We start from the raw sequence: 123,418 nt of genomic DNA, 5'->3' as shown, positions 1-123,418 counted from the left end.
ACATTTTTATTTTTATTTTTTTTTGTTAGAGGAACTGCATTGCTTATACTGACCTCAAAAAAGACATGGTAGATACAGCTAGTCGGTGAACAGAAAAGCTGGGTTGAAAATTCAGAGTTGGATATGCATATCTGAAGACATCTCACTGTATCTTCCTGTGCATTATTCAAGAGTTCTGGCAAGAAAGCTGGAGTTCAGATAACACTAACTGCACCAACTTGGATAGACTCTATGAAGAGGGGGATGTGACATTAATGGATCTCATAGACTAAAGACGATCAACAACAACATGATGGATGCTTTCTAACAACATCTGGTCTTTAATGTATGAAATCAAAGACTTTAATATTAAATGTAATCAAATGTACGTTCCTTATCTAAAGGAGCATTATTGTATGACGGTATTAGATTTTTAGGCTTGATGCATTGTATGTCCAAAACACACTTGTTCTTTTGTATTCTTCCATCTTGCAGCGGCCTCAACATTAATGCCATCTACATCAAGCCATTCGACCTTTAGAAGCCATTTGTTTGGATCGGAGTGCTTATAATTCCATAAGCATCAAAGCTCTTAGCCTTTGGCCAGAAATTTCTTAGTGTCGATTATTACCATCCGACCAACATTTCCACAAACAAATGGCCTATTGTTTTAGATTGTCGCATGAAGGTGGTACAAGCGTGATCTGCTACGATTCATAAACACATAGCTATCTATATATGCATGAGAACATTTCATCTCTTGTTCAAAGGAAATCTACACAAAGCATAGAAGCTTATATTATCGATAACCTTGTGCATATAAAGCCACATGGAAGCAATAACCTCAAACGACATTCAAATTTATGGCTAGATTTGATGGGAAGACTAGGGAATATCAGCCCATTTCAGCCGTCGGATTGATGGAAAGTTTTAATGGTTTGATATTTGATCTTTTACATTTAAAGGGCAGTTACCTATTTGTTTCCCACAATCCTACTTCAATCTTCGGACTAATTTGGCAAAGATTGATCTACTATCCATCGAGATTCTTTATGTTTATAACTGATTAATCCTTCGTCATGATAATTTTTCAGATTGTGTGTGAATTTCCTGTGAATATAGACACGATCTGTCATTTAATCTAATTCACGATGATCAAGATTCTTTTCTTTTATACCTGATTATATATGTTGTCATGACAATTATTCAGATTGTGTGTGAATATACAAACAATTATTCATTTAATTCGATCGACGTCATTTTGTCCTACCTGTGCCAAAGAAGTTAGGGTTGGGTCAGCCGCATCATACTGGCTACAATTCACCCCCACCAACAATTGTTTTTGTCTGCTCCATCTATCAACACCAGACCTTTGCATTTATCATCTCTTCGCATTTATTGCTTAAATCTCTCTCTGGAATGTATTGATATACATTCCTTCTACTTATTTGTCACATGTAATTGTGATCTAGTTGATTTTATGAACCCACGTTGACACTTGGATCAAAGCTAATCTCAATATTTTGAATTGTTTATCTTAACCATTTGAATCATAGATATTACCACTAAAAGGGGGCAGGAAGACATTTTGTTTGGAGTGGAAGGGTTCTCCTCATCTGTGAATTATCTTCCTGATGGGAGATTTGATTATGAATAAGAGATGTCTTAAAGGAGGTAGTGTTGTTATTAAGCACTTAAGGGAGGGAAAAAAAGTAGAGGAAAGCATAGTCCATTCAGTCATTTTTTGGTTAATCGACATGGATCCTACGTAACTACTTTACAAATGCCTCCACCTAGATTTGAAATTTAACAAAATTGAAAACCACTCCATTTTTAACGATCGTCGTTAGATTTGGATAGTCGTTTTTTGAGATTTTTATAATTGATTCTTTGCTTTCATGATAATTGTTTAGATCGTGGGTGAATATTCCTGTAAATATACTCATGATCTGTCATATAATTCCATAAAGTCATTTTATCAAAACTGTGCTAAAGTGGCCAGGGCTCTGGCAGCTGCATCATATTGACAACAATTCCCCCCGTTAACAAACCTTTTCATCTCTGCTTCATTCATCAACTCCAATTGACTGCATTTTCCGTTTCTTTGCAATTACAATTCTAATGCAGTGGGATTTTGTCACCGGCCCAAAGCTCATCTCAATGACTTGAATGGTCAATCTTGAAAATATAAATCATAGATCTCACCATTGAAAGGAGATGATGAGGCATTAAGAAATAAAAAGTTTATTAACAAGACTACCCATGTTAGCAAGGAAAAGTTGGGAGGTGTTCAGAAAGAAAACCTCTGTCAGGGTTCGTTCAGTTATTTTTCCTTCCTGAAATCCTATTTACTCGTTTCCCCAATAAATTCAAAAAATTCTAAATGATTTAAAAAAGAAGAAGGAGAATCCTATTATTCTCTCGCTTGCTTAGCAAAATAATAAAATATAGGTACAAGATGGTGAAGTCTGAATGTGATACGATGACCTGATTTCAATACCCCCTTACCACTAATTACTAAACACTAACTCGCTTCCTTACGAAAGGAAGGGAAAAAAAAAAAAAATTCCCAAATTCAAAATTAAAAGTTGATTCCAACTGAATTTCGGTTCGGTTGAACTCTGCTGTTGGCGCATCCTCTTTCTTTCACTTACTTAGTCTCTCTCTGCAGATAACGGTAAAAAAAACTATTACTTCACTGGCACTTCTGCTTTACATTACACTTGAAGAAACTAAAATTACCAAATAATTGAACACAAGATAACATGACAACTGCTACTGGGTAAAAGACTAAAGATATCTGTCAACATTTAAAATATTAGTTATCTTGCTCATTGGAGCCTTAGCCAAAAAAAAAGTAGGGATCAATCCAGCACCTGATCCATAAAATTCAGTATTAAAATAGTCTACTGTCATTGCAAGTGGTAGTCATTACTGCTCTCACTACCTCAATCCACATTGTTTTAAGTCTTCCCTACGGATTTTTTTTATTTTTTCTATTCTATGTTAGGTCTGATATTATCTTAGAAACACAATAAAGAAAGACATGGGAGGTTGAATAGACCTACTTAGTAAGTAAGATAGCAAAATAATAATGACAACAACAAATATGCATTACAAAATATGGTTGGAAGCCGTTCTAGATCTCAAGATTTGGAACAGTTAAAAATCGTTCCAGAACTCAGGATTTGGAATGGCTAAAAATCGTTCCAAATATAACAATACACATAACACAAAAAATATCTTAGACATCAGATTTTATAAGACTAATGTTCTAAGTCTCAGACTTTAGACATCGATTACAAATCGATATCTAAAATTGTCATAAATTGATATCTAAATTTTTAAAAAAATTTTAATTTTAATTTTTTTTTTCTATGCCCCTATTACCCACGGTCAAAATAGACCCAAATAGAGAAATTGAGGTTCTCTATCACATTAATTTATACACAAAAAGAGTTACAATGAGTCATAATTTACAAATCCAAACTTACAATGCATTGATAAACCCTTTACAATCATTACACAAGCACATGTGCTTACAAGGAAGCAATGATATCACTCCCATCCCTCCCTATCTTCTTTAAGATCCCCACAATGCCCACAATTGCCAATCGAGCAGAGCTTTTCGTGTCACCACATTGCATACTCTCACGATGAGCTTCCACACCTTCAAAAGAGTGTTTGAGAAGCAAGTGCTCCTGATCAACCAAAAAAGTGGTACACCAGCTCAGGGTTCAAAATAAAGATATGGAAATATAAATAATCACCATTACAATAAGAACACTCAATTGTAACCTGATGGTATCCATGCTAAAATATCTACTTTAAATAGGACCAATCTCAGAAAATTTCTAAAGTGTAAGTATGCTCATCATTAACTTTCCCATTTTCAATTGTTTCCAGTCATTTCAAAGCATCTTTTTTGCATCATACCCATGTGATCTAGTGGTTAGCCAAAGCAATTAAGATGACTAATAATTGGTGCGATTTCATACCTTTCCAGAAGTAGCTTTGAATTTCCTTTGTTGATTGACCTAGCACACAAAACAATGGTTTAAGTCAGTTGTTTTGACTTCTCCTAGTGGATTATGAAACCAACATGTATAAAACCTTTTCACCTTTAAATATTGTTGTTACGGAGGTTCCAAAATAAACGGTTCGTCTTGATAGGTTCCATATCCAAGCCCTTGGAACATCTATCGGGTTAAGACAAGAATCATGGTTAGCAAATACTTACGTAGAAATGATCTTTTTAGTTTGGTACTGCTGGACTTGATAATCCAATTTCTATAGCATGGGGAGAATACGAATGAGAGTATAGAGTAGTAATAAAATTTTACCTCATTCACTTAAAAATATGTGCCATTCAATGGAAAACTCCCTCTCATAGCCGTTTTGCATGGTATCTGTTCATAGGATGTTTTAAGTATCAATCATCATCTAATGGCTAGCAAGTTGTATTTAGATTTTCTAGTGGATGGTTATCAGTTGTAATTCCTCACCAAAAGTGTTCCTCTGACTTTTTGAGAATTTGCTTCTCGTATACTATTATATGAGAAACATGTCTTCTCCTTGCATAGGTCGCCCGAAATCTGGGAACTACAACATCTTTCAGGCAGTTGAATAGATTCTGCAGTTTCACCTGAAATTGAGCATTGGAAACTACTAACCAGCAAAAAATACTGAGCAAAACATATATTCTATAATCCTGGAACAATATCTGATGATTCTATAGTCCTGCTAATCACACCAATGGAATCATGCCTTCATAACCTACCAGAATTTGTGTTGCTTTTTTTGTCAGCCATATTTCAAATACTATGGACTAAGTAATTTTCATATGGATAGGAGGGGGTGTTATAGCTTGTGAGCCACCAAATCGGGCTTACTGTGAAATATATGCTTACCTGGTGTCCATATGGCAAGAAGGTATGAACAAATGTCACAAGGTACTCGTCTTTCCACCTGAAAATTGTCGAAAATGTAAACAAGTTAAGAGAGATTTGTAAAAATAATAGTCAAGAACTATTCTTGTGGCCAATAACTGGGAGAATAACTAACCCCTTTCAAAAGACGGTGTGAATCTGGAAGTTCATACCTACAATTAGTGAGAAAAGTTAGTATAAATCCAATATGTTACTGCTGATTAGTTATATTATAATTTCCTAAGAGTCCTAGCTTCTTTTGCTATAAGTACTGCTGATATATAATTATTAGGACAAGATTTTATATGCTATTTCTGTAGTAAACAATCATCTCCCAGGGTTACGGTATTTGAACATAATCAATTGCATCATCTGAGTATGAGAGAATTGGTTCTGGTCCTAATACTAAATTTTATTTAATTATGTGAACATGGAGTGTCCAGTCAGGGCTACTTACATTTGGTGTTCTATTCGAAGCCGGCACACGTTCTTCAGCTTTGGTGTCGGGATGGAAGTAGCATCTGGAGTTAAAGCAACTAAAGCCTTTGACATATCACCTTCTTGGAGTTCCATATTGTTCTCTTGCATGTAACTCTGTAAGTTCAATGCAAACTCTTTAAAGTTGAGTTTAATTGTAGGAATTTCATCGGGATCCTCGTAGAATAATGCATCTTCTATATCACTTTATGGTATTTCTGTACATTTAGGATCTGGACTCGCTGGTAATTCAATAAAAGGTTCACTCTGATTGATTATGGACCTTGTTTCTAAGTGCTTATTTGCTTCTAGCTAAAGAATTGGCACTCGATTGATACCCACACCTGGATTTTCGTTGGTTGCGATGGGAGCGATTGAACTCACAATACCTTTTTCCTCTGGCCCTGGCAGGGCTTGCCTCGCACTGTATCCCAACTTGGTTCATTAGTCATCTAAATTATGAGAATATATCATGTATGTCAAGAAACATCAGGTATATTTGAGAGAGTGAGAATTCACAATTCCCTAAGCCCTCACTTGGCTCATCTAGAGGTTTTAGAACCCTTCATTTGGCAGTTTCCAGATAAATCTCCAAGGTCAAATACCAATCTGATATGATGATCATAATCATCTGATACACAGTTTTTTTCCCCTCATTACTACTTGTATACTTTTTAATTGTCATTATACGATCACCCTATTGGGAAGATTTTTCATCCAGTACACGTTTCCCATCAATAATACCCAGGTCTTCCCCCCCGCACACGCACACACACACACACACACACACACACACACAACACTGGTTTGTCTGTAAAGAAGCTGAAACTTTAAGATTGTGGAGGAGAAACAGACCTTGCAAAAGCACTTGCGAAGTGTTTACACTCTGCTCTCATTGGACAGGCATTGCAATTTGGCTTGCTTTTTGTACAAAATACCTGCATTAAGATTGAAGCATGCCATTCCCTTTTATGTTGTTTTTTATCAATCACATGTTAGTAGATGTCCTTTATAATTCTCGTATAGTAACATACCTTTCCAAATGTAATCATGTGATAATGTAGTTCGTACCGGTAAAACATATATGGAGTTAAGACCGTTCCTGTAGTTCTCAGCTTTGCTAATTCATATGTAAATGCAGTTTGCAATTAATGCAAATAATTTAAAAGATTTATGGGTTTACAATGTCCCTTGATCAAGTGTGCACAACCATGGCCAAAGATATTTCTGGATGGACTCCAACACTGGGTACCTATACAAGGATTATAAGATTAGCATGTTTCGTGTAATGGAATATTTTGTCCTTTTTTTTTTTGTAACTTTGCCGATTCAGTATATTGTGTATGTTTGTATGGAATGCAACATGTTTATGTGACTTACTTTGCTTTGTCAGGGGGGGCATCCCTTAACCATTCAAGGTCAATTTTTTCATGTTCTAACACATCGGTTGAGGAAATCCTGCAGAGAATACAAATACATTAAGATCTTTGAAGACATTTAAGGAGTGTTTCCAGATTTGTGAGATCAACTGAAAACAAGTTTTTTTTTTTTTCTAACTTGTGGGGGTCATACCTTGATTCTCTCTACAAGCATGTCGTTCATTTCTTGTGCTTTGATTGTATCAGCAATCACATTAACATCTGCGCATCTCACTGCTTCCCAGTCCAATGAGTCCATTCTGTCACTACTTCATTCTTTTTTTGGACTTTTGTGGAACGCCTCCTTTCTTAAACTATCCCAATCAAATGCATTCTTTTTCTCCCTATCAAATTTTCCCTTTTCTTTCGAATTTTCGGTGGTTTCCCCAGTACGTGCCTTTTCCGAAGAATACTTTAGCTCTTTTGAATTTGATGATTCAACCACCTTATTCTCTATGGGCTTTTGCTTATCTACCAAACATGTGCTTTCCAACACATCCAAGGTCTCTACTGAAAAAGTAGGTAAATTCAAATAGGTTTGTTGTATGCTACTGTTACCCCTTTGATCCAGTTTATCAACAGAGATTTTAGGTTCTGCAGTTGGAGTGTCTTCATGTTGGAAGGTCTTCACGTCCCCATGAAGATTGTTGCAAGAGTGCAGTTGTTTTGCATGGAAAGTTTGGTGTCCTGAGTTGATTAGTGTTTGCTCTGATTGCTTGCTTGATGATAAGGAATGGTTAGTACTCAATGATAAGTTGAGTCCTACTTCTGATACAAATGGAATGAAACACTACTTGAGTTTGGAAATTAAACATTAAACATAGAGAAAAAATTATCCAAAAAACTACGTGAAAATGGGGTAAATGCGATGTCAAGGTGCATTGAATTTGGCATCCAATGAATTTTCTTGGATTCAATATTGGTCAAAGTCCAACTTACCCATTTTTCATGTAGTGATAAAAAATAAAAACAAATAGTAATAAAACAAATAGATCATCATTTTGATTTCAAAAAAAATTAGGCCATTGAGAAGTTAATCAGTGATATTAAAAGTGTGACTTGGTTTAAAAGTTCTATAAAATAGGACAGACAAGTGCTGGTGTTTTCTTCCCTTCAAGAAATAAATTATCAATGAGAATTAGATTAAACAAAAATTACCTCATAATTGGAAAATAAACTGGGGTATGGACCAGATGGGATGGTGCTCAGATATCATTATTAGGCCATGGGGGACTTCACCACCCATTGTAGTTATTACAATGACACAATAAGCGACCTTTTCCAATGTAACATCCACTAGCATGTGAAGGAAGAACTAAACCAAGTTAACATTCAATATACAAAAGTTATTTAGCCAAAATCCCCAACTTAAAAGATTGATTATTTTACTCCTAAACTCAGTACCCATTTATGACTCCTTTCAAGCATCTCAGGTGAACCTTCACCAGCAAAACCTTGAGAGTACGGTTGCAATCTAACTCAAAGATAACATTCATTTGTTTTGTGATTAGATGTGATCTAACTAGTATGATTAGAAGCCAAAAATTCCATTAGTAAGGAGAATATCAACTTTATGAAATAACAATTTCAACATATATGATGATTTTTGGTGGACTGTTAGTCATTTATATTCTAAAAATAAAAAATAATGTGAGATGTTGGATGGTTTTGATCATATAAGCAGGACAATCTAGCATAGAACTAGCTTTTGAATCATGCTTAAGCTTGTTCATGAGTAACCAACAACTGCTCTAAACTAAGGCTGTTAGTCAACATCAAGTACCTTAAATGAAGTATTGTGTCTGAATTATTTCTAGCATGTATAACCCACATAGACACACACACACAAACACAAACACAAACACATTCAAAAAGGAGAGGTGGCCTCAAAGCTTGGGGTGATATTCTGAACCAAGACTAGTATCTTCATGAGAAGTTGGTCCAAGGACAAAAAGTTAAAAAAAAAAAAAAAAAAGAACGCATACCTAAGACAGCGTCTATTGCATTTTGTGAAAAAGACAGCAAACCTATTTACAATGCTTTGAATAACACAAAAAAATTTCAAACAACAAGTAAAGTTAATTTGAGACTCACAAAAATAAAATAAAAAAGTGAGTTCCTAATGATCATTGATGAGATTTTCTTTGGATTGAAGACATATTTTTGAGATCAACAGGTTCACTACCTCTTTGTAAAAAGACGAGTTTCTTTAGCAACATTGTTTATTATGATACAGAGGTGACTATGAAACTAGATTAAAAAAAATCCCAAATTACTTCATAAGCACAAAACAAACCATCAAAACATGATATTTTTAATTTTTTTCCTTCTTTTTTGTTCTTCCAATTGTCTTCCTGATTTATGCCCCTAATTACACATCTCACTTCAAATTAACAACTTTTCAATCGAAATCTTGGGTACTTTTTTTAGTGGTTCTTATTTCTCTGTAAACAGGTGAAATTATCAAAAATCCATGAAAATAACTTTCAAATGGAACATCAAATCATTTAGAAAAATAGTTTTTAGCAATTAAGAATACGAAATAGAATTGAAAGAAAGAGATTTTAAGGAATCGAAACTAGAGACAAAGACGAAACTTGTTGGGTTTATTGGCGTCATTGAAGATCAAATTGGTAGAAGAAAAGGCCTGCAATTGCACCATGTGATGCTCTAATATCAATAGATTTGCCTTCCAGAAAAGAACAAGAGCTGAAGAAATCTACAAACCCCTCTTCATCTTCATCAAGCTCCATAGATAAAAGAAAACCCTGCACTTTAAAATTGAAGATGGGAGAAATCGGTTTAAAATCGAAGAATTGAAAGAATTGAAGATGAGAGATTAATTAATAGTTGAACATTTGGGAAAATCGAAGATTAGCGATGATTTACGATTCGAGAATAGCTCAAAACCTCTGCAACGAAATCCAAAAAGAAGTCCCTTCTCGAAATCGAGATGAAGATCGAGCTTCATTAGGTTTTGAGAAATTGAGAATATAGTTAGGGTTTTAGAAATCAAAACCGAGATGAGGATGAAACTTCATTACAGATCTAATTTACTAGCTAATTTGTGATCAAAGAATTGGAGAAATCCATCAGAAGTTGATTTACAAATGAATATGAGTGCATTCCGTCTGTTTGTGCCTGTTGGAATGATTGACCTAAGAGGCTTCTCTCGAGATTTAATGTATATGGGGGAAACGGCTTTCAACAGAGAAACGGTTTAAAACCGTTTAGAATCACAAATGGCTAAAATCTGTCTCACACTAGTGTTCCTAATTCGTTGTTTTCTTGTAGTGTGATATTTAACACACTTATAATTACATCAAATTGTAGTATCACAACTTTGCTTAAAGAACTATCGCAATAACAAGGTCATAATCTCAAAATTATTCACATTGTTTGTTGCTATTTGTGAAAACATGGCTGGGAAACTACAAGTATAATCTCGATAAAATAAGACATTCCATAGTAGGCATGCATGCACCATTTGACACACATGTGGAGTCCACACACGTACGTATTGTTGTATCTGTAATGATTATGAAACTAGAGGATATGGATAAGAATCAAACCTTGCAGATGCACTTGCAAAGTGTTTGCATTCTGCTCTCATTGGACATGCATTGCAATTCGGCTTGCTTTTTGTACAAAAAGCCTGCATGAAACTCCAAACATTCTCTCCATTAGTAGTTGTTTTTATTAATCACATGTTAGGAGATGACAACAGTACGTAATCCTAGTTAATATTATTACATACCTCCTTTCCAAATGTAATCATCTGAGAATGTACCTCATACCAGTTGTTACATGATAGGTTACATCATTAAAACATTTAAGGAATTAGAGTAGTCATGAAAGTCTTTTCTTTGTTAATATATGTAAAAAATGCAGTTCACAGTGACATTAATCGAAAATTTCACAAGTCTAGAAGCATGTGTTCGGCCTAACGTAAATATGGGTCCCGATTACAAATCGGAACTCTGATAACGATGGCATTAACTTTGCTTAAAGAACTATCGCAATAACAAGGTCATAATCTCAAAATTATTCACATTGTTTGTTGCTATTTGTGAAAACATGGCTGGGACATACAAGTATAATCTCGATAAATAAGACATTCCATAGTAGGCATGCATGCACCATTGACACACATGTGGAGTCCACACAGTACGTATTGTTGTAATCTGTAATGATTATGAAACTAGAGGATATGGATAAGAATCTAACCTTGCAGATGCACTTGCAAAGTGTTTGCATTCTGCTCTCATTGGACATGCATTGCAATTTCGGCTTGCTTTTTGTACAAAAAGCCTGCATGAAACTCCACACTCTCTCCATTAGTAGTTGTTTTTATTAATCACATGTTAGGAGATGACAACAGTACGTAATCCTAGTTAATATTATTACATACCTCCTTTCCAAATGTAATCATCTGAGAATGTACCTCATACCAGTTGTTACATGATAGGTTACATCATTAAAACATTAAGGAATTAGAGTAGTCATGAAAGTCTTTTCTTTGTTAATATATGTAAAAAAATGCAGTTCACAGTGACATTAATCGAAAATTTCACAAGTCTAGAAGCATGTGTTCGGCCTAACGTAAATATGGGTCCCGATTACAAATCGGAACTCTGATAACGATGGCATTAGTTCCTAAAGGTTTGTTTTGACAAGATGAAACTTTAGAAATTTATTTCACTCCATTACAAACTCGTTCCATTCAGATCTCGTTTGTCAATTTTGGACCTGAAAAACAACAAATTTCTAAGTCTAGAAGCATGTGTTCGGCTTAAACATAAACCCAAACTGAAGTCCTGAGTACAAATCAGAACTCTGGCGATGATTTTGTCAGTTCATATAAGTTTTCTTTTCACAAGAAAAAAAGTATAGAGTTCCATTCGGATTTTGTTAGCCTATGTTTGACCTCGAAATTTATAATTTCTATGTCTAGAACCAGGCTTTTGGCCTAAATCTAAACTGGGGTCTCGATTACAAATCAAAACCCCAATAATGATGCCATCGATTTCTACAGATTTGTTCTGACAAGATGGAACTACGTAAATTGGTTTCGGCCTGAGGCCAAGAGTGGAGAGTGTGCACAAGATGATTCATGATTGGAAACTGAAAGGCACTTTCAAAGTGTTAACACTGGGTGCTTGATACCTTCTCCTCAAATTCTCTATTAATGAAGGTTCCTATATTGTTAAAAGAGAGAATTTCAATAGAAGGATGGCAACTCATCAAGGATGGTGATTGCCCCACGAACACTAAACTTAATGCCTTGGGGAGTTCTCATTACATTCCGCTCCAAGTGGATCACACACCACTTGGCAATGGAGTTTGGGTCCAAGGAAATGAAGCAACTAAGGAAGATCAGTTCCATTTTAGACTCACCTCTAATTGATTCCAATAACAAGGCAATCGGATCTGGGGTTTTCGGTTAAATGGGTACTCATTGACACCCCCAAGTAAAAATAAAAGGTAAGTTCCACCACGTGCATTCAGATTAAGACACGGACCCTTTATATATCGACTTATAGCTGAGAATGAGAATGAAAGACTTGAGCATAGAACCTTGATTCAGCGCTTACCTTATGTGTTTTCAGAGTTTTAGCTTAATAACTAGGTTCTTATAAAATGGATAACACATACTAAGAACATTTTTCATGCGCGGGGAAGGGGGGGGGGGTGGTCTGAATGAAAAAAAATTCTAAAAGGTTTAATCAAGATAATCATTTGATCACACTGTTTAGGTGTAATATTAACATTAGATTGAAAGAGAACCATTAATGGATAAGAATGGGCAAAAGACTAATATGGATAAAAAATAAATGGCATAGCTTAGGTGATTCTAGTAATTGGATAAGCTGTAAACAATGATGATGATGATAATATGATGGCATAGTTATACACATGCATGAGGAGATATCATAAACAAATGGTCTATTGTATTAGATTGTCATGCATTCTTTAGCGGTACATGCATGGTCTACAATGAATCATTGAATAAGAGAAGACATAGTTTTGGAATGATTGCCCTTACTACCTCTATTACCCTCCTGCAATTCATGTTCCTTTTAAAAAGAAAAAAAAAGCTTCGTTACATTTAATAACAATCTAATCTTACTGATTTAAAGTTTGATAACACTGGGAAAATGTTATCAGGTTTCACTGACTGCCTGCTTGTGAAGTCCATCTCTGTGGATTTCCATTCAACTTTGAGTCGATTGAAGCTTATGACCTACCAGATTAAGTCTGTCGTGATCACTCCAAACTCTCTAATATTTAGTTTGTCTAAAACTCTTTTATTTAGAAACTCTGCAATGGTATGAGATCCATGGCCAGCTCTAATCCAGCCAGTCACGAGACTCACCTGCGTTACCCACCCATATTTCATTGCCTTCTTTCATTCTCTATTATCTTCTCCGTACTTTGATCAATAATCTAACCTTTAATTTCACATTTTCAACCTCCCTCAATATCATCATGAAGGCATCAATCCAATGATCTTCACCACTTTCATCATTCTTAATCTCTATAGAGATATGATCAAGTTACACATTATTCTTTGTTATCTTGAGTTTTGATTTGATGTATAACTATTCTCATTTTATAAATAACAATAAGGGTAAATTACCATTTCATGTTCTGGATATGGGAGAGTTCCCATTCCAGTACACTGTTCATTTTAATTCCCAAAACATGCTTTATGCATGTTTTGGTGCTTATTTTTCAGCAAGATCACCACTTTTAGAATAAATACCAGTGATCTCGCCGTTAAATACTCAAACGATATTTGACTTCAAAATACCTGAATTATAAATTAAGTCACGAGATGGCTACCTCACATTTATCAGTGAGAAACTCACTTGATGGCTACCTCACATTTATCAGTGAGAAACTCACTTTTACAATAAATAGCTGTGATCTCTGTATCGCACACTTCGCTTTAAAATTAGAATAAATACCTGTTATCTCGCTACCTCATCTTCGTGCATGTTTTGGAAATTTTTTCTATCACTAATCTCCATTATTGCCAAATATGTTTTATTAACAGTATAATATTACATGCATAAATATGGTTCATAAATAGCACAAATTATTTTCTAGTAATTTTTGCTGACATAGTTATATACATACATTGGGAGATCTCTAAAACAAATGGTCTATTGTTTTAGATCATCTTGATTTTTATCATGCGGTCACTAGGAGTCCAAGCATGATTCGCTATGATTCATAAATACATAGTTATATATACATGACAACATTTCATAAGAGAACGATGGGCTAAATTGACAGGAAGCATTGAAATTTTTTTTTTTTGGTTCTAACAGTTTATACTTTCCTACCTACCTACGATGGTTTTGGAAGGATAGAAAATTTCAAGATGGTATTTATATCCCTATCATGAAAGTTTATTACTAAATACAAATTTGTCTTTAAGAAAAAATTATCAAAGGCAATCTGCACAAAGCAGTGAAGCTTATATTTTTTTTTTAAATTATCAGTAAGCTGATGAATAATATTAAAAGACAAATAATTACAAACTATCGAGAAGGACCCCCCTTATTTACTAAAAACTATCGAGAATAATTACAAGATAAATAATCAAAAAAGATTATTGACAACTCTTGAGGAATAGAACAACTATCCACGATAACAAGAAAGTGGTTTTCTCTCCGGAAGAATTCAAAAGAACAAGAGAGGAAAGAAGAAGCGAGCAATTGAATCTCTTTTATCGTCTCCATATATTTCCAAGATAGATCAAGGTTACCGATTATGCATTTCACATAGTACATAGAATATTGTTGATAGCCTCAAGAATGTAACGAAAGAAAAGGTACCTCTTAGCACGTTCAATCTGCAACAGGTAAATCATCGATCCAATAAAAGGATGGTCACTTAATCTTTCCTTATTTCCTTTTAGTTTCTTCCTCCTGAAAGACAAAAAACAAAAAAAACAAAAAAAACCAAAAACCAAAAACCAAAAAAGTATTCAATCATCAAACAAGAGATTACAATCCAAAGTCATCAAAGGATTGGGGATCTTATGAAATCTCACCGTAACTGTAAATTCCAACGATCAGAAGGAGAGAGAGGGAGAGAAGAAGCCATTGTTGTTGCAGATCTTCTTCCCATGTCTTTTCAATATAGGGCTTCTAGGCAAGGTGACTGCTCTTTAGAGAAAGGGGTCCTTTTATAGCATCATTTTAGGGTTACAGTTCTAGAATTCATACTGGAGGAAGCCACGTGGATGCACCAACCATTTGTTCAACAACTTTTCTAGCGCCAAGAAATTCTGTGCTCACAAACGTTTTTGCTCATAGTGCTCAAAGGCTTTCCTCTTCATGAAACGTGTAACAAAAGAGGTAGTTTTCGAAATTCAGGATGCTCTAAATACATAGAAAAAAAAATCACAATTAATAGAGTTTGTCATCCAATAAAATACTTCCTTTAATAAAAAAAAATATATAAGTTAAAATGATTACGTTTCTAATTTTGGAATCAAAAGAATCCGATTACTATTATCAAGTTAAAAACCTAAACAAAGAAATTCTAAACTTTTTTACAACAAAAACATCACCCAAGGTTCGTCTATTTCTACTTTTACTTTGCCGACAAACAATAAGAGCCCATACTGGCTTTCTCCATCGGGCACATTTGCTTTCGGCTTCTACCCATATTCTAGTGATCAACATAGTTATTGTTGATTGTTTTATACATTCAAATCGCAACACGACTATTACTTTATTCCAATAGAATCAATCAAACATATATCTCAAACAATCATTCATGAGCGAAAATCTAGTTCAAGTTATAATTACTTACCTTGTGTCATCGCTAAACCTTTAATCCAATGTTTTTGAAGATGCTCTATTTAATCTTCTCTTTCCTCGTGCTATGCAAATTTCAATGAATTAATTTTTTCTTCTTTACTTACTTTCTCCCTTCTCTCTATTTGGATTGACTGAGCTTTTATGATCGATGGCTATCACTTCCTTTATCTTAATGTTTTCAACGTTTCTTGTCCTTTTAAGAATTTTAATATGGGATTAGCCAATCCCTTTATAGATAAACGTTAAGGGCCTAGATTAATTCTTTTAGTAGGTTTCCTATCTATCAAGGTCTCCTACTAATTTATTAAAAAAATATAATTCTAATGATTTTGGGTTTCCATATAAATTGATATCTAATATATTATAAAATCCACGTGCAATTTAGAAACTAAAACTGTGAAGATTAATGAGGCCAAAACTTTGCACGGGTTCTAACATTCTCTCCTACTTGGCTCATTAGACCGATTGTATTAATAGTAAATTTTAAAATATTTTAAAAATTGATTTAACTTTAAGATTCTATAATAAAAATATTTTATATGTGATCACGACTTTTAAAATCATCAATATTCCAAATATGTAATTAGATTCGTTAAAAGAAAATATAGAACCATTGACCATTTAAAGAAAAAGATCTTCTATTCCAATAATTATCAAGATTTTAAGTCCAATTCAAGCATTTCTCAAAAGAAATTTGAAAGAAAATGATCAAATTTCCTATTGCATATATGATAATCTTAAGAGTTTTGAAAATTTAAAGAAATGCCGATTCTTCTATCTGTCATTTATCAGAGTTCATAGTTTCTCATCCATACTTTTTAAGAACAATTCATTCCATCAATTTCGTAATCAAGTTTCAGTTAGAAGTCAATCTTGAAACTAGGGGCATTTTTAAAAGTCATTGTGATTCCAAAATTTTGTTCTTAATCACATGATAAAAATGAAAATCTAAAAGTTTGATAGAACCCAATGCTATTATGAATACAAATGCATGATAAGCTAATAAAGGCCTGATTTCTCAATCTTTAAGCCCGACAATACCGAGGCTCTAACTAACCTAAGCCCAAGAAGCGTAATTCTAGTAAATTCGAGTCCAAGAAAAGAGACTTCGACTTTTTGAATCATATAATATGAGTTCAGGTAGGATTTTAATAAAATCCTGCAAATCGAAGCCCAAGAAGCTTGGCTCTAGTAAGTTCGAGTCTAAGAAACGAAACTCCAACTCTTTTAAATAGGATTTTAATAAGTTCCTACAAACCCATGCTCGAAAAGCATGGCTCTAATAAGTTCAAGTCCGAGAAACGAGACTCCAACTTTTTTGAAATTTTAAAAAATTTATTATATTTTAAAATGACTCGTTTTTGCTATCGCTGTTAATGGACAATATAAATTAATAGAAAACAAAACCTACTTTATATCGTCGCAATCCATGGTTAAACTTCTTCTTTGGTTTTGAATTATTTTGAGGATTGGGTTTAGGAAGTTAACTTCGACATAGTTTTGGCCTCATATATTTCGGATTTTACTGTCCAACTTACTGAATAGGATTGTAGGAGACTTATTTTGTACCATTGTTTTTGAAAAAAAATATTTCACACACCAAACAATGATTTTAATGTACATTTCATATTTTCTTGGGTTCTACATTTCAATAACTTCTATAGAATTTAAAATCTCTACTTTACAATATGATTCGAAGTGTGTACAAATTTTAGAAGTCATACGATGTGTTGTTAAATCCTAAATTGCATCATAGTACAAAAAAAATTTTAGGTATTTTTATACCTGAAAAATAAATATTTTTTTTGATTTAACATTTTTATATTATGGTTATTTCAACCATCTTTCCAAAATGGGGTGTCGTATAAAATTTTGATAAAAATTGAACAAGTTATGAATTTTTTATTGAAGGTGCACTAAGCTGTCCTATGTGAATATTTCCAAGAAATGGATTTAGATAATGTTTTTAGTTAGGTTTATCATATAATTTTTTTTTTTTGCAAATGTGAGTTAGTGGATTATTCCTAAATCACTCCTAAGTTATGGATCATGGTTCAAATAGTGATAACGGATCGTGTTATGGATCTTGAAACTTAGGGCATGACAACTTGGTATCAGAGCAAAGGCTTCAGATCCTTAGGAGATGAAGACCCCAAGATTATTGAGAGGTATAACGATATTTTCGAAATTTTGAAGTTAAGAATTTTATTGAGTTAGAATAAATTAATTTTCTATATAATATATAATTTTTTTTTTTTATGAATATTGATTTCATTGATTAAATTGACAGGATTTGATCTAATTGATTATAGTATCAAATGATGATCCTTAATTAATTATCATCATGAAAAGGATAATATTGTTTAAGTTGTGAGTAGTCTTATAAGTTGTTGTTATAAGTGCATTAACGTATAGAGTCAAATATCGGATATCATGTATGTAAAGGGGTAATGATATGATTGATGTACATTATAATTGTAAGAAAAAAAATATATTAAGAGGATGATATAAAAAACAAAAATTCTTTAATGGTGCGACGAATAAATTGGAACAGTGGGAGCGTGGAGGTTTACGATCTTTAAAGATTGGATTAAAGTTCTAGATTTTTTTTATTTTGCTAAGCAAGCAAGGAAATTATATTAAAATTGTAAAAAGTGTACAATAGGGAGGTCCCTAGTGAATTACAGAGCGAAATTGAGGAAGATCAAACTTATCACCAAAATAAACATTTTTGACAATTAGAGGTTTTAGATTTATTGTTTGTTAGTTCTTAGTAAATTCTTGTTTTATTTAGATATTGTAAATGGTAAACTTTAATGTGCTCATGTTGTGAGAAAGTGTTTACTCATGTTACTATGATCTTTAATGATAATTATGATAATGATTTACTTGATGCTTGTTATTCACTCTTTAAATATTGTGATTTACTTGTTAAAATAAAATGGACTGAAAACATTTGGGTGTTGACCCTAAAGTGAGCAAGCAGGTCCATGGGTCCTTGGGTGTAAATCCCTAAAGGCTTCGAAGAAAATCTCTTCTTTGGGATACGGAGATGTAAAGGTTCTAATTTCACTAAGGTGGTTAAAAAAAATATTATGTTGAATCATTTGTTAAATATAAGTGCCTAATATTTATTAAAATTTGAAATGTGCTTTGAATTTTGAGGACGAAATTCCTTTAAAGGGGATAGATTGTAGTACCCCTGATCTAAAAACCCATGAAATTATTTTATAAGTAATACTCTTGAAAACATCTTTAATTGTGATATATTATAATCAATATTTTTTATTTTAACATATAGTAGTTTCATAATATACATTTCGATAATTTATTATATTAGACAATTAGTTGTCAAAGTTTGAAATCAACTTAATTATGAAACAAAATATTGATTAATGTCAGGTTTCCATTCATCGTTAAAATTAAAAAAAAAATTATTATACAATAAAAAGTGGATACTAATATAGAATTTTGACTTTATATAATTGAGTAATTAATTAAAATATATGCACCTAATAAATAAATATAATAGATAACTTACTAACTCAAATCATAGAAATTCATGTGATGTAGATAATATTTGTTAAAACAAGGATAAATGAATCACTATAAAAATGATTAGTTGATAGTGGTGTTATAATATGATTTATAATGCATAGGGAGGGTTCTTTTTTATTTAATTTAAAATTAAGGGCTTTTATGAAAATTTAGTGTAATCATAGGTGTTAAAAGAAAAGTTCAAAAGACCTTAATCAAGTCAAAAATTGCTGAAATTATTTTTAGATTACATTGAGTCTTATTTTGGTATCATTAAATCTCTAAATATAATACAAATAAAATTTATAAAAAACTTACATATAGTGGTGGCCCTTAATTTATTTTCTTTTTTATTTTAATAATAATATAAAAAAATAAAAGAATAAGGATGATATGAGAATTGAATTTATAAGTTATTCAAAATTTAAAATCATTTCTTAAAAGGAGTGGGCTTAAGTAGGAAATTCTTTTTAAAATTCAAATTAATATTTTATATTCATGTTGAAGTAAGAAAAAGATTTTAAGATAGTTAAAATTTTTCTTAATTTGTGAGTGACCTAGATTATAGAAGAATTAATATTTATAGTAAATAAATGAGATAATATGTGGTGACACTATTCTTAAAAATTTTAGGAGCACACATTTATTTTATTTTTTAAATTTAATCTCTTCCTTAGTCAAGAGAAAGAGAGAAAAATGGAAGTAGGTAGTGTGAAGACTCTCCAATAGAAAGAAAAAGAAGACCACGGAGTTAAGGAGGTGTGAAGAACGCGTGACTTGATTGGAAATGATTTATAATTCGATCAAGGTAGGATTTGACTCCCTTTAACTTAGTTTAATAGTGATATAAAAGAAGTAAATCATGCTTGTATAAATGTTGATAATCATATAATCTAATGATATTATATGAATGTTGGTATGATTTTAGTAATTTCATGTTAAGGATGAATGGTTCACATGATTTTTGAGTTATATAAAAAGTATACAATTTTAATGAGAACAAATGGTGGTGTAAAGTAAGTAGGGTGTAGGCCCTTGGGTGTAAGACCCTTAAGCCTTCGAGGAAGACCCTGGAATGGAGGAGTTGCGATTTCGCCAAATCGGGGATAAAATGGTTGAATTGAATATGGCGGTTTAACAAAACCGATGATAAAATAGTTGGTAAGAAAATGATTTGGCGATTTTCTTATTTAAGAAGTGATGAAATAATTATTTTATTTTATTTTATTATCATTACACCATATGCAATTTGATGTATTCTTTTCTATTGTTTTTTGACTATGTGGAGGGGCGTCATATCACTCCTATTGGGCTTTGTCGCTCACTAACGTTTTATATCAAAAATTTCAGATTTCGATGAAGACATATTAGTGGCTTTGAGATCGTCTTTAACAATTTATTTTGTTTATTTCTGAGTTGATTTGCTTCCATAATTATGGGTATATGACTTTGGGGAGATTTATTGATGTTGTTTTATGCTTGATAGAATCGTTTTAAACTAATTTATCGAATAAATGTGTAGGATTTTTATCTTAAAAATTTGGTTATTAATTGATTTAGAAAAGAAAATTTGTTATGTTGCTGATTCTTTTTAACATGTTTCACAAGAAAGGTTATAGAATTTTCATTTATTGTTGAAATGATGTATACCGTTTGGAAGAATTTTGTAACTTTCACGCACATATCTTTTTTTTTTTTTTTTTTTAGAATTTTAAAAAATTTATTATATCTTAAAATGACTTGTTTTTGCTATCACTATTAATGGACAACAGAAATGAATAGAAAACAAAACCTACTTTATATCGTCGCAATCCATGATTAGACTTCTTCTTTAGTTCTGAATTTTTTTAAGGATTGGGTTAGGAAGTTAACTTTGACATAGTTTTGGCACCATACCATTTAAATGACATAAATATTTATTTTGGATTTTATCGTCTAACCTACTGAATAGGACTGTAGGAAAACTATTTTGTACTGTTGTTTTTGAAAAAAATATTTCACACTCTAAACATTGATTTTAATATACATTTCATATTTTCTTGGGTTCCACATTTCAATAACTTCTATAGAATTTAAAATCTCTACTTTACAAAATGAATTGAAGTGTGTACAAATTTTAGAAGTCATATGATGTGTTGTTAAATCCTAAATTGCATCATAATACAAAAAAAAAAAAATTAGGTATTTTTATACCTAAAAAATAAATATCTTATTTGGTTTAGCATTTTTATATTATGGTTATTTCAAACATCTTTTCTAAATGGGGTGTCACATTAAATTCAGATAAAAATTGAACAAGTTATGAATTTTGATTGAAGGTGCATTAAATTGTCCTATGTGAATGTTTTCATGAAATGGATTTAGATAATGTTTTTAGTTAGGTTTATCATATAAATTTTTTTTTACCGATGTGAGTAAGTGGATTATTCCTAAATCACCCCTATGTTATGGATCACTATTCAAATAGTGATAACGGATCGAGTTATGGATCTTGAAACTTGGGGCGTGACAACTTGCCTACCTAGTACCTATACCCTTGGTGGTTGTGAACCAATATAAAAGCATAAAGATGTTATTCATGTCGCTACAAAAATTGAACAAAGCCAGCTTATGATGCAAGAGATGATGGACTACAATTAATGTTCAAATAATAGGTGATATGTAAGTGTGGTGATATGTTCAAATAATATCTTAGAAAATCATATCTGCTTCCCTTCGCATTATGTACTCTCAAATATATGTCAAAATATATGAGAAGAAAACCCAACATAATATATTACGCAAGAGACCTAGTTTTTCAGTTCAAGAAATCCTCCATTGCTAATTCTTGGACCATTAAATTTTCTTTAATACCACTACTCTTTTTAATAAATTATGAAAAAAATGAATTGGTATTTCTAAAATAGGAAAATGCAAGCCTCAAATGAAAGTATGACTAAAATGGAAAGAAATCCCTAGAGAATCTCAAATTTAGAAGATGGATAATGCATGTGCTAATCTCTAGGGAACCTGTGTTTTTTCATTCCATTTCAAGCTACATCTTTGAGTTTAGAAAATTCCTTTCCAAAAAATGTATAATAGATAATAGTGAATTGATCTGTTGTCATTTTGATTATCTCATTATACTTTAGGAAAATCATCATCATCGTATGTGTATGTATATATATATGGGTCAGGATCAAGGGACATGAAAAAACATATGTAAAAAACAATGTAACACTAATAAATTTTCAAAATATGGGTTAGAAGTTTCGGATTGAGCTGATTTTTTGTGAGGATGATCTTTATGATGGTAAGATCATCAGGATAAAAAAATCAGTCCAATTTGAAACTTCTAAACCATTAGAAGTGATTTAGAATGTGGACCATCGATTTTTTGTCAATAATTTGTAAGTCACTTTTGATGGATTTAGAAGTTTCAGATTGAGCTGATTTTTTGTGAGGATGGTCAGTATGATGATCTTCTCATCATAGTGACCATCCTCGCAAAAAATCAGCTCAATCCAAAACCTCTAACCCATATTTTGAAAAACCATTGTTTAATAGTGAATTGATCTGTTGTCATTTTGGATTATCTCGTTATACTTTAGGAAATCATCATCATCGTATGTGTATGTATATATATATGGGTCAGGATCAAGGGACATGAAAAAACATATGTAAAAAACAATGTAACAATAATAAATTTTCAAAATATGGGTTAGAAGTTTCGGATTGAGCTGATTTTTTGTGAGGATGATCTTTATGATGGTAAGATCATCAGGAAAAAAAATCAGTCCAATTTGAAACTTCTAAACCATTAAAGTGATTTAGAATGTGGACCATCGATTTTTTGTCAATAATTTGTAAGTCACTTTTGATGGATTTAGAAGTTTCAATTGAGCTGATTTTTTGTGAGGATGGTCAGTATGATGATCTTCTCATCATAGTGACCATCCTCGCAAAAAATCAGCTCAATCCAAAACCTCTAACCCATATTTTGAAAAACCATTGTTTTTACATGTCCCTTGAACCGCCCCCTATATATATACGAGAGATAATAATGAATTCTGCATCATTTTGATTATCTTGTTATACTTTAGGAATGATCAAAATCATCGTACAATTTTATTTTATTTTTCAATTTTACACAGTATCACACTCACCTAGTCACATTTGGCGGGGGGAGAGTTATTTTTGATGGAAGAATTGAAATGTGTTGTACAAAATTTGCTAAGAGAGTTCATGTTGTATGAAATTAATTTTATCCCTATCTGGTTACCCCTACCTGATCTATCTACCATCTTCTTGTTAAACACCCATTCTTCCTCATTTATTTATTGTCTTGTTAAAAAAACCTCCACATTATATCCATCCGATCTTGGGGCAATATTTGTAGGTGAATTAAATACCACATTATTTATCTCCTCCGAAGAAACTAAACTTGGTAAAGAATGTGATTTCACATAACATAGCTAGGATTTAAATGGAAAACACTACGTGAAAACTGGAAAATTCAACATAAAAATTTGACAGGCCAAGGCCCATGAATTTTAGAAACTGAAATTTGATGGTCTAGGACAGTCGAAATTCTTGATGTTCTCAGATTTGACGGCTTAGAGTGGTCGAATTTCTCTCATCCTTCATTAATTTGACAGTTTCAACCCGTTGAAAAAAAAAATTTGACAATGAAAATTTCGATACAAATTTAACCTCTTGGTCTGTCAAATTTTATGAAATTTGACAGTCCAAGGCCGTCTAATTTGGGCTTTTTTCACATTGTAATAGTCATGTTGATAGAGATCTCACCAACAATACTTTAGGAGAAATATTTCATAGCAACGTCCCCAATATTCATATCATCACTAAGCACACACCCGTGCTACTGCACCCAGCCTCGATTTTGACAAACCAAAGATTCCTCAATGGTGAACTCTCTATTTAACTCTGCAGATTCAGTGTTCTCCTGAAATGCAAGACTCAAATTCAGAGGATTCTTATAAACAAGCCTCCAAATATCATGTCTATCCTTGGCCATCATTTTTCTGCTCTCAATCCTCCCAAACCTTTCTCTATCCCACATTTTTCTCATTGTTTTGACATTTTTAGCTTACACACTACCCTATACGTAAATTTATTACCCTCAACATCCACATCCCAAGCCAGCAATCACTTCTCTAAAACCAGGTTGACCCACAGAGTAATATATTTGAAACATCTCGACGGCCAATATCTAGGCTTGCCACATCAAAACCAATATAGGAACATGGTCAGAAGCACCAACATGTATATAATGAAAATAGCCCAGGGAAAACCCACATAGCCAGGCACAATTGATAGGAGACCCAATCCCACTGACTTATTACTCCAAAACAAGAAGAAATCAAAAGTTTTCTCACCTCACATACAGCATTAACCAATGCACTGATTAAGCCATCCTTACTATTGGGTGTAGAAGGATGCCCCCTTTTCCCCTTGAACATTGTCATTAATAATCCACATAGTATTAAATTCACCTAACACCACCCTTTGATTGTAAGTAGTCTATTAACCTCTCAAATCAACCCAGAAGGAAAACCTATACATAGCCAAGTTTGTACAAACAAATGATGTTTCAAATTGGAAATGTCCATGAGGTGACTCAAAGACCTTTTTAAGCTTGAATTGGAGTCGTCATATGGATTGGGTCATAGTTACCTAAATAGCCATTTATATTAATACTGCACTGAATGAATGCACTAAGATTAACTTCTACTTAGTTTCACACAGACCAATCAACCTCAAAGCTCATGAATTCCTTTATCAATCTCCCTATATTTGAATATTTCAGCCTTCTCACATTCCACACGCTCGAAGAGATATATCGGATTGTGATAAACTTCAACCATGACAGAAACAAATAATGTCACGGTTATGTCTAGAAGTACAGCCACCTCCACTCCATCTCCATCTTCAGTCACTGCCTCTTCATCTCAAGTAATCTCTATCAACACCGCCACGTTAATTCCACATAAGCTGTCCAGAGGTGGGAATTATTCGATGTGGTGTTCACAAATGACTAATCTCTTTCTCGGTTATGATCTCATGGGATTCATAGATGGATCTAATCCTTGTCCTCTAGTTGATGATCAAGAATACAAACTTTGGATTCGATAAGATCGTCTCATTCTCCTCGCCATACAAACAACAGTCCCAAGAACCGCTGCTCCTCTTGTCTCTCGCTGCAAAAATTCTCAAGAAGCCTAGAACAAATCAAGGCTACTTATGCTAACAAGTCCAATACTTGGATGGTTGGTCTTCTCGATTCACTTACTAAGGTCAGTCAAGATAGAAAGAATATTTCTGAGTTTATGCAATCTATAAAAACTATTGTAGATGATCTTGCAATGATTGGACATGAAATGAGTGATGGTGAGATTGTTGTACACACGCTCAATGGTCTCACGGATGATTACAAAGAAATCAAAGCTGCTCTACAAACTCGAGAATCTCCGGTGGGCTTCGAAGAACTATTGGAAAAATTGCTTGATTATGAGACTAGTCTCAAGCATAATGATTTAACGAAAGAATCATCTACTATCACTACTCAGCATACTCAAAAGGATAAAAAGGGGAAAGGTGGAAAACATTACAACTCACAAGAACGACAAGGCAACACTAGCGGTTGTAGCGGAAATCAAAATTAGTTCGAAAATCAAAATCAAGGCTTTGGACATCAACAATATCAATCCAATTAAGGAAACCTGTCCACTTCCAATACATACAATCAAAACTTCTCGCCAAAACAAACATGGAGACCTAATACTAATGGTGGACAACCGCGGATTGTATGTCAGTTATGTGACAAAGTTGGTCGCGTTGCTAAGTTTTGCGGGTCCCACCCTCCACCCTATACTCCCTCTTGGCCAAAAGAAAATTTCACAACACATGACAATCCAGGAAATCAGTCAGGTTGGATTGTTGATTCTGGTGCACCACACCACATCACTTCAGACCTTTAGAATTTATCTATCCATTAAGATTATGGTGGTAATGACGATGTTGTTGTCGGATATGGTAGAAGCATTCCTATCACTCATACTGGATTTACTACTCTTAGTTCTAATGACTCTATCTTTCAACTTAATAATGTTTTATGCGCTCCAAAAATTAAGCAAAATTTACTTTCTATTTCTCAATTTTGCTCACAAAATAACACTTCCATCAAATTCTTTCCTGATTCTTTTCTTGTGAAGGATCTAACTACAGGGGCATCCTTGGTGCGAGGTCGGAATAAAGGGCATGTGTATGAGTGGCTAGATTCAAAGAACCAGTTTGGTGATTCACGAGCTCAAGCACTCACAGCCACCTCCAACATGTCATCCTCTACAACTATCTCTTCTTGACACTGTCGTCTTGGTCATCCGTCATCTAAATTTCTCCACAACATTATTGCTTCTTATAAATTACCTTTGTCTAAGTCAAGTACTATTTCTTCTCATTGCAATTCTTGTTTATGTCATAAAAGCCATAAGCTTCCTTTTGGCATTTCATCTTTAAGTTGTTCAAAACCTTTGGAGATTATCTTTATGGATGTTTGGGGACCAACCCCTATTATTTCTTTCAATAATTTCCGTTATTATGTTTTTTGTGTGGATTACTTTAGCAAATATACATGACTTTATCCTCTCAAACACAAATCTCATGTAGTACCAATTTTTAAACAATTTAAAACTTTAGTTGAACATTACTTTACCACTACCATTCAGACAGTCTACACAAATGGAAGTGGTGAAGCAACAAGTCTTGGTCATTTTCTATCACAAAATGGCATTCAACATCTCAAATTTCCTCATTATACACCTGAACATGTATGTACAACTGAGCGTAAACATCGACATATTGTTGAAACAGCGGCCACACTTCTTCACTATGCCTTAATGCCTCTCAAATGGTCTTTCAGTTTACCTTATCAATCGAATGCCATCACCCGTAACTCACAACCAATTGGCAATGAGTGGAAAGGCCTAGGAGCTTAGAAGGAGAGAGACAAGGCAATTTGTGTCTGATGTGGAACTCAACTCAACATGGCCCCGCATGTGTGGGCTGGACTTAGCCAAAGCACGTGGAGTTATGAAATGGGTGGCGTGGAGGAGAGAAAGGCTTGCTTTGATACCATGAATAAATTTGGGGGTCCAACTCAAAACCAATTGGCAATGAGTGGAGAGGCCCAGGAGCTTATAAGGAGAGAGACAAGGCAGTTTGTGTCCGATGTGGGACTAAACTCAACATATTGCACTATAGACTTTTTCCAAACCTTCCGTCTTTTTCCTCTACTTTTTCCATTCGAATTAGAAGAAGGCAAGTTATTTTTTGAAATGGGCTCACTTATTGAATTAGAGACTTGGGAAGAAAACTCTTTATAAGACTCCAATATTAGCCGACAACTTCTTCAAAATTGATCGAATAAAAATAATAATTCCATGTCTCTCTAATGGTCCATCTTCTCCATGCCCTTCACTGGAGTAATCATACTACTCCTCACTCTTTCACTTCTCCTTACTAAATTTCCAGTACCATCTTGTCCCAACTTGGCCTCAATTGGCTGAAGTCTAATAGGATGAGACCAATCCTATCAGAATGCAATTGAAGATCTGAAATTTTAGCAATTAAACTCTATTAATTTTTGCCTCTAAATCGTCCAAATCCTCAGTAATTAAGGTCCCTTCTTGAAGCCTCAAAACCCTCTATTGAAAAACTTCTATTGGCCCAATAAAAAGTCATGCCCCATTTGAAGGGCTGTTGACCCTATTCCTTCTACATCCCTTTGTTATTCGTCACTTCTCATGATCTTATGAGGAGGCATGAGATAGACCAACTCATTAATCATTTGCAGTGTATCTCACAGCAATATGGCGAACTGTCGTGTGATAAGATGAAGTTTGGAATGTTTAGATCAATTAGGATTTTGGAATATTACCAACTAGAATTTTCTTTTTATGCTATGAGTACAAAATAGAGATTAATTAGGATCTTTTAATTAGGAAATTTCCTTGTCAGTTTTCCATTTATGAGTCATATAATTATATTTAAACCTACGTAGATTAGATGTAGTGCTTCAAAATCTAATAGAATTCATTCTTTCTTTACAAATGAATTTTTCTCTGGATTGATTTCTTGGTGGATCACATGCATGTACAAGGCTTGTATGTGTGTGTCTGTGACTTTCGGCAAAGGGATACATTCAGTCCCAGCCATTAACATAAGGTCTCAAGTTTTGGATGATCCTGATCAGATTTAGTCTTAGCATCTTAGGATCTTCAGTAAAATACAAAACTCTATGTGTACTTAAAAAGAGAATTTCTATGAGCCTAGTGAGTAGCATCAGCATGCCTTTTTCATAAAAATGGAACCACTCACGGCTACCTTGACCCTCTTCAGCCAATATATGGCATGTCCTTCCAAGGCCTCTCTTCTACAATTAGCTTCTCTTTGAGAAGGGGTGCACTTTTGACTTACTTCTGTCACCTCGTCCTTGTCTTTACTTCATACTTCTCAAATTCCTCCACCTTCGCTTTTCCTTGCTTCACCTGTAAAAAAATAAAGGTATACCTTGAAGATTAAGGAGTGACGTGGGTGAAAAAGCAGATCAAAAGGCCGGTCGATTCTAAAAACAAGGTGAAGTTAATTACAAACTACTATCTCTGAAAGAAGATCAAAACAAGTAAAAGTTGTGAAAAAAGGTTGAATAATTACCAGTGAGAAGAAACTAGGACAAGGCTGCCTAACTGAAATAGTTTGGTTGTACCTCCAAGAAATATATGCAATCCCCTTCAACTCCCAGTAAGAAGACTGCATTGTTTCCATCTTTAAGCAAACCACTGTCAAAAATCCCAATTTTAAAAATGTTTTAGCCTCAACATCATAAATGGTACGAAAGCCTAGGTTCCATAAGATCTTCTTCTTATGCATAGATGGAAAACATTACTCTTTCTCAGTACCAATTACGCTGAAATATTTTCAAGCGGATTATAGAAACAATACTACCACCCAATGTCACTAACATGAAGTTCCATTGTTAAACACAAATCTTCATTAATAAACAATTATCTCGAGATCAAAGACAATCAACACAAAGAAGAGATGCATATATACATTCTTGACAGCCTCAATAATATAAAAGAAAGAAAGAAAGGTACCAATAGGCATGTTGAAGGAGCACCAGGTAAATCGTTGATCCCATAAAGTGAGTGTCACTTAATCTTTCACGACTTCCTTTTTCATTTTTCCTGCATTAAAAAAAATAAAAAAAAATAAAAAACTAAGATAGAAAGAAAGATAAGAAAAAAAAGTAATTATCTCTAAATGGTTAAAATGTATCCTATCTTCAAACAAGAGATTAAAGTCCAAAATCAAAGACTTCGGATCTTATGAAATATCATCTTACCAGCAATTGAGGGAGAGAGGGGGAGAAGCCATTGTTGTTAAAGATTGCCTTTCCATGTCTTAGTATGAAGTGGCTAGGCAGGAATGGTTTTAGAAAATTAGGCAATGAGTCTTTAGAAAATTGGGTATTTGTAACCTCAGGTTTCAGTTCAAGGCTTCAGCCATTTATTCAAACGTAAGGCTTCAGATTGGAAGTCAGATATAAAATTTGGTGATCTGTAAAAAAGATTAGTTCTCTTCGTAAATCCTAGGGATCCTTTCCTACCAATGGATTGATCGAAAACCTTGATTGATGGACTATTGGCTGATATGGGAAGTTCTTTTTTGCTCTAATAAATTCTTTAAAAACTTGAATTTGGTATTTCTATGAGGGTTTTGTTAAGATGTATGCGCCAGGTCACATCTTAAGGTGTATTAAATGCACCATGAAAATTTATTTTCTTACCAAAAATGCCTTAAAAAAGTATTTCTTACCAAAAATATGTTCACAGGTGTAATTTTTTTTTTTGGCTGAGCAAGCAAGGGATATTGTATTAGCTTTGTAACAATTGCACATTTACTAAAGAATCCGGATCATATGAACCCTCCACGTAGGCCATAATTCAAGGAATTAGCTACTAAAATACCTCCTTTAAAAATTCCCTTGGATTACTGCTTACGTTGCATGTAGTAGGGTGTGGCAGGAGGGCTTCATTCCTCCATGCACCCTGGGTGCATACGATCCACATTCTTTAATAAAAACCCAAATAAAATAGATAAAATGCTAAAGGATAGTGCTGAAGTAACATTAAAATGTACATGGATTGTACATTTTAATGTGGTGGTGCACACATAACCATAAATGCTTTTTATCAAGATACGAGTGTGCACCACCACATCAAAATATCAGAATCGATGTACATTTCAATGTTACTCGAGCACAACTCAATGCTAAAGTAGAAGGAAATTCTTAGGGATTCTCTGAGATGATGGATCAAAAACATGTGCTCATCTCTAGTGAACACAAGATGGGTTTTCAGTCTCTTTATTTATCTTTATTACATTAGAATAATAAGCACATTGTACATTTATAAATGTACGACTTCTCCGAACTAGTATTTAATCAGGAATGGATCCTCTAAAGTATGTGTTCCCAACAGTTCCCTGTAGTAGAATTTGACGATTGAGGGGGAGTCACTTCACATATTCACAATATCCCCTTCAACATTTCTTTAATAAAACCCAAATAAAATAGATAAAATGCTAAAGGATAGTGCTGAAGTAACATTAAAATGTACATGGATTGTACATTTTAATGTGGTGGTGCACACATAACCATAAATGCTTTTTATCAAGATACAAGTGTGCACCACCACATCAAAATATCAGAATCGATGTAAATTTCAATGTTACTCGAGCACAACTCAATGCTAAAGTAGAAGGAAATTCTTAGGGATTCTCTGAGATGATGGATCAAAAACATGTGCTCATCTCTAGTGAACACAAGATGGGTTTTCAGTCTCTTTATTTATCTTTATTACATTAGAATAATAAGCACATTGTACATTTATAAATGTACGACTTCTCCGAACTAGTATTTAATCAGGAATGGATCCTCTAAAGTATGTGTTCCCAACAGTTCCCTGTAGTAGAATTTGACGATTGAGGGGGAGTCACTTCACATATTCACAATATCCCCTTCATTAAAAAATTGGATGTCATGGACCTTCGATTTTCAAAGCCTTCATCAGACTTTGAAAAATGACTTTTTCTCAACTAAAAAAAATATTTAATCTGGTCTACACAATGACCCATACAAGTCTAAGGAATTTGTTTGAAGAATCAATCTATACTACTTAATTAAATGTCACTACAGCATACTACAGGGAACACGTACTAGGAAGATTTGCTTCCTATTTGATTCATTGACTTCGACACATGCTTTCAAGTGGGGTCTAGTCTATTAACTCCACTGCTAGCCACTTGTTTACCACTTCCTTTAGCTATTACTGGCATCCACAATCAATAATAATAAGAACAAAACCCAAAACAAGAAAAAAAAAATATGAGATTTTTTTTTTTTCTTTCAAAAATTTAAAGAAAATGTATATAATAACCACATACATTGAATACCTAGTAAAGTATTGATTTGATGATTCTATTTGATGTAAATCTTCATGAGAAACTCATAAGAAGTGAGAGAATTGAACTCGGGCGAATATTAAAAGCACAATGAAGAAATATTTGGTAAGGAGAAAATATGGTTTAAGAGAGAAGAATTGAGATTTCTCTCTAAATCTTTTGTTTCTTAATTTTAAAACACCCCAACTTGAAGAAGTTTTAATAAATAAATAACATGTAGAAGGATAATAAGTAAAACAAAGCAAGAAAAACAAAATAAAAATTGGAGGTTTGATTTGATTTTTTCGAGTCAAGATCAAAGTTTAGACTTTAAAGCTTTGAGGGTTGTGACTAAGTCTTGCCTTGAGGCATAAGTTTCACGCCTCGAGAAGACGAAAGCCTTTTTAAACACTGCTAATGACACGAATTATTACTTTTTATCGGTAAATAGGGATTATAAAGGAACCCACCCTTTTTATTTAAGGAGGCCAAATCCTTAAGAAATTGCACGTCAACTCCACAAGGAGGATAAGTAGCAATTCATGAAATAATAGCCCTTCTTGCAAATCCATAGACTAAAAAGTCCACATGGTGAGTAGCTATGAAATCCAAGAGCTAACCTCAAAGAACACATATTCTAAAGATTGGTCTACTCATATGCAAAAGAGAAATAACATATATATATATATATATATACCGGCATCTTCTTTTAGATTAAGGGAGTAAAAGCAAAACAAATAAAGTTGGAGGGGTGTTATTATAAAAAAAATGAGATTAAAGGGGTAAAAGATGAAAAACAATAAAGTTGATTAAAGGGGTAAAAAAAAATATAGTAAAGTTAGAGGAGGTGACCAACAAACAGGGGCGGATTTACAGTGGGGGCAATTGCCCCCACAAGAATTTCTAAAATCCATAGGGAGGTATTAATAAATTTAATTTTTTTTTTAACATTCTACTTCTTTGCCCCCACAAAAGTTTTGAAAATTTTTTTATTTGTAATTTGCCCCCACAAAATTTTAACATTCTACTACTTTGCCCCCATAGAAAATCAGAAAATTTTTCTATTTGTAATTTGCCCCCACGAATACAAAATCCTGGCTCCGCCCCTGCCAACAAATGAAATAAATTTATCCCAAGAAACTATAACTTGATAGAGTGAGTATTATTAAAAAAAATTGAGAATAAAAGGGTAAGAGAAGAAGAACAATAAATTATAATAAAGAGGTAAAAAAGAAAATATAGTAAAGTAAGAGTTGAGCATCCTTTTTCAAGTTAAGGGGATAAAAGTTAAAAAAAATATAGAGTTGGAGGGATATTACTAAGCAATTAATATTAAAGGGATAAAAGATGAAAATAATAAGGAGGTTTAAAGTAGTAGAAGAGAAAATATATTAAAATTAGAGGTGGAGAGTAAAAATAATAAAGTGTGTCCCGTGACAATATTGCTTGATGGGAGGTTTAACGCAGGATTTTTCTCCTACAACACTGTAGATGATTGGACAATTGTTTCACACACAACTATTTCAATTCAGTTGTGTTTAATTATATAAATATCTACAGAAAAAAGGAGATAAGAACTCTAGTACAATGATTTGTAGATGTAAAACCCATATTTGACAAAATGGTCATGGGACAAACCGTAGACCAGATGAAGAAATAAATTACTGTAAGACATTATGATTTTCAAAGTTTTAGAAGTTCAAAAATGACCAATTGTCAAGAATAACAACGTAACATTGAGGTAGAGCATTGAAGAGTCAACATTGACTCTTTGACTTAGGCAAAACTTAGTTTGATACTCCTACTCCTGCTCCATTGAGGATCTGCAAGAGTAGAAGCTAGTGATATATTCGTAAGTCTCCCCCAAGTTAAGCAATCGGCTATGATTTCTTGTAGTGGTAGAGTTTCTTAACATCCACCATTAACTTTTACTGAAACAATCTTTGAATTACTAAATATATCTATCGGGTCTAAAAGGTGTCTTAGATTCGACTTTCTATGATGGTAATCATTGCCAATTTTACAAAGTCATTCTTAGAGAGAGTTTAGGTGCATGGATAGAATGGAAGTTATTTTTAAAGAGTTTTCCATCCTCGTCTCTTTCATTTATATTAGTGTGGTGTTCAACGACGATATGGCTTTTACAGGCTATTGCTCCTAAGGTATATTATGCAAAAGTGTTGTCGAAATTTCCGCTGGAATTTGTGTAACATTAGGAGGAATGAGACATTGCATTTCTTTATTGTGTTATTGAACAATTGTTGTCAGAGCTATGCCACTCAAAAGATGGTTGTTGAGTTGTTTTCAATCAGTATAACTTACACCCACAAACCCTAGCATTAGTAAATAACACACATGGAAACCTTAATACAAGGTATACACTCAAAAACATATTAACTACCTATATCTCTCTTTTTTTTTAAATTGGTTTGGTAGGAATTGGTATTTTATTCACAAGGGATAATTAAAACTAATTGTCTAATAGATACCTAACCTAGACATACCAGGAATTTTCTACTAGTTATTAATACTAATTAAACATTGAATTTGGAACACTTAATGGTACTACCATTTTTATCTTTGTGGTGAATTTTATCTTTTTTCATAGATTATTGATCTCTATTATTAACATTGAAATACTCCAAAAAAAAAAAATTGTAAATATTCAATTAATGTTTTAATTAGAGATAAAGAATAATGTACAGTACAGCCTTATTAATTTGCGAATCGGACAATAAATTAATGTTACTCATATCTAGGGGAGTTGAAGATGATGGATTAATTCTTGGACAAAATTAACCCAAAATCATTTAACTTATATAATTCTCAAGATTATTGAATTTCTTTTACAAAACTTTCATGAATTTATCTAAATTAACCAAATAAAATGGAATAATTGTCCAGACCTGACCCATGTACATCTCCAAAAAGATTGCTTTTCTTTGAAAATCTTTCTCTATTTTAACTAAATTGGGAGAGTGACATTGAAGGACTCTTTACTGAGAATATGTACCAAATAGTCCTCTAGTAAAGAATATGGACCGTTTCAACTTAATAAAATATTAATATATTAAGGATCTTTTGAAGATTTTTTAAAAACAGATACCTAAGATACCCTTTTAATAACTTTACAAAGTGTTTGATCTAAAAATATATAAAGTCAAACAAAAAACTTGATCAATTTATTTAGTTATTAATATTTCTATGAAAAATAAAAATTAAATATTTTATTTATTAAAAGTTATTCATAAATTCAATATAATTTTATTTGAATCATTTACGTTGACTTACTAAGTTTTGAGTTGAGTCAATTTGATAAGCATTTAAGTCAAGTTTTAAAATTATGTTTTAATTATTTAAAATTATTCATATAAGTTGATAAATTTAATATACATAATCAATTTGATGATGATCATACTCATCTCCACCATCATCATTGTTGTAATCATCGTCGTCATCTATGTGATTTAAAAATTACTAGTCCTAGGAAGAGAAAAAAAGATTTTTTTTTATTAATCTATAAGAGATGACCATAGTTAAGGGGCATTTCATTAATTATAAAATATAGGATTAGCTTAATTATTCTCAAATAAACATGTTTCTTTAAACTTCAAAAATCATTAAAAGGGTAATTATACTATTTTCATGTTAGACTAATATTTAATAAATTGGGTAATAAAGAGTCCATATATTTTTAGAAGGGACTTTTTGGTATATATTTTCAAAAAATAGGACTATGCGGTCATTGTCCCTTTTAAATTTGAGTGTTGATTTTCTAACTCAACGTGATAGAATAACTCTAAAACTCATTGACGTGGCATGTGAAAAAATTCTAGATTTTCCGTCGGGATACACAACAGCACATCCCCATAAAACATGTGCAGCTGTGTATCCCAAGGGAAAAAATCTACAGCTCTTGGACATGCCACCTCAATAAATTTTTGAGTTATTGAGTTAGCAAATCAGCCCTCTTTAAATTTTCAACTTTTTTCTTATCTCTGCTCGGGCGGGAGAAAGTTGGTGAAGTTAGATTTTCAGTAAGTCTGATTTGGCGTTAGATTCATTTCCACGAATCTCTAGGCATACGTTACTACTAATCCTACCTGTCTTTTTGGACACTTGTAATACAACAACCAACCTTGCTCAGGCAAGATAGAGAAGCCGATGAAAACCCTCCCACAAACTTCTATATAAGAAGTCGACAGAAATATAGAGATTCATTTCACGAATCTCTAGGCAAACGTTACTGCTCCTTGAAACTAATCCTACCTGTCTTTTTGGACACTTGTAATACCACAACCAACCTTGCTCAGGCGAGACAGAGAAACCAATGAATACCCTCCCACAAACTTCTATATAAGAAGTCGACAGAAATATAGAGATTCATCTCCACGAATCTCTAGGCATACGTTACTGCTCCTTGAAACTAATCCTACCTGTCTTTTTGGACACTTGTAATACAACAACCAACCTTGCTCAGGCAGGATAGAGAAGTCAATGAAAACCCTCCCACAAACTTCTATATAAGAAGTCGACAGAAATATAGAGTTTGTGTCGAGTAAAGTTAGGGTTTGAGTTGAGTGAGTAGCCCATAGAGAATTTTAGGCTTCTTGAGGAAACTAGGCCAGCATTATGGAAAGGAACAAAAATGTTGCAGAGATCGGTTCCTTTCCAGGATCTGAAGGTGGTCCGGTAAGCACTCTGATCTTTCTCTAAATTGATTGGGTTTGTAACCTATAAAACACAATCATTTGTGGGTTTTATTTTGGTTTTGTCTACTATTTCTTCTTCTACCTGTTTTATTTTTAAACTTTTTTTTTTTTCTATTTTGTAAATATTTTCCTTGCAAACATGGTGGATGGTGAACAGAACCTGCTGGAGAATCACCAAAACTCCATCCGAAAGGGAAAGGGAAAGGGAAAGAGAAAGGAAAAGGAAAAGGTGGTAGCAGACAAATCAGATGGCGAATTAAGGATCGATCCTGTTAGGGCATTGACCGAAGATCCAGATACTAACATGCAGCCTCCACAAAGGAAGCTATGCAAGAGGCGCACCAAGCATCAGATTGAAGCATTGGAAGCGTAAGTTCGTGAAAAACAAACCCCATCTAAATTTTCTTAAGCTATTAACATTTTAATCCCATGGCCTTGTATTTGTTTCAGTGTCTTTAAGGATTTCTCTCATCCAGATCAAAAACAAATTTTAGAGCTGAGTAGTGAACTAGGGTTGGATTCCTTGCATGTGAAATTCTGGTTCCAAAACAAGCGAACCCAGATCAAGGTAAAGCACTTCTGCATAAGGTTGGCAATGTTATGCTGACACATAATTAATTTGATCTGATGTCATACTTGTTTTCTCACAGAAACTGATGGAACAACAAGAGAATGAACAGTTGAGATCTGAGAACTCCGACCTTAAAGCGGAGAATCAGTTGTACGAAAATGCGCTGACTGAAGGATTGTGTCCCACCTGCGGAAATCCTACCATGACTGCGCGTGAGAAGTTGATGCAAGAGAACTGTTTCCTGAAAGAAGAGGTAAATTACTGTTCTTCAATTATTCTTTTATAGGATCAGATGTTGATCACCTAATTAAATTATTCTTTTGTTCATTTACAGTTCCATAGGCTTTCGACAATTGTTGCTCAGTTGGTTGGTGGGGCTATGGTCTTTTATGGTGCTCCTTCTCAGAATGCTCCTCCACCAAATTGATTGATTTTGATTTGTAAGAGAAAGAAGTAGATGAGACTGGCCGCTCTTGCAGATCCTTCACTGGGCTATTTGTTAGGCAGTTTTTTTTCTTTTCTTTTCTTTTCTTTTTTTTTCCTGTTTGCTTTTTTTGGGGCAGTTGTTGGTTGTTGTCAATGGTGTCTGTTTCTTCCCTTCATCTTTCATGTTTGTGTCAATGTTTGAAGGTTGTAGTTGGTGCTGATATGTATATCCACCACCAAACCTTACCCCCTATCTTTCAAAGAAATTTGGAATTAAATGGCTTTGATTATGCTTTCAAATATCATGTTTATCTGATTTTCCTTTCTTATTATTTATTTCTCTTGGCATGTTGATTCTGTTTGCTATCCAATATTTCTATTTGCAATTATTTCTCTTGGGAGATAAAAATGTGATCTTCAATTATACCGAAAGCAAGACATCAGGCCAGGATGGGTTTTCTCCTATATTTTACGTACTTTAGGGACATTGTGGGAGATGATATATGTGAAGTAGAGTTTATTTATTCTTTTTTTTCTTTTTTTCTTTTTCTTTTTCTTTTTCTTTTTAATCAGTGAACTGGGACATTATGTAGCTTTAGCATATTCAACTACAAGACCAACCTGCTCCATTTTCAATTCGATAACATTAGAAACATGATGAAATGAAGTAGATTCTTTTAAGTGTAGAGAACTTAGTGTGGAAAATCTAAGAACCTAGAAGGAAAAATGGCAATCAACTCTAAAAAAATCACATAAACAACACAGTCATCTGTCAAAAAAAATTTCCTAAAGAATTAAGAAATGAATGTATTGATATAAAAATTGAGGGACTTGTCCTTTGTTTACAAGACTAACAATAGGCAAAGAAGGAGTATCCCCTATAAAGTATTTTGTTACAGCACTAACTAGGGAAATCATTCATATAGTTAGTAAATCATCACATTGTCATTTGAAAAGACTTGTGCCAACATATCAGTGTGGAGATTACTGATGATCGTCGCCACCACTCACAGAGAGAGTCTGCATTTAGAATACTCTAGAGTAGCAAATATCCCTGATAGATAGAAGCAGACTTCGGTGAAAACACAGTGTCATTCTAAGATAACGAACTACACAAGGAAGGGTCTGGCCACATGAGAGTGCCACACATCACTGTGCAATACATTTGTATGAAGTTCCTTATGTATTTGTTGACAATGGAAATACCAAGAATGTCTCGCCCAATGAAATTAAATTGAGAATTGTATCTAAGGTTTAAAGGTGAAGATTTTCAGCCAACCAGTCAAGGAATCAAGGGTTATGTCAATGGTAGCCGTGACATGATCAAGAGGAACTTCATGGCCCTTACAATTTATGTAGGAATAATCAACTTCCTAGTTTCATTTCAACTCTTTGATATACAGTCCTCATTCAATATATATGTTATTGGAAAGGCCACCCATGCCTCCATCTGATCAAGGTGATCTCATCCTCCCTCCATTGGAATATCAAGTTCCTTACAGACAACAATTTCACCCTCACTTACCTGGTGTGTGATGTGCGGACGTTGCACATGTCCCGGGACTAGTCCTTGGACAAGACCATGGTCTATGGACTGGGCAAAGCCAAGATACGGGCCTGGTCTGCTGTTAACAGGGATATCAAGTTATCAGGAAAAAAAAAAAGACAGCTCAAAAGGAAGTTCCCCTGTAGGAAATTCAACTAGAAAGCCAAAATTAACTATTAGTTAAGTGGGCTTTGAATTAGAAGAAGTCTATCAACTTGATCCTGAGGAACCTGAAGAGGAAATCCCTTTTTTGGGGGAGCTAAGGTAATTGATTAACATACATAAAGGAGTACAAGGAGCACACCCCAATGCTACATATATAGTTCTGGCACTTGGAAGACCCAATAAATCTCCCATAGATGATTATCGATCCAAGAAAGGGAAGACTGTCAACAGATTGAAAAGAAGAAAAATCCTTAGAAATTGTTTGATTTCATAAAATTGCTTATGCTTACTAGAGCTAATTACACATCTTTACTATTAAGATGAGAGAAGGTGGAATAGGAAATGGTTCAACACCAAAATTGGAGTGGCCATAAATGCCCACTTTTATATTTAAATTTAACATGATCAAGGTCATTTTGGTATAAAAAAATTAAAAAATAAAATTGCAACCCACATTGATATAATTGCGTTGTGATCAGGGTCTAGAAAGTGGTTTCTAGAGCCCTTATTGCATGAATTTTACAAATAAATTGCATGTTAAATACCTTTATTAAACATAATGAATTGTTAGTCCATATTTCTCATAGATTTTCATTAAATAGTGCACATTGGAATTAATTGCTTTTAATTTTATATAATAAGAAAAGATCATAAATTTCCAAGAATAATTCAGAAAAATTGAAGCATGCATTACGATCAAGGACCTGAAAGCAATCAACTGACTAAGACTCAAGTCCTATGGGCCTAGGTTGACCGGCACCGCCTAGGTTGGCACGGTCAAAGCAGAGAGTCAACCCTCGAAAATTTTATTAAAGATTGGCAGCTGAAAAGCATTTGTAATGAATTAGGGTTGAAGATATCTAGAGAATTAAAATAATAGTAACTTTTCTTTTCTATTTTTGTTCTTAGTTTTCTTAGAGGAGTTATAATCGAAGAATCTTTGTCGATTTCGAAGTTCAAAAAACAATAAAAGACTCACATTTCTCTCATCTCTCTTCTTTCTTTTACATCATGTTTAGTTTACTTTATTTTATTGTTCTAGCAATGATTATTGGCTAACTTCTCCGTTAGATCGATTGAGAAAATTGGAACAAGATTTTTATCAATATTTTTACTATTCTCATAATAAGTGCTTAATCATTTTATTGTGATAGGTTTTACATAGATATGTTCAGATTTAATATTGATCGTTTCTCAAAGTTTTTATGGTTCATTTTTTGATAAGTTCAAGATTAACCATGCTTCATAGAGAACATTAATACTTATCTCATGATCTTGGCTTAATTTATTAATCACATACTTTCAATTTCTTTTTTATTGTAACTATTTGATTTTTCGATCCACAAACATTAACTTTGTTTAGTGGATCAAGATAAATAGAGGATCAAAAATCATTGATAAAATTTGTGAAGGTGGATCTGACTAATCTATACTTCTTCATCATATTTAAATATTTTTCTTTTAGTACTTTATTTTAGATACTTTCTCTAGAGAACTATTTTTAATCATTTGCATAAATTAAATTGGATTTAAAGTAAAAAAGATTTATGGATTAACATTGTCTCTATGGATTGGAACTTGTTTGCTAAGGTATTTGTTCTTTTATTTAAATCATAATCTACAGCTCGAACACGTTGCTTAGTTTTCAAAATCACAGAAGTTTTCACATTCCACCTTCTATTTTTACTATGTAATCTTAAAAAACCCTTTAATGAATATTTTAAATTACAAATAAACCCTTTTGATACATGTGTGTTTGCACATGCCACCTTCTAGTTTATTTTAATATCAAAGAAATGATCCTAAATGGGGAATAAATCCTTCAAATGAATCAAACTCTTAATGGAAAATAATCACAAATTAATAATATTTGCCTAAAGATAGAATTCCAAATAGGGAACTAACATTTTTAATTGAAACAATCTAAAAGAAGTAAATAATTGGGAAAGTATTCCAACATCTTTTTTTTTCTGTTGGCCAGCAAGGGGTCAATGGTTAATTATGGTGAAGGTGAGTAAAACAGAATATGAACCTAGGTGATGGGATCAACTCTCCTCAAGCCTTTACAGGCCACTCATATCCTAACACCTTAAAAGTCCTTTGTTACAACAGAAATGACAAAATGAAATGAAGGATTGATCTGATTAAATACTTCCATGGGTTGTTTGCTTAGCAAAAAAATAAATATCACTATGAGAATCGATGGGTTTATACAATTAGGATTTGTTTAGGCATGAACCCCTTAAGGTTTAGGACTTATTCAAGGTTTACATAGTGATCGGGGTCTAGGAAGTAGTTTCTAGAGTCCTAATTATATAGACTTTACAAGTAAATTATATATTAAATCCTCTAATTGAATATAATTCATTGTTAGTCTATATTTATTATTGATTTCCATTCAATTATGTATTTTAGACCTAATTACGATTATTTATATGTAATAGGAGAAAGTCGCAAAGTTTTAATGTGAATCAGAAAAATCCGAAGATTCCACCATGATACAAAATTGGAATAAGACCAAGGACCAAAATACAGGCCTATTAGGCCCACATGGACTGCAGTGCCTTGGCCAACTTGGGCAGCGTGATTGTGTCGGTGGTTAATTCCTCCAAATTTGAGCAGGAGTTTGACAACTACAAATACTTCGTATTGATGAAGGGTTTTGAAGTTATTATATTTACAAAAGATTTTCGAATATTAGAAACCCTAATCTGGTCTCTGTAAATAAGAGACTAGAGCCAAATCTAATCTCATCTCCTCTAAATCAACATCTCTCCTTCTGTTGTTTTAGTTTTAAGTTTTCATATTTTCTTTCTTTATTTCTTAGTTTCAAGATTGTAAGGAGACACTATCAATTTCAGATCTAGATTAATAAAAGAATATAATTTTTCTTTCTCTCATCTCTTTTATTTTTTTTTATTAATTATTTTTGTGATGTTTCTGAGTTAAACCTCCATTAGAGAGGTCAATGAAGCCAATGGATTATTTTAATTAAAACTTGCATATGAATCCATGTTGATTTTTTTTATTATTGATAAGTTGAAGGATCCCACCATGGAACACTATTAACGAGTATAGATACAAATTAAGTATTCCTCAACAATTCTCGAAAGTTCTTGAGGAACATTACATATATCTTCAATAACGAAAAAGTCATCTGAATAAGTACCCAACTTCGCTAAATAATCCGCTGCCCAATTTGTTTCTCTCCACAAAAGTTCAAACGAACAACTCACAAAATTTTGACTCTATTCTACAATTTCCAGCAACATTTCCTCATATTTCCATGACAAAATGATTTCATTCTTTCTGCATTTGATAGGGTATAATGAATCGGAGGAAATCAGAATACGATTCATTCCCCACGCTCTTACATATCTCATCGCTTCTAATATTGCTTGCAACTCAATTTGGATAATGTCATATGCAGAAATATTGCTCCAGCCTGCAAAAAGTAATGTCTCATCGTTGTTTCTGCCAATAAACCCCAAACCTGAGCCTTGCACTGATAGAATTCTATCAGTATTAATCTTCACCACATCTTCCTCTGGTTTTGACCAAGATATGAGTTTTAAATTTGAATTAACAATGGAGTAGCAGCAGCTCCAATTGTTTAAAATCTGCCCATATATTTGTATAAATCTTTCCTCAATGGATAAGCCATCAAACCGATTTTGTATCACCTTTCCAACTTGTTTCAAAACAACTTCCTTTCAGGATTTAATTTTTGCAAAAACTCTCTGATTTCTTCCTTCCAGCAGTAGTAAACTACTACACAAAAAGAAGCATACAGCATTCGCTTTATCTGTTTACACTGAAATCGCACACTCTTTATAATCACCTAAATTTTTGCCTCTATTGATTCCATTCCTACTCAAAAAATTTCAAACTTCTTCAAACACTGAACGTGAATTGATTTAGACAAGTAACGCGAGATCACCACCCCCATTCTCTTAATAAGAAACGTGAAAAGAGGAAAGAAAAAAAATCGAAACCATATTTCTATAAAAGGCTCTCAAGCTCCTCTCTCTCTTTCTCTATCTATCTCTCTCTCATGACCTCCTCTTTCTGATCTCTGCTCTCTCTCACGACCTCTTCTCTTTTGGCTCCACCTCTCCTTACGTTTCTACAGTTTGAGACCCTATCTATCTCCTCTTGCTCCTCTCCATTTTTATTAGTTCACTCTTGGTTTTGGATAGCAAAAAAAAAAAAAGCAAAGAGAAAAGAGAGAAGAGTGACTTACCTAGCTGCACTCTCTACGTTCTCTTCTTCTCTCCCATGCCCTCTCTCTATTGGATTCCCTCTCTCACGCCCTCACTCTACTAGATTCCCTCTCCCACGCCCTCTCTCTGTTGGACTTATTCTCTTCTATGCCCTCTCTCTCGGACCAGCCCTCTCCCCCACGTCTCTTTGCTAGACGTTTTTTTGGCTCCCCACGTCTTCCTCAAGCTCTCTCTACTCTCTCTACCCACGTTCTCCTCTACTCCTTCTCTCCCATTAAGCCACACAACAACAAAAATAAAAATAAATAAAAAAAAGAGCAAGAGAAAATAGAGAAGAAGAAAAGAAAAAATAAAACTCATCATTATCTTCAATCTCCTTCTACTTCTTTTTTCATTCCACACAGCAGCAACCTCTTCTTGACCTCATCTTCTTCTTCCACCTTACCTATGCACATTGGCAGGCCGTTTTCAACTGCCTTCTTCTTTTCCTTCATCGCAACGCCTTCATTAGTACCCTCCTGCAGCATATTCACCACAACACCCTCCTACAGCACAATCATCTTCACATTCTCCTCAGACTCTCCACAACACAATCACATTCATCTTCCTTTCTCTCTAACTTTCCCCAGTACAACACGGTCGATTACCCATCCTCTCTAAACACAGTACTTGTAAGTCGTCTTGAGTTACACATAAAAGAACGCACAGGAGCCATAATTTTGTGGTGGAGGTAAGTTTAGTTTATTTTATGTTATTTATTTATTTTATTTTTTTTCTTATTTCTCTTGCTTTTCTCATTTTTTTATTTTGTATGGATGATTATTTGACTTTTGTTAATGTGTTCATAATGATCATCACGTTATTTGAAAATTGTGCATATATGTGTGAATCGATGATTCATTGATTTGCCATGTGTTCATAAATTATTGGATTCAGAAATTTTGCATATGTGTATGAATTGATAATTCACCGATTTGCCACATGTTTCTAATTTTTAATTTTAAAATTTTACTTATGTGTAGAATTTTTGATTTGTTGATTTGTCGTGTGTTCATGATGTTTTGATTTATGAATATTATGTGCATGAATTCTCGGTTTGTTGATTTGCTATGTATTCATGAAGTTCTTAACTAGAAACTTGACATGTATGAATCTCTAATTTGTGAATCTTTTAACATGTTCATAATTTTCCTGATTTAATCATTTTACATGATTTTAATTTTTGCTAATTTCGAGGTTCATGTTTCTTCATAATTTTCATATTTATAATTTTGTACGATATTGAATTTTGCCGATCTATTGAGTTGTAATGTGCCCGTAATTTTCTAATTTGAAATATTTCATATTCATAATTGTTCTTTTGGAAACTTTCTATTTTGAAAAATTCGTATTCGCAAATTTCTAATTTGAAACTCATCCTATATTTGTAGTTTTCTATCTTAGAAAATTCATTTTTATAAATTTCTAATTTGGGAATTCATCATATTTGTAAATTTCTTATTTTAAAATTTTTCCCAATTTGAAAACTTCATAAATTGCCAATTTAGACATTTCACTTTCATAGTTTTCTAATTTGAAAATTTTTACAAATTTTTGTTTTATCCTATTTGGAAAATATATGCATATGTTTTTTTTTTTTTTTTTTCTAATTGATAAATATTGCCATGTAAACTTTAGAACGTATGATATGATTTAGATTTTTTCATTTTGTGCAAAATTCAAGAAATTATGTAATAATTAGAAAAAAATTTGCCGTAAGATTTGTTTAGCAAATCCGATATAATTTGGTGATGATTAGACCTTACTTTGATTTTAGTCTGTACATGTTGATTGTAGGATAATTTTGGATCGTAATAGAGACCGATCATCTCGATCAAGCGGATTCAGTGTCTAACACCTTCCGAATCCTATAATCTGACCCCTTACCCATTTCTCTTAGGAAAATGCTGAAATAACACTGGGTATTTACTGCGATTCTCACAAGTCTAACGTGGGATGTGCACATAACCATAGATGTGTTTTCTCGTGATACGAATAAAAATATCTACGGTTATGTATGCATTTCCACGTCAAAATTGTGAGAATCATAGTAAATACCCTGTGTCGCCCCAGCACTACTCTTTCTCTTATCTGTGGGCCGATCCAGATTTATTTGGAGTTATTTTTGGTTCCTAAACCTAAATTAGACGGCGACTTCCAATTCTTAGAAAATCCCCCATTTACCAATCAGACTCCTTTAAACTATATAGTGAAAAGGAGTCGAGGCGATTTCAGTTTCTATATTCCATTTTAGTTTGGTTTAAATTTCTTCCTAAAAACTATTTTAATTTGTTAACTTTGAATCCCAGTCGATTTTGAGTTGAAAGAATTGTCGGATCAACGTTATCTCTGTGGATATATCCTTGCTCACCGAAGTTTATTTTTTGTTCATTATTTTATCATCAATTTACATTGAACACATAGTATTGTAGGATTAAGACTTACAGAATATACTTTTCTTTAAAGTTTTTCTTTAGGGTTTAAGCTTTTATAGAACAATCTACCATTTTGAAACTTAAATTTATAAATGGTAGGTTGAGTTTGGCGTTCACAAGAAAAAATTTGAGGAATTTTTCCCTCTTCTTTGAACACAATCCCAGGTGATCACGCATTTCCTCTCTTTGATCGATTAAAAGCCCTTCTTAATAATCTGTTACAACCTTGCTTCACAACTTTGGAAGAGAAATTTTTTCGATAGAAATTCAGGATACAATGGCTCAAAGAGGGAGACAACAATACCAACTTTTTCTATTCCAACATCAAATCAAACGTTGCTAACAATGGTTTGACTAGTCTATACAATGACCAGAGAAGTTGTCTAAAAAGTGAAGATCTTATGGGGATTGGGCTGTAGAGTATTTCTTTAAATTTTCAAGGTACATTCTCCTATTAATTGCCCTTTAATCCCTTTTCAATTTAGGCTTGATGAAAATCATTCTGATTTTTTTCTCGGCTCCAATAACAAGGGAAGAAATTAAATATGTGGTGTTTAATTTCCCAAAACATAAGTCTCTAGGACCAGATGGTTTTACCTCTGAATTTTTCACCACATATTGGGATATTATTGGGGAAGATGTCACTAAAGTTGTGCTTAATTTTTTTTCACATAGCAAGCTTTTGAAAGAGATAAATGGCAATGCTACCCTTATTTATTTAATCCTAAAGGAACCTAATGCTAGGACCTTGGATAAATTTCGACCTATTTATCTTTGCAATTTTCTTTAGAAAATCATCTTGGAAATCCTTTCTAACAGAATTGCAATTTGTCTTCCTAGTGTCATTAGCCCAAATCAGTCAGCTTTTGTTAAAGGCGGAAAAATCCAACATAATATTTTGTTAGGCCATGAAATGGTTCGAAATATGCATCTTAGTTTCACTTCCAAATTTTTTTGTACCAAGATTGACATTTGAAAATCTTTTGATATTGTTAACTGGAACTTTCTCGCGTCTGCTTTAATCCAACTTAGTTGTCCTAGAATTTGGGTGGGATGGGTAATGGAATGCATTTCTTCCCCTTCTTTCTCAGTTGCTTTTAATGGTACTAGTCATGGCTTCTTTTCTAGTGAGTGTGGCATTCGTGAAGGTTGTCCCCTTTCTCATTATTTATTTACAATTTCCATGGAAGTTTTCACCTCTTAATTTGTTGGATTTAAGTATTAATTCATGGGAGCGAAATTCCAAAAAATCAAAATTTGTTGGGCGTATCCCATTTGATTTTTACAGATGATGTCTTACTCTTTTCATCATATTCTACTCTTTCAACTTCAGGGATTAAAAAGTCCTTGTCTCATTTCATTTCTGGTTTTGAAGTTAAAGATAGGAAAAGTCAAATCTTTTTTGGTGAATTTTGTTCTTCAATAGACAGGATTTTGGAAATCCTGATCAATTTCATGTTGGGTCTTGATAAGGTCCCAATAATCTCATTTTGGGACCTTAATTTCATCAAGATTATCATCGTTTAAATGCTAATTCCTAAAATAATAATAAATTATATTAAATCCCAAATTAATGTGGCTAACAATAGTTTGTTACTAATTTCAGGTGAAAATGGTACATTCAGAAACCAACAAAAGGTGTAACAACTACGGTTACAATATGCGAGCCGAAAGGAACTTTCCAGAAAAACCTCGATCGATTTGGGCGCCACGTCATCGCGCCGCGGTTAGGCTTTGGTGCTCCGCGGTGATTTCGAGGAATTTGTCCTCGAGATTTTCACAGAAGCTTCCAATTGCTTCGGTGGTTGTAACTGAATGGGTCGTTCAAAGCGAATCATCCGAAAAGTTGATCCGATTACCCGAATACGAACATTATAAATTTGAGGGTTGATTTCAAAGAAGGGGTCCCCTCTTGGGTTCCTCTTGAGCCTCTTCTTCTCCCCAATTTTTCTGCATAGTTCCTAGTTTTTCTTTTAGAGAGAGTGTTTTGTAATAGTGAGAGGATCAAGAGTTGATTGTATTAGTTTTTCCCCCATTATTTCTTATTGTAATTCGTTGGAGAACCATTTAAAGAAGGAATCACAAGTTGCAACTCTGTTTTACATTCTCCTCTCCATCTAGTGTCTTCTTTATTTTCTTATTGTTGCAACCATGACCCTTGCTATGAGTGGCTAGATCCTCTTTAGAGAGATCAAGGATGCCGGAGCAAGTTCATTCTACTCATGTTATTTCAATTCTATATTTCTATGTTTAATGTTAAATCTGTGAATCTTTTCATGATAAGATCATCCAATTTATACTTTCATTTCAAGCTTTGATGAGTATTACTTAGATAAGTTCAAGAACACTCATGCTCTGTGATGAATGGAAGCATAAGGCGGATAATCTTGCCTAAATCAGAGATCTTCATGGATACTTTTGGGTTCCAATCAATGGATACTTTGAATCATCTTCCGATCCACGAGCAATGACTTGCTACGTGGATTGAGTCATATTTAGAATTAATTAGCATTTTGGATGACTTGCAATGGTAGACTTAAGCTCTCTAAGCCCTTTCTCACTAGTTTCAATTTCTTTTTCTATTGCTAATTTTCATTTTCTAATTTGCAACAAATCTGTTTTGTTTTAAAAAAAAATATGTTTTCTAATTCTGTTTTGGCATTTTTATCCGAATGAGATTTTGAATCCAAACTGTCCCTGTGGAACGAATTCGACTTGCCCAAAGTCTTAGTTCACATCTCTATCTCTGCATCTCTATAGCAAGATTTACAATCGATCAGGTCTCTTCCTATTCAATATCTGGGTCTTCCCCCTTTTTCCTCTAGAAAGTCTTTTTCCCACCATCAACCTTTGATTGATAAAATTTCTAAGAGAATTGACGGTTGTAAATCCTGACTTCTATCTTTTGATGGACGTATTGAGCTTAATTATCAAATCAGTCCTTCTATCCTTCCAAATCTATTGGTCGGTGCATTTAGTATTACTTCCAAAGTCTTAAAAACAATTGAATCCATTCTCGCTAAATTGCATTGGAATGGACCTTCCCTAGTGCTTTTCCATCATTTGATCAAGTGGGATTCTTATTCCAAACCCTTAAATGAAGGGGATCTTGGTTTAAGGAGACTAAAGGATTGGAAAAATGAAACTCTTTTGGAATCTTAATTTTGACAAATGACTCCCTTTGGGCAAATTGAACTCATCAAAAATATGTTGGAAATAATAAGATTTGGACTTCTCAACCTATTCAAAATGCTTCACGGGCTAGGAGATGTATTATTCATGGTAGGGAATTAGCAAAAAACCCATATCAAATGTCTTGTGGGAGATGGATCTTCAATCTCTCTTTGGAAGGATCCTTGGCTTGAAGGAGGTTTATCTCCCAGTTTGGGAATCATATTATTCATCAATTTGAGAGCCATTCAAGTGCAACGGTAGCTTCAATAGCAATTGAAATCGGATGGATTTTGGTCACCCACATAATGCAAGAATAAGAACAGTGGGTTTTTTAATTTATTCTCAAAGACTTCCAAAGAATGGTAAAAAGGATAAATTTATTTGGGTTCCAACTACCGATGGTAATTAACTTCTCTTCTTAAGGAGAGTGCGAAGCAATTAGAGCTTCGAATATTAAACCGGCTTGGTGTAAAATCATTTGATGTAAAACTCGAATCCCACGACACTCCTTCATTTCTTGGTTGGCAGTTCAAAACAAGCTTTCAATAGTGGAAAACCTTATCAAAAAGGGTTTTCACTACATCTCTAGATGTGCCCTTTGGCCTTTGGAGTTGAATGATCTTATCTTTTTCGAAAGCCAACCCAGCCTTTGGATTTGGAAAACTATTGTTCACAGATTTAGCACTAGCAAAAATAGTTCCGGTTCCACTGTTGAAGAAGTTTTGTTCATTGCTAATTTTTCTTTCCCTAGCCAAGAAGTACATGATTTGTTGAGTGTAAGTTTTTGCACTACAATATATCACTTACGGAAAGAAAGAACAGAAGAATTTTCAATGACTGCTTTCTTCTCAAGGAGGAGATTCTTCATGAATTTCGAATGATATTCAAGGGTTTTTCGAAGGAACTACCATTTTTTATGTTTCGAGTGGTAATTTTTTTACTCCTTGGAATTGCACAACCATTCCATCGCCTCCCGAGTTCAAATTTTTTTTTGGACTGCCCTGAATAATGGTTATGTTAAAATATACATAAATATACGACTTCTCCAAACTGATATTTGATCGAGAGTGGGTCCTTTGTAGTACATGTTCCCTACAATTCCCTGTAGTGTAATTTGACTGTTGAGGGAGAGCCCTATCACATGTCCACAATATCCCCGTCATTAAAAAATTGGATGTCATGGACCGTCCATTTTCAAAGCCCTCATCAGACTTTTAAAATGATTTTTTTCTCATTTTTTTTAAATCCGGTCTACACAATGATCCATACAACCCTAAGGTGTTAGAATTTGTTTGTAAGTACTACTTAAATGTCACTACAGGATACTACAGGAACACATACTATAGAGGATCCGCTCCCTATTTGATTCATCGACTTCAACACATGCTTTCAAGTGGGATCTCTTCTATTAACTCCACCTCTATCCACTTGTTTACCACTTCCTTTAGCCATTACTAGCATCCACCGTCAATAATAAGAAAATGAAAACACAAAACAAGATAAAAATATGAGATTTATTTTTTAATTTTTGAAAAAATTTAAAGAAAATGTATATAATAACCACATACCCTAAATACCTAGTAATGTTTTGTTTTGATGATTCTATTTGACATGGATCTTCGTTAGAAACTCATAAGAAGCGAGAGAGTTGAATTTGGATAATATAAAGAAGGACTACTTAGCTAAGTGGTAAGACCTTAGGGAGGTTGCTCCCAAGGTCTTAGGTTCAAACCTCTTGAACCCCTTTGTGGAGGGATAAAATCGTCTTCTATCCGGATCGTCCATTCACATCATCAATGCGTATCTCGAGGTGAACACGTGGCATCATTTAAAGAGAGTTTTACCTTAGTAGGGAAGATTTCAAAGTTAAAAGGATTATTCTCCTTGTTATATAATTGTTAATTTGGATAAGGGGCAAGGTGGTCAAATTGTAATTAATTAGGGTTAAAACTTTAATTAGGATTTCTCTATTTAAAGGGTTGGACGCTATTGTAAAGGGGGAGAGGAGGTTATGTAAATTTAAGATCTATAGTAAAACAGCTCCTTGAGCCCGTGGACATAGGCACGTTTGCCGAACTACGTAAAAAATCTTTTTGTGTTCGTTCTCTTTTTCATTATTTTTTCTATTATTTCTATGATTTATTGGTGAATAATTTTACTAAAAATTAAATCTTGAGGTCAATCACAAAAATGACTTCCACACCCTTCTTATGCTAACAACTAACCTCATCAAGCCCTATTCTTTCAATGCCCTATACTCGCTGGATCTGGAAACAAAGTTTGAAAAAGTTTGAAATAATTAGAATAGGAATGGGGACAATAGAAGATGAAGTGCATGTGATCAAGAGTGTGCGATTTCAAGAAAAAGAGAAAACGCAAATGCTCTATTCATTGTTCTGTGCAGTGATTTACTATTGTTGGAAAGAAAGAAAGAAATCAAAGAATCTTTGTTGATCTTATAGCATCAAAGGAAATGGTATTGAAACAGGTGGGAGAGGCAATAAAGAATCGGTATGATGGATTAACTATTGAAGACATCTCTACACAAGTAAATGTTTAGATTTTGAATAACTGGAGCTGCTACTATTCAGTGGTAAACCTAGTCATAAAGCATTTATTTTCGGCAACACTAGAAGAGAATGTGGTGAAGATCAACACAGATGGGGCTAGATCGATGCATGGTGTGGGATTTGGATTCATTGGTAGAAATAACGATGAAAATATCCTATTTGCAAGCTGGAGCAACATGAATGCAGAGAACATTATTCAAATTGAGCTTCAAGCAATATTATAAGCAATGAGATATGCAAGAACGAGGGAGTTCAAACGAATTTTGATTTCCTCAAATTCGTTTTACTCAATCAAATGCATAAAGAATGAAATCAATCCATCATGAAAATATGAGGAAACGTTGTTGGAAATTGCAAATCAAACCCAACTCTTTGATGAATGTTCTTTTAAATTTCGTTGGAGAGAAACAAACAGGGCGGCTGGTTATCTAGCAAAATTGGGGTCCTTCTCGAATGATTTTGATGTTATTGAAGATATGACCAATGTTCCTCAAGATCTTTTGCGAATTGTAGATGAAGATTTAACTTCTATTTACACTCGTTAGTAGTGTTTTTAAGGGGGGAGGGGGGGGGGGGGGTCCGTTATCAATCATAAAAAATAAAAATAAAATTAACCCCACCAAGCCAAAAAAAAAAAAACTTAAATTAATATTAAAGCACAATGAAGAATCTTTGTGTAAGTAGAAAATATGGTTTAAGAGGAAAAAAATTGAGATTTATCTCTAAATATTTTGAACAGCCCAACTTGAAGAAATTTTAATAAATAAATAACATGAAGATGTGTAATAAGTAAAACAAAGCAAGAAAAAAAAATAAAGAATTAAAAATTTGGAGGTTTGATTTGATTTTTTCGAGTCAAGATCGAGACTTAAACCTCATAAGTCTTAAGCCTTTTTAAGTTGAGGATTATGACTTTTAAGCTTTGAGGCATGGTGACGAAGTCTCACCTTGAGGCGTAAGAACACCAAAATAACAAGTTTTTTTCTACTTTTTTTGATTGGTAAATAGGAGCTATAAAGGGCCCCACCCTTTTTATTTATGGAGGATAAATCCTTAAGAAAGTACACGTCAAGTCCTCAAGGACGATAAGAGACAATTCATGAAATAACAGCCCTTCTTGAAAATCCATAGACGAAAAAATCCACATAGTGAGTAGCTGTGAAATCAAACAGCCAACCTCCTTTGAAGGAACACATATTCTGAAGATTGGTCAACTCAGATGCGAAAAACAACTAGCATATATATATGAAAAAAATGACATGGGAGCTCTCATACTATGACTTGTGGATGCACAGCCCATATTTGACAAAATGTTTATGGGACGAAGCATTGTCCAGATGGAGAAATCAATTACTATAAGATGTTATGATTTTCGAAGTTTTGGAAGTTAAAAAATGACTCATTGTCAAGAATAAAGACGTAGCATTGAGGTAAAGTATTGAAGAGTCAACACTGGCTCTTTGACTCAATCAAAAGTGAGTTTGCTTTTGCTACTCCTGCTCCAGTGAGGATCTGCAAGAGAAGGAGCTAGTGATCGATTCTTCAGTCTCCCCCGAGCAGCCGGCCAGGATTTCTTGTAGCAGTAGAGTTGCTTAACACCCACCATTAGCTTTTACTGAAACAGCCTTCGAATAACTCAATATAGCTATCGGGGTCTAAAAGGTGTCTTAGATTCGACTTTTTATGATCGTAATCAGTACGAACTTACAAAGTCGCTCTTAGAGAGAGATTTTTTCTTCTTTCTTTCTTTTTTTTTTTTGCTGAGCAAGCAAGGAAATTGTATTAGATCAGTAAAAATTGTACATAGGGAAGCCCCTAACGATTTACACAACGAAACTCAGGAAGTTTAAGCTTATCACCAAAATAAGCATTTTTTACAATTAATGGCAAATCTGGAACTCATTTGAAGATCAACGATGAAGAATTATAAGTTGTAGCAGCAACAAGGGTGTCTGCAGTTGCATTCGCCTCTCTCCTAACATGATTAACCTGAACGTCGATTTTAGAAATCAGCTTCCTAGCTTTATGCACCCATTGATCTAATCTCCAAGGAACTCTGTAGAAGTTATAGAGTTTAGGTGCATGGATAGAGTGCAAGTTATTTTTATTGAGTTTTTCATCTCTTTCATTTATTTTGGTGTGGTGTTCAACAATGATATGGTTTTTACAGGCTATTGCTCCTAAGGTGTATCATGCAATAGTGCTGTCGAAATTTCTATTGAAATTTGTGTAACATTAGGAGGAATGAGACATTACCATACTTCATTGTGTTATTGAACAATTGGTATCAAGCTACACCCCTCAAAAAATGGTTGTAGAGTTGTTTTCAATCGTTATAACTTACACCCACAAACCCTGGCATAAGTAAATGACACACATGGAAACCTTAATACAAGTCATACACTCAAAAACATATTAACTACCTATATCTCTTGTTTTTTTAATTAGTTTAGTAGGAGTTGGTATTTTATTCACAAGGGATAATTGAAACTAATTGTCTAAAGATATGTAACCTAGACATACCATTAGTTTTCTAGTGGTTATTAATACTAATAAAATATTTAATTTGGAACACTTAATGGTACTACCATTTTTATCTCTATGGTGAATTTTATCTCTTTTCATAGATTATTGATCTCTATTATTAACATTGAAATACTCCAAGCAAATAAATTGTAAATATTAAAGTTTTAATTAGAGATAAAGAATAATGTATAGTACAGCTTTGCTAATTTCCAAATAGGGCAATAAATTAATGTATTTTTATTGATAAATTGGGGTGGAAGGGTCCCCACCCTGAAACAAAGATCAACGAGAATAATTACAGCATAAGTCTTCAATCAAAATTCTTGTTAACTCCTATGCAATAGGCCTCCTCAGTTACAACAAATTCCTCTCCAAAAGAACCCAACTTTGCTAAGAAGTCTGCCGCCCTATTAACTTCCCTCCAAAAGAATTCAAACTCACATGTTGAGAAGCAAGTAGCCAACAATTGAATTTTTTTTTTATTTATTGATAAGCTGGGGTTGATGGGGCCCCTACCACTACTATCGAGTGAAAATACACGTTAAATCTTCCTCTACAATTCTCACAAGTTCTTGAGGAGCATTAGTTGTGTCTTCCATAACATAAAAACCATCTGAGAAGGAATCCAACTTTGCAAGAAAATCAACTACCCTGTTTGTTTCTCTCCACTAAAATTCAAAGGAGCATTCCTCGAATCATTGGCTTTGCTCTACAAATTCTAGCAGCACTTCTTCATACTTCCATGAAGTCTTGATTTCCTTCTTAATGCACTTTATAGAGTATAAAGAATCTGAAGAAATCAGAATTCTTTTAACTTCTCTTACTCTTGCATATTTTAAAGCTTCTGAAATTGCTTGAATCTCTATATCAATAATCTCTATATTGAATTTCCTTAACTAGATCCAAGTATTTTCATGAGCTCTCTGTTATGTAAATGTTTTGTATTTTGTTGCGCGACTCACAGCTACGAGGAATTTCAGTTTTGAGGAGCTTCACATGTTTTGGTAACTCTCGGTTATATAAATAGAGATTTCTAGGGCTATTAAACATATGAGAAAATAGTGATTATTCTTATTTTATTCCATGGATATTGGCACATTGCCGAACAACATAAATCCTTGTGTTTTGTACGATTGTGTTATCTTTGCAATTTCGAAATTTTTCACTCTCAATCTCCTTTTTAATGCATTTGACTGAATAAAGAGAATCCGAAGATAATAACACCTGAGTATATCCCTTTTTAGTGAGCAAATTTCATTGCATTAACAATATCATTCTGTTCTATTGTGATGATGTCCTTCTCCTCACAATTACTCCAACCCGCAATAAATTGATGTTACTCATATCTAGGTGGGTTGAAGATGATGAACTAATTCGTGGAAGAAACTAACCCAAAAATCATTTAATTTATATAATTCTAAAAATTATTGAATTTCTTTTACGAAAGTTATCCAAATTAACCAAATAAAATGGAATAATTGTCCAGACCCGACCCACCTCTCCAAAACGAGTGCTTTTCGTTTCATTCAAAGATTCCATACAGGCAACTCTTCTTCGAACTGGTTTTCCTATACACGTGGTTTTGCAAAACCACCATTCAATCCAAATCTTTGTAGTAAATCTTTGAAAATCTTTCTCTATTTTAAAGTTTCATATTTTTTTGTTTTTTTCTGTTGGAGGGGGAGAAAGTTGGTGAAGTTAGATTTTCAGTAAATCTTATTGGGCGTTAGATTCATTTCCACGAATATCTAGGCATACGTTGCTGCTCCTTGAAACTAATCCTACCAGTCTTTTTGGACGCTTGTAATACAACAACCAACCTTGCTCAGGCCAGATAGAGAAGTCAATGAAAACACTCACACAAATGTCTATATAAGAGTAGACAGAAATATAGGGTTTGTGTCGAATGAAGTAGTTTGAGTTGGGTGAAGTACCCCATAGAGAATTTTAGGGTTCTTGAGGAAAGTAGGCCAGCATTATGGAAAGGAACAAAAATGTTGTAGAGAACGGTTCCTTTCCAGGATCTGGAGGCGGTCCGGTAAGCACTCTGATGTTTCTCTTAATTGATTGGGTTTGTAACCTAAAAAACACAATCATTTGTGGGTTTTATCTTTGTTTTGTTTTGTCTACTATTTCTTCTTCTACCGGTTTTATTTTTGAACTGTTTTTTTTTTCTATTTTGTAAATATTTTCCTTGCAAACATGGTGGATGGTGAACAGAACCTGCTGGAGAATCACCAAGACACCATCCAAAAGGGAAAGAGAAAGGAAAAGGTGGTAGCAGACAAATCAGAGAGCGAATTAAGGATCGATCCTTTTAGAGCATTGACCGACGATCCAGATACTAACGTGCAGCCTCCACAAAAGAAGTGCAAGAGCCGCACCAAGCATCAGAAGGAAGTATTGGAAGCGTAAGTTCGTGAAAAACAAGCCCCATCTAAATTTTCTTAAGCTATTAACATTTAATCCCATGACCCTGTATTTGTTTCAGTGTCTTTAAGGATTTCCCCCGTCCAAGTCAAAAACAAATTTTAGACCTGAGTATTGAACTAGGGTTGGATCCTTCGCAAGTGAAATTCTGGTTTCAAAACAAGCGAACCCATATCAAGGTAAAGCACTTCTGCATAAGGTTGGCAATGTTATGCTGACACATAACTAATTTGATCTGACATCATACTTGTTTTCTTACAGAAACTAACGGAACAACAGGAGTGTGTTCGGTTGAGAACTGAGAACTTCAACCTTAAAGCGGAGAATCAGTTGTACAAAGATGTGCTAACTGGAGGATTGTGTGCCACCTGCAGAAATACTACCGTGACTGACATGCGTACGAAGTTATTGCAACAGAACTTTGTCCTGAATGAAGAGGTAAATTACTGTTCTTCGATTGTTCTTTGATAGGATCAGATGTTGATCACCTAATTAAATTATTCTTTTGTTCATTTACAGGTCAATAGGCTTTCGGCAATTGTTGCACAGTTTGTTGGTGGGGCTATGGTCTGTTATGGTGCTCCTTCTCAGAGTGCTCCTCCACCGAGTTGATTGATTTTGAGTTGTAAGAGAAAGAAGTAGACGTGACCGGCTGCTCTTGTAGATCCTTCACCGTGCTATTTGTTAGGCAGTTTTTTTTTTTTTTCTTCTCTTTTTTTTCCTGTTTGCGTTTTTTTTGGGCAGTTGTTGGTTGTTGTCATTGGTATCTGTTTCTTCCCTTCGTCTTTCATGTTTGTGTCAATGTTTGAAGGTTTATAGTTGGAGATGATATATATCCACCAACAAACCTTACCTCCTGTCTTTCAAAGAACATTTAGAATGAAATGGCTTTGGTTATGCTTTCAAATATCATGCTTATCTGTTTTTCCTTTCTTATTATGTATTTCTCTTGGCATGTTGATTCTGTTTGCTTCCCTATATTGCTATTTGCAATTATTTCTCTTAGGAGATAAAAATGTGATCTTCAATTATACCGAAAGCAAGACATCAGGCCCGGATGGGTTTTCTCCTATATTTTAGGTTCTTTGGGGACATTGTGGGAGACAATATATGTGACGTAGAGTTTATTTCTTCTTTTTTTTCTTTTTCTTTTTCTTTTTCTTTTTAATCAGTGAACTGGGACATTATGTAGCTTTAGCATATTCAACTACAAGACCAACCTGCTCCATTTTCAATTCGATAACATTAGAAACATGATGAAATGAAGTAGATTCTTTTAAGTGTAGAGAACTTAGTGTGTAAAATCTAACAACCTAGAAGGAAAAATGACAATCAACTCTAAAAAATTCTTATAAACGACAGTCATCTGAAAGGAGGAAATTTCTTGTCAAGATTCTCTCAATCCTTCGTCAGATCGAGTGGGATGTCCGACATGTTTTTAGAGAGGCTAATACAATAGTGGATGCATTAGCGGTCTACACTTCAACTTCTAAAAGTTCTGGAGTGTGTTCTTCTGTTAGTGCTTTATCTCTCCTAGCCAATAAGGCCTTTGTGGCAGACCAAATGCGCCTCCCAATGCCTAGACGGTTGTATGTTTGGTTCTTTATTCTTTTTTTTATTCATTGCCTTGCTTGCCTAGCCACAAAAAATATATATAATATTAAAATTGAGGGACTTGTCCTTTGTTTACAAGCCTAACAGTAGGCAAAGAGGGAGTATCCCCTATAAAGTATTTCAATATTACAGCACCAGGGAAATCATTCGTATAATTAGTAAATCATTCACACTCTCATTTGAAAATTTGAATAGACTTGGGCCAACATATCAGTGGGAATTACTGACGATCTCCACCACTCACAGAGAGAGTCTGCATTGAGAACACTAGAGTAGCTAACATCCGTGATAGATTGAAGCAACTTCGGTGAAAACACTGTCATTCTCAGATAACGAACTATACAAGGAAGGGTCTAGCCACATGAAACTTCTACTCCACAATTGTACGAGGTTCCGAATGTATTTGTTGACAATGGCAATACCCAGAATGTCTCGCCCAATGAAATTAAATTGAGAATTGTATCTAAGGTTTAAAGGTAAAAATTTTCAGCCAACCAGTCAAGGAATCAAGGCTTATGTCAATGGTAGCCGTGACATGATCCAGAGGAACTTCAATTTATGTAAGAATAATCAACTTCCTAGTTTCATTTCAGGTCTTTGATATTCAGTACTCATTCAATATATATGTTATTGGAAGGGCCACCTATGCCTCCATCTAATCAAGGTGATCTCATCCTCCCTCCATTGGAAGATCAAGTTCCTTAAAGACAACATGTTCAAAAGCCTTTGGGTTTTCCACACCTCAAGAGGTGTCTTAGCTTCTGTGTTTGGCGTTATGACCGACCTCCTTGGCTGATGACTTCATCTTTCGCTCTTGGTCCTCAGCTTTTCTCTTTGGTTATGTCTTTATTCACTTCCAGCTTCCCGTTGGAGTTGTTGTGGCTCTCCTTTTGTTGGTTAGCTCGACCCTCCTTTGCTAGGGTTGATTCGGTCAACTCCTTATATTAGAAGACTTGACTTTGAACTATGTCTTTTTGCCTCCTTCAGTTTGCTGATTGATCGATTGTAAAACTTCTTGTGAAAATGCAGAGATATAGAAGTTAGAATGAGACTTTGGGCAAGTCGAATTCGTTCCACAGGGACAGTTTGGATTCAAATGTTCAATCGGTTAAAATCTAAAACAGAATTGGAAACAGATTAGTTTTAAAATAGAATTGATTAGTAGAAACAGAGAAGCAAAAAACAACTAATTTGTAAATGAAATTGAAACTAAAAAGAAAGATTGAAAATCTAAGAGAGAGAGATTAGAGAAGTCAAGTAAGCTTTTGCAATGAATCCATAATGTAGATAAATTCTGAATATAACTCAATCCATAGAGCAAGTCATCAAAAGATATTCATGAAAACACTAGTATGATTGAGATTGCCCAACTTATCTTCTGATTTTTCACAGAGCATAGCCATTCTTGAACTTATCTAAGTAATGACTATCTAAGTTGGATCAGAATTATAAGCTAGATTACCTTAATCAGAAGAGATTTTTCAGAATTAAAACATGTAAGCAAAATAAAAATCTAAATCTACACTAGAAGGATTAATTTGCTCTAGCTTCCTTAACTTCTCTAATGAGAATTTAGCCAATCATTGCAAGCATTGTAATCACAGAAAATAACAAAAGAACATGGGTGAAGATGATGATGATCGATCTGTAATCCTTCTCTTATAGCTCTCCAAAGAATTACAAAAACTATAAATGGATCACTCTTAAGGTTCTCACTAAACTCAAGAGCTTTCTCAAAAGGAAATTCTAGAGAATTAAATAAAGAAACTAAAGAAAATTACAGAAGAGAAGAGCCCCTTTCTCTGAAATCAACCTTCCAATTTATAACATTTGTATTCGAGTAATCGGGTCGATTTGTCGGATGATTTGATTCGAATGACCTAATCAGTTACAACCACCGAAGCAATTGGAACCTTATGTGCGAATCTCGAGGATAAATTTCTCGAGATGACCACGGCGCAGTCTGGGCTAGTCGCGACGCGATGATGTGGCATCCAAATCAGCTAGCCTTTGGCTGGTTGCTTCCTCTTTGGTTGCATGTTGTAATAATAATTGTTACATTTTTTTGTTGGTTTCCGAATGTGCCATTTTTACCTAAAATTAATAACACATTATTGTTAGCTACATAAATTTGGGATTTAATAAAATTTATTATCATTTTTAAGGAACTAGTATTCAAACTTTAATAATCTTGGTGAAATTAAGGTCACAAAGTGAAATTATTGGGACCTTATCACTGATCTCTTTCACTCCTTGCTGATTTGGCTATCCCCTTTTGCTCCTCGACTTAGTTTTCCTCCATTGTTGACTCTAACTTGGTTGAGTGGATCTAATACTAGGATATTCTTTGTCATTTCGATTTTCTCTCTTTGAGATGATGGATTGGGACCTCCTTGTTCCTTCGTAACTTCTAGGATGGTGCAGGTAATAAAGATGAGGCCTCGATGTGGTGCCTACCAAGGTTTATCCGACAATTTAATTAGTACACAAATAATAAAGAAAAATGGAGAAGTTGATTAATAAACTTGCATAATGGACTTTCTCATATAGGGTTTTTTCTCTCCTTTCTCTCCCCCTCCCTCCCTCCCTCCACTCCCCCTCCCTCCCTCCCTCTTTCTTTTTCAATCAATTTATATGGATGGATTCCTCAAGAGAGATGTCACCACATGGCAGATCCAAGTGTTATGTGAATTGCTCTACTTTGATGTGTTCTTGAGTGTTTTTGGGAGTAGAACCAATCACTTGTGATAGAGTTGAACTTTGATGTATAAGTATTATAGATTATTATTTTTTTTATCGATAAGCCTGTAGTTATCTTTGTGAGAGGACATGCTTAAGATCATTCATGTGCTCAGGGTCTGGTAAGATATGAGTTAAAGGTCTAGTTCGAGTTTGATCTAGTAGTACAAGATGTGCAATTGTGTTTGTGTGTTTTGAAAAAAGTTCAAGAATTCGTACTATGTGTTTTTGGTGGAGTAGGTTAAGTGTTTTTCTGTAATGATCGTGACAAGATGTGTCGCACTTCTGGATTCTTCTAAACATGTCTTAGTTGATCTTAAAAGCTCTAACACTACGTGAAAATTTTCAAAATTCGACGGTCCAAAACCGTCGAATTATGGGACCATTCGACAGTCTCGACCGTCGAATTAGCCTATCGAATTTGGCCTTGTCGAAAAAATATTCGGCAGTTAAAAACCATAGAATTTAGGGATATAGCGACGGTCGAAGAACGTCGCTATAGAGGCAAAACCCGTCGCAAATACCTATAACAACAGCACGTATATGGACTAATAGCGACAGCCGCTATTCACCGTCACTGTCACTATAGGGTATTTTATTAAAAAAATATTATATATATTTATATTAAGCCTTTAGCTACGGTCGCCGACCGTCGCTATAGGGTATTCCTTTTAAAAAAAAATATTAGGCTCCCCAACTAGAACTCGCCCAATCTGGAACTCGCTGGAGGTAATACATTTTCACGTTTCAAATCCCTGTATATTATACCTGTATAAAAATAATGATTTTCCATGAAATACTCATGTTTGTTTGATGACATAAATGGGTTAATATGAACATGTTTTTAACAATCAACAAAATTGAAAATTGATTCTATCAATCACTAGTGTTTCATCATGAACTGTCCCACAAATTCATCATCTAACTTCATCTCCTTCTCATCATCATAGTTGTTGTTGATGTTATCAGCCAAAAGGAACTGTACCATAGTGAGGCTAGTGCTCGGCTTCCTAGCAATGAAATCTGCATAGGACAGCGCTTCACGAGATTCTGCTCCACCCATGAAAATAACAGCAACATGGTTCATTGAGGAGGCCAAGGAACGTGGCAGAACATTCATGTGTGGGTTTTGATCAACAAGGATTCCAACCGAACAAGGTGCATTGGCCAGGAGGCTAGAATTCACCATGTGAGATGCACTATATTGAGTATAGTCTCTCCATCCTGGCTTGTGGAAGGGAACAATAATGAGTGATGCCTTTTTTTCTAGTGCAAGTTCACAAATATCACGGTACATCGTGTTGAAAGGGGACACAGCTGTGAATGCCTGAATGCTGCCATAGTGATTATGTGTTTGCTCATAGATCTTCAAGGCCTTTACCATGAAGTTGGAGCGGGCATACTGGAAGATCTAAGATGGCTGTCATGAGTTATAAACATGGCATTTGCACCATTGAGTTCAACAAGGTGGAGGGCATACACTGAGATTGGGCTATCTTTGTTTGAATGAGAGGCTTGAAGGAAGTTGATGAGTCCAGGGATACTCTCTTATTCGTGAATGCAAGCAACTGCACATTCCTGCTCCTTTGTCAGTGCTCTTCACTGTTCTATCATCACAATATATGTTCACATTCATCGACTCCAAAACTGACTTCGGTGTTAGATCCTTCACAAGATGATGATGATGTATGTGTCGATCATAGTAACCCATGGAATCAATGGTACCTGATTCACGGCTGGTGGGACCGATGCATGTTCTAACAGCCGTTCGATCTTTCTACAAGAGAAATTGCTCACACCAATGGACTTACATATCCCCATATCCAAACATTTCTCCATTCCAGCCCATGTTGACTCCATGTCCAACTCTTCGAAGTCTTCTTCATTAGGCACAGCATAGGAAGCCCATTCCTTCAATTTGGCTGGCCAGTGTACAAGGTACAATACATTCATATTAGTAAATCAAGAAAAAAAAAAACAGGATCCAGAAGTTATAATACATTCATATTAATGTCGGAAACAATGAGACTAACATTTACTTGACAAAAAACTATCACACGTAAACAACTACTAATCATCGCTTGCCTAGCCAAATTAAAGACGTAGTGAATTGCCCTCTAAACAATTCCTCTTGTTCCTTGCAAATTAAATGATATATCATAATGGTAAATACAGGCTTATTTTGGGATAAATAAAGTACACATAGAAAGTACACAAATCTCAAAGAGCGAAATCCCAAAAAAACCTCTACATGAGTATCTATTTTATTATTATATATGCATTTTAGATATTTCTTAAAGAAATTATATAACGACTAATTCATTAGTTTCAAAAGCAATGTATTAACCACCAAATGGAGTCTCTTGTTCTGTTTTATTGTTATATATACATGTATGTTTCCTTTCCATTAGAGATACATATATACATATGTACAATGACTATAATTCTAAGCATAGAAATATGTATACAACAACTAAGAGGAAAACTTTCAAAAGAGACAATTGCATATGCCAAAACTAGTTGTATATTCACACTTTTGTATGAAAATAATTTGAAAGTCAGCTAGAGGTCCATTTCATTTAGTTCATAGAGATTTGAGGTCCATTTAATTGGTAAGCAAATTGTTTTGAAGTTAATCTTTGTATAGAATGTCTGAAAAACACATAGTGGTTATATACACAGAGGATTCTATCTATAGTACACCAGTTGTCCCAACCTCCGATCAACTAGCCTCCCATAATTTGCCCCTAACCTAGTCGATATTGTGGTGTAGTCTTCTGCCTCTTGCTCTACTCAACTTGTAGTTGTCCATCCCTCTAGGTCTTTCCTTATTCTCATATCTTCTTGATGGTCTCAAACTCACTTTCTACTAATAGGGTTTTATCAACCATCTTTGCATAGGTATTGATTCTAATCGCCACAAGCTTCTCTTGGATGGTAAGCCTCAGAACATGTCTAAATTGATCAATCCTAAACTCGTCTATAGCAATCAAGTGGGATGCAAAATGTGAAAGATATGCAAACTTAGCTTTGTATTTTGCTATTGTCAGAGTCTTCTATACCAAGTCCATGGAATCTCTTATCCTCTAATCCTGCATCGCCTTCGGGAAGTACTTCTCATAGAAGACTTCCTCAAACTGTAGCTGAAGATCAAAGAAAAACAGTAAATAACAGACAGTTATATATGACTGCCAAGAAGGTCCAACAAGTAGAAGTATATAAAGGGAGTAAGTCAAGACCAATTAAGACAGTTAGTCACTGTTGAACAGCTTTGATGATTCATGATAACTAGATGGATTGCACAGTTCATATGCCAACAATGCAAAAAAATCAAATTTTGACCCTGAAAACTGTTGATGGTAGGAATAGGATTAGACTCCCTTGACGTGCATAGCAGGTTATTGGGTATTACATCTTGGCATCTATGTTCACTTTCCTCACAAGGTAGCTGTGATGTAGTTTTTTCAGGATCATTCCAATATGTAAAAAACAAAAATAGATTAAAGTTAATTGGCGGAAAAGGTGCATAAACCCTGTATATAGAAGATAAATCAAGCTACGGGCTTCTATTGTTTTGAATGTAAAGGTGCGAGTCACACTGGGACCATAAGAAAAGCAAGGCATAAGCCTCGTGCTTCTACACTGGATCAATAAATAAACATTCTACGATCCAGAGAGAACAGACCCTTGACATTCGACATTTTGGTCACTTTCTATCAAAAAATTCCCTATGCCATCAATTATTAATTTAAATACAAAATTTTTAATTACATCAATAAGAAAAACTCCTATATTATCCTTAAAAATCTTCATGCTTTATAACAAAAATGATGTACACAGAAGTAAAATAGTTAATTTACTACCAAAATATCTTTTCAATTACATTTCTGTTACTACCATTACAACAAAAAACTCTTATTTTTCAGAAAACTCTACTAATCATTAAAGAAAAATAATATCATTAAGCAACACGTGCATTGTACATGCAGTCTGCTAGTTTCAATGTATGAATGACATATGGCCACATTCTTATTTTATATGGCAAAACATTTAAATGTAATTGCAGAAACGTTTGAAAACCTGCAATGCATTTAATGTGTTTTGCAATATAAAAATGTGTGGAGATATCATGGCTCAAAATAAAGTCAAATGGTGACAAAGAAATCGTGATGGATGCCAACCCCAATATTTGGGATAAGGCGTGGATAATGATGATGCTTATTTTCGAAGAATATTAGAAAGAAAAAATAGATGTACACTTGAAGAATATGTGTAGAAGTGCACCTCTACACTTTAAGCCTGCCCCTCCCATTGTCTCAATGTTGGAGGTGAGTGCTTTATTAGGAATATGCCTTTGGCATAAGCCTCATGGCATTTTTCTTACCCATTGTCCCAGTATGGTTCACATGTCTTTCTAAACACTACAGGATACTATAATAGCAAAAATCCTAGTATCTCATAATCTCATCATTGCAACTGGACCACCACTCTCAATCTCTTCTAAAATAGGCTTCAAAGAAGGATCTTCCTTAATTTGTGCCATTCGTTCTTCAAAAAATAATCATAACCAATCGAATAAAAAGAGCCCATTACTTCAAAAAAAAATTGAAAGAAATTTTTTTTTAAGATATCCTATTTAAAAAAAATAAAAAATGAAAGTTTTGATGAAACAAAATAGCAATCATTTAGTGATTAATAAAAAGGTTATCAATACTTAATAGAATGGATACAAAAAAGCAATCAGCTGAAACTAGATATATTATCTACATGAAATAGTTCCAATTCCATGCAGGCCTTGAAGGTCTAGACTTGGATCCAAGCCAATAACAACTGTCCAGAAAATCCAAACATGTTGGTCATGGTTCAAGTCTCCAAAATTATATAAATTTCCACCATATTAATTGTGACACAAGTTGAGGGAACACCATGTCCCCAAACAGGCGATAATCAAAGGTAGTCATGGCCAATCAACCAAGGGAAATGGGAGGGAAACAAGCTCTCAAACTATATGTTCTAAGCCTTCCCTCCATTCTTTGACTCATTCCAGCAAGTCTAATTCGTCAAACCATTCTTAATCAAAGCAAGGTGAACACTTCGAATATGGACCCCTAATTGAACACTTATCTATGGTTGCATCTAGCTCACACAGCTGAACATTCGTTTGATATTGTAACCTTTTTTATGTAAGGATAAGCGAACACCACGACAAGCAACCCCACACTAAACTCAAACAACTTCTGTTTACTAGAAAAAAGAACGGGCAAATCGGTTATAGAGAATAGAACAGAAATTAAAAGCTAAATAACAACAATTGGTCACATTACTACTACTACTACTACTACTACATCCAATGTACAAACACCCTCAAAGAAAACATCAATCCTACTTGCAACTCAACCAATAACAAACACTACCCTACAAGAAAGGAAATTTAAAAAATTAAAGCGAGGCTGGTTTATGTAAAAATGTTTCATATTCTTCTAAGCTAAGTAGAATGTGATTCTACCATTGAGGTTACCTTATTCAAATGGTTCAACCATTAAAATTTTGTCCAACATTGTTGTCTACACAAAGAAAGGCACGTCTGTGAGAACTTTGTAAGAAAGGCTAGAAATGATGTGAGATCAATTTTTCCTCTCTTTTTTCTTCTTTTTTTCCCTTGTAAGTGATAAGTAACATATGTTGCAGTACTTCATTACTATCATCAGAATATCAGAGTATGCATTCATCCATGAACTTCAAATAATAAGACAAGTAGAAAGTAAAACAAAACATACTAATTCGTCTCCAACAGTAGGCTCGACTCTTCGTCCACCACAACAATATTCTCCAACAGCTCTGCTAGTAATGATGGGCAACAATAAGAGTGCCAAAAAGAAAGGAAACATTTGAATTGGAGTTTTAAAATCATAGTATTGTTGATATGGATAACCTATCTATACAACATGAAACCGATTAAGTGAAGATCAGAAACAGCTCTGTTGGCATATTATCCATATTGGCTGATTCATATTTCCACGTTATTGTCAGATTTAGATATTCAATAATTGAGTTGAGAACTGAGATTCAGAGCTGAAGCTATAATTCAGATAAGTTCAAAATTCTAAACAAACATGAGAAGAAAGACTAAAATGCCTAAATTTCAAAGAAGATCAAAAATTGAAACATTAAAACTTAACCCCAGCAGTATTGTTTATTTATTGAACATCAAGAAGAGAAGATTTTTCTCGATTTCAAACAAGGTTGCTGTTCATCTATAGAAGATCAAGAAACACCTTCACGATTCCCTTGAGTAAAAGTAGTTTAACATGCTCAAAGTCGAGGAAAACAGGGATGAAATTACATCATTTGGAAACAAACTAATAAAAAATTTTGGGGATTTTTAGGGTTTTTGAGAGAGATGGACTTACAGTTGAGATCTGAAGTGATTTGATCGATGGCACTGATGATTGAGCTTCAATTCGTAGGGCTTTTACTTGAGCTCTAATATCTTCTTCGATTTGAGTTCTAAGACATTAAAAATCCATCGACGAAGTGATAGGAGCTCGTTCGATGCTCTCGATCGATCCGAAATTGATTGCATACAAATCAATTCGTAGTGAGAGATCGTTCGATGCTCTCGATCGCTCGGTGTTCTCGAATGCTTCTTGGTTTGATCGAACCAAATCAAGAGGGAAGGTTATCTGTGAGAGAGAGTGAGATTCGTCTGCAACTTTCTTCGATCTGTTTTGCTCTGAAATGGTTGAGAGAAGGAAGTCTATTAAGACGTTAATTTTTATTTATTTTTTCGTTAAAAGAAAAAATTCGGTGGTTCGATGGGCCGAGGCTGTCGAAATTTGTTCTTGGGCTTAATTGGCCTGTAAAAAAAAACGTTGGTCTTGGGCCGCCGAGTTTACCGCTATAATAGTAGCGAATTTTAACTTTTTTGACGTAGTGTAAGTATGGACTTACTATTGCTCGGCCTAATCGGTTAGTACCATGCTCTATGACTAGAGTGTGAATCACTTCTTTCCTCTCATCCCCCACTTTAACATACTTGGCCTAGGATGTGGAGTTCAGTGTGTTTTCGCTTGACTTTTAGAACTAACCTACAATTAAAAGTGACCCTCTTTTTATTTTTCCTATGACACGTGTCTCCATCATGTGGTGTGACAAATATTGACTCCACCGTTCTACTGATAGATAGTGTAGTACCATCAGGTGTAGTTCCGTCAAGCTTCCCTAAAATCTTTTATTTGGAAGTTGGTAAAGACACACCCCCTTGTTTCAATCAGAATTAGTCTCCAGGACCCTGAGACATTGGCTTCCACCAACAGTGAACTATTAAGGATCGCATCACGAGCATATTTTACATTATAGCCTGCAACTGATTCGACTTCCGCTTCTGGGAGATCAAATGGAGCTATCTTTCCCTTCCTCGGTTAGCTGGCTTGCTTGGCCTCCATTCCCTTCTGTCACCGTAGCTTGTTTCATTCCGTCAGCTTCCTCCATTTAGGCTGCCTTCCGACTTTAACTTGAAGCAACAGTTTTTAACTTGAAGCAACAGTTTGAACTATCCTACAATAAATGAAATGAAAATGATCGAGATATGCGCGAGGGAGAGATACGAATAGCATGACGGTAGCGGATAGAAGACCTACATGCCGCCCATCCCACACATGTTGGTTAGAGCTGAACGAAGGGCTCTCTGCCCTCTGGAACTGCAATGCCATCCACATTTCGAACGAACGAAATAGGAAGGAGTGATCCATCAGACAGAATGGGGCCCGAGCATCTAGTTGTTGATACGTTATACAATTTTCTTGGTCGATACAGCTAGGATCTGAAAGAGATGGTGGTTGGCTCTGCCTGGCACGGAGAACCAGGGACTACTCAACATGTGCCCTTGTTGGAAATTCAACTAGAAAGCTAGTGACTACTCAGCTCCTAAGGATGTGCCTTTGTTGGAAATTCAACTAGAAAGCTAAAATTAACCATTACTTTAGTGGGCTTTGAATTAAAAGAAGTCTATCAACTTGATCCTGAGGAACCTGAAGAGGAAATCCCGTTTTTTTGGAGCTAAAGTAATTGATTAACATATATAAAGGAGTACAAGGGGCACACCCCAATGCTACAGATATACTTCTGAGACTTGGAAGACCCAATAAATCTCCCATAAAAGATTATCGATCCATGAAAGGGAAGACTGTCAAGTGTCAACATTGAAAAGAAGAAAACTTCTTCCTTACATTAGTTACGGCTCAAACAAGCAAATAAAAAAAATTGACTTGCCCAATAGGGGAATCCGCCTCCTTAGAAATTGTTTTATTTCACAAAATTGCTTATGCTTGCTAGAGCTAATTACACGTCTTTACTATTATAATGGGAGAAGGCAGAGTAGGAATGGTTCTAACACCAAAATTGGAGTGGCCATAAATGCCCACTTTTATATTTAAATTTAGCATAGTCAAGGTCATTTTGGTATTTAAAAAAACAAGAAAATTGTAACCCACGTACATATAATCACGTTGCTTAGTTTTCAAAATCACAAAAGTTTTCCTATTTTTACTATGTAATCTTCAAAAACCCTAATTTAATCAATATTTTAAATTACAAATAAACCCTTTTGATACAAGTGTGCTTGCAGATGCCACCTTCTCGTTCATTATAATATCAAAGAAATGATCCTAAATGGGAAATAAATCCTTCAAATGAAACAAACTCCTAATGGAAAATAATCACAAACTAATAGTATTTGCCTAAAGATAGAATTCCTAATTGGGAACAAACCTTTTGAATTGAAACAATCTAAAAGAGGATAATAATTGGGAAAGTATTCTAATGCCTTTTTTTTCTTTTTTTTTTGCTAGGCAAGCAAGGGGTCAGTGGTTAATGATGGTGAAGGTGAGTAAAACAGGATTTGAACCTAGGTCCTGGGATCAGCTCTCCTCAAGCCTTTACCACTCGTGTCCTAACACCTTAAAAGACCTTTGTTACAGCAGAAATGATAAACTGGAAAGAACAAAAACTACCATGGGATTGCTTGCTTAGCAAAACAAAAACAAACAATACCACCATGGGAATTGATGAGTTTATACAGTTAGGATTTGGTTAGGCATGTGCCCCTTAAGGTTTACATAGTGTTGTAGGATTAGGACTTAACAGAATATAATTTTCTTTAAAGTTTTGATTTAGGGTTAACACTTCTATAGAACAGTCTACCATTTTGAAACTTAAATTTATAAATGGCAGGTTGAGTTTGGCATTTTTGGGGAATTTCACCATCTTCTTTGAACACAATCCCAAGTGATCACACATTTCCTCACTTTAATGGATTAAAAGCACTTCTTAATAATCTGTTACAACCTTGATTCATAACTTGATGTTAAAATTTTGATGATTAGATTAAAAAAAATAAAGATAAAGATATGAGAGAATGATCTGATTAGAAGTAGATCATACATCCTAGACCAATTCGAGATGGTCAATCTCCAAAATCCAAAAGAGTTTGATTAATATTTCTTATTCATTCTCTAAACCAAAATGCAAGGGGCATTTATAAAGCAATTATCAACACCAACTAATCTTAATCCTAATCATGTTCAAATTAAAATTAATCATAATCCAAATCAACATCCAACTCCAATTATTAATCATAACTCTAATCCTATCAACTAATCCTACTATAATGTAGTCCAACATTTATTTTGCTCCCTACTCTTAATAATAATTAGGTACTTAACATGCCACCCTTCTTGAATTGGCCCTTTCATCAAGGTAGAAAACCACCTGGGATCTCAAATCACATTGGATGCAATTACATTTATCTTAACATGCATCGTGCAAGCTAATTGCCTCTTTCTGATTGATGGTAATTTCCGCATAAATAGCATCTTGGATCTCCTGGGACTTCCTTCAAAATAATTGGCTTGATGACCATACCTCAAATTCAACTGGGTGCACAAATTGTCTCTTGCTTTTCAAAATTACATCATTAGGTAGTTCTTGTCTTTTGGCTTCAATGTGTTTTGTGATATTAACATCCATCTTCTGCTCTTAGGATAGTAATTTTAAGGAATGATTTGAGATCAACCCATCAGTGTTGGATCCATATCCCTCTATTTGAAGCAAAGATTTTGAGGATTGATTATAGGTGGCTTCTATTATGTTATCTTCAATTGCATCCCAGCACACATCTATAAGATCATCTACTCCTTAAGGTAAGTTGATTTCTTTAGAGTATTTCTTCAAATTGTTCTGTAACACCCTTGATCCAAAAATCCATGAAATTATTTAATTAATAATAATCCTAAAATCTCTTTAATTGTGATAGATTATAATCAATTTTTTTTTTTTTTTTTTTTTTTGAAATAATGGTAGTTTCATTAGTAACTCAAATCATAGAAGTCCATGTGGTGTGGATAGTATTTTTTTTTCAAAAGATAAATGAGTCACTATGAAAATGATTGGTGGACAGTGGTGTTGTAAGGTAATTTATAATGCATAGAAGAGGATTTATTTAATTTAAAATTAAGGACTTTTATGAAAAATAGGCATTATCTTTAGGTTTTAAAAGAAATAGTCAAAAGACCCCCTCAATCAAATCAAAATTGCGGGAAATTTTTTATGGAATACATTGAGTCTCATTTTGATATTATTCAATCTCTAAATAGAATACAAATAAAATTTATAAAAAACTTACCTATTGTGGAGGTCTTTAATAAAGTTTTATTTCTTTTTTAATTGAATAGTAATGTAGAAAATAAAAAAATAACTTTAATTACAAACCTTAGATCATTTAAGAGTATGATGATATGAGAATTGATTAGGAAAGTCATTCAAAATTTAAAATCATTTCTTAAATAGAGATTGTTCATTTAGGTAATTCTTTTTCAAAATTCAAATTGATGTTTTTTATATTCATGTTAGAGTAAGAAAAGAGTTCTATGACAATCAAGGATTTCTTTAATTAGTGAGTAACTTAGATTGGTAGGAGAATTAATATTTGGGGTAAATAAATGAAATAATATCTTGTCACATTATTCCTAACAATTTTTGGGAGTACACATTTATTTATTCTAAAACATAATCCCATCCTTATTAAAAAAAAAAAGAGAGAGATCTTCATCCTAAAAAAATATTTGTAATCTCAATAAAGTCTTAATCAATTGCTATTATTAAAGAAAAAAGAATCAAGAGGATCAACGTAGTCAAATCGTAGACTTATTGTAACAAAACGGTAGGTTCATCTTTTCCTTTCTCTCTCAATTAAAATAAGATATTAGTGATAGAATGTGAGAGTTTCATGTTTGAAATTAAGTAGTTAGATTTGTTTTGAAATTTTATGCTTGGAGTATGACAACAGTACTTAATAATATTTTGGAGATTATTGTTGACATTGAAGTTTACTCTTGTTATTGATTTCAAATATATTTTTCTCTTTTGAATTTTTCATGTTCTATTCACTTATCTTACATTAATTTTTTTTTAAAGATAGAGATGGGATCCAACCCAAGCTTTTTTAACAAAATTTTAGATTTTGATTTAAAGGAGTGATGACATCGCACGAGATTGAGAGAAGATGATATAATGATTAGTTCTCACTATAGTGATTTATTTGCTAAATGATTTATTAGTTCTATTAATTGATGTTAAGGGGTGCACGGTGCTAAAGTTTTAATTTGACTTGTGTTAATATGTTTTAGAGTTTCTTTTCTTTTTGTTCTAGATTTTTAAATGTAATGAGGGAATAATAAATTAAGTTCCATTATTAAAAAAAAAAAATTTAATGAAGATTTTTATCCATTAATTAAATTTATTTTTTTTTATCTCACCCCTGAGTCTTGGGTCACAAATTTTGAGTCTTGGGTCACAAATTTAATCATGGATCTTGAGTAGCATTATGGACCCAGAATTCGAGGTGTGACATGTGCAATGCATTATTTCAAAAAATAACACATTTTAAGTAACATTTTGTCTATCCTCCCATCAAGAAGTACAGTGACAAGAATGTGGATGCAATGCTAGAGGTACTTTGCTTTGGTTTTTTTGGAGGACTCTAGCTATCTTTCATTCCGGCTAATGATGGAGTCGAGCTCATATTCTTCCTCTCAATTTTTATCAGGTCGAACTTTGGTGCCTTGGTTGATTGTATGGAGTGTTTGGCTCCACTGAAACAAGCTCATCTTTGAAGCAGGTGCCCCATCTTTTTTTCTTTGCTGAGCAAGCAAAGGATGTATTAAAGAATCAAAAGAATAATACAAAGGGGGCTCCCCTTAGTTGTTTACAATTCTGAGATAAGGCATAGAAAGCCTATCTCCATCAATAACTCTTCCAACAAGAATAGGAAGAGGTTCATCATGCTGGAAGATCTTCCAGGAATGAGTATGAGTAGCCATTGAAGCCAACCCATCTGCTGTCATGTTGCCTTCTCTCCAGACATGCCTTAAGGCAAAAGTAAAATCCCTTAAACAAACTTTAATTCTTTGGAGCATAGAATCAAGCAGTTAAGGAAGCTTTAACTATGAGAAGGGAGTCCATCTCGATAATGATTTTCTTCCCACCGATATTGAAACTATCAAGCGCAGTTAGAAGAGAGCGGCATTCAGCCCAATTATTGGAAGCATTTCCAAAGAACCAGTAACCCGCCATTAGCATGTTGCCTCTGGATTATTTATATTCATCTTAACCTAGCCTAGGAGAGGCTTTCTCCCAAGCTACCTTAAGAATGCGCCTTTTAGGAAGCTGGTTTTTCAAGCGAAGCAATTCAACATCATAAGACTTAACCTTGATGGTAGAAATGTTGTCCCATTCATGCGACCAGTGGAGGATCGTCTTAATCACCGCCTGAGAGCTTGATAATTGAATAGCGATGAAGCCAAACACACCACCAGAGGATTAACGGAACCATGTTCACCACATTTTTGAATTGGCTCTTCTTCTTGCAATCTTCTTCTATTCATTGTCATCGTTGAATCAAAAGAAGATAAAGAGTGAAGAATCTACATACTTCAGCCGTAAAAGCACATGAGAAGAATAGGTGATCTATCTTGGCAGCAAAGGCATCTTGGAGCAAAACTGAATCCCCTACATCTTCACACCGAGTCTACAGGACAGGAATTATGCAAAACCTTCTAAGAAAAGGTTTGCATTTTAGTGGGAACTTTAGCTTTCCAGATCGTTGTAGGTGCCCCACCCATCCCTCTAGTAATTAAAAATATCCATGCTTGGATTATTAAGTTGCAAGAGGTGATATCTTTCAATAGGATATCTAAATTTTCAGAAAAGTCAGTGTTGCCTCATCTATCAAGCTTGAGTGTTAAACTGAATCTTACCTCAGTCCATTGGGTTCGGCCTCCTGCCTCCTGGATCAAGTTAAATATTGATGGAGCTTCTCAACCTAATCAGGAGGGAGGCATCGTGCGTGATGAGCATGGGGTTTTTCTTCAAGCTGGTTGCTGGCATTTTGGAAACCTACCTTTCCCCGTTGTTTGCATTATTCTCCCTTCAAGTGTACCTCACACAAGGTACTTTATTTATTAAAAATGAAATTACTCATCACCCATATCGCGCTCAAAGCCCTCAACCAGTCATAAAATTGCAATTTTGATTCAAAGAAGCAATGCTGCAGAAGATAAGATAGTAGGCTCAACTCTAATTTTGATAAATTAATAAAGAAGAAAAACATTTATTGAAAAGGTATAGATTGTCAAACAACTGTAGTACCATTTAAAGACTTGAAGTGAAGTCTAAAAGCTTCAGCTTGATATAACTAATACATAATAAAATATTAAATGTCACAATAATCCAACAGAGAAAATTAAAAACGAGTCCAAATATGCTGGCGATTGATGACTGCGATTCAATTTTGCTTTGGTTGATCCATTAAAGATGCATGTGCTGGTACATACACATCTCCCCTGCAGAAAATTAAAAGAAATAGAAAAAAGAAAGAAAAAAAATCCAATAAAAGTCCCTCATATGATGATTCGATTAATATCGCCATTTTACCCAGTCTATATGGGATCTCTTAATGTGGAAAGTATTGAAGGATCCCAAAGAAATGACTCGGAAAATAAGGGCTTTCCTGTCAACAACTACACAAAGTATGTAAAGCTCACATGAACTGTGCTAAGTAAAACAGCGGAAAGGGACAAAATAAAGGGGGAGAGAGACTTTGCAAGCTTTCGCTGCAAGAGAATGTGTATGGTAAAAGGTTCCAATTTTACAAACACTACTGGCATAGTGCCTTGGTATGCTTGTTCAGCAGCTAAGGAAAAAATTACTAGAGCATACCGTAAGCATAAAGAAACTCAAAAAGTAATTTACAAATCATGTTGAACTCAGTTAGATAACTTAAATCCGCATCCTTTTACTTTGATTTCCCTCATTAGCCTTTCCCTGCAGATAACCAAAAAAAAAAAAAAAAGGAAAATAATTTTAATTTAGTGGCACATCTGCTTCACAAGTGAAGACACCAAAATTCTCGAAAAATTTAACACAAGGATACATAACACCTAACATAACTACTGGGCTAGAAGACAGAAAATGGATGTATACATTTTAAACAAATAAAAATAATCAGTCATTGAAAATTATTCCATATATTTGGGATCGGCCGAAATGAATCATGTTCTTCCATTCAATTCCATCTAAAGCTATGTCAAATGTGTGCATATCCATTCTCACTACCTCAATCAATGTTTTATTTGGTTCTTTCTCTCACCTTTTTTCTGATAGGTCTAAAATTTTATTAGAAAACCCAATGAATAGATGGAAGGCCAAGACTTAAGAGTAGCTTACCTAGTACATAAGATAGCAAAAAGAATAAAGGTAAAAAAATAAAAAAGATAACGCCCACAATAAATAAATAAAATCTACCCCCCCCCCCCCCCCCCTAACAGAAAGTTATCAAAGCAGACACCCTTAAACTCCTTACACTAGAAGAACATGAACACAAAAATGGTAATAATGACCTCCTGCAGAGTACGGTCCCTTCGATAACACAATTGTTCCTCTCCTTTCAGATTCCCCAACACACAGCAAAGGGACCTAAGCTCCATAAGATCCTTTTTCTAGAGTTAAAGGTCACAGTCTGCCAGCTTTAAAAGAGGGATGATATTGAACTAAGAGAACGCCATGGAATGTTAGAGTGCAATGAATGTGCACATAGTTAACAGATTCACCAAATGCTTTACATAATAATAATAATAATAAATAATTAAATAAATAAAAAGAAGCATTAATCAAGCGAAATATTACTGACGTCTTCCCTACCTAAAATTTTCTCCAAGACAGCTGACAAAAATTTTAAAAAATAAATAAATACAACTTTAGACAGGACTCTTGGGCCCCACATAGCTATAGATGGGAATTCCCAAGGTGATACTTGGACTAGAGACTGGTAGAAAGATTTGACAAAAGAAATCTATCCCGACTTCTGACCCACATCCATCGATCCTCATCTGCAGGATAGATGGAAAAAAGAGAGATTTGACGAGTAAAACTAGTGTAGTAATAGACTCAACAACCAAGTTATTGAAGCTTATTCCAAAGCCGAAATCCCAAGATAAATCATCCCTGGCCCAAATCGTGAAACTCTGAACAGACAAAATCTCAGAATAGATAGACTACAAATTTGGAATTTGCATACCACACCGATCCAACCAGAACCAAACCTGCTCTTTACCAACCCTGAAAGCGATCCTATAGCAAAACTCCTAGAGAATTTTTAAAATACCTTTCCGCACTGATTTCACATTTCCATTTTCCCACCCAAGACTTCTCTCTCTCTCTCTCTTTAGGAACCTCCAACTTGTACGTTTAAAAGATAATAACGTATATGCCATAATTCTTTGACACCATAAACATATAATTGTAAAACAAATAATACTTGATTTGTTTTTAAACAGCAATGGATGCTCTAGAAATTTAAAAGAACAATTAATCCTGCTTTTAAAATAACAGATTCAAAAAAGCTAGTAGATTACCAGAACAACCATCATACTTCTAATGGTAGAGTTGACTAAAGAAGATAAAGATCTCCATACCTCTTCATCAAGCCCAAAATCTTCAGGAGAAATTGCCGTAGATTCAGACCTGCATTTCGCATGCACAATAGGACCTAATTGAGACCTATCCAAGGTTTCTGTTAATCCATCAGGTGCGTTCAAATACACAGCCCCTTTATACATCCACTCCTCAGTCTCATCGCTATAAAAATCATCAAAAGGCTCTCCACACAGTGCACAAGCATTCTGATTCTCATCAGCAGGAACAGCCATTTCTTCGTCATCTTTTTTTTCTACAATGGCTTCAGTAGGCAAGAACCCAGGAGCAGCATCAGTTCCCAAAGCTTCAGCGCCACTGAGCCACATACTTGTACTTACAAACCACTTGCGAGAGGGCTTCTGCTTACGGTTTTTAGATATCCGGTTTTTGGTCACATGCCAATCCATGTGACTACTATGCTCTTCTTGGCACTTGAATCGGAGGCCACATGTTTTGCACTGTCTTGGAAGGTCAAAATACAGAGAATTTATTGCAGACTCGTGCCGTAACTTAAGAACATCTGGATCAAATTCAACCCCGACAGAATCCTGAAAGATCAAATCACTTGTTTGAGGAAATAAGATGGAATATGAGCAAACAAAATGGTACAATGTTAATCAAGGTACCTGAACTGAAACCGGTGTTGTCATTGTGATCAAACCTTGTGCCATAAGAGAACTAATCAAGCCCGAAAATGCACTACCAACGGGCGGCAGAGATGCAACGGGTCCCATATTTTGGGATGTGGACCCCATCTGTGAAGAGACAGGTGGCGGGCCAGGAGGTAGTGGAGGTAATTGGAAGGGGGTACGTGCTATACTGGGTATTTGAGACATCAAAGGTGCACCCATAGCGGCACCACGCCCTTGTAGATTATGTCCATGATTCAAGGGTTGTACCGTAGAATGAGATGAGAGCTGAATTGGCATCGATGGAATATAACTTGTTTCCTGATATTTAAGCTGCTGTGTTTGTAAAGGACCACCTTGAACCTGGTTTTGATTATTCGAAGAAATCAACCTTGACTGTTGATTGGGAAACTGAAGAAGCTCATGCGAACTTAGAGCTTTCCTTTCAACAACAGCATCCAACTGTTGTTGAGGTAAAATCAAAGATTTATTTGGTCCTTGATTGATGACTGATGTGTTTGCATCAAACAAATCCAACTGGCCTTTTATCTGCTTCTGTTGGGAAGTAATAGGAGGGAGCCAAAGAGGTTGATGAGGTTTATGCACATTCACAGGAGGCCAAATAAGTGGTATCACAGGAGTTGAATGAGGCATTTGAGCCTCCCTGATCGAAGAGTCAGAACTTGAAGATCCATATCTCGACACAACACTTGAGAGTCTCTGGAATTGTGCCTCAGCATCTGGAATATTATCAAGTACAGAAGGTATTCTTTGACCAGCCGACGGAGATGTTCGAGTTGCTGGTGAAGACATCCGAACAGCCTTTCCACTTGCTTTGGGATTAAACTGTTGTGAAGAATGGGGGAAGTGGTGTGGTAAATTCCATGGCTCTTGAGAACCTTGAATCTGAGCTGTCTCACTTCGAGTGCCTGTACCACCCACATATTTCCTGTTCATGGATCCATGGCCAGGCTGCAACAAACACAACCTTACACATTGTGAGCCCAAATCAGTAATTCTTTTCCAAGTCATAAAATAAGTAGAACAAGCTATAAACAAATAAATATTCAACTCCTTTTTTTTCTGTTTGATAAGTAATAAATATTCAACTCCTACTGGAACCCCCGTCATAAAGTAAATAAATAAATTTTTAAAAAAATATATTCAACTCCTAATTGTCAAAAGAAAAACAATATGGGCTTTGACACCCATGAACCACCAAATATCCCTTGAATGGCAATAGAAATGATATATAGAATGACAGGCACACATCTAAAACTTAAGGAACATTGGTGATTTCAAAATCCCAAATTTTGAGACTTTACACAACATTGGGTTTTTACTTTTTTTAGCATGACTAATACAACAAATGTGCTTATCAATATAATAAAATGTAGGAAGGCAAACAAGATAAAGAGCCATACACCCAGGATCGATATCCCATCTTCAGCGATGAAAGCAGAGTCATCCACCACAGGCAGCTGACCATGCCTAGGCCAATTGCCCCTTCTGAAATCAGGTTCCATAACTGCAGCAGTAGGTCTTCCTAAACTAGTTCTCACGCTTAAGTTTCCTAGAGGGGGATTAGATGGCATTAGATCATTACTCCTACTACGATCTGCTAAAGTTGGACTCATTTCTTCCCAAACATATTCTTCTTCTTCGGTATTCTGCCATCTTCTTGTAGCCACCTCATCGTTAATGCCATTTACATCAAGACGTTCAAGCTGCCGAGGCTTCTCGTTCAGGGTGCTTTTTCCTCTGTAATTTCCATAAGCATCAATTAAAGCCCTTGGCCTTTGTTGATCATGTCCATTACTGGGGTTGTATGCACCAGAAGTTTCTAGCTGCCGAGGGTTAACATCCGGCCGATGTTTCATCCACCAATCATTTCTCTCCCCATCCCTTTTATTTATTCTGCCAGGCCCATATTCAAATCCACAATGCGATGGAGAGGTCCTTTCAACGACCCTTCCAGGAGAGTTCTCCATGGTGAATCCATCATTTGATGGTGATAGAGACTCAGCAAGCCCAACCCTTGAAGGAGAAGAGGACCTCAAAAACCTAGTTTCCGAAGATGGGAGTAGCCTTTCAGCTCCACCTAAAGACGTATGGGTTGCTATTCCAGGAGAGTCTAGTCTTCGGATTCCAACCCGTGGGGAGATAACATCAGCTTGATCAATATCATACTCGCCATATCCAAAGGCAGGTTTTTGTCCATATATCTGCAGGTTTGATGATATTCCTTTGGAGTCTTGTACATCCTGTAAAGTACAAATAAATCATAAATTCTTGAATGTTAATAATAACACATCAAGACGCATGGTAGCAAGATGCTCATGATAATACATATATTTTGGTTTTTTTTTTTTAAACATATTCAGACCCCTTGAAGCCATAAACAAAAAGAGCATGGATAAGAAAGATGTGCCTAGTAGAATTGCACATCGCATAAGAATATGCATATGTTCAAGTAATCACACATTGAGTGGTGATCAAGATTCATGGGTAACTGGTAAGCAAAGGCTTGAAATTGCACAAATGGACTTTTGAATAAGTTCCACACCATCAATCGGGACTTGAGGATGGATTACTTTCTGCTCTTTGTCCTCCTTCGAAGACTGTTATAAATGCTGCCCTTCTGTTTGGATCTATTTTGCACATCTGCAAGCACAGACTGTTGCCACTTAGAGCACTTGGAAAATGCCCAAATTATGTGCCGCATCGTACGTAGTTACCAACTCAGATATTGCACATTAGATTTCTAACCTGACAATTACTTAGAAGGGAAATCTAATGTCCCAAATGAATAGGGCACAAATGGTAGATCAATACATATGCGGACAGCTGGCACACATGTATGGAATCAAACCAACATGGAAATTAGGTAGCATTTGGAACTTGGAAGTAGTCAAACAATACCACAGCACAATACATCACATGCTACATATGGGTCGTGATTCATAATATACCATAATAGATATACAGAAACATCCGCTAATGGGGCCCACATAGAGATGAGGTAAGGTTAGAGTTTTGGTGAAAATGATATTCTCTTCATAGCGATCATCTTTACACACCCCAAGAAAAAAAAATGTACCCTTACTTAAACTTCTGACCACATTAAATACATTCAGAGTGTCACACATTCATCCCGAGTTTATCTCATAGTGACTTAGCTAGGGATCATCCAAGACAAACCGAGACTTTTAGATATGATTTCAGCACAATTGACCTTTTCCATGTGGCAGAAATAGGAAGGTTCCTTCACATTTTTTCTCATAGGATAAGACATGCATTATCACACAAATATGCCACTAGAAAACAGTACATATTTTCTACTTAAGGGTACTTCGATTTCCCCATGTTAAAAGTTCATGAGTTTAAGGGTCTTGCCTAATAATAGGTGGTAGGGAAACATCAAAAACTTCTACAAAAAATAGGTACTAGTTTGAGACTTACTGTCCAAAATACTTGCAGGATTTTTATCAAGTGGTAAAAAGATGGGTCTAGACCCATAGCTTAGTTTGTTAAAATATAGCAAAGGAAAAAAGTTCCAAGTCCAGCTTAACTCCAAAAAAAAAAAAGTGATGAAAAATATAACACATCCTTAATGAAGACAAAGGTCAAAGCATTAATTTGCATGCCTCCTTAAGTATAGCACATCCAGCAAAACACTGGTCAAAATTGGTGCAGCAACAAGCCACTTCTTCGCTCCCACATCAACACCAATCCTAATCATAGCTTTTTCAAGATGTCTGATTAGGGTGGTGTGTTTTTGTGTTCCAAAAAAATGTGCAAACATATCCTGACTATAGGTGTGTAGAGGAGGAGAGAGAAACTGGCCTTCATAGAACTTACATTTACCACAGTTGCATGTTCGAATTGACGTCTTGCCTCCAAGTATTTTGGATTGACATGTATACCATGAGGTGGACGAGGAGATGGAGATTCGGAAGATCTCAAGGCCGTCGAGCCAAGTGACTGATGGTTCACATGTGGAGAAAATTGTAGTTCGACGCCAATCTTTCGAAGTATTGAAGGTGGGAATACTGCTGACCAGGTCCCAAATAGATGGCGCATAGAAGGATGCAGATTAGGGTGAACTTGTCTATATGCCACACAAAACACCTTGACCAAAGATAAACAGAAAAAGTATAAAAATCCCAAAAGTTTAAAGGATAAGAAAGTTACTACGAAATTTACTTGGAACTAATAATACCAGTTAAAAAAAAAGGTTGGTAAGCAAGTGCATGCATCATATACTATAGCCCACTTACCTCAGGAAGGCGAGAAGCAAAGCACCTCACATATTCACCACTAATGTTCTTTACAATACTATCCAGAAGATATAAAGAAGGTAGCTTCTGCTCAACAGGAACCTGCAAAAAGACAGATTCCATAGAATAAATGTCCAACCAAGAGAGAGGAAAAAAAAAAACTCCAACTCCATGTAAATATATCACACTATCAGGAAGGACAAAAAAGGTAGAAGAAAGAAGACATGCAACGCAAATGTTAATATTTGACAATAAATTTGCTCCTATTTCTTTTATAAGGGGTTCTACCATTTGATATGTTTCCACAAATCATTGAAATTCAAAATCACTCAAATTGTAGATGGATAAACCCAGGATTGGGTTTCCCTGCATAGTAGCAAGCATTAAACTGTCATCAACGTGAAAGCCTTATCCCAAAAATTTGGGGTATACTGAAAAAAAATCACGTTCCTCGATTCTGCCTAAAGCCATGTCTTTTGTCAAATCAAGTGTGTCCAATCATCTACCCATATCCCATAGATTTGTGTTGGCAACATTAATCATCTACCATATACCTAAAGCTAGCTATTTTCTTACTACCTAGATAAAAGTCATTTTCAGTCTTCTACTATAGTTAAAGAACTGCTCACTTGTATGTGCCCCAAGCATCTCAATCAACTTCCTTTACTATATCTTCTACTAGGATTGCCAGCTCCATGTCATAAGGTCACCAACTTCCTTGACCTATAAGGACTGGAAAGGCATCAACCCCCATTCATGGCATTACAACTTTTTGGAGACCTGTGTTTTTGGTAAACGGTCATCCAAGCGCAGTCACACCACAAACCCCTTCCTTTGTTAGGAGATACCCCTTCTCCTAAAGTTACAAGGCTATTTCGTTGAGTTCCTACAGAGACGTATCTCATACACCTATCTATTCTATACCTACCCAGTTATTAGTTCAGACTACGAGCCTGTTCCTTGTTTTTCTATTCTAACCTAACCCTAGATAAAAATTTAACAGGTCACATAAAGAATTGAAATCAAAATCAAATGAATGATCATTCAACCCTAGGTTCTCTCTTTCCTAAACTTACCATGCATCCATCTCTACCACATTCATTTAATAAACATGTTGCAAAAATGTGAAGTTATAAAAATGCTTTGAAGCCGAAATCCTTCAAGCCAAACCTTAGGAGAGAATCTTCATGCAACACTTCACCAAACTTGAGTTACTATGAAGGACCATAGAAAATCTCATTTGATATTTTAGTACATTTGAAGGAATCTAAGAACAACCCAATAAGAGACAAAATGAAGGAAAATCAATTGAGATTGATTGGGAACTCTATGAATTTGCAAGTGTTCAAGTAATAGAGCAAATCTTGAATAAATTCCAAGTATGAAATGTTACTACGATTTCGAAACAAACCTCGATGATACGGGCGCAAATTGCATCAGCAATCCCTTCCGCATATTGTCTCTGCTCTCCAGCAATAATCGTAAGCTCAGTAATAATTGGCTTGGAATTGAAGGTAAGCTCAGACAAGACAACTTCGTAAAATCTAACAATCTCCTCTGCACTAAGCTCTGGGACATCATCATCATCTTCGTCCGAAACCCTCAATTCTTCTTCTCTCTCCTTCACTAAAGCCCTAAATTGATCTAGAATTTGTGGAGCTTTTTGAATCATCTCTGATTGAATGGATTTGTTGTTGCTACTCACACCGCCACGTTCATGTAGAAACCCTAGATTTCTAGGGTTTTCTCTAGAAGAAATGAATCTATCTTCTTCCATGGCGGTTACGATTGGGATTTTCAGGATTTGGGGTTTATTGATAGATAGAAGGGTAAAAATGGAATTTTTGTTGGTTTTAAATACGCCATTAAAGATTAAAGAGGGGGCCAAAGATAGAGAGAACGGAACCAGAAGGAGTGGAGAGGAGGGGAAAGTCTCGTGTGGATTCTGTGCTGTTCTTTGTTGCCAAAATGGGTTTCGTTTCACTCGCAGTGATATTTTCTCGTGAGAATCTTCAATTTATCGGGCTAAAATTTATTGTAACTTCGCGGGTATATATTGCAGTTGCATTTTGATTTTCAGCTTTCAATGGTTTTAAATCTCAGCATTCCGTTTCATCTCGTCCGAGATACCGAGTTGATTTGGTTCAAAACGAGAATCCAACCATGCAAATAGTTTTGGGTTGGGTTGGTTTGGTTTGGTTCCGTTTGGAACAAATTATGATTCAGTTCTTCTTCCCTAAGAAAAGAAAATGTAGAACCAATCAATTCTATTCGATTCTTAGTTCAAGGCTTGTATAGAACTAAACCAAACCGATATCTAAACCCTTATAAAATAGATAAATATATATATATTAATTTATTATTAATTATTTTAAATTATTCATCTATAAAAAAATATATCGTCTAGATTAAAATTGAAAAGTTTCAAAAGAATTAGACTCTCGTCTCTTTCTCTCCTATGAATTTTTATTATACTTAATACTTAGGAATTATGACTTAAATAAGTGATGTATTGTGTGAAACATTTATTTTTATTATTTTTTTGCTAAAATATATATTGTTTTCAAGCAGGTTTATTGAATATTAGCAATTCATAAAATCAAATTAAATCGACTTTAATTCGGTATGGTTTAATTTAAATTTATGGGAACTCAATTCTATTTTGACTCTTGTTTTGCGAAACCAACTTATATCGATCGAATTTCTATTTGACCCCAAATTGAACAAAGTTGCACTTATGTTATAAAGTGGGTTTTTTATCCTAAAATTGTGGTAATTACTACTCACAAGCTTCACTAAAATTTGAGAGTTGTTATTAACACACCTACTTTTACTTATAATACATTATTATATATATAGATATAGATATAGATATACAACTACTTGATTTTCAAAGAGAATTTCTATTGTCACACCAACTTTTGCTAACACCACCACAAATGTGTGATTATTCTTTGCTGGTTTACATATGAATTGGCGTGACTTTAGCAAATGTTAGTGGTGCAATAGAATCTCTATTTTCAAAGTTCTCTCTCTCTTTTTTTGAAGGATCAATGTGTTTTCAGTGATAAGGTCCCAATAATCTCACTTTGAGACCGTAATTTCACCGAGATTATCATCGTATAAATATTAGTTCCCTTAAAATAATAATAAATTTTATTAAATCCCAAATTAATGTGGCTAACAATAGTTTGTTACTAATTTCAGGTAAAAAAGGTACATTCGAAAACCAACAAACGGTGTAACAATTACTGTTACAACATGCGATCAAAAAGGAAGCATCCGGCAAAATCTCGAGGATTTTGGGTGCCACATCACCGCGTCGCGGCTAGCCAAGATCGCGCCGCGATCATTTCGAGAAATTTGTCTTCGAGATTTTTACAGAAGCTTTGGTAGTTGTAACTGATTGGGTCATTTGAATCGAATTATCCGCCAAACCACCCCGATTACCCGAATACGAACATTATAAATTGGGAGGTTGATTTTAGAGAAATGGGCTCTTCTCCTCTTCTCTTCTTCCGTAATTTTTTATTTTTCTTTCTCTGCAATTTCCTTGTGAGAAAGCTCTTGAATGTAGTGAGAACATCAAGAGTGGGATTTCATTATTTTTGTAATTCTTTGGAGAGATATACAAGAAGAATTTCAAATCGATCATCATCTTCTTCATCCATATTCTTTACTCTTTTATTAATTTCTGCAATTTTAATTCTTGCGATGATTGGCTAAATCCTCATTAGAGAAGTTAAGAAATCCATAGCAAATTCATCCCTCTAATATAGTTTTAGATTCTTACTTTGTTTACATATTTATTATTCTAAAAGTTTTCTTATGATTAAGATAATCTAGCTTATAGTCTGATCCAACTTAGATAGTCATTACTTAGATAAGTTCAAGAATGACTATGCTCTGTGAAAAAAATCAAAAGATAAGTATTTTCATGGATAGCTTTTTGATTACTTTCAATTATTCAATTGTTTCACCTTCCGATCCATGAGCAATGACTTGCTCTATGGATTGAATTATCTCTTAGAACTAATCTATATTATGGATGATTTACAAAGGTTTGATTGACTTCTCTAAGCTTTCTCTCTTAGATTTTCACTCTCTATTTTCTGTTTTTTATTTCAATTGCAAATAATTTTCATTTCATTTATGCAACAAATTAATTCTGTTTTGTCTTTAAAAAAAAATATGTTTTCTAATTCTGTTTTGATTTCTAACCGAATAAATCTTTGAATCTTCATTGTCCCTGTGGAACAAATTCGACTTACCAAAGTCCATCTCTTAAATCTCTATCTCTGCATTTATTTAGCATTCAGCAAAAGTTGGTGTGGCAATGAAATTTCTCTCAATTTAATATATAGGAGTTAGTATATGGCTACTCTATATGACTTTTTCTTTATGTTCATATAATCCTATATGTCATGTTACAGGTTTTAGGACCATACAGATCATATTAGACAATCAAGTCGCACATTAAATCTTTATATAGAACAAATATTTGTTGTTTCGCATTACAACATTTTTTATCTATAGTGACAGATTTTTCCGCCGCTACAAGGTATATTTTCCGTTGGTAAAGGCTATAGCGACGATGAGCAGTGGAACCAGAATTCGTCGTTGTTCTCTCGGTCGCTAAATGTAGCAGTGGATAACCTATTACGTTGTTGCAGGTACTATCTTTAGCAGCGGATATAAATATCCGCTATCATAGATCAATTTATTAACAAATAGAATATAATACATATAGCGGCGGATATTAATATTCGCTGCCATAGGTCAATTTAAAAAAAAAAAAATTTAATATGCTATATATAATGGCAGATATTAAGATCCACTGCAATAGTTTAATTTTTAACAAATAAAAATATATTACATATATCAGCGGATATTAAAAACTGCTGCAATAGGTCATTTAAAAAAAATTATAACACATTTAGCGACAGATATTAAAATCCGCTGCTACACGCTTTTTTAAAAAAAAAATTTATTATATATCCTTTAAAAACAATATATAGAGGTGGAATTTGTATCAACTGCTATAATTTTTTTTTTCATATATATATTACATTTAACATGTGTCCTCCAACTTGCACACATTGAAAACTCTAAAATAAATAATAAAATAGAGCTGTTATTGCCTCAGTAACTTTTACTAATCCCACACTAGTTTACCTTGCTGAATTTAACAAAATACAACGTTCAATCAAGGACTAATGATGACAAATTTCAACATTCAAACAAATTTCTTTTTTAAGAAAAAGACATAAATACCATAAACCATCAAGCATTTGTTTCTCGTCGAGGTAACATATGGCTTTTGCAATGAAATATTCAATTTCTTTCTTCCTATGTCCAAGATATAACTTCATGAAGCATACTAGAGCCTCAATTGCCAATGCAGTGCATTCAACATAATACCACATATGTTATAATGTATCTGCTAGTATGAAGAAAACTAATAACAGAAATAGAAAAGATTAAGAAATATACTCATGATTGACAACAATTTCCTCAAAAAATTCTGAAGGATTGAGCACCTGCAAACAGAATACAAAATTTCTATGTTACTAAAAATATTAATTAGACCACATTCGACTATCATTAGAGGGATTCCAATAACTTTTAGAATCGTTACCTCCAGCCATTTATGTGCTCTTACTGACTCCCAAGTTGCCAAGCCACCGTTTACAATAGAGAGCGTGTCTATATCAATGTAACTTAATCCAAATAAAAGTGAAGATAGTAAGAAATTCTTTTAATGTTGATTCTAAATAATTTCACTTGTTATTTGTACAACTCTAAGAATTCACAAATGAAACCTTGTTATTAGAAAGCCCTTAGTTAGTTGTCCAATAGATGTTTGTCTAAACTTTAGAGATGCGTATAACAAATTCCATCGAAGATAATCCTTACCTGTAAAGAAAGAATTACATTAACAGAGTCATATAATCGCTCTGGCTCCATTTTTTTCCCCAACGATTTCCGGTGGCACTTGTGAGAGTAAAAGGCACCCCTATCAAAGAAGAAGAATTTATCATATATAAATTCAGAATATATTTGTATTATAGTGCTACACTTTATCAAGTATGACACTTTGTACAGGGTATAGACAATGCGATAACATTTTAATCCATGTTCATAAAGTGAAGAAAAAACATAACTATAATTTTAAATTTAGTGGCAGACATGTTGAATGATTTTTTTCCCGATATTTACTGGGGATTGGACCACTTAAGATTAATTCTTCTTATCAGTGACAAACCCATTGCACAGGGAGGGTGCAATCACCTATAATTTTAAAATGAGTCTTGCTGGAGTAATACTAAAATTGACATCTATTCTCACATTGCTGATGTGTAGGTGCACACATAGCCATAGATGCTTTTCACTCATATATCAATGAATAGCATTTATGGTTCCGTACATACATCCATGTCAACAATGTGGGAATCGATGTCAATTAAAAATTTGGATTTTTCACGTAGTGAGAAAGATTTTATGAGCTCTTGTCAAATTTATATTCTCTAATTATAATTACATTTGGTTTATGTTTTTAGGTTGTTGGAATTTGTAAAGATGGGAAATCAAACAAACTTTCAACTTTGAAGATAAAGATGAAGCTATGTGGAGAAGAGGACCATTTTCCCGTTGAGAAGAACATTGGTTTTCAAGAGTCCCATGTGGTATCCTTGAGAACTTTGAAGAGAAAGTCGCCTTATAGACCATCTCATATTGAAGTAGACGTTGAAGATGGACATAAAATGAGAGCAATTAAGAAAAAGGTAGATGTTGAATGTTTGATTGCAAGAAGCTTAGAACCTAATGATACTGACAGTAGTGCATCATCCTCGATCGAAATTTATGTATTAAATTGATAAACCAATGGCATGGGAGCAAATCCTCTGTAGTTCTTTTTTCCTGTAACACCCCGTAGTGCTTTAGAGAGTTAAGAGAGTGCCACGTCAACACTCAAATTTCACCGTTGAAAATTGTTAAAAAAAAATTGGAGATTTAGTGACCATCCATTTTCAAAGTCTTGGACGATGTTCAATAAAAGTTTTTTTTTTTTAATTTAGTTTTTCCAAATCTGATCTAAACCTTGAGAACAAGAGATCTGAATTTTTTTTTTTTTTTTAAATGTGATGTTTTGTGGGCTATAGAAGAAGAGAGTTACAAGAAAAAGAGGCCAAAGAGAATCCATTCCCCAATGGCATAATGCCACGTGTATTGAAAAAAAAACAATAATTGACTAGTGGAGAGAAAACTTTTGGAGAAAATATTGGAATGGAAAAGTTTAAGTGCTTGGAATCTACTTTTTTTCAATACATGTGGCACTATGCCATTGGTTCCTCAGCTTAGCACATAAAGTTGGAATCAGCAAATCTATGTTTCCTCTAATTAATATTGGGGACTATTCTTTCAAAAATCCAGTTCGTACGACATATCAATTAGATTTTTTCACTTGGCTATTATTTCAAATACAAATACAAAAGGTTGGACTAACGGTTACATTTTAGACATGACCAACATGGTGAGAACATGATTTTTAAATTCGGTATTTCGTCTCATCTCGTTCAACTTCGATACTGGGTTGTCTCGGACTAGTTTTCCAATACGTTTGAGATGTCTCGGGAGACAGATCAATAAATTGCACTGTGACTCACAAATCTCGGTCAAAAAATGACTTTGTGAGTTGGTCTCGTTCAGCTCTGATATCGAGTTAACTCGGACGATACATCTTGGTCTCGGATAAGTTTAAAAACCATGGATGAGATTGGCTCAATTTGCAGTTGGATCGTCCAAAGCACAACCCAAATATGGCCCTGGGCCTAATGAGCCAAGTAGGCTTGGCTAGTTCAAGCCTATAAGGTTGTAGGGTTAGGCTTATTTACAATCCAACTATTTAGGAATGAACTAGGATTTATGTTTTTTTCGATTTTTTTTTATAGTCGAGTATTCATGTAGATAGTTGATCGGCCCGTATCTGGGTTTTGCTCAATTTGTAGACCATGATCTTGTCCGAGGACTAGTCTCAGGGCATGTGCAACACCCGCACATCACATGCACTAAGTAAGTGAGGGTGCACCCACCCTCGTGGTTGTCCCCTGAGGAATTAACGCTCATACTAGATAACAAACTCACAACTTACACGCATTAACTACTTATCGATCCAAAATTGCCATTGAGCCAAACCTTCACATTTAGCTTATCCATTTTTATACAACATATTCTATTTATATTTATATATAAATAAATAAAAAATATTTTTGAAAAAGAAATGAATTTTTTACTTAAATCCCAAGTCACTCTCCCCCTTCTTTTTCCATCTTGACTCAACCCAAAATTGGTTCAAAGTAGACAAGTTTTTAAAACTTGGCTAAGGGATTGGTTTGGATCTACCAAGACTGAAACCTATCTATTTCTCGAGATTTCAAAGTACAACCAAATAGAATTAGAGATGGAAGACAATGAGTTTGGCGGGAAATCAAGGGCGACTTTTGGCAAGATGTCAACGCGTGGACATTTTGGACATTTTACAATGTCTCTCATCGAAGATAGAATTCAAGAGAAAAGGTTCTTGGTTTAAAGAGAATTGGAGTTGGAGAGGGGATATAACATTTTATGGATTAGAATTACAATTGCACCCCCGAATTGGGCAACTTCTGAACCGGAAGTTATTTGACTTGAATAGAAATAAGAAAAGGCCATTTAAAATTAGTTAGACATCCCATATTTACCTAAAAGATAGTTTTATATGCTTTTATTAAAATAAATATTATTATTTTTACCTTTTTTTTTTATCGATAAACCCATTTTTAATGAGATTAAAAATCTCATGATAGTGAAAATGGAATACAACATTGATCTTTTATATCATCACCCATAAACTTTACAAACTAAACTAATTAGAATCTTCCAACTAAGTGTACTTAGAAGATAACAACGGTGGAACTGATGTATTTTTCGTAGATCACATGTCATGGTATCTCAAATAAATATATATATTTTTAAAATGATTCCATTTGATTTATTTATATCTGAATTTTTAGAGCACTCCTTGTTGAATGATGAAATGCTTTAGAAACTCTATGATCATGTTGTTAGAAAATAAGATGCATTGTATTAAGGTGCATAAGGTACACTGTAATATTGTCGGTGTATCTTATTACAAATGGAAGGTTGTGATGTAGGATATTCTATAATATTATATTAGACTAGTATCCATATATATTAGTTGATGATTCTATAAATATCCTATTAGGATTTATGTAAAATTCATCCAAGAATTCTCAATAAAATTCAAATTTCTTCACATGTCACAACTTTAAAACTCATTCGAGAGAGATGGCTTGTAAATATTTTGACAACTATATGAAATTTTTGTTGAATTGGTTAGTTTTGATATTTTTTCTTAAAATAAATAATATTTAATGATCTAAATACTTCTAACTCTTCCAATGTTAATTTTTTTTAATATGGGAAATGCTAATGTCCAAAACTTCATGAGGACGTTAATATTGTCAAACATTTTTTTTTCCAATAATACCACTCTTTATTTTATCTTTTAGTAAAAAAAAACAAGAGTGTATTGATCTTTTACATAATAAATATTTGTTTACATAATAAATATTATAAAAATTTAAGTATTTTGAATTTAATATCTTTTTTTTTTTTGTAATAAATACTTTGGCAATCAATACCAACATAATAAATGCATTTATTAATAGTATAATAAATGTATTATTGTGTAAAAGATTAGCATGCCTTTGTCTTTTTCACTAAAAACAAAACGAGAAAAGGTATTGCTAGAAAAAATAAATGTTGGACAATACTAACATTCCCCTGATTTAAACAAAATAATTAATTCGTTTAAGGTGACTTGAATGAGTCAACTCAATTAATGGATTCCAAGATTTGATGAAATAGGATTTGAAAATCATGCTATGTGTAAGTTATTGCAGTAAGTAGTATCAAATTTGAGTACTCCATGGACAAAAATAGCTGAGACAACCTAATGGATGTTAAAAAATTAGATTTTGGGTTCGACTCAAGACAAGTGTCCATCCTTTCATGGACTAAAATAGTTGAGACAACCTAATGGGGGTTAAAAAAAATCTCTTGTCCATCCTTTCATGGACTAAAATAGTTGAGACAACCTAATGGGGGTTAAAAAATCGGATTTTAGATTCGACTCAAGACAAATGTCCATCTTTTTATTTTATTTTATTTTAAATAAAGATGTATCTCATCCTCTAAAGCACCTAACTAATCCTTGGGGCACGTGCAATCCCCTCTCCCCACATGCACTAGATTTCAAGTGTCCATCGATTTATTTCCATTTGTTGAATTGATCAAGTCAATCCCTTTCAACTTGATTCAAATCTACATGGTATGTTTTGACATAAATGGATTTAGATTTTAAAATAATTGTTTTTATTATTATTATTGAAAAAAGGGATTAGTAAATGCTAGGATCATAAATTCAAATTTTACAGCAAATAATAAATTAAAAATATTTAAAAAAAATTGGTGCATCCAACAACCTTTTATGAAAATATACCAAAATTCTAATCAAGTGACCAATTTAAAGTCAAATCTTGAGTGAGTTAATGTAGGGTCCAATTTTATATTAGGAATATACAAAAATCCAATCGTTTCGTTTTTAGCTTAATTGATAGATAAGAAGGTAGTATCTTTTCTTAATCTCTTGGAAGACATCCAACTTAGGGAGAATGATCAGGATAGTAGGGAATGTGTCATGGCTAAAAATAAGAGATTTTTAGTTTGATCATTTTATAAAGTTCTTCCCATGTTTAAATTTTCTCCTTCAGTTTCTCTCATTTGATCTACCTTGATTCTTCCTAAGGTTTCATTTTTTGTTTGGCTAGTCTCTTTGGGCAAGATTCTTACTTCGGATATCCATGGGTGGATTACTCTGCATGAGAGATAGGGAATCCGTTGATCATATTTTACTTCATTGTTTATTCTCCTGTGGTATTTGAGATTTTTTCCTTTACTGATTCCAAATGCATTGGGTTCTTCCTAATACCTTATTGATGATGTTTGAGGGATAGTCTTATAATACCTTCTCTCAAAGAAGTAGACTTTTGTGGGTTATTCTTCCTTTGACTATTGCTTAGGGACTTTGGAAAGAGAGGAATAATATGGTATTCCATGGAAAAGAGTATAATGAGCATTCCGTGTTCATGGAAGTCCTTGGGTTAATGTTTATTTGGGCAAAGTTGCATAAGGAGTTCTTCGGTGTCTCCTTTGATGACTTAGTGTTTAGATGGAATCGCCTTTATAATATATAACTGTTATTTTCTTGCGTTTTCCTTATTTTTTGTTTTGTTTTCTTGCTTAGGGGCCTCATCTGCCTCCTTTGTATTCTCTTTTGATATTTATAAAATCTTGTACTTATCAAAACAAGATTTTATTTGGGAAGGATAAAAAAGGAAGAATAAAAGAGTCAAAAGAAATCGATCAATTGACCAAAAAAAAAAAATTCAAAAGACGGTCGAGGTAATCTACTTGGATGAAACAAAAGAAAAGCAAAATAACCAATGAACCATATGGCATCCTTATAAATCAATTCACACCTAAACAATGACATCTTTAAAAGAAGAATGTTGATGATGATATTGTGGACTATACCAAAGAGAAAAAGTCATATCAACCAATGATCATAACCTACTTTTAAAATCAAAGAAGTGGAAGCATATGATTTCCTAAAGAGGTGCCTAGTGGATTTTGGCCTTAAAAAAGGAGTGCTTCCAAACAGTTGCCTTAACTGATTACAACCCAAAGGGTGCTTTATAAGGAGTTTGTGCCTTAAATGGCTCTTTGAATAAATGTCTCTTTTGAGACAAATGTGTATGTAAGAGGATCAAATTCCAGTTCAAAATACACTACAATTGCAAAAACATAATAACTCCATCTATTAAATTTTAATATGTTCTTTTTAATTTGTTTCTAAGGGGCATTGTGTATTTGACAAGTTATCTTCTTAGTTAATGCAAAATAATTTAGAGAGGATGACCTACTTGTGGGGTAAAATATCACATCATTGGGACCTGTCATATGGCACAAATAATTGCAAATCTCAATGTAGGTATGATATAGTGCAAATTAGAAGAATATATTGATGCGTCTCCCAAGATTTGTGTTAGACCCATCTATCGTGCTACATGACATAGTTTAATCTTACTTGATTAAGGAAATAATCTCAATGGGAAAAATTCCTAATTGATAGGAGTAACTTTATTTGGATAAATAGTGATTGGACAACAATTCAACATAAATTTGGTGTCTACCTATTTAAAGGGATTTATTATGTATTAAATGACAAATTGAAAAAAAAGAAATTTTTTGTTAAATTCAAAGGCTATCTCATGTAACAGGAAAAAGTCTTGTAAATAGTTATTCTTTGATTAATCTCGAGGGGTTGACTCAATGGCAATTTCAGACCAATAAACAATTAATACTTGTAGGTTGTGAATTCGATACTTAGTCTGAGCATTAATTCTTGAGGGGCCACCCGCGATGGTGCACCCTTACTTACCTAACGTGTGTGATGTGTGGGTGTTGCACTTGCCTTGGGAGTAGTCCTTAGTCAAGACTATGGCCTATGGATTGGGCAAAGCTCAATCACAGGGTCCCATACATTGTATACCAGGATACCTGATTTAAAAAAAACAAAAAAAATTATTCTTTAATAAGTTTCTTGAAAGCATATTCCTTGAGAATCCAATAGCAACTTAGTTTTTTCAAGCGAGTAGAGATATTTACTACCTAGAAGACAGTATAGACCACTAACCTAGTAATGTGCCCCAGAGGATTCACCATTGACAGAGTCAGCTCAGTAGAAAGTTCAAACAGCCTTGTCTGTTTTATGTACTATAAGGTTTGGGCACACTTCGGTATCAGTTTCTTTTATTTTATTAGGTATATAGGATGCATACATGTGATGCATGTCACTTACCCAACCAAAGACCAAAGTCTTTCACGGATCTTGAAATATAGAAGTAAAACATGAGAAATTCCATGTGCATCACGTGTTACATTGATTTCTGGTTCTCTAGTTGCTTTCACCCAAGTGTATGGGAAAATTAAAGATCAGTAAATTAATTTCTACTATCTAATTGTAATTTGTTTTGTAAGAATGCTTTAGATGATCTGATCCTTTGACCACCTTTTACCCTCAATGATCTAGATTGGATTAAGAGTGTGTTAAGTGAAACTTATTGTACTTAATGCAATTAAGCTCCATTGTTAAGCCAATAGAACAAAACTTTATAATATTTATTTTTGGAAAAGTTTGGCTTGGATTAAATTGGAATAACTCCGAAAATTTGAAAGTTTTAAATAGTTTAGTTTGTATAGTCTATTTGTGCTTATTAGGGCTGTCAATGGATCAGATCAGAGCAAAAATCTTATCCATTTTAATAACTTCGAGTTTGGAATGAAGTTTTGGATTTCAATCTAATAGTATGTTAGAAAAAAAAATATATATATATATAAATATATATATATATATATATATATTATATATGTACTGAGATGTATGAAGTTTATTTTGATTTTGTATATAAAATCGGGTTTGACTCGATTCAAACTTGGTCTAATTGTTCATTGATCAGATCTAGATCTTAATATTGAGTTCTGATAAAAATCAAATCCTATCTTATACTTATCGGATCAATTCTGAATTTGATCCTTATTGAATCAGCACCAAATCAACCCGATTCAAGTCCGATCCATTGACAACACTAGTGCTCATAACATATAGACTTGGGTTCAAAATTTGCTTTCACCCTAGTTACTATCCGACATGCTAGGATAACATAGGATTTACTATGTTTTTTTTACATTTCTGACATGGAGGTGTGCGCATAACCGTAAATGTTATTTCTTTGCGATACAAGTAAACACGTCTACAATTATGAGTTCACCTTGACGCCAGAAATGTCAACTTAGTGTAAAAAAATTATCTTTACTATTATAATGAGAGAAGAAACACAAGATAGTTATTGACCCAAAAGTTTTCTTTCAAAAATACCCTTACAAGATATTAATATTTATTAGTTATTAAGATCTTTTGTGGGCAAAACAAATAAAATTGCAAATACTAAACTCCCCAAATCACATTAGTTAATTTGTTAAAATTAATAAATTATTCTTTTAATCTTAACTACTATAGTGAGATGATACCACTATAATCCAAAATTATCCCAATTAATATGGATTTTGCATATGCCACCTACTACACCTACCTATATTAATAATAAGATTTTTAATTAATTAATTAATTAATTTTTTAAGTACTAAAAATAATTAAAAACTTGGAAAATACAGCTGGTTAATCGTAGACTAAAAATGGAAGATCTGTGCATGGGCCACAAACAAAGAGTCTAAATAAGACATAAATACCTCGGAAAAAGGACATAATTACCCGTTCTCTACAATTGAGTTTATAAAAAGAGCATGGATATTATCGGTATAAAAAACATTTACGCTTATTGTGCCGCTAGTTCGGTTTTTCGCTTTTATGAAATAAACTTTCCAAGTTACAAGATACAAGAATACAAGGTGCAGAGATCGGAGTTCTTCTCCTCGTCACGCAGGAAACGTGAATAAAGGTTTCAGATTCGTTTTTTTTTTTTTTTTCAAGTTAAAAAATCTGTCGAAGATCGTTTCTTCTTCAATGTTTTCTCTACAATTTTTGAAGAACAAAGTCCTGAAATCGTAAAAATCGCTGTGTTTCTCGAGATCTCCGTCTAACAATCGGAGAAAACATAGCAGATTCTTAGGTTTCGAGATCTTTGTTGGAAGAGAAACGAAGTAGATCGATCTTGTTGACTTTCGGAGTTAATTCGTCGAGAAAACAGTTTGGATCCTCTGTATTTCTAGTTTTCGTTTGGTTTTAGTTGAGAAATCGAGAGAATCGATCAGAGTTTCTCTAGATCTTTTTGTTTGATTTGAACAAGTGTTAGATCAAGTTTCTGTGGAGATCTTAAATCTAAAGATCGGATTTTTGGGCTTGTAGAAGATCGGATCACCTACTTTTGGTTCTTCTTACACCATCTCGTCTACCTGATCAAGATCTCTAAATAAAAAACAACATGATCTGCTCGGTAAAACAATCTGTAACTCCTCTCAAATTGTCCGATCTTCTTCAATCAAAGTCATCGCAAGGTTCGAAACCGCGAATCTCATTGTTTCCCTCCATATCTGCACCAAAAGGCCTCAGCTCTGTTCTCTCTGCTCGTAAGCCTCTCTACATCTCCTCTGTAGAAAGTTTTGGATCCTCTGATTGTCCAACAAGATCCCGAAGGCCTGTACTCGAGTGTAAAGCTTATGAGGCTGATCAGCCGATTGAAGCCAACAGCGTCGAAGAAGCACGAGTTGCTGCAGCTCAGAAGCTTAAAATAAGCATCTACTTCGCTACTTGGTGGGCTTTGAATGTTGTCTTTAATATCTACAACAAGAAAGTTCTCAACGCGTTTCCGTATCCATGGCTCACATCTACACTATCGCTCGCAACTGGATCGCTTATGATGCTGATATCATGGGCTACTCGCATCGCTGAGGCTCCGAAAACTGATATGGAGTTCTGGAAATCTCTCTTTCCTGTAAGAAGAACAGTGTTCCTTTGTTTGTTTGTTTGATTCTCTTTTTTGTTTTAGGGTTTTGAATTCCTATGGGTTATTGTTCCTTTTTAGGTGGCTGTGGCGCATACGATAGGGCATGTTGCGGCTACTGTGAGTATGTCGAAGGTGGCGGTTTCGTTCACTCACATCATCAAGAGTGGTGAGCCTGCTTTCAGTGTCTTGGTTTCGAGGTTTCTGTTGGGTGAGTCATTCCCAGTCCCAGTTTATCTGTCACTTGTTCCGATTATTGGTGGGTGCGCTCTTGCTGCTGTCACTGAGCTCAACTTCGACATGGTTGGTAAGAATCATAGTTTCTTTCTTAGTTCACTCTAAAATTCAATTTTTTCTTCTTCTTCTTTTCCATGTAAATCTGCAATGGAGCGATTGACAATCGTTAGTTAATTTCAAAGAATCAAGTTTTTCAGTGAATAATTGGGGATTGTTTTCTGAATTGAGTTCTGTGAAATTTGTCGTGATGTTAGGGTTTATGGGGGCTATGATATCAAACCTGGCATTTGTATTTCGGAATATTTTCTCTAAGAAAGGGATGAAGGGGAAGTCGGTTGGTGGAATGAATTACTACGCTTGTTTGTCTATGCTGTCTCTCTTAATTCTGACGCCCTTTGCCCTTGCTGTGGAGGGCCCCCAGATGTGGGCAGCTGGCTGGGAAAAAGCAATCTCTCAGATTGGACCCAATTTCATATGGTAAAACTGCAATTTTTTTTAGCAGCTCTCATTTTCATGTTTTAGTTTATTTTCTTGTATTGTACCCACTGTGTATAGTTGTTTGGTAATTAGTTATTAAAAACCAGAAACTCATAAACATTAAAAGTAAAAAAAAAAAAAAAAAATGTAGTTTTGAAATAATATGAATGGCTCCACATATTGCTAGAGCTGAGAAAGTTATTTACATATCTTGATGTTACTGAATATTTTTTACGTTGTATGCATTAATGAAAATGGTTGAGCTGAATCTGTAAAGTTCTGAATCTACATGTTGTAAGTTTTGGGGTAATTGTGGAAATATGCTTTCTCGTGGACAACGAACGTGTTCAGCAAATGATGAGGGCTTTAGCAAGTACAATGGGTCCTCCTAGTAGAGTCTACACGCAAAATTAATTTGTGTCGATGATTTTACCTTTCAAATAGCTGGAAAATAATATAATAGATCAGATGGTCAAGTTCATCTGGCTATCTTGAATTTTGACCTAAGAGATCGCTTAGTTGGAACCTGGGAGGAAGCCATTTCCAATATCCTACATACATGCTTGTGTGTATGTACTGTACAGGATGAGGAAGAACACATCAGATTTCGGTGTTGTAGGAACATTCTGTTTCTTCTTTTATACAATTCAAGGCATGTTGGTTGTTTAATTTGATTTGTCATCTAACAATTATGAAATGTCAACTATCGGACTTCCGGTTTATTCTAAATCCACGTGGTTCATTTAATCCGTCATTGTCTTGCACTTTCTATGTTTAAATTGCCCAACTCATGAACTGGATGCTTAATTGTTTCCTTTTGGCCCATTGTGAATGATTGAAGAAACAATTTCAGTTTTGTGGTTTTCATGATGCAACATTAGTAATAATCAAAATTTATATTATTCTTCTTGCTAAAATAAATTATTTTTGTGTTCGTGTGGCTCTGAATCAATCATGGCAGGTGGGTGGCTGCACAGAGTGTGTTTTATCACCTATACAACCAGGTCTCATACATGTCCCTGGACCAGATTTCTCCATTAACATTTAGCATTGGAAACACCATGAAGAGGATCTCTGTCATTGTTTCTTCGATCATCATATTCCGTACACCTGTTCAACCCGTCAACGCCCTTGGAGCTGCAATCGCAATTCTTGGAACTTTCCTCTACTCCCAGGTAAACTTGTGTGTTCCCTTTATAAATTGAATACGACTACCCAAATTCTTTTGATGTCTCTTTCGTCTCAAAATCACTAGATTGCCATCAACTTCTTGTAAAATCCAAATGTATAGCTAGACATACAGACAAAATGATGTCTACATGTGGATTATATTGATGTTGATTTTTTTGTAAGTCAAAGACATGAGAGGAAAGATGGCAAAAACAGCTCTTCTAACTCTTGGAGGACAATACAACCCCCAGGTATAGGAAAATTACCAATATACCATCTGGTTGGGATAAGGTCTTTGGTGATGAATGGATAGAAAGGTGAAGCATATTGTATGGTGGCGCAGACTTCATTACTAAAATAAACTTTGATCTTATTAGAATTAGTTGTAGTTTCATATGTATTGAAATACTTTTATGCTGGATCTCCTTGGGTCTTGACCAACCAAATCTAGGAGATCATCTAGCCTAGAAATCAATCTGATGCAGTCAGCAAAATCTCAATAAACAAACTTCTTTTCTGGATCCTTAACCACATTTCGTAATCTCTCGGGGGAGGATTAGTTTGTTTTTCTGCGTTGAGGTCTTCCTCGTTGTTCTTGTACTCTTTTGCTGGCTGGTTATCTAAACCAGCTTTTTAATTTTAGTTTCTTTTGCCTAGCAATTTTTTATTTTATTTTATTTATTTATTTATCAAACTCTGTTCAACATCAGACATCACATACTGGGTATTCCCTTCGTTGCCCTTTCTTTTCTTCGTGGTCTGAATGCTATTTAACAAATTAGGAAGATGAACAAAACACCAATCTATCGCACAATTCCTTGTCACAAAATTCTTAGTGAACTTACCTACCTTGTATTATGCAGGCAAAGCAGTAAAGAACTGGTGCAGGAGGAACTTAGCTTTGTTATGTTATATCGATAAAGCAGCGGCAGCGTAGAGAGATTATATGGTTGTGGTTGAGTGTACTGATGATGACCACTGTTTTTATGGCTGTGATGACTACATGCAGTTTCAGTCTGTCCGTTGAAGCAGCAGTGCAGTGGTTCTCTCTGTAGATTGTAATGAAAATAATTAACATATTAGGTAGGTAATATGTTGGTGGTTGAGAGCAGCATCAATGTTTTGGTTAAGTAATGGGTTATGTTTTAGTAAATAAATTGATCTGTGAGACAGGTTCTGTTTTGAGTAAAATAATGGTAAGAAATAATTTTATTTTGTGACGAAGATGACAAGGTAGTAAGTATGATCCGCGGAATTTGTTGGGGGGCCTTGGGTTCAGTCCTTTTGGCTACTCTTTTATCAAGGAAAAATGCCTCTTTGTTTCTTGAAAGGGCAGATTCTTCTCTTTTGATCTGAATTTTTTACAGATATTTTATTAAACTTATGGGTGTTCTGTTGGGTGATGGCAAAAGCATATAAATTATGTGGTGCAGGCAGGCCAGTATCACGTGATTAGGAGGAGGACTTGGCTGGTCTCTGTTTGTTCAGATATCTCTCAGTTGTACTCATGTCATCTATCTTGAGTCAAGAAGATTGAATTTCATGCAGCCCAAGTCTGATCCAAATCCAAAGCCCACCTCTTCTCTTGGCCAGTTGATGGAGGCCCTTCTCTTGCCAGTTGATGGAGGCCCTCTTGTCTGGTTCATAGAGGTCCAATCCTAAAAAAAATAAAGAGAATCTCTGTTTGTTCAGATCTCTCTCAATTGTACTCTCATGTCATCTATCTTGGGTCAAGAAGACTGAATTTCACGCAGCCCAAGTCTGATCCAAATCCAAAGCCCACCTCTATTGTTGTTGGCCAGTTGATGGAGGCCCTTCTCTTTTCTTGCTCGTAGAGGTCCAATCGTAAAAAAATAAAAAAATAAAGAGAAAAGTCAAGTCCAGCTTTCCTTATGTTAGGAAAAGTTTTTTTAATCGTCTTCAACAAAGACAGTTTTTTATTCGCTTTGAACTTTTGTGGCGTGTGCTAGCTAAGCTCATAACAATCGTCTTGGCTAAAATATGATAGATCCGTCTCTCTCTCTCTCTCTCTCTCTCTCTCTATATATATATATATATATATATATATAACTTTCGTGGCGTGCTAGCTAAGCTCATAACAATCGTCTTAGCTAAATATGATAGATCCGTCTCTCTCTCTCTCTCTCTATATATATATGTATAACTTTCGTGGTGTGTTAATTAAGCTCATAACAATCGTCTTGGCTCAAATATGATAGATCCGTCTCTCTCTCTCTCTCTCTCTCTCTCTCTCTCTCTATATATATATATATATATATAAAACTTTTGTGGCGTGCTAATTAAGCTCATAACAATCGTCTTGGCTCAAATATGATAGATCCGTCTCTCTTTCTATATATATATATAGGAAAATGTTCAGCACCCTAAGTTTTACCACACACTTTAACAAACGTTTTTTGTCCTACATGGATTAGAAGTTTTGGAATGGGCTGATTTTTGGTGAGGATGATCTCTATGATTAGAAGATCATCCTCCCCAAAAATCAGCCCATTCCGAAATGTTTAGCCCCATGTTTACACGTTGAAAAATCTTGGACCGTCCATTTTTGTAAATCAATTTTGATGGGGTTAGAAGTTTTGGAATGAGCTGATTTTTGGTGAGGATGATCTCCTCACCATAGAGATCATCCTCACCAAAAATCAGCTCATTCCGAAACTTCTAACCCATGTAAGACAAAACACGTTTGTTAAAGTGTGTGGTAAAACTAAGGGTGGCGAACGGGACCCTATATATATATAGGGAAATGTTCAGCACCCTAAGTTTTACCACACACTTTAACAAACGTTTTTTGTCCTACATGGGTTAGAAGTTTTGGAATGAACTGATTTTTGGTGAGGATGATCTCTATGATTAGAAGATCATCCTCCCCAAAAATCAGCCCATTCCGAAATTTTTAGCCCCATGTTTACACGTTGAAAACTCGTGGACCGTCCATTTTTTGTAAATCAATTTTGATGGGGTTAGAAGTTTTGGAATGAGCTGATTTTTGGTGAGGATGATCTCCTCACCAAAAATCAGCTCATTCCAAAACTTCTAACCCCATCAAAATTGATTTACAAAAAATGGACGGTCCACGATTTTTCAACGTGTAAACATGGGGCTAAACATTTCGGAATGGGCTGATTTTTGGGGAGGATGATCTTCTAATCATAAAGATCATCCTCACCAAAAATCAGCCCATTCCAAAACTTATAACTCATGTAGGACAAAAAACATTTGTTAAAATGTGTGGTAAAACTTAGGGTGCTGAACATTTCCCATATATATATATATATATATATATATATTATAAAACTTTCGTGGCATGCTAATTAAGCTCATAACAATCGTCTTGGCTCAAATATGATAGATCCGTCTCTCTCTCTTTCTATATATATATATATATATATAGGGAGGCGTTCGGAGGCATCAGTTTCGTCAGCCATTTTAACAAAAGTTACCCGACCGTTGGATATAATTAAATCGGACGGTCGAGATTGCTTATTACGTTTAAATGATAACTTATAAGTTTTTACTGCGCCATCCCTCATCTTTTGACTTATTAGTGTCACCTTCCTGACTAAAAAACAGCAGAGAGTGCTTATTACGTTTAAATGATAACTTATAGGTTTTTACTGCGCCATCCCTCATCTTTTGACTTATTAGTGTCCCCTCCCTGAGTGAAAAACAGCAGAGAGAACTCGTCTGTTCTCTCTAAAAGTCTCGAACAACCCTCCTCTGTTCTATCTCGTCTGTTCTCTCTAAAAGTCTCGAACAACCCTCCTCTCTCTCGCTGCAACTCCTCGACGAAAACCTCTCTCTCTCTCTCTCTCGCGACGCCGAAACCCTCGAACCTCCTCACTCTCACTCTCTCTCGTTGAAACCCTCCTCTTTCTCGCTGCAACTCCATCGACGAAGCACGAACACGAACACGAATGGCTCCTGCAAGCTCCACGTACCACATGTCTGGAGACATCTTCCATAGAACGAACCCACCCGTTTCAGCAGCTCTAGAGGCGTTCCGGGTTCTCATGACTTTTGTGGCTGTCTCGATCTCAGCAGCTAGCATCTTCACCTTTCCCATGACATAGGCATTGCGAATGGAGTTCTGCAGCTTTACACCTCCTGAAGCAGCTGCGTATTGCTGCAATATATACTGAGCGGACGAAGTTTCCTGCAACAGTAACCACACAGTGAAAACGGAGTTAATTTACAGGGTTTTAGTAAATCAAAGGAGAATGAAGAATCTCAAAACAGAGAATGATTCTCTCTCTGCCCTCTAACATTACTCTAACAAAACAATTTTTAGCCATCAACACCAATTCCTCTAACCATCAACATCTCATTAAGATGCAAATTTAAGAACTTTCTTGTTCTGCTCTCCAAATAAAGGCAACACAGAGATACTCATTTACATGCTTCCCTAGAAATAACAACAATCTCACGACCCATCTTAGAATTAAAGAAATTTGGGGGAAGAATTAAAGAAGAGTGCTTCCATGTGAACATTCACAAAATTAAAACAAAACCCAAAATAAGCATTTCTCTACAGAAAACCAAAACTAAAAACACACACAAAATAAAAGAAAGAAAAAGATAGACAAATCCATTTTCTCTGAAACTCAAACCTACCCAAACGCACAAAAAAAAATATTGTTTTACCAAAGAAAAAACTCTCAAGAAAACAAAAGCTTCTGAAAATGAAGACTTGTTTGGATTGCCATTTACGCGGAAAAGTGGAAAAACAGCCTCAAGAGCTTCTTTGAGAGAGAAAATGTGGTAAAATAAATGTCAAAAACTGATGAAATTTGGAAACTGAGAAAGGAAGAAAGGGGGACTCACAATGGGTATGTCTTTGATACTAAGGTGAGGGAGAGGATCAGAGGTGCTAACGTGCACCGGTGCGAGAGGAGCACCCATGACACCAAGCAGGAGCCTCAGATCGGACCGTTTATAAGCGTTAGAAGAAACGGAAGGAGTCCGAGAGAGCTGACCCTTCATCCAATGTCCCCACCCTTCCCTCTTCGAATCACCATTCTCAGACCCATCTTGATCAGGCCCTTCCATCACTCTCTGCTGTTTTTTAGTCAGGGAGGTGACACTAATAAGTCAAAAGATGAGGGATGGCGCAGTAAAAACTTATAAGTTATCATTTAAACGTAATAAGCAATCTCGACCGTCCGATTTAATTATATCCAACGGTCGGGTAACTTTTGTTAAAATGGCTGACGAAACTGATGCCTCCGAACGCCTCCCATATATATATATATATATATATATATATATATATAGGGAAATGTTCAACACCCTAAGCTTTATCCTACACTTTAACAAACGTGTTTTGTCCTACATGGGTTAGAAGTTTTGGAATGGGCTGATTTTTGGTGAGGATGATCTCTATGATTAGAAGATCATCCTCACCAAAAATCAGCCCATTCAGAAATTTTTAACCCCATGTTTATAAGTTGAAAATTTGTGGACCGTCCATTTTTGATGGGGTTAGAAGTTTTGGAATGAGCTGATTTTTGGTGAGGATGATCTCCTCACCATAGAGATTATTCTCACCAAAAATCAGTCCATTCCAAAACTTCTAACCCATGTAGGACAAAACACGTTTGTTAAAGTGTAGGATAAAGCTTAGGGTGGGGAACAGGACCCATTTATATATATATATATATATATATATATAAATGGGTCTCGTTCAGTAACAAACATTTTAGCAAACATTTTGGCAAAACATTTTTCAAAACATGGGTTAGAGGTTTTGGAATGGGCTGATTTTTTATGAGGATGATCACTACGGTGAGGAGATCATCCTCACCAAAAATCAGCTCATTCCAAAACTTCTAACCCCGTGTTTATAAGTTGAAAAATCGTGAACCATCCATTTTTTGTAAACCATTTTTGATGGGGTTAGAAGTTTTTTGGTGATGATGATCTCCTCATCGTAGAAATCATCCTCACAAAAAATCAGCCCATTCCAAAACCTCTAACCTATGTTTTGAAAAATGTTTATATATATATATGTGGCTCCTATTCAGCAACAAACATTTTGGCAAAACATGGGTTAGAGGTTTTGGAATGGGCTGATTTTTGGTGAGGATATCTACGATGAAGAGATCAACCTCACCAAAAATCAGCCCATTCCAAAACTTCTAACCCCAGTTTACAAGTTGAAAAATCGTGGATCGTCCATTTTTTGTAAACCATTTTTGATGGGGTTAGAAGTTTTGGAATGGACTGATTTTTGGTGATGAAGATCTCCTCACCGTAGAGATCATCCTCACCAAAAATCGGTGAGGAGATCATCCTCACCAAACATTTTTCAAAACATGGGTTAGAGGTTTTGGAATGATCTGATTTGTGGTGAGGATGATCTCCTCACCGTAGAGATCATCCTCACCAAAAATCAGCCCATTCCAAAATCTCTAACCCCATAAAAAATGATTTATAAAAAATGGATGGTTCACAATTTTTCAACTTGTAAACATGGGGCTAGAAATTTTGGAATGGGCTGATTTTTAGTGAGGATGATTTTCTAATTGTAGAGATCATCCTCATCAAAAATAAGGTTATTCCAAAACTTCAACCCATGTAGGACAAAACACGTTTGGTAAAGCGTAGGGTAAAATGTAGGGTGTCGAACATTTCCCATATATATATATATATATATATATATATATATATATATATATATATATATATTATATTATGTAGTGTTAATCACACCGGAAAGAATCAATTATGGAGCCCATTTCTATCCCTACCAAGGATTAAGACGTGTATCTAAAAGTGACATTTGATAAGAAAAGATCCAAGACCGCTCTTTGCTAAGAGTCATCACCAGGGACAACAGGTTTATAATTTACAGACCACCGGAGCCAAGGGAGGGACCTTCATGCCTTCTTGTCATCCTCAAAACTTGTGCAAAGAGAAAGGACTTCAGAAATTCTTCTCGAATGGGGATTATAAAAGTTTGAGGCAAAATCAACTACATTTATCAACATAATCTAAAAGACTTATCACACATATTTGAAGTCAGCTAAACATTTGTGATGAAAAGTAAGAAATACTCTTGAAGTTGGGATAAATCATTCACTCACACTTTGGTTCTACTCATGAAATGTGGCTTACGAAGCAAATGAGGTCTTTCATCTAAATCAAATTAATGGTTGTTTAATTATTATTATAAATATATGAGAATAATGCTTGAATTTACTTAGAATTAACTATTTCTTCATTGCTCCATCTTTTTGGATCATTGACCTTATGGATGCTTCAAGCTACTTGTGTGTTCTGCAAGCAACAAATTGAAGGATTCAAAACCTCTCTCTCTCAAAAAACAAAAAACAAAAGAAAAAAAAAAAAAAAAACACAATCCCTTCTTTAAAATCCAACAAAATACAGTTTACCAAATCACAGACACTTTCCTTACTAATTTGGTAAGATTTAAAGACCTACCAAGAGTTGTTTTAGTCAAATGGGTCATAACATTGACAATCCAAATGACTCCTTCCAAGAGTCGGATATGGATATTTTAGTATAAGAGGGTAAAAAATTGGATATGGATAACTGAATTTAAAATTGGATATGGATAACCGAATTTAAAATTGGATAACTGAATTTAAAATTGGATATGGATAGCTGAATTTAAAATTGGATAAGGATATGAAAACAGTTTCATCTGATCCTAAAATATTTTCCCACCAAACTCCCTAACAAAATGACTTCTGAGGGTAGGAAAAATCTTATTCTCTTATGATTACTCCTTCAACCTGCGAAACCAAAACCCAATTCTTATTATTATTATTATTTTTGTCATTTTTATTCTATATGTAAAGAAAACCTTCTAATATTTTCAGAGAAAATCCATTTTGTCATGATAATTTTTCAAGGAAATGAATTTTTTTTTTGGGGTAATCACACAAGCCCTATAGGCTCCTCAACCATACTTCTACTAAAAAGCAAAGGAGCTTTTTTCTAGTTGGCCAAAGCTAAAGAGATCCATAGCAAACAACAAAAAGAAAGGAGCAAAAATCATATAGAGATGATTTTTTATGACATATATAACAATAGATAACTAATCATATTTTCAAAATCCTAATCACTCCTTCCAAGAATCCGTATAGCATTAGATAAAAAAGTAATTTAAATTATTATGATGGGAGACACAAAGGTATACTAAATTATTGTAGTGTGGATCCCATATTCTTTAGTGTGATTGTAGGATCGTTTCATATTTACTGGTAAATGGTTGTTATTTGGGCCACAACCAACCCAACAGGTTGGGTCTCTGTTAGAGTAAAGATTTTGATAACTACTTGGTAGACCATAACACTTGGGTCTCTGTTAGAGTAAAGATTTTGATAACTACTTGGTAGACCATAACACCATCAACTGATTGTGACCCCCAACTGTTAAATTGAATTTTCCTCCAAATTTTTTTAACTCGTTTGAATAATAAATAAGAAATTTTCGTTTTGACACTCTAGTCGTTCAACTGCTTTTAACTCTCACAGAGGATTAGGACTAAAAATATCAATTGTTGAATTATTTTCACATATAAGGACATTTTGATCATTTTATTATAATTCGATAACTAAAGATTATTTTTACTGAATAATAAATTCACAATTTCTACTTATTCAACAATAGTTAGAGCATCTCCAATAGGTCTCCAAAACTCTAAATATAGAGAAGGAGGCTTCTGAACTTAATTCCAACTGATCTTCATTTTTGAAGTTATCATCTCTATATCACTATTCACGTCTTCAAATATAGAGGGGTAGAGGAATTTTTAAAGGTATCTCTAAATCACTATTCACATTTTCTAAGTATCAATTTTGTCCCCCCCTTTTTTTTTTATTTTTATAAATACCATTTTTTTGCCTCCTCTTTTGATGGAATATGTTTTAAATATGATTTTTGTCTCTAACAAGCTTTATTATTTTAAGTGAATGAATATTGATTTAAAGAAGAGTTCAAAGTTGGAGGGACCTCCATGTTCAAATTTAAAGAAGATGCGAATTTGATGAAATTTTTTGATGTGGTTGTACATGCTCTTAACACTTAAAATTCACTTTGCATATGCACTCTATCACTTAAAGAAATTTTTTGCACTTCATTTGGATAATTGCACTCCAAAAAAATAAAAAAAAATGTTAGATTCCTTTTTTTTTTCTTCTCCTTCGATCATGCTTAGAGAAATTGTCGTGAGTTCAATAAATTTTTAAAAATACTTGGTTGTAAAATAAGCAGGTTTATAATTTACACATAAAAAAAATGTGAAGTTACGTAAGATGAATAAGTCCTAAGCTTTAAGGTTCATAATGAAGTGCCCTTACTAAGTTAAAATAGAGGTTATAGTTTTTAGAAAAGAAATTAAATTTTTTTTTCTAAGATTTGTGTGCAACTAATGGCGTGCAACTAGTCGATCCCTAAAATGCCATTGACGAAACATAGTATTGTCCAGAAATTATAAACCACCAAGGTAGTGTTTGTGGTTCGCTTTCTAAAATTTTGACTTTAGAAAGAGATTTAGCGTATCGAATCATCCTTTGATGGCTGCTTTTGCATTTCGGAAGAAATCACAATTTAAAATTAATGAAGAGTAGTTGTCAAGTCTATCCTTTTCATTTCTAACTTGCGAAAACTTGTAAGCCTTTTGCCTCAGATTTCTTCAATATAAGTATCATTAGAATATGTACTATTAGGATACAAAAAATCTCAACCCTTTGATTTTGTAATTGCATTGTCAGAGATCGTGTAACCCTTAATAAATAACTAGAATACCTTCAACATATTTTAAAAAAAATATAAATAATGACTTTTTGACACCCCTATCACAGAACGGTAGATCATTTATCTTGGGATATGTATAAATTTTTTTGTGTGCATCCCAAGGCAAATGATTTACAATTCTAATAGAGGCGTAGATCAGAGGGGAGGGGGGCGGGGGTTTAGATTAAAACGAATCTTTTAATATTAAGATAACGATCAAGATATAAAATTAATAACTTCAAAGGCAAATGATTTACAATTCTAATAGGGGCGTAGATCAGAGGGGAGGGGGGCGGGGGTTTAGATTAAAACGAATCTTTTAATATTAAGATAACGATCAAGATATAAAATTAATAACTTCAAAGACATCTATTGCAAGAGAGTAGAAGCATTCCTACTTATATGGTAGCATGCACTATCTTCCTAAAGAAGGCCCCATTGATTGATAGATTTACCATGAGTGGCCCATACATGAAATGAATGAATGGCTCTAAATAGGTCGATAACATACGCCTACCAACTACTAGGAGTACATGATCTAAACTCCTTGCCTATATATATTACCTTATCTCCAATTTCATTTTCTTCATTCTTCTCTCTCTCATGTGATGGAGCCTTCATTACGTTTATTTGCTATATTTCTCTTTGGTATTCTCTTCTCACCTATCTTGATATCATGTGATCATCACATACATCAGAAAGAGATCATGGATCATCAGTCTCCATTCCCACCCAACTTCCTCTTTGGTACTGCCACCTCTTCTTATCAGGTTGGTTAACCTTCTTCATCACCTCTAAATTTTACTACTCTTTTATCTTTGTTTCTTTTATTATTTTTATTAATTAATTATAGTCCCAAAAGTATAGAATCAAACAAAACCCATATTTGATCTCTCATGTATATTGAGATTATCAGATTGAAGGAGCTTTTCTGAGTGATGGGAAAGGCCTAAGCAACTGGGATGTTTTCTCTCATGAACCAGGTGAGAGACCCCATCAATCTTTCATAGCTTCTCATTCTTATGTTTTCTTACTAAGGTTATGGTATTGGTGGGTTTTGCTGTTGCAGGTAACATCATTGATGGAAGTAATGCAGATGTTGCCGATGATCATTACCATCGGTATCTGGTAACACTACTACTACATCTCATGGTTTTCAAACACAGAGGCCTTGCTGACTCGAACGAGTCAAACTCTTTTAAATTTAATATTAAAAACACATTTATATTTAAATAACATATAATATCAAATCATCCCACTTAGAAAAAATAATTGAGGTCTACAACTGTGTAACCCACCTACCCTATGAATATGTGGTCGAAAAATCATTGTCTTTGATTAATTGTATCCACTAAATCTAAGCTCTTGAAAAAGAATTTAAATCCAACGATTTGAAATCATTGACAATACAATTTTCAATAGATGCACATCACCAATCAAACTCATCTTTTGTATGTAACTTCACGGAGGAATGAACACATATCCATATGGTCAATGGATCCCAAAAATTTCACATGGCATAATTTAAGCTGCCACCAGACCTTAGTTACGTATGGGATACTATTAAGTAATTTAGTTCAAGAATTTGTTGTTCATATCTACACAATAGTATCAATGGACCCAACATGGGGTCTTTTCGAAGGAAAATGATTTTTTCATTTATACTTTTTTGAATATGAAAATATCCTTTTTTTTTTTTTGTAACTCCATGCCAACCATGGTTTTTAAACTCGTCCGAGACCGAGATGTATCGCCTAAGTTAATTCGGTATCAAAACTGAAAGAGATCAACTCATAAAGTATTTTGAGACGACTGCGTATCGTGAGATAAGTGAGTCATCTTGGACGATATTTTCTAATACCTCGGGCGATACAGTTAAACGGGACGTATTAGACAAGATTGTCAAAATCTTGTCCGAGTTAACCGCGACAAACGAGTTAAAACCTTAACCCTCCATTCTTTCATCCTTAAATCGATTTTTTTTTTTTTTAATTTTATATTTTTTTTGGGTTCATTTTTTAATAGGAATCATTTCTAAATTTTTTCAGAATTTTTTAGATTTTTTAAATGGTTAAAAATTATTGTCTCAATGTCGAACGAGACGAGACGTATCGTCCGAATCAACTCGATATCGGAATTGAACGAGACGAGACGTGATACCGAGTTTAAAACCATGATGCCAACTGATTGGTTTTGATGGTTAGTACTTTAATAGACACTTGTAACGTTTCTTCACCTATGAGAGACTTCTTAGTTCAAAAGTGGGCCCAATCAAATGATAACCATTTGATTTGCATACTTTTTTTTTTGTTGCCCACAATTGATGAGATGATGAATTTTGATTTGGGTCACTTTGAAAATCAGGAGGACATTGATCTAATGCATTCCCTTGGAGTCAACAGCTATCGCTTTTCGATTTCATGGGCAAGAATTCTACCTAGTAAGTGCAATTCACTTGTTCTATGGATTTGATGGATCGGATCTGGATTGAGTTGATTTGGGACCAATCATTTGATAAGATCAGATCAATCATTTTATTTCATCTTAATATTAGGATACAACTAGAATAGATCCTCTATGGGATCAAATCAATTTGATATGTAAGATATAATGAATTGGGGGTGGTTCATGAACCAATAATTGTGACAAAATCTATGATAATGATTTTTGCTAAATCACTTTTGATGGGGTCAGAAGTTTCGGAATGAGTTCATTTTTTGTGAGGGTTATCTTTATAATAAACTTCTAATCCCAATTTACAAGTTGAAGAATTGTAGATCATCAATTTTTTTATAAACTAATTTTGATGAGGTTAGAAGTTTTGAAATGAGCTGATTTTTTGTGAGAATGATCTCTATGATGAGGAGATTATCGTCACAATAAATCAGCCGATTATGAACCTTCTAATCTATATAAGAAAAAAATCATTGTCATAGATTTTGTCACAATTATTGTCCCATGAACCTGTCCTAATAAATTTCATATATTTAAATAAAAAATTTAATATGCTTTTTAATAGCTTCTTGGATCAGGGTCATATTGGTTCGGGAAACGATTGATCCAAAATTGATTATGGGTTATAAAATTGGATTGTTATTGGAATCCACATCTTTGATCAAGATATCAAGTTGTTGAATCACAACAAATTGAATATTGAGTCTGATCTGATCTGATACATTGAAATTGTTAGATGGATCTTTGTTTCTGCTTATATATATATTTTCGATTTTTGATTCTAACTCGGAAAAACAGAGGGGAGATTCGGAGGCACGAATCAGGCGGGCATTGACTTCTACAACAGTCTGATTGATGCTCTCCTACTTCAAGGTACACTTCCTTTAAAATGGTTTTGCTCTGCTTTCAACTGAATTGCTTTTATAGGAATTACATTGTGAAATCAATTGTAACTCGACTGGTTGACAGGATGACTCAAATTTCACCGACCTGCTATGTATTCCGAGGGTACAATTGTGTATCCTAAGCAAAAGAATTTACGATTCTTTGCACATGACACAACGATGAGTCATGCTGTCCGGTTGAGTTACAAAATCATTAGTGTTAAAGAAAACACCTAAAAGAACGTTAGTTAGGAATGTATGAAAAATGTTCCAAATCCTATCACTTTTTCCATCTTTTAGGATTTCAACAAAAGTGAAAAACTAAAAGTTGATCTGAACAACTTCGATTTCTAACTCCTTTTGGATTTTGGATTTTGTCTTTTGTCTTTTGCGAGAATTAGGAATCAAGCTGAAGTGACCTCATGATTGTATCTCATATTCCACGTCATAACATGAAAGTGAGTAGGAACCATAGATGCTTTCATCGAGATACCAGTCAAAAAGTATTTATAATTTTACACACTTTCACGTCAGGATGTGTGATGTGAGGTAGAAGTTTGAGGTCACTCCGCCACGACTCCATTATTATTATTATTATTATTATTATTATTATTATTTGCAGGAATCCAACCTTTTGTTACCTTATCTCACTACGATCTACCCCAAGAACTCGAAGACAGATATGGGGCTTGGCTCAATCCCCAGATGCAGTAAGTATCAATCTTTTATACTTCCATACGTACGTCTAGTCTGGCTGCACGAAATGATTTTCCGAGCTCAGCCTAAGTGCCTAACTAGTATTGGGCTTAGATCAAATTTTATTAGTCAAATTGGTCAGATAGCAGTGACGCCCTTGTTTAATTAGAGGTTCACTAATCGAACCACTTTCATTAAAAAATCTGGTCGGACCGATAGTTGGGTCAGATTTTATAACACTGCATTCAAGGCCTGTTGATCACATAACAATTGGTCATTTGCCAAATTATTTTGCCATCCCATTCAATGATTCAAATTAGTTCACTAACTATTTAAAAATTCAATTGTATTACTAGGAATTTTTTTTTTTAAACATAAAATCATTTTTGACCAAATTAAATCAATTTAGATATCCATACTAACAGCCCGATACCTAAATGGGCCTATCGAGGACATCAGCTACAGACCAAAATCCGGACCATATTTTGACAGTCCTACTACTAACCTAAAAATTTGAATATGAGCTTCATGGGCTTATTTGTTGCTCTTTTATGATGCATCTTACTGTTTATTCACATTCAAAAAATGTAAATTATTTTAGAGAGGATTTTCGATATCTCGCCGAGGTGTGTTTCGAAGCATTTGGAGATCGGGTCAAATATTGGGTCACCTTCAATGAACCGAACCTCTTAGTCCAACGTAGTTACCAGACAGGAAATTATCCGCCATGTCGTTGCTCAAGTCCATTTGGGAATTGTACATACGGGGACTCGGAAACTGAAACCCTATTGGCAGCACATAACATCATCCTCTCTCATGCAGTTGCCGTCGATACTTATAGAAACAAATTTCAGGTATTTAAAAAAAAAACTTAAAATCTCAGCTTCTACGTAGAAATGCTTATATATATACTTTTGCGATTTAAAATATAATATATGTATTTATATAGTCAGATTGACCTAGATGTTGCTTTAGGGGCATTTCTCTCGTCATAAGGATATGTAGGGTTTGAAATTGGAGTTGGTAGGAATTAGTACTCTAAGCAAACATATATACAAGTTGAAGGTTTAAAAGAACAAGCGTAGGGTCCGAAAGAACATGAATTGAGATAGTGAGTGGATAAGAAGATCCAACTCTAGACAAAATGGAACGAAGGAATGATTTTTTCATTGAAACAAATTTATTGGGATAGGGCTTTGATGACCATGAAGATGACGTGTATAAAAGTGATTATCTAACCATACTTATGCCTTATTGGATGAAGTTTGACATCATTCAAAGAAATTTTTCTGAAGGGAAAAGAGGAGTTTAACGACCTCACCAACCATCGGTTTGCAACAAAACTACATGAACTCGTCGTTATCATCGTCATCAAAGCCTTATCCCTAAAAATTAATTAGATTGGTTGACTGAATGTTAATTTCCTCCATCCAATTATGTCTATTGCCATGCCCTCTAATACTTCATGTGCTTCGCATCTGTTTTCATCATCTCAGTTCATGATATTCTTTCTAATCTTACTTTTGTTACTTTTGAATCTTCAAATTCCACATTCCTTCTAATTGGGGTTGTAATCAGTCTTTATTGCGCATGCTCAAAATCAAACTATGCTCATCAATCTTCCCTTTATTTATCACACCTATTAATCATTTTTAAGTTTTACAATTATTTGAACTTGTTACTTTATCTCAGCACCTTTTTTCACATGTATCTCACATTAAATATTTAGAAAATCCAAGGAGGTAGCATTGGGATCGTGATGAATGCCGTATGGTTTGAACCCATAAGCAACTCCTCAGAAGACATGTTGGCCACCCAGAGAGCTCAATCTTTCTTTATGAATTGGTAAGTACTTTCATACATGCATGTATGAATACATACATACATGACATCAATTGCACAAAATCATGTTTTCTTTAATTAATTCTATTGTGTTTGTTGCAGGTTCTTGGATCCCATCATCTTTGGAAATTATCCTCCAGAGATGAAAGAGATTCTAGGATCTAGTTTACCAGTGTTTTCAAGAAACAACTTGAAGACACTAAAGGGGAGTTTGGATTTCATTGGTGTCAACCATTATACCAGTCTCTATGTCAAAGACTGCATGTTCTCTACTTGTGAAAATGGTTATGGAAATTACAAGATGGGAGGTTATGCCTTAGTAACTAGAGATAAGGATGGAGTCATCCTTGGAGAACCAGTATGTAGCCTCTACCTTATCTACACAATCATTCAACTTTTTATAAAATTGAACAGATTATTGGAGTTTCTTTTATCATGTAGACTGGCATGGACTGGTACTATGTTTACCCACAAGGAATGGAGAAAATTGTTTTATATCTCAAGGAAAGATTCAACAATATACCCTTATTCATTTCTGAAAATGGTGAGATATGAAGTCCTTTTAATGAATAAATCTTATCGCGTATGTTCATATTTTTCTCATAAAAATGTATTGGGTTGTAGGGTATGGTGATGAGAACAGTCCCAATGCCACCATTGAAGATTTCTTACATGATGTAAAGAGAGTGAACTACATGAATGTGTACTTGGATGCCTTGGCAACAGCAATCAGGTAAGAACAAGTCCAATTCTTAGGTACAAAGCCCTATAAATTATTTATTTATTTATTTTAAAAAAAGGGATTAATATTTCAGGCCTAGGGGAAGTGATTGCTAACACCAAAAAAATTAATAAGACACGTAGGGGGTTGACTCAGCAGGAAAACTAGCGATTGGGTTCACCCCCTCTGGTCATGTGTTTGAAATTGGGTGGCTTCCTGACTTACTTTGTCGCATATTGGAAAACTTTGATTCCGTGTTGGGAGCACTATGTGAAAAAAGGGATAAATTCGATGGACCTTGGAGTCAAATTTAACACCTTTTTCCCGTAGTGGAGGGATGTCCTGCGAAATCACCCAAAAAAAAAACTGCACCCCTTGTGTCCCCCAGTCACCAACTACATTCAAGAAGTAAATCACAACATGTAAATGTGTTATCCTTGTGTCTCTGTGTATGTGCACATAACTTACTAATTTCTGATAATTTGTTGGTTTGAGCAGGAAAGGAGCAGATGTGAGGGGATACTTCGCCTGGTCCTTGCTTGACAACTTTGAGTGGACATTAGGATATACGAAGCGATTTGGACTTTACCATGTAGATTATGCAACGCTTAAAAGAACTCCAAAGCTATCAACAATTTGGTATAAACAGTTCATCGAAAAGCATATGACGATCAAAACTCATATTTTCCAAAAATGATGAAAAATGCTCTTAGTATTAAGCATTGTGATCAAATCTCATTAAACTTCGTAGATGTTAAATGTTTCTTGAAGTCTAGTAGATGTTAAATGTTTCTTTGTGGAAGTAGGATTGTCTACAAACTATCTTCTTCTTCCTCCAAGAATATAGAGGCTGAAGGAGTGTATTATAAGATGTATATTGTGAAAAGGTGTACATGTAATCCACTGAATCATGTTTATATAGAATAAGATTGTAGAAAATATGAATTTTATTGATAATCTTTAGATGAATATTTCAAAAGCCCCAACAGGCTATTTATAGACATTACATTAACCAAGATGTATAAAAACTACCTAATACAAATGGGTAAGATCAAGGGATATATGAAAAAACATATGTAAAAATAATGTAACATTAATAAAATTTCAAAATATGGGTTAAAAGTTTCGGATTGAGCTGATTTTTTGTGAGGACGATCTCTATGATGGGAAGATCATCCGAAAAAGAATCAGTCCAATCTGAAACTTCTAACCCCATTAAAAGTGATTTAGAATGTGGACCGTCGATTTTTTGCCTATTTTTGTCAATAATTTGTAAATCACCTTTGATGGATTTAGAAGTTTCAGATTGAACTGATTTTTTGTGAGGATGATCTTCTCATCATAGTGACCATCCTCGTAAAAAATCAGCTCAATCCAAAACCTCTAACCCATATTTTGAAAAATCATTATTTTTACATATGTCCCTTGTACCGCCCCCAATATAAATATTTTAGAATATTCTAATTGATATATTCTAGAATATCTTTCGTCACAATTTTTCATTTGTGATAAGATACACTAACAATGATACAATGTATTTCATGCATTTTAATACAGTGCATCTTATTCTCTAACATCCTCCCGCAATTACATGGTCTTTTGAAAAAGGAATATGCAATTGGTTTTGTCAAATAATTGTTTGATCTCATTAATGAATATGTTCATTAATCGTCGAAGTGCTAGTCATGCTTGCTGGTGGTCATCGTCTATCTATGAAGTCCATCCACTGTTGCATCCTGCTCTTTTTAAGTCTGTCGAAACCAATGGCTTATTAGACCAGATTTTTCATTGTAGACACCCCAATTTGAAAGGGCCCTCACTCGAAATGGCCCAAAAACAGTGATTTTCTGATAAATTTGGCCAACAGGCCTCGAAGGCTCGAGGCATTGAAATTTGACATTTTTGACAAATCAAAGCCTCTAACACCTCTCAATGGGTTAGTGGGTCCACCAAAAGGGATTCAACATGCTCCCATCTACCCCGCTCTATTCAAAATACCGATTTTTCAATAAAATAGGCCAACGGGCCTCAAAGGCCTAAAAAGTTAAAAAGTGACAATTTAATTGAACCAAGGCCCCTAAGACCACCCAATGGTCTAAGGGACCTACCAAAGGGATCAGACCCATCCTATGTTATCCCAACCTTCACCGCTCCACATTTACATCTAACAAAATCGATAAAATCCTTCAACGGGCCCAACAAGCCCGATTTGCCAACACGTGGCATTTTGATAGATCTAATAATATTTAAAAATCCTAAAAAAATAAAAAATGGAAAAATGTGAGACTTGGGACGCCTATCCTTTATCTACTTTCCATCGCTTTGTCTTGAAATCCACAAATACCTTAAGCCCATTAAAGCCCATAAACCCTCAAATCTACAAAAATCAATTTTTCACCTTACCCCTAACCTAAAATTTATCACATATCCCCTAAACCCTAAAACCTACCTACCCTCAAAAACCCAATCCAAAACTAACCCTATCCAAGCCAAAATAACCCACAAACCTCCTAAACTCAAGCCCAATACACTAAAAGCCCACAAACTACTATCCACACCCCATTCATTATCCAACCCACAACTCATTAACCACTACCCACATCAACCAATCACCCTCTCAACATCAAAAGATGACAAATGTCATTACCACCCTTCACCTCCATCATCTGATCACCTACCCCCATCACCATTACCTAAACAACCTATCTAACCCACATCACTTCCCTCCAAAATCACCTCAACCCATACCCTACCCTAACCTAACCTATCCCCATTCTCCAACCAACCACATCACAACTCATACCCAACACACCGTAATCTATCATCATTCTCTAACATCAACAACCACCCACATCACAACCCACATCACAACCCATCATTTTCCTTAAAATACTCCAATGAAATCACCTCAACTCATACCCCCCTCATCACCAACTACCCAACCCATACTCTTCTCTCTAATCAAACAACCACTATCAACCAATCAACCAATCTCATCACCTCACTCTCTCATCACATATGTCACATGGCATCATCCCATTTCTCCTCCCAAAAATCAATCTACCCACCTTTTACACAATCCATTCTCCTAAATCTAAACACCTCACCTCTTCAACCAACCTAACACCCCTTCTCCCAAACAACCCTCTTACACCCCCATTCCCCCATCAACCATCACTCATCTCACCCTATCAAACACTTTACCCAAATGAATTTGGGTAGGATCCAAACCATTTGGGTCAAAACCTCACTCATTTTCATTTTTTACAAAACTACCCTTAATCTCACTCCAAATTTCATACCCCCATGTCCTAAAAACCATGCCATTACCCATTCTCATAACCTTTAACCCCATTATACTCTCCAAACATCCTCCCAACACCTATAAATACCCCTTCCCTCCTTCTAAAAATGGTTACCAAGTTTTACTAAGAAAAAAAATATTTTCTCTACTCATCTCTACTACCACTCTTTCATACCATCTTCTAAAAAGCAATCTCTCTCATACTTACTAAGGACCTAAGAAGCATAGAAGAAGAAAAGGAGATTAAGGGATACAAGGTGGGTTAAAAGTGTACTACTACCACTCTTTCATACCATCTTCTAAAAAGCAATCTCTCTTATACTTTACTAAGGACCTAAGGAGCATAGAAGAAGAAAAGGAGATTAAGGGATACAAGGTGGGTTAAAAGTGTACTCCCCCCCTCTCTCTCTACCCTCTCCTCCTCCCTCTTCTATCATCCCCCTTATCTTCATTTTATTTTAGATTTTTAAGATGTGTGGTCCTCAAGGCTAAGGATCCATAAGGATCATCTCCATCAATGAGATGATCCTATGATTGGGCCAAAACTAAATCCCTATCTAGGGTACAAATACACACACGTGTCACTTTTCTTTTCATTTTTAAAAAATTTAAAATGACTGAGTTGCGTAGAGGTTATTGCTACTTGGCGGGGAGAAAATGGTGTCTAACACCTTCCCTTTTCTCCAATTGAGTTGCTTACCCAAATCCCAAGGTTGATTACCCATTATTCATCGTGAGTTACTAAAATGCCAAAAATGTCAATTTAAAAAAATGTACATCGGGTGACCATTCACACCTACTTACAATATGAATGGCGGTGACTCCAATTCATCATAAATATGACCATCATAATGACGAAATCCACATATCTACAGTCATGATTTCTCCTAGAAGCATAAAAAAGTAGGATTGTGCAATTTAAATGAAAGAACTCTTGTTAGAGAGATTATATATATATATATATATATATTTTTTTTTTGAGATCGTGTAGTATGAATGTGTGAAATTGGGAGATTTGTAGAGATATAAAAAGCATTGTGATTTTTATTGAAAAAACTAAAAACCTTAAATAATAGCAAAGAAGAAAATAAGAAAATAAGAAAATAATAGCAAAGAAGAACATATAGAAAGATGGTATTTTTATTGAAAAAAAATACTAATAACAAAAATAAAATGATTAAGGCTTGGCAATGACGGTGGCACCATCATCGAAGAACGGCACACCAAGATCGATGTGCTTAGTAGAGCTTGAGCTTTGAAACCATCTAGAAAATATGAATTTTATTGATAATTTTTGGATGAATATTACAAACGGCCCAATAGGATATTTATAGACATTACATCAACCAAGATATATGAAAACTACATAATATAAATATTCTAGAATATCCTAATTGATATATTATATATTCTAAAATATCCTTTATCATAACCTTCCATTTGTGATGAGATACACTAACAATGATACAAGTGTATCTCATGCATTTTAATACAGTGCATCTTATTCTCTAACAAAGATCACAATAGATTGACTAAATATAAGGATTATTAGGTCTGTTAGAGTTAAGTTAATCTCTAATTAGATTTCTATTTATTATTTTTTATTAAAACCAAGTCAAGGTTGATGTAAGAAGAATTAAGAGAATTAATCCAACTCCATTCTTCTTTAAGGTATTTCAGTTGCCATCTTGTTATTGGTCTGAACTTTATAAACAACACTGATAGTGCAGTTGCTTATGCTGTGTAGCAATATTGTTGGAGGTTGTGAAGAGAGGTTTCAATAGTCTCACAGTGTTGAGATGTGAGATTAATCTTTTTAATTTTGGTATTCTTAGTGGATTTCTCTCACTAAATTAATAGCTCATATGGGTCAATTATATAATTATTGGATTAATGTATATATATGTCAATGTGAGGCCAAAGTGTGTAGACTTTATGCTTATTTATTTTTTCAATGTATTTTAAACTTTCACGCAAACATTGGGACTTTAAAATATCATTTTAGTTGAAAAATACTTTAAGAGAGATTTACCCAGAAAACCTAATTGTTGCATTTTTATTACAAAAACTCCCTCATTTTATCAAGTTCGTTAGTTGAACAAACCTTACTTTATGAATAACACTACCCTGACTAACTTAGTAAGATTTTAAATATTATTGGGAGACGTTGGGCTCACATGGATTATCAAATTAGCAATCCAATGACACAGACTTGTAAATTCATGAAAAAATTCAGATTCAAATAAAAAATTCTTTTTGAACTTGATTGTAGGAGTTAAAAATTGATAGCTATCAAATTTCAAAACTTAAAACTAAAATACAATGGTGAAATTTAACTTTTGTTTTTTGAATTTCTTTTCTAAAGTCTTAAAATTTTGTCCTTTATAACTTGTGTGGCATCAGATTATGTGTTTAATTGGACGCCATAAATTGATGTGGTTTGAACCACTCCAAGGTATGTTAAGCAACAAATTATTTACATAAATTTGAATTTTATGACTTGGATTCTCACTCTAGGGTTAGCTCGATAACAAACTTGATAAATGAGGTTGGGTGAGTAACAAACTTCATAAAGTAAGGCTCCTTTGGAGTTGTCAGAACTCCAAGGGAGTTTTTGTAATAAAAATGCAACAGTTAGGTTTGCTCGATAAATCTCCCAATACCTCAAGAGAGATTTACCTGGCAAACCTAATTGTTGCATTTTTATTCCAAAAACTTCGTTGGCGTTCTCACAACGTCAAGGGAGCCTTACTTTATAAAGCTTGTTACTCACCAAAACTCATTTTATCAAGTTTGTTATTGAGCAAAACCTGGTGGTGTGGGGATCCATGTCATAAAATTCAAAATTTTTCCGTTAATTTGTTACTTAACATATCTTGGGGTGGATTCTAATCACATCAATTTGATACATCCAAAATATGATCTCATGCACATAATTATAGAGGACAAAATTCTAAGAACTTAAAAAAAAAAAAAAAAATCAAAGAAAAGAAAATTAATTTTCACCTTAAATTTTAGTTTTAAATTTAGAAGTTCGGTAACCATCCATTTTCAATACCAACGATCGTTGTGAATTTCATCCATTTTTACTGTTGAATTTAATTTTAAGTTTGAGAGTTCAACGGGAGTTTGGTAGTCATCCATTTTCAATACCTTGGATAGAGTACAAAATAGAACTGCTCTTTTGATTTTTTATATATTTGAGTTGAAATCTAGAGGTATATATGTAGTGTTGGATGGTCAATATGATAATCCATTTGAGGCATGCGGTAAGGAAAATGTTTGAGGAAACTCCGTACAATTGGTGAAGGAGATAAGAAGAGAATCCAAGGTTGGAAACCATGCCACTAAAAGATATTGAAAAAGTACCGAAAAAAACAAAAACCATCTCATAATCTTGACATAATTTGTGGTCAAGATGAGACGGGAACCTGAGATCTAAAATTTTGCCACTAAAAGAAATTCAACCACAAAAGGGGATTTGTTTTATTTCCCTAATTCTTAGCTTTTAACTACGTGGGGATACTTAGATAAGAATATAATCTATAATACTTGTGCTGATAAAAGAATATAATAGTCTCATGAGTCTAGCTTACATTTGAGATGGAGTAAAGATTATGGGGGATTTGCACATGCCCCACTACGTTTTGATCAATATTAATTAGAGATACCCAGATGTATTTTCAAACTAATGTTACCACTTTGCCCTAGGTTTTATTTGAGAGACTAACGTAAACTGACCTACATGCCCTTGTCTTCGACTTGGAGCCAAAACCCAACCCTTGATTTTTCTCCTAGAAAATTTGTTATCTTTATGGATACAAAAAAAAAAAAGGATAAGAACTTAGTTGATGATGACTTGAATTGTTTCCTAATGGCATTAGTCCATAATCATCGGAAAAGTCCAGGTGTTAGTGCTTGGACATAATGAGAAATGATCCTAATACATCTTTGGTTCCGAGCTCCTAATTCTTCTTGCCCCCAAGTCTGGCTTGTCGAACATTCCTTGGAGGGACAACTTAACAATTTGCTTCTTGCCCTTGATATGAACATCTGGATAATGTTTATAATAGAAATCCTTGAATTTTCTACCTTAAGATTGGTAATGAGTATAAAAATCTTTCATTGTCAAGCTATTAAGCTCTAGAATAAATTATTTTTAACTTGTTCAATCTCATCTTCAATCCATCGTCATTATTGTCCTGTATAAACCCTTCTACTCAAAATTTCATTGGTCTTTTAGTGCTTCAAAAGTTTTATCTTGTTCTCAAGGTTTGGAAATTGAAGAAGATGGAATCTTAAACTTGAAGAATATGGTAAAAAAAAAAAATTCACCCTAAAGTCAAATATGATTGATTTTGTGGAGAAAATCAGCTAGAGGTTGAAGATGAAGACATTTAGGTCATTTACATTAGTCT

General features: G+C 34.3%; 6 protein-coding genes, 1 long non-coding RNA gene and 1 pseudogene across 9 annotated transcripts; 4 read left to right on the top strand and 4 right to left on the bottom strand.

Moving 5' to 3' along the window:
• Positions 1-3,688: 3,688 nt before the first annotated feature.
• LOC147390230 (transcriptional activator DEMETER-like) lies at positions 3,689-14,969 on the bottom strand (annotated as a pseudogene). Its single transcript, XR_015183365.1, has 9 exons — positions 14,868-14,969; positions 14,650-14,742; positions 10,375-10,457; positions 5,365-5,808; positions 5,044-5,080; positions 4,890-4,947; positions 4,485-4,624; positions 4,323-4,388; positions 3,689-4,178 (listed from the first exon to the last, which is right to left on the bottom strand). The product of XR_015183365.1 is annotated as a transcriptional activator DEMETER-like (transcript).
• Positions 14,970-36,226: 21,257 nt separating this feature from the next.
• LOC147390229 (homeobox-leucine zipper protein ROC2-like) lies at positions 36,227-37,708 on the top strand. The gene is made up of 5 exons (XM_086460014.1): positions 36,227-36,375; positions 36,553-36,764; positions 36,846-36,963; positions 37,046-37,219; positions 37,301-37,708. Exons 1-5 carry the CDS (start codon positions 36,316-36,318, stop codon positions 37,391-37,393), a joined length of 657 nt encoding a protein of 218 aa, XP_086316140.1. The 5' UTR covers positions 36,227-36,315; the 3' UTR covers positions 37,394-37,708.
• An 18,125-nt stretch (positions 37,709-55,833) lies between these two features.
• Positions 55,834-57,385, top strand: LOC147390228 (homeobox-leucine zipper protein ROC2-like). The gene is made up of 5 exons (XM_086417175.1): positions 55,834-56,108; positions 56,291-56,481; positions 56,562-56,679; positions 56,762-56,938; positions 57,020-57,385. The coding sequence occupies exons 1-5, from the start codon at positions 56,049-56,051 to the stop codon at positions 57,110-57,112; spliced, it is 639 nt and encodes a 212-aa protein (XP_086273301.1). The 5' UTR covers positions 55,834-56,048; the 3' UTR covers positions 57,113-57,385.
• Positions 57,386-61,550: 4,165 nt separating this feature from the next.
• Positions 61,551-67,673, bottom strand: LOC147390227 (uncharacterized). The gene is made up of 3 exons (XR_015170224.1): positions 67,264-67,673; positions 66,631-66,691; positions 61,551-63,996 (listed from the first exon to the last, which is right to left on the bottom strand). It is a non-coding gene; the product is annotated as an uncharacterized LOC147390227 (long non-coding RNA).
• Positions 67,674-74,489: 6,816 nt separating this feature from the next.
• Positions 74,490-83,784, bottom strand: PCFS4 (PCF11P-similar protein 4). The gene is made up of 7 exons (XM_086457891.1): positions 83,203-83,784; positions 81,792-81,893; positions 81,373-81,642; positions 78,936-79,775; positions 77,509-78,483; positions 76,882-77,430; positions 74,490-75,232 (listed from the first exon to the last, which is right to left on the bottom strand). Exons 1-7 carry the CDS (start codon positions 83,566-83,568, stop codon positions 75,188-75,190), a joined length of 3,147 nt encoding a protein of 1,048 aa, XP_086314017.1. The 5' UTR covers positions 83,569-83,784; the 3' UTR covers positions 74,490-75,187.
• A 12,502-nt stretch (positions 83,785-96,286) lies between these two features.
• Positions 96,287-100,543, top strand: LOC147390225 (glucose-6-phosphate/phosphate translocator 1, chloroplastic-like). Of its 2 annotated transcripts, XM_086458171.1 has the most exons (6): positions 96,287-96,433; positions 96,841-97,426; positions 97,517-97,742; positions 97,927-98,149; positions 99,111-99,324; positions 100,183-100,543. In XM_086458171.1, exons 2-6 carry the CDS (start codon positions 96,917-96,919, stop codon positions 100,192-100,194), a joined length of 1,185 nt encoding a protein of 394 aa, XP_086314297.1. In that variant the 5' UTR covers positions 96,287-96,433; positions 96,841-96,916; the 3' UTR covers positions 100,195-100,543. The 2 variants fall into 2 exon arrangements, with proteins under 2 accessions (XP_086314297.1, XP_086314296.1); XM_086458170.1 differs by lacking the exon at positions 96,287-96,433 and having other exon boundaries at positions 96,462-97,426.
• A 2,298-nt stretch (positions 100,544-102,841) lies between these two features.
• LOC147390224 (uncharacterized) lies at positions 102,842-104,386 on the bottom strand. Its single transcript, XM_086457736.1, has 3 exons — positions 104,162-104,386; positions 103,245-103,493; positions 102,842-102,895 (listed from the first exon to the last, which is right to left on the bottom strand). The coding sequence occupies exons 1-3, from the start codon at positions 104,384-104,386 to the stop codon at positions 102,842-102,844; spliced, it is 528 nt and encodes a 175-aa protein (XP_086313862.1).
• Positions 104,387-109,683: 5,297 nt separating this feature from the next.
• Positions 109,684-116,653, top strand: LOC147390223 (beta-glucosidase 18-like). The gene is made up of 12 exons (XM_086458575.1): positions 109,684-109,869; positions 110,016-110,082; positions 110,169-110,227; positions 111,464-111,539; positions 112,352-112,426; positions 113,060-113,147; positions 113,735-113,987; positions 114,863-114,978; positions 115,078-115,333; positions 115,417-115,519; positions 115,600-115,708; positions 116,195-116,653. Exons 1-12 carry the CDS (start codon positions 109,708-109,710, stop codon positions 116,391-116,393), a joined length of 1,563 nt encoding a protein of 520 aa, XP_086314701.1. The 5' UTR covers positions 109,684-109,707; the 3' UTR covers positions 116,394-116,653.
• The last annotated feature ends 6,765 nt before the right edge of the window (positions 116,654-123,418 follow it).

This window comes from Akebia trifoliata, chromosome 11 (genome assembly GCF_017979445.1).
Source record: "Akebia trifoliata isolate Shusen 1 chromosome 11, ASM1797944v1, whole genome shotgun sequence".
Taxonomy (NCBI): domain Eukaryota; kingdom Viridiplantae; phylum Streptophyta; class Magnoliopsida; order Ranunculales; family Lardizabalaceae; genus Akebia; species Akebia trifoliata.
This window is presented reverse-complemented; position numbering and strand designations above follow the sequence as displayed.

Coding starts and splice junctions, on each gene's coding strand:
- LOC147390223 (XM_086458575.1), top strand. CDS start 109,708: ATGGAGCCTTCATTACGTTTATTTGCTATATTTCTCTTTGGTATTCTC. Junction 109,870..110,015: donor CTGCCACCTCTTCTTATCAG/GTTGGTTAACCT, acceptor TGAGATTATCAG/ATTGAAGGAGCTTTTCTGAG. Junction 115,334..115,416: donor GAGTCATCCTTGGAGAACCA/GTATGTAGCCTC, acceptor TTTATCATGTAG/ACTGGCATGGACTGGTACTA.
- LOC147390225 (XM_086458171.1), top strand. CDS start 96,917: ATGATCTGCTCGGTAAAACAATCTGTAACTCCTCTCAAATTGTCCGAT. Junction 97,427..97,516: donor TCTGGAAATCTCTCTTTCCT/GTAAGAAGAACA, acceptor GTTCCTTTTTAG/GTGGCTGTGGCGCATACGAT. Junction 97,743..97,926: donor GCTCAACTTCGACATGGTTG/GTAAGAATCATA, acceptor TCGTGATGTTAG/GGTTTATGGGGGCTATGATA.
- LOC147390224 (XM_086457736.1), bottom strand. CDS start 104,386: ATGGAAGGGCCTGATCAAGATGGGTCTGAGAATGGTGATTCGAAGAGG. Junction 103,494..104,161: donor GTATCAAAGACATACCCATT/GTGAGTCCCCCT, acceptor TTACTGTTGCAG/GAAACTTCGTCCGCTCAGTA. Junction 102,896..103,244: donor CAGGAGCCATTCGTGTTCGT/GTTCGTGCTTCG, acceptor TTTTTTAGTCAG/GAAGGTGACACTAATAAGTC.
- LOC147390228 (XM_086417175.1), top strand. CDS start 56,049: ATGGAAAGGAACAAAAATGTTGTAGAGAACGGTTCCTTTCCAGGATCT. Junction 56,482..56,561: donor CAGAAGGAAGTATTGGAAGC/GTAAGTTCGTGA, acceptor TATTTGTTTCAG/TGTCTTTAAGGATTTCCCCC. Junction 56,939..57,019: donor ACTTTGTCCTGAATGAAGAG/GTAAATTACTGT, acceptor GTTCATTTACAG/GTCAATAGGCTTTCGGCAAT.
- PCFS4 (XM_086457891.1), bottom strand. CDS start 83,568: ATGGAAGAAGATAGATTCATTTCTTCTAGAGAAAACCCTAGAAATCTA. Junction 81,643..81,791: donor TTGCTTCTCGCCTTCCTGAG/GTAAGTGGGCTA, acceptor TCTTTGGTCAAG/GTGTTTTGTGTGGCATATAG. Junction 77,431..77,508: donor CAACACCGGTTTCAGTTCAG/GTACCTTGATTA, acceptor TTGATCTTTCAG/GATTCTGTCGGGGTTGAATT.
- LOC147390229 (XM_086460014.1), top strand. CDS start 36,316: ATGGAAAGGAACAAAAATGTTGCAGAGATCGGTTCCTTTCCAGGATCT. Junction 36,765..36,845: donor CAGATTGAAGCATTGGAAGC/GTAAGTTCGTGA, acceptor TATTTGTTTCAG/TGTCTTTAAGGATTTCTCTC. Junction 37,220..37,300: donor ACTGTTTCCTGAAAGAAGAG/GTAAATTACTGT, acceptor GTTCATTTACAG/TTCCATAGGCTTTCGACAAT.